The sequence below is a fragment of the Brassica napus genome, chromosome C1, assembly GCF_020379485.1.
Source record: "Brassica napus cultivar Da-Ae chromosome C1, Da-Ae, whole genome shotgun sequence".
Lineage (NCBI taxonomy): Eukaryota > Viridiplantae > Streptophyta > Magnoliopsida > Brassicales > Brassicaceae > Brassica > Brassica napus.
In genome coordinates, this window is record NC_063444.1 from 13,083,485 (window position 1) to 13,212,713 (window position 129,229).

Consider the following 129,229-nt stretch of genomic DNA (forward strand, 5'->3'; position numbering starts at 1 on the left):
CAGGACATGCTAGTTGTGTAGCCGGAACGGCTACCTTCTTCATGTTGTTGTAGTGGGTGGTATCAGACTTATCCCACTTCTTTGGCCTTTGCTTCTCCAGCTGTGACGAACCCGCTTCTTGTGTGTTTTTCTTTGCTGATGTTTTCGTGCGCTTCATTCTCTACAAAATAGAATCATTGCTCTCAACATGGTTATAATCAATTAAGAAGGCAAAGCTGAACATGAAAATGAAAAGCAAAATCGAGTTGTGATAAAAAAAAACGAAATTGAAAAAAATTCTCTATCCCTAAATCATCTCAAATCATGTTCCAAACTCGTTGATCACAGACAATTGTGTTCTATTCCATGTTTAAACATCTGTTTCATGCATATTTGATCAAGGAATCAACACGGAAATAAGAAATTCACAAAACCCAAAAATTGCTCAAGAACACGATTTCAGAATGTGGAGATTCGCGGAGTATACCTGTCTTAGGGTGAAGACGAGTGTAGGAATCAGGTAGAGCTCGAAAAATCAAGTGGAATAGAGCCCAAAATTGTTCAAATCGGATGATTATAGAGAGAGAAAGGGGGGGGCGAATTATAGGGGAAATCGGAGGGGATGAGAGTTCTAAGGTTTAGATCCAAAAAAGGTCGGGTTTTGCCTTATAATTCTGTTTTCCGAACACGCATCGATCGATGCGTTTTGTTTCTATAACGCATCGATCGATCACATTCTTACGGCCCGGGCCATCTTGGTAATCGATCGATGCGTTTTTGTTCTATAACGCATCGATCGATGCGTTTTTAAAAAAACATACAAGATTTTCCGAGGAAATTCCGAGGAACAATTCAGATTGTCGATCGATCGATGGGATACTCTCATCGATCGATCACAATCTTACGGCCCGGTCCATCCTAGTAATCGATCGATGCGTTTGTGTTCTATAACGCATCGATCGATGCATTTTTAAAAAAACATACAAGATTTTCCGACGAAATTCCGAGGAACAATTCAGATTGTCGATAGATCGATGGGTTACTCTCATCGATCGATCACAATCTTACGGCCCCGTAAATCCTAGTAATCGATCGATGCGTTTTTGTTCTATAACGCATCGATCGATGCATTTTTAAAAAAACATACAAGATTTTCCGATGAAATTCCGAGGAACAATTCAGATTGTCGATAGATCGATGGGTTAATCTCATCGATCGATCACAATCTTACGGCCCGGTCCATCCTAGTAATCGATCGATGCGTTTTTGTTCTATAACGCATCGATCGATGCATTTTTAAAAAAACATACAAGATTTTCCGAGGAAATTCCGAGGAACAATTCAGATTGTCGATAGATCGATGGGATACTCTCATCGATCGATCACAATCTTACGGCCCGGGCCATCTTAGTAATCGATCGATTTGTTTTTGTTCAAAAACGCATCGATCGATGCGTTTTTTTAAAAAAAATTACGTTTTGAAACCCCAAACACTAGTTCGTCGGAATTTCCTCGGAATATTCCGAGGAAATTTCGAGGAAGAAGAGGGTTTCGTCGGAGTTCCCTCGGAATAATCCGAGGAAATTCCGAGGAAATAGGGTTTTTAAACCGAAAACAACGTTTTGCCGTTTGAATAACACCTATATAACCCTTATTAAGTGTCTTACGTTCATTATGAAGTCAAAAATTTGTTCCTTACCGTATAATTAACACTTTTCCGATTGTATGAACGAAATCTCGCAACATAAGAGAAACACTTATACCTTTTAACGAACGGTAAAGGGAATACTTTCAATTAGTTTTGAAATTTGTTATTTCATGGTTTATGCTCATGTATACAAAGAATCCTCAATGGTATGCATTACAATTGTATAAGAAATGAAATACGGCAAAAAAAATTGATGTTTTGAAACCCCAAACACTAGTTCCTCGGTATTTCCTCGGAATATTCCGAGGAAATTCCGACGGATATTTTACTATCTGTCGGAATTTCCTCGGAATATTTTCATTTTACCGGGCAAATATTTCGCGAAAATTGAAATTAGAATTCCGACGGAATTCCGACGGATAATGTCCGTCGGACCCTAGGTTTTATAACCACGAGCCCCTTCTTCTTCCCCATTTCTCTCTTCTTCCTCTGCGCGACTCCTCTCTTTCTCTCCGGCGATTTCCCCCTGAAATCCGACGATATCTCCGGCGATCTCCCTCTTCTCTTACACAAATCATGTAAGGACCCTATCCCACTCTCTTAGGTTCTATTTGTTAGGTTTTTGTGTAGTTTTGATAGATTTTTGTTAGGGTGATTGGTTAGGATTGTGATTTGGTTGTATAATAGGTTTAGAATTGTGATTTGGTTGAATAATTTGTTTTGTTGAATTGATTTAGAATTTTTTTATAATTTTTTTATTTTTTGTATTTATAAAATCAATTTTTGTATATAAAATCGATTTTTGTATTTTACAAAACGATTTTTCTATATAAATTCGATTTTTTGGATTTTACAAAAAAAAATTTCTATATAAATTCGATTTTTTGGATTTTACAAAACATTTTAATTATTAAACAATTTTTATTTATTAAAACTATTTTTGTTTATTAGAACTATTTTTATATATTTATTAAAAAATTTAATATATATAAATCTTTTTCTGTGATTAAATTATTTGGGATTTTTTTTTAATAAAAAAAATTAATTTATATATTTCTGTATTTATTAAATATATATTTTTTAATTTACAGGTCTCATGATGATCAGACCCGGCCTCGACAGCGTCGTGGTCGTGGTGGTACGGGGAGCCAGTCTCGGGATTCCAGCCATTTTCAGGATTCCCCTTCGCCCCACAGCTCCAACCATACATCTCCCTCTGCTGCACCCGCTCATGCTCCTCTCGCTCCCGCTGCTGCATCCGCTCCTGTTCCTCCGGGTCCTCCGGGAGTGATGAGGGTTGCGGAGTTGGTTCAACAGCCCGGTCGTGACCATCTTCCGTATCTCACTCCGTATCCACATGGACGGGGTCAAACATGGTAATTAAACATTTTTTTTTCTTTAAATTTGGATTCATTATTAACCGTTTGTTCTTTTAATAAGGTTCAACCGATCCGGGAACGGGATCAGCGCATGGATCAACCGTATGATGTACTCGGCCCTCGACAGTGGACATCCGACTTTCACTCACTTCCCAACCGACAAGCAGGTTCTGTGGTTTCGTCAGTTTGCGGTAAGTATTCTAATTTTTTACTTATATTTTTAATCTTTAATATAAATTTTCTACTAATTGTGTTTTTTTTTCAGCAAGAGTTCAACTGGAATTCCGATGAGACGCTCTTTATCTATCACCACTTCGTCCATAAAGTAATGGACAACTATGGGAAGCAGATCCACGAGTGGAAGAAGAAGTGGGAAATCAATAAGGTTCGATTTAATTTATTAAACAATTTTTTAATTTATTAAACTATTTTTTAATTTATTAAACTTTTTTTTTTTTTTTAATTAAAAGGTCCCAAAGTCGATGAACGATACGGTCTGGAAGGAGTTGTGTGCGCATTGGGATAAGGAGGAGACGAAAGAAACTTCTTCCACCAACTCCACCAACCGCAGGAGCGACCGTAAAGGGAAGGGCATCTACAAGCATAACTTGGGTGCTCAATCTATTGCCACTCTCGGAGATCGCATGGTAAGTTCAACCGCTTTTTCTTCAATTATTTGAGTTTCAGAATTTAAATTTATTGTGCATTTCTTCTAATTTCTAATGTTTCTTTAATTTTATGTTTTTTTCAAGGCGGAAGAAAATGATGGCGAGCCGGTCGATGATCTCGCCCTAATGAGGAGGGCGTATACCAACAAGAAGACCGGCCAGATTGATGACGGTCTTGTGAGGGACGTGGTCGACCTGGTCCAAACTCAGGTGGTAGACGAAGTGTCTCAGCTTCAAACCGAGGATGACGCTTCGACGGCTTCGACCAACTTGTCCCGGTTTCGAATCAACGAAATCGTTGAATCCGTAAGTTCTTTTTTTTTAAAGTTCAATTCATTTATTTCTTGGTTTAAATTTCTAAATTTGGCTTTTTTCTATTCAGTCGGTTCCAAAGAAGAAGGGACGTTTGTTCGGTTTGGGTCGTCGCACCCGGTCGGTTCCTCCTTCTTCTGCACCACCGCCCTTTGTTGATCCAGAAGTACTTACGGCTCAGTTGAAGGACAAAGATGATCGAATATCTTTGTTGGAGACCCAGATGGCGGCTCAACAGGCGGGCTATGAGGCACAGAGGAGGCTGAACCAGCAAATGATGGAGATGATGCAGAGGATGTACCCGAACGAGGTGTTCCCGGACGTGCCAGACCCGTAGTTTTTTTTTCCCCAATCTCGGAATGTTTTATTTTTATTTGTGAAACTTTGAATATTAATTAGTATGATTTCAATTTTACTTTTAATTTCATATTTTCGAATTTAAATTTCAGAAATTTTATTTTTTCAAAAAAATTAATATTTTTTACATTTCGAGGAAATTAATTATATTTTTCACTACATCGATCGATGCGTTTTTGAACAAAAACGCATCGATCGATCCGTTTTTTTTAAAAAATATAGCGAGGGACATTTCCCTCGGAATTTTCCGAGGGACAACTCCCTCGGAAAATTCCGAGGAACGGATCCCTCGGAATATACCGAGGGAACAGTTCCTCGGAATAAACCGAGGAAAAAGTCCGTCGGTATACTCCTATCGATCGATGTATATATGTCCAAACACGCATCGATCGATGAACTTCCGAGGAATTATCCCGACGAAGTTCTACCTCGGTATATTCCGAGGACTTTTCCGACAAACAAGGGATCCTCGGAATTTCCTCGGAAATTTATTTCCTCGGAATTCCGTCGGAAAATTCCGAGGGATTTCAGAGGAAAAAATAAATTCCGAGGAATTATTTCCGACGACGTATTTCGTCGGAATTGCGTCGGAATAACGATATTCCGACGAAATTCCGACGATTTTTTCCCTCAGAATCCTTGATGTTTTCTTGTAGTGATTGTCCAATATGGACCACCTATTAGTGCCCAAAACTGAAATGGTCCAACTGGTCATGCCCATTTGGACCATGGACAAACCATTTGACGGTCATAACCAAAATGTTTCATTAAATAGGTAAATATACACTTATACCCGTAGGGTTAATTAATCTAAACCTTAGGGTTTAGAGTTGAGGGGTGGGAATTTGATATTGAGATTTAAATTTTATAAAATAAAAAATAAATATAAAAAATTTGAAAATAAAAATATTAAAAATAGTTTCAAAAAGTATTTTCGAATTACAAAAAAAAAAATTTGAAAAAAAATAAAAAAAAATTCGAAAGAAAAAATTTATAAAAGAAAATTTTTTTAAAAAAGTTCGAATTTAAAAACATATAATCTAAAACGATAAAAAAAATATTTTTATTTTTTATTTTTTATATATCTAGGGTATTAGGGTCATTTTACCTATTAAATGAAACATTTTTGTCATTTTTCTCCTTGCGGTTTATTTTGTGATCAAAATTTGAAAATGGTCTATTTAGGAGAATTACCCTCCTTTTTATAGTTTTAGATTATATGTTTTCAAATTCAAATTTTTTTATATATTTTTTTTTGAATTTATTTTTTTTCAAATTTTTTTTTATTTTTTTTTAAATTTTCTTTTTGTAATTCGAAAATACTTTTTGAAACTATTTTTAAAATTTTTATTTTCAAATTTTTAATATTTATTTTTTATTTTATAAAAATTTAAGCTTCAATCTCAAATCTCCACCCCTTAACTCTAAACCCAAAGGTGTGAATTAGTTAACTTATAAATGTATATTTATCTCTTTAATGAAATATTTTGATCATTTTCCTTCTTGTGGTCTATTTTTGTGACTAAAATTTTTTTAGTACTATCCTAGGGTATTTCTTTAAATATAAATATCATAAATATATCCACTTGTTGGATAGACGTGTATTCTCATATGGTGATAGAATTGTCGGCCGTAGAATCGTCTCTGTAATATTTCTCGGCGTTGTAATAACATAATTAATCAGACTTTAAAAAAAACAATATATTCACTTGAAAATCATTTAAAAAATAAAAATATTTGCGAGGAAAGGTTATATAATTCAGTGGTTCAGTCTACGGTTTAAATTTAATTTGCAATGAGCTACACCGGTTATGCAATTTGATATACATTATCCACCACTCATAGTCTTCTTCTTCTGAACATTTGTGGTTACCTTTTTGTACGTTTGAACTCTACGATTGCAATGTTCAACTTCTTTCCATCTTTTGATTTTTTTTTAATTAATCCGAAAACGGAAATTAGTTCAGATTACAAACAAATCAACCTAAGTCGGAAATTTCCTAACTAACTTCGTTTAACCCAATTCTCCGGCACGTTCCACTAGTCTAGATCCTAAATTCCCGGAATCAGTATACAGTTTTTATTAGTGTCCCACATTGCTTAACATAGTAATTCTTGGACAATATATAAGTGTATGGATAATCCACCACTCATGAGTTAGTTTTTGGGTATGAGTTATCTCCATCACTAATATGGTATCAGAGCTCAGAGTAAAGACCATCATATCATTTCTCACATAAACAGTTTCCTACCTATGTAGTATGTACAATTGGCCCATATCGATGTGGTATTTTCGAAATGTTGGGTTTGGGTTGTTTCTGTTGGACCGTTTCTCACCCGCATCTCGAAGGGGCCTATTAGTGTCATGCCTCGCTTAACATAGTAATTCTTAGGCAATATATAAATGTATAGACAATCCTCAACTCATGAGTTACGCCCATTACTAATAGTTTTCAACCGTTGACGTTGACCACAAGAAGGTGAGATTCACCTCGTTTTCTCGGTTGCCGGCGATGTAGCTTGTAACCGGTGAACTCATCAGTGCGTGTAATCGTCACCTACAATGAACTTCTTTCCATCTTGAATGGCCTACACTACATAGTCATGGTTCCTCGTGGTTATAGGAAGTATTGAACTTGATACTTGCATTAGCCTTGCATTTAGACAATTCAGTGATCGATGATCATAGTTGAACATGGGAATCGAAAGGAATTTTTAGTTAGCATCATCGAAGGATTGCAATGCCATTGATTCATATAAATATATAACTCCTGCAAAGCCAAAATATATCAAACACAAGTTGCAAACAAAGTTCAGAAGACGTGAAAATGTTTTTAACTAGTCATGTTTGTTAGGTTAGGTAACTAGTTCTCACGTTAAGCACTTATCAGATCTTCACCGAATCTTTTTTTTTTTGCTAAAGTGTAAATATCATTTCAGAAGATGAAAGTTTAGGTTTTACAAGATGTGATTAACAAAATATAAAACCTGTAGACTTGGATCCATGGCAAAAAAAGTTAAAAAACATGGAAACAAAAACAATCGATACTTTAGCTGTTCTGCTTGGGAGCGAACATGACTCGAAGTAACGATACAACCTTGAGTAGTCTGAGTGAAAGTGTTAACCGAGTTAGACAAGAAGGAGGACCCAAAGACAAGCGATTGAGGCACACAACGCTAACAAGAAGCTGTTTCATCCGGTTGCCTGAACATTTCACCATTCCTCAGAAGAGTAGATACAATCCCGCTCAAGGACTGCCCTCTAAGTCCGAGCTGGGCAGCGATCTGAACCAAATTCCAGTAAAAGACAGGACAACACTAACACATAAGCTTAATAGCGCTCGACTTGCTCAATCGCGCTCGTCCTCTAAGCCGGTTTAAAGCAAGGGGCAGCATCACCACTCAAGATCAAACTTCTCATGTCCGAAACAAGTTTAGGAAGATATAAATTAATTATCAGTCTTGGGAAAGCCTTACTGATATACATTAACTAACTGCCTCAATCAGAGTTTCCCTTTCTCCCCAGTAGCTCCATACCAATCAAAAAGCAGACATATATATATATATATATATTTTTTTTTTCTAATGCATTGCATTGCACGTGCTTAAAGCTAAAGGTTTTCATTCATTACCTTAGAAAGAAATCCTTGGGAATTCGTTGCTCGAATGTTTCAGTCTTTTCCTTCATGGTTGGTATACTTTTCTTCTTTCTTTGATTCATCTTGCTTCGTTTTGGAGGTAGCCCATGAAGGCATGAACATATCACATGTGTACTATACTTTGAATAGAAAATTTCTTTTCCACAGTACAACGTCACATTTGTTTTCTCGACATCAAACCAGTCTTCAGCTGATTCCATTTTTTCATTCAGAATTGATCAAGTCGCACTCTGAGCTCTAATAAGTATTTGCTGAGTTTTAACCAAGGTTTGGAATTAATAATCTCGCTATAATTTCTCAACTACAAAAAATATAAAAAGTAGAAGCCTCAAGTACCCTACCCTGGATGGGTAGTTAAATACCTGACAATTACAACTGAATTAACCGAGCCCAACACGTGGACCGCACAAGCTCAACCGACACACATGGCCATTAAAAGTTCCAAAAACTTCTTGCTCGATACACCACAAGAAAACACTCCGAATTCCGACGGAGCTTCCGACGGACACCAAGGTCGTCGGACATTTGCGACGGAATACTGACAAATTTCCGACCAAATCCAAAAAAATGAAGTCGTCGGAATTCTGTCGGCCATTTCCGACGGAATTCCGACGATATACGGTTCGTCGGAATTTTCCGACGACTTTTCGACGACATTCCGATAAAAAATGTAACCGTTGTAGTCGTCGGAAGTTCGTCGGTATATTCCGACGGAATTCCGACGACATTCCGATTAACAGCAAAGTCGTCGGAATTCCATCGGTATTTTCCGACGGAATTCCGACGAACCATGTGACCGTTGCCGACAAATACATATGACCGTTGTATAGCCGTTTGGGATTGGACAATTCCGACAGAATTCCGACGGACTTCTTTACATCCGTCAGAATTTCGTCGGAAAGTCGTCGGAGGTCCGTAAGCAATTTCCTATAAATACAACCCCTCCTCATTCAACTCATTCACACTTCATTCTCTCTTCATTCTCTTTAGTCATAACAATTCCGTGAAAATCATGTCTTCAGAAGTTTATTATCGTTCGTGGATGGATAAACCTCATTTGGATCCGAACACCAATTTGCTTACGGAAGAATACGTTCAAGGGATTGGAGAATTCATGAGGCTTGTTCAACAGCAACCGGATGCAAAAAGTGGTATGTTAAGATGTCCCTGCTCTTCTTGCAATAATAATAAGGTTATAAAAGAATTTGATGTTTGGACTCATTTGTATATGAAAGGGTTTTCACGTAATTATAAAGTTTGGTACCTTCATGGGGAAACTGGTTATGAATATGGTAGTACTAGCGAACCTCAGCCTGTTAGTGAACCTCAGCCTGATATTAGGTTAGAAGAATCTAGAACGGATATAGATTATGGTGTAGGTACTGAGCAGATGGTACATGATCATTATAGAGGGGAAGAACCAAACCCCGAGTCTAGGAGATTTTTTGACATGTTGGATGCAGGAAAACAACCTTTGTATCAAAATTGTAGAGATGGTCATTCAGTCTTATCATCTGCAACTAGATTAATGGGTATTAAGACAGACTATAATTTGGCTGAAGAATGTATGGATGCGATTACTGATTTTGTCAAAGGTATTCTACCTGAGGATAACCTTGCACCGGGTTCATACTACGAGGTTCAGAAACTTGTTGCAGGTCTTCAACTACCGTATGAAGTGATAGATGTATGTATTGACAACTGCATGATCTACTGGAGAGCGGATGAGACACGGAATGTATGCAAATTTTGTGGGAAACCTCGTTATCAGGAGACGAGGGGAAGAGTTTCGATCCCATTCAAAAGAATGTGGTATTTGCCTTTGACGGAAAGATTGAAGAGGTTGTATCAGTGTGAGCGCACAGCAAAAGCAATGAGATGGCATGCAGAGCATTCCACAAATGGTGAGATTAGACATCCTTCAGATGCAAAGGCTTGGAAACATTTCCAGTCAACATATCCAGAATTTGCGGAAGAGAGAAGAAATGTTTATCTTGGATTATCTACTGATGGTTTCAGCCCATTTGGAAAGCATGGAAGGCAGTATTCTCTATGGCCAGTTATTGTGACACCGTACAACTTACGGCCGAGCTTGTGCATGCGACGAGAGTTTTTGTTTCTCTCAATTCTAGTCCCCGGGCCAGATCATCCTAAAAGATCACTAGATGTGTTTCTTCAACCACTAATATATGAGTTGCAACAACTATGGGCGCATGGTTTTGAGACATACGATGTTTCGCGCAAAGAAAACTTTCAGATGCGGGCAGTACTTATGTGGACAATAAGTGACTTTCCAGCATATGGTATGTTATCTGGATGGACAACACATGGGAAGCTATCATGTCCATATTGTCAAGATGACACAGATGCTTTCCAACTAAAGAACGGAAGGAAAACGTGTTGGTTTGACTGTCACAGACGATTTCTACCACCTGATCATCCATACCGCAGGAGTAAGACTTCGTTTACGAAGAACAAGCAGGTGTTTGATGGTCCACCTGAGGAAGTTAGTGGGAAAGATTTGTTGAAGCAGTTTAGGTATTTTGATGCAGAAAGGACGCCAGATGTAGGTGGACATGAAAACATTCGAGTCAATGCGGTTGGAGAGCTACATAACTGGCACAAAAAGAGTATTTTCTGGGATCTACCATATTGGGAGAGTCATCTATTGCGGCATAATTTAGATGTCATGCATATTGAGAAGAACTTCTTCGATAATCTGATGAACACAGTCCTTAACATCCAAGGTAAAACGAAGGATAATTTGAAGTCAAGGTTGGATTTAGTCGATATTTGTGATCGTTCTGAACTTCACGTTGATGAGAACGGTACGGCCCCTTTTCCCATTTATCGGCTAGATGGTGCTAGAAAAGAAGAGTTCTTTGATTGGATTACAGAGAAAGTGAAATTTCCTGACGGATATGCATCAAATTTGGGGAACTGCGTTGATAGAAGCGAAGGAAAGTTTACTGGCTTGAAGAGTCATGATTGTCATGTAATTATGCAGCGCCTCCTTCCGTTTGCCTTTTCAGCATTATTGCCACGTAATGTTCATGAAGCAATTGCAGGGATTAGTGTTTTTTTCCGTGACTTATGCAGCAGAGTATTGACTGAAGAGGGTATTAATAATTTGAAGACAAACGCACCAGTCAGCATGTGCAACCTTGAGAAGATATTTCCTCCATCATTCTTTGATGTAATGGAACATCTTGCTATTCATCTCGCAAGAGAATTGGAACTTGGTGGTCCTGTGCAGTACAGATGGATGTATATTTTTGAGCGTTATATGCATCATCTGAAGAAGATGGTCAAAAATCAAAGCAGGGTGGAAGGATCTATAGTGGCACAGGTGATCAATGAAGAAACTGCAATCTTTGCTGAAAATTATTTTCCACCAGAAGTGCAAACAAAACACCGAAGACCTGCTCGGCATGATGATAGAGGGGAGAGAGCAACATATCATGTTACTGTCCCAAGCATGTTCAAGGAAATAGGACGACTTAGTGGAAAATTCACGAAGCGGAGACTTACGGACACTGAGAACGCTCATTTGCAAACATATTTGCTCACCAACTGTGAAGATGTTCTACAATATGAGAGGTAAAAATATTTATTCATTTATTGTTAGATTAATATTCAATAAATTTATTTCATATTGATAATATTTTTGTATATAGTGTATATATGGCGGAGTTGCGTATGACTCACAGGCATGCAACAGAAGATGAGCTTCGACAACTTAGAGATAACGGATTTGCTGCGTGGCTTCGTAGTTATGTGAGTCATATATCCTATTACCCTATGCAAATGATTAGTTTAAATTTAATATATATAAACTAATTAATTTTGCAATCATATATGTTTTTTTTTATAGGTGAATGATGGTTTGGCCAGAGGTCTTGTGTTCGATGATTGGATACGCGAATTTGTGCAGGGACCAAACTATGTGGTCAAATCATATCCTAAATTTTGTACGCGAGGATATGCATTCACAAGGAAAGGTCATTCTAAGACAACATATGATGCTGGTGTTTCATCTTCTTCTGGTGACGATGTCTACTACGGCAACATAAAAGAAATATTGGAAATCCAATTTCCTGGAATGGTTGGATTGCGTTGTGTAGTATTCTATTGTGATTGGTATGACACCACCCCAGATAGAGGAGTGAAGATTGATGCGTTTGGTGTTACATCAGTTCATTCGCGGCGGAAACTTCAATATTATGATCCCTTCATTCTTGGTTCGCAAGCTGATCAGGTATGTCAATATATTCATAATTTTTTACCAATATAATTAATTAATGTTATATATTGAACTAATACTTTGTATAATTGATATGTATAGGTGTGCTACATCAGTTACCCTCGGGTGACGTACAGAGACGATCCATGGGTTACTGTAACGCAAATCAACCCAAGAGGACGAGTGGATGGAACTTCTGATGATGATGAACCATTGCAACCAGAGTCTACCAGCAACGCCCAGGCAGTTGAAGATTTGGAAAATGTTCAACTCGTTGAGAATTTGACTGTGTTTGGACATGATGCTGTCGTACATTCAGAGCCGGAAGCCGAGGTTGGGGAGTTTGATGAAGATTCAGAAGATTCTGATTAGTTTTTTTTTTTTTTTTTTTTTAATGGTCCGTCGGAAATCCCTCGCAATATACCGACGACATAGCGACGACAACGGGTTTCATTGAAAATTGGAAAGGTCGTCGGTATTTCGTCGGAAAATACCGACGACATGTTTTTCTATAAAGTTTCAATCATAAAAATCTATAAATTTAGATGCCAAAACTATGAAAATAACACATAATAAGTGTTTAGTATAGTATTAGATCGCAACCGTTCAAATATAACAACTCATTAAAATATTTATGTATGCATATCATTGTTTTCATAACATCTCATCTTAACATTATGTACTTATACAATCATATTTATATAAGCTTACACTACAAAAAATATTGTTGTGTAAAATCGTGTTATAAAACATTTTTATTGTTAAATCTTTATGCAAATACTATATATATTATCAAAGGTTTGGATTTTGCATTTAGAAACTTGAAAAGAACACCCTAAACACTAAGTCGTCGGAATTCCGTCGGAATATACCGACGGAATGTGTCCGTCGGAAAATACTGACGGACACGTTCCGTCGGAATTTCAATTAGCCCGGGAGAACCAAACCGCTTGAAAATTTTCGCGAATCGGCATTTGGTATATTTTAAATATACCGACGGAATACCGACGAACCCGTGTCCGTCGGAATCCACGGAAATAAAAACCCTTCTCCTTTCTTCTTCGTTATCTCCGCGGCCTCTCTCTCTCTCAAAACTCTCCGGCGATTTCGGCGATTTCGGCGACTCTCCGGCGATTCCGGCCTCTCTTCACCGGCGAATCCTCTCCTCACCCTCCTATCTCTTCCCCAAACCCCAAATCATGTAAGAATCATCCCAAACCTTTTTTTTTCAATTGTTTAGGGTTTTGGAAGTTGATCTCGGATTTTAGGTTGTTTGATTGAACATTTTAGGATTGAATGGATAGTTTAGGATATATAAGTTAGGATTGTTGTTTTAGTTTTTTTTGGAACATTTTTTGATTTTTAAAAACGTTTTTTGATTTTTTAAAACGTTTTTTTTTATTTTTAAAAACGTTTTTTGATTTTTAAAAACGTTTTTTGATTTTTAAAAACGTTTTTTTGAAAAAAATATAAATATTTAACACCATTTTTCTTCATTTATAAATTTTAACAACATTTTTCTATATTTATAAATTTTTTATAATTTTGTATACATATATATATGTATATGTAAATCATGTATAGTAAAAATTTTAAAATTTTAAAATTTTTTATATTTTTTTTTAAGTTTCCACTAATAAATATTTAACAACATTTTTTTTTTAAAATATAAATATTTAACAACATTTTTCTTCATTTATAAATTTTTAACAACATTTTTCTATATTTATAAATTTTTTATAATTTTGTATACATATATATATATATATATATAAAAGGTTTAATAGTTTTTTTTAAAACGTTTATAAAACCTTTTGTAAATATATAAATGAAAATATGTTTGATGGGTTAATTTTTTTTTTTTAGGGCCGAGGATGAAGCCCGCCCCGCAGCCCGTCTTCGACGTAGTTCGGTGAGCGGTTCCCGTGCATCGGTATCGTCTCATGACTCGGTTCCCGCATATATTCCCGCTCCAGCTCCCTCTGCCCCTCACGCTGCTGCTCAACAGGATCCGGGGGTCATGCCGGTTCATCTATTGGTTCAACAACCAGGTCGAGAGCATCTCCCGTTTCTCCAACTCAACCCACGACGAGGCCATAGCACTTGGTTAGTATTTTTTTTTATTTGTACCGTTATATTTTTTGCTTTAATTAACTTGCTAACTTGTATTTTTTTTTAAAGGTTCACCAAGTCGAAAAATGGCATTAGCCGGAGCATCAACCAGATGATGTACTCCATGCTCCGTTTTGGATATCCAAAGTGGAGTGTGATCCCTTCCGACGAACGAGAGTTGTGGTTTCGTCAGTTTGCGGTATAGTAACCCTTCATTTTTTTAAGTTTTTACATTTTTTTACATATATTTACTTATTAAATTGTGTTTGTTTTGTAGCAAGAGTTCAACTGGCACTCCGATCTTACGGAAACAGTCCGTAAGAAATTCAACGAAAAGGCCATGGACTCTTACACAAAGCAGATAAACGCGTGGAAGACAGTTTGGCAGAAGAACAAGAAGCCACGGTTCATCAACGGGGGGGGGGGGGTGTGGGAGCAGTTGATAGCTCATTGGGAGAGGGAAGACACTGCAGAGACGTCTTCTAGGAACTCCAGGAACCGGAAGAGCGATCGTGGCGGGAAAGGTATGTATGTGCACAACCTCGGCGCTTGCTCCATGTCTACTAAGGAGGATGAACTTGTAAGTTTTTTATTATTATTTATCTTTATATTTTTTAAATAAATATTTTATATATTTTTTGGCTAATAATGGCGGTTTTTTTAGATCGAAGCAAATGACGGTAATCCCGTTGATCGTCTCCAACTCATTAAGGTGGCTCACACTAACAAGACGACGGGTCAAATTCAGGACCCCGTGATCAGAGGTGTAGTTGATTTGGTGGAAGCTGAGATAGTTTCTCAATCTCAGCCTCTCTCTGATGACGGCGACTCCACGGGAGCTTCAACCAACCTGTCTCTATTGCAAATAAATGAGATGGTTGAAAAGGTAATTTTTTTTATTAATATATTTTTTTTATAATGTCGATTACTTACTTGTCCATATTTACTTACTTTAAATATTTTTGTAGGCGGTTCCTAAAAGGAAAGGAGGCCGTTTAGTTGGGTTGGCCCGTCGTGCTTCTTCGTATCCGGCATCTTCTTCGCAAGCTCCGTATGCCGATCCCATGATTCTCGAGGAGCTACATGACAAAGATGAACGGATTGGGGCATTGGAGGAGCAGAACACCACTATCCTTTCGGAGAATGCCACTATCCGTTCGGAGAATGCCACTATCCTTGCTGAGTTGGCATCCCAGAAGAAGTTCAACACCGAGATTATGCAGAAGCTAGATCGTTTGATGTCTTCGAGTTCATCTTAGTTTATTTCGGCTTTATAAAACTTTCGGAATGTTTTTTTTTTCTATTTCGGTTTGTATGAATTTTAAACTTTATGAATGTTTTTTTCCTATTTCGGTTTTTATGAATTTAAATTTTATAATATTATTAGTTTTAAATTTCCAATTTTTTAAATTTATTAATATCAAAAAATATATAAAAATGCAAAATTAATTTGTAAAAAAAAAGGGTATATACCGACGGACAACGGTCGTCGGAATATACCGACGGACATATATCCGTCGGACTTTACCGGCAAACTCATTTCCGTCGGAATATACCGACGAACGTGGTTCGTCGGTATATTCCGACGACCGATGTCCGTCGGTAAATTCCGACGCCCAAAGTTCGTCGGAATAAACCGAGGAACCACGTTCGTCGGAATTGTAGTTTTCCGATGAACTCTGGTCTCGTGTAGCCGCATCGTAATATCGTCGGAAGTTCGTCAGAATGACGTTTCTTGGTATTCGTCAGAAAGTCGTCGGAATTTCTGACGAAATTCCGACAAATTTTTTTTTTCCGACGAAACGATACCGACGGACGGGTTCGTCGGAAATTCGTCGGAATAGACCGATTCCGACGAATTTCCGACGATTTCGGCCATCAGAATCCCCCTGTTTTCTTGTAGTGATAGCAGACCTATTTACCTAACTATATCTTTATGTGTTTGGAATCAACAAAATAAATGTTCATTTCTCCATCTGTCTAGATTTCTTCGTTTAAACATTAAAGTTACATGTCATCTGAATGGTTTATTTGGATGGTTTATTTGAATGAATTTAAAATTTTAAGTTTAATTTTGAAAATCAGCTAGGTGATTCAAATTGGACTATCTGGATGGAAATGATTATCAAAATGGTATAATGTCTATTATACCCCTATACAATTCATAAATTACAAATTTAAATCTCATATCATTTTGTCACTCACGAAAAATGACAAAACCATAAAAACGTATTTTCTCATCAAAACCACAAAACACATTTTTCTGTCACAACTACAAAACGCAGTTTTACGCCAAAACACATTTTCGTCCAAAACACATTTTCTCACCAAAACACATTTTCTCGTAAAATCCACAAAAATGTTGTTTCACATTAGAAAAAATTCTCCATCAAGACCGCCAAAAACGCACTTTTCCGCCAAAATCGCACAACACACTTTCTCGCCAAAACCGTAAAAACGGGTTTTCCTCGCCAAAACCAAAAAACGCGTTTCCCACCAAAACCACAAAACATGTTTTCTCGCCAGATTCGTAAAAATGTGTTTTCCCGCCAGATTCGTAAAAACGTGTTTTCCCGCCAAAACTGCAAAAAACATGTTTTCCCGCCAAAACGTGTTTTCTCGCCAAAACCGTAAAAACGCGTTTTCCACAAAAAAACATGTTTTCCCACCAAAACTGCAAAATACATTTTACCGCCAAACTCGTAAAAACGTGTTTCCCCGCCAAAACCGCAAAACACGTTTTCCTACCAAACCGAAAATGCAAAAATGTCAAAATGTTAATTTTAAAATTATTTCAGTATAAAAATATTTTAGTCTAAATAATAAAAATTAGTATAGTTAAAATTAATATAAAAATATGATTAAATCAAAACAAAAGTATTTTCGTAATTTATTTATTAAACTCATCTGAATGAAAATATAAATAAAGAAAAAAACATAAATTCATCCAGATGGTTCATCTAGATAGATCATTTGGATAGAGAAACAAACGGCCCTTTAAAATCTGGATAGATAATCTAGATAGATCAGCGAGATGGATCATACACATGAAACAGTTGGATAAAGATGTATAATATTTCATCAATCACTGACTTTGGCGCTTCGAACCTGCCACGGCATAATTACACCAACCACAACATAATCTTTTGCTGCGACAAGTAACCACAAAAAAAAATTATTTTCTTTTCTAAATGAACTAATGTGTTGCACATGTGACATGATGACATGGCCAAGGAAAAGGTGTATTATATTGGTCAGTTATACGGAGAAAAACAAATAGTTAGTTATTTTAGTTGTTACAAATTTCAAAATTTGAAAAATCTCCACAATCAGTGGACAGTAGTCAGCACGAATATGAGACCAGTCCATGAAAAGTAGGGCTGCTGAGACACATGACTGGTCACATGCATTATTTTTTCCTAATTTTAAGGGTAATTACCACAATCGATGATGCATCGACCAGAGTGAAATAGATCGTGGCTTTGGTCAAACATTGACAGGCTCGAACAACTTTGACCCATAAAAGTTACCTATTTTACAGAACATTCCAAGCCTCTGAATGATGAAAAACACCGCATGTGCAGTGTAAATTTGTAACTAGCAATCTCCTCCACCATGAGTACGAGAAACACCGCACATTTAATTTATATCGTTTTCATTTTGCGACGGGTCACTATAGTCAAAACAGTTATACGAGAAATAAAAGAGAAGACACAAATTATATTTATATTGATATCAAGATCAACACATCTGCTCTTGTTCCTACAGTTTTAACCTAATAAAAGATTCCTTAAAACAGAGAATCCTTACAAGGATCCTAAAAGAAGCAAGCCAGAGGTTGTATTCTCCTTAATTTTACCTCCAAAAAGAAGAAAAATCAAAAGAGAGTAAATTAAGGAGTACGGAAAGTTATAACTTAACCCCCTTAATTGGTGCTTTAATTGCCTTTACTATATAATTTTGTTTAATTGGCTAAAAGAACTTAAGTGGAAGGCCACCAAAATCAGCAACGTGAACCCTTGCGGCAATTCAGCGCACCAGAACCAACCGTCAACGGGCCAACGAGAGAAGACGGTCGAGCCCCAAGACTGGAAGCCTTGGCATAGCTAGAAGAGGAAGCACCACCAGAAGGCGTAAAAAACGCACCGTTTAGCAACAAATCACCAGATGATCTCCAGTTCCAGCTCTTCCACTCGCTTTCCGGCGCGTCCTCGTGCTTAGTCACTTCTTTGCTAAATCTGATATTCGGGGCCACAAATCTGTTCCCTTGACTATTGATAGTAGGATTAGCACTTCCACCAATCGCGTACATCTCCCAATGTGTGTAGTCATTGTTCACCACATGGAAGTACCCATGTCTACACCTATAACACATCCAACATTGGTCCTAAAAATTTAGTCACACATCTCAATCACATTTATTTATCTACCCTAGAATAATCAAATACGTTTTTTTTTACCTTGGCATTCTTTGAACAAGTCCTTCACCAAAATGGTTAAAAGCAATGGTGATTTGCATATTCTTGTCACGAGTGTAAGTATCACTATGACCAAGCAACATGACCTTATCATGATGCGTCATGTAATTGTTAGACAAAGTAATAGCCGTCGAGCCCATTATAGCATCAATAAGCCCATCGTCACAGTTAGACAACGAACAATGATCAACCCAAACATGACTCCCTCCGAAGATAGACACGCCGTCACCGTCCGATATCGTTCTCCACCCGAAATGCCGTGGGGAGCTTCGCACCATAGCGTTCCCACCTTGCTTGCAGTCGTGTAAATGAATCCCGTGGATGATAATGTTGGTCACGTACTGGATCGTGATGCAAGGCCCACCAGCGATGTGCACGGACGCGCCACGACCATCTATGGTCTTGAAAGAGTTCATGATGAGCTCTTCTTTGAGATGAATGGTCATGTCTCGCTGGAAGATGATCCATAAGGGCTCGTCTTGAATCACGGCGTGTCTTAACGTTCCGGGCTTGGGGGTCACTGGGTCGTCGTTTCCTGAGTCGGTCACCACGTAGATACGACCGTCACGGCCGCCGATGGCGTTCTTGCCGAACCCGATGGCGCAGTCGGCGAGACGTTGGCGGTTTTTCTCCCAGTTTGAGTCGCATCGCCAACAGTCGTCGATAGGGTTACCGGTGGAACATGAGAGGTAGCCTAGCTTCCTTCTTGCTGCAACCGACGCATTAATGCTCCTGCAACAGTGCACAACCAACGAGATCAGATACTATTACAAAAAAAGCAGAGTTATATTTTAGGGAATTTGCATTTTTTATGGTCCCATTTGGCAAAAGAAGTGTCTTTTATAACAGTAAGCTGAGAAGTTGGGTTTCAAGTAAAATGTGGGTTTAAGCAAAAAAAAAAAAGGGGGTAAAATGTGGGTAAGAAGAGAGAAGATTAGTACTTGTGAACTTCTTCGACGATAGCTTCTGGGTCTGGAACTGGTGAAGAGAACATCAATGGAGCATAGAGAAGGAAGGAGACTATGGAGATAAAGAGCTTATTTGTCTGCATTTTTACTATCCGTACAGAGTAACTCACTCTATCTCTCTCTTGGATCTAAGTGAGAGAAGAGGGAAAAAAGAATATGGAAGTTTTGAGTGGGAATAAGAGAGAAGCTGAAACTTTGGGGGTTTATATAAAAGATGTTGAGGACCCCCATACACTATTTGTTATTGGAATTTTCGGTTTAGGTCCCACTCTTTTATTTCTTTTTATATAATAATCCCAAATTTTAACCAATAGATTGCTTACACACGCTACAATTAAAATCTTTGATTAGCTAATTGTTGACATTAAAACAAAAGCCTATAGTCTAAATTAGGTCGAAATGTTTTACTTTTCAAATAAACTCCACTCGCTCGGTTTAGCCGAATAAAAACAGTATGAAATTGGTTAATTATAAAGATCCAAACTTATCAACCATTCTAGTTGATAACAAACAGAGACGAAAGGCTCTGTTTATAGAATGTCAAACCAACAAAAAAAAGGTATCAATTTATAGCAGTTCCACTCAAAAAGAATTTAACAAAAGTTTGAGATGTTATGTAAATCATAAGTTCATAACTTATTATAACCATGCAACAGAATATTTATTGCCTATAATATACTGAGAAGTTCTTTTTTGCATTTCATTAGACTTTACATCGTAGGTTTTAGATATACACGTCCGTAAAGAATCAGTTGCATATAGAGCAAAAACTAAAATACACCAGAAAGTGTCCATATCAGAACCGTTGATCCTGAACAAGGCTTTAATTATTCTGAGAACTAACTCTCCAACCATATACTATAGCAACATGTTAGGTAAAGATGTCAACGAAAAGCGAATACAAACCAACATAACATGTCAAGTAATCGAGTATCTGAAAACATAAATGGCAAACAGCAACAATAGCTATAGAATAAGATGTAAGAAAAAAAAAACTATAAATTTGCTAATAAAACTGTACGGACAAGCCATGCAATTAGTCGAGTGATACTGTCAAAGATACAGTTTAAGAGTTACATGATTGTTTTTATATATGGCATTTGTTTCTCTCAGATTTAGCTCATTTTCTTGAAGTTTTCTTCTTCCTATTTTACTATTGGCTTATTTTTTTTTAATCATAAAATGTAAAGGAGATTAGTTAAAGCGCTATTTTCTTCATGTTGGTGAAAATGACGTGAAAACAGTAACATTTTTTTTTCCTTCCACCACAGTGCTTTCCACTTCTTAATGCACCAATTACGGCAGCGGAATTAGATACGAATCTATGCTCTTAAAGTCCTTGGTTAATAGGCAATGGTAATGATGGGTTAATGTGAAAAACATTGGAGAAATGTAAATAAGAGAAAGTATAAGTGGGACATGTAATGCCTCGTGATTTGCAGGTTTTACGGGATTCCTTTCAATTGTTGGGTTGGTTATTTTGACAGTTTAATCAGAAAAAAACATGCTAGTCTTGGGACAACGTGATCAAACGATACGGTTGGTTAGAGAAAGAAGAGAAAATGAGTACAATAAAAAGCATAAAATAACAATAAGGTCACTTGTTTACACTAGAAAACAGTAAAATAAAATATAATAATTTTTGAAAAAATATAATAATTTTTGAAAAAATATAATAATTTTTAATAGATTAATAATATTAGACCATTATGATATTCAATTAATCAAGATATAGGTATATACTGGACCGACACTTATTAATTCCTCATACTAAAAACAGATGAAGTATTATTTCAATCAATATTAACACCCTTTTTTGCAAATTACATATTAAAGTGAGTTACGCTATCAAAAAGAACTTGATCACTAACGAAAAATTACTCTAATGGCTAAAAAAAACTCTTGAATCAGCTAGTAAAAAGCTAAAGATCATATGTTTAAGTTTCGATGAAAGAAAAATGAGAAGAACAATATTCCAAAATGTAGCTGATTTAACATGGTTTAAATTTCTGCTTAGAAAATGTACAAATTTTCAAAAACAAAAACTTGATCGCATGGTGGGAATCAATCAAGGAGAGAGGCCCGTTCACAAGTCTTCACACTCACTCAACCAACAAGAGTTGATAGGAAAGATAAAATTGACAACGACAAAGAAGATTTGAGTAATCACAGCACATGCCTCCCAATACTTATTATTATTGTTTTAAGGGCAAAGCAGACAACTCTTACATGCGACATATCCTTTTCCTTTTGTTTATTGTCCGTAAAGTTCGCCGAGAATTTGAACATAAGCATCATCTTGTTATGGCATCCACTCATAAATACAATACGTGTCGCATTCATGCTATCATCTCAAGTTTCTTTTTTCGTCACTGTGGACCTAAATTAAATGATCACTTGTGTTTAACGGAATCTTGATTGAATCCAATTCTTGGTGATGAACAACTTAGAAGGACTCCAGTGAGAAACGATGAAAGAAAGCACAATGTTTACGTCTTCTTTTCAAATGGGTTCTAAGGAAATTTGTTTTAGCATTCATTTAGCATACAACTAATGGTTAAACCTATATATGCTCAAACCTTGAAATAAATAAACAGAAAAATTAAGTCGGACAAGCACACAAAAAAAAATGTAGAACTACCTATTTGCTATCCAAAGCCTTATAGCTTCTCATATGCTAGGGAACTAGATATAGGCATCATGATAATTTTTAACATGCTTCTTCAACGTGTTGTTGTTGTTGAGTTCTGTTTGGATACGTGTCTCGCATCACACGAAAACATCTATTATATTAAAAAAGAAATCATGATATCTTTTGTGTGTGATATTTTAAAATAGACGGTCTATTAATTTTTATTAATTAAATAAATTTGTATTCTTTAAACCACATATTAATTGCATTAGAAATTTTTTTATATTCACCAAAAGAATCAAGGTCGTTACATATGCAATTAACTTTTAAAATTTAACCATTAACATAACTGATTATAAATAGATATCTATTCTTTATTTTACTAATTAAAGACTAATATTACACAAAAACAATATAAACTCATAATATGTAGCGAACATATTGATTATGCACTACAATAAGTATTTTCAAGATTATGTCTTTCACTCGTACCTACGTAACAACTAAATATAATCACTAAAATATTGATTAATATCATTCGGTTAAATACCAAAATAATTAGGTTGATGTTTTGAATATATTAGACCTATACAAACTGTGCGTTCGTGGTGAAGTAACCTTTATTTCATTACTTTGATCTGTGATGATATTAATTTGATCTATGGTGATATTACTTTGATCTAGGTTAATAACATTTCATATAGTTTCAAATCTAACAAATTTTTAAAATACTTCAGTTTCTGTTTATTTAGTTAATAATTATCTGAAACATTATAAACAATATATATATATATATATATATATATATTTTTTTTTTTTTTTGAAATATAATAACCTAGATATAAGTTAATTCATGATATTATATTATCAAACATAAAAAGTAAAAATAATACGATCTAGTTACTCTTAAAATACACCTTTTTCCAACAATCTTCTTTATCAGAATCCAAACTTAAACCAGGAACATAATCATAAGTCTCGAGAGCAAATCATTGGGAGACAATCGGTCAAGGTAATGGTCTTTCATACCCCTAAAAGAAAACGAAACAGAAAAAAAGGCAGCTGCGCAAGTAAATATATGAATGGTACTATTAATTTCAGTAGTTAAACATAAGAAGAATTAGGTTTAGCAAGTTAAGAAACGTCTTAGTGCACCATTAACGCAATTGCTTAATGGGGTGCTTAGTGTTTTTTATTTATTTAAAAAACAAAGAAAAATGAAGTAATTATAGAGAATTCGGTGCTTAATTAAGCCTTTCAAGCACCGCGTCTTACTGGACACGTGTTGTTCTCTCGACGATTCCGTGTCCTTTTCTCTCTCTCTCGATCGAGACATAAGTCTCTTCTGATTCTCTCTCGACGACTCCGCCGAACCCCATCTCTCTCGAGGAAACCGATCTCCCCTCGACGCCTCCGTGACCAATCGACGGTGATCTCTCCCCGTCTCTCTCGATTTCGTCGACGCCTCCATGTCCTTCTCTCTCTCTCTCCTGCTCTCTCTCTCTCTCTCGACACAAGTGTCTTCTGATTCTCTCTCGACGACTCCGCCGAACCCCATCTCTCTCGAGGAAACCGATCTCCTCTAGACGCCTCCGTGATCAATCGACGGTGATCTCTCCCCGTCTCTCTCGATTTCGTCGACGCCTCCGTGTCCTTCTCTCTCTCTCTCTCTCTCTCTCTCTCTCTCTCTCTCTCTCTCTCTCTCTCTCTCTCTCTCTCTCTCTCTCTCTCTCTCTCTCTCTTGAGTCACAAGTCTCTTCTGATTCTCTCTCGACGACTCCGCCGAATCCATCTCTCTCGAGGAAACCGATCTCCCCTCGACGTCTCCGTGATCAATCGACGGTGATCTCAATCGTTGATGAAAGCGGTTCGTCTCGCGGTGTCTCGCGGTGTCAATCTCCTCGAGGATGAAAAGCCTACATCTCTCTCTCTCGATGGCTCACTGCGACGAAGGTTTATGGTTGTTTCTTAGTTTATTGTGTTTGTTCCAGCCTCATGATTTGTGTCTGTCTTTGTTTCTCCAGATGGACAGAGCAAGAGACGAAGGTTCGTCAAACAAGACAACTACAATGAAGCGTTGATTCTCGTCTGCGATACAGGTAAAACTTCAACACGATTTTATCTGTCAAATGCATTGAAACTTTGATAAAAAGCTTTGGTTATATTCGTAGCTCGTTTATAATTGAGTTGAGATGATATGAAATTGAATGGAGATAGTATGAACTGAATCGAGTGTCACGAATGGTTCTTGTCTTAATTGTTTAAGAGTTCTATTATATGATTTTGGTTCTGGTCTGAATTGAATCGACTCTCCTGAATTTGTTATGTTTCTGTTTGTCATGAATGGTCCTTTGTCTGTTTTTTAAAAAGCTTTGTCTCTGTCTCCTGAATTGTTTTTTTTCTTGTGTGTTTGTATGTTGAGTTGCATGGATCAAGGTGGATAAGGAAGAATCGGCAAAGCAGAGGATTGCATTTAGTGGAGCAATATAGGTACATTTCTTTCTCATCTTTTAATCGTTCTTTGAAAGGTTTATGGTTGAGTTAGGTAGTAAATGTTTTGGTCAGTTGGCATTGATGTTGGTAATTAATATAAGTGAGGTTGAATTGAGAAAAGGATTGCGTGTGGTTGAGTTAGGTAGTTTTGAGTCTTGATTTGATTTCCATCTTTAAAACTCTGCCATTGTTTAAGAGTTCAAATTTAAAACTTTGGGTGTGAAAAATAAATGAATTGTCAATAATAAATTACTTGCTTTGTGGTTGATTATGGTTGTGAGCTGGTAATTAATAGCAGTTAGATATGGGTCAAGTCAAATTTGTTCAATGCGAGTGTTCAATGCGAGTGTGTTGTTTCTCTCTTCCCTCTTTAAAACTCTTTCTTTCTCTTCCAACTCCAACAGATTCCTATCTCTTGTTTCTTTTTTTCCATCATTGAAACGCTTCTGTTCCAACTCCTATTTCACTTATGAAATGGATTTTCATCCATTTACCGAGTCTGCAAACTTTGTTGATTTACTTAAGAGTCAACAAAGTGTTTCTTCAACACAAGTTCCCTTCTTAGCTACTGAAGGCATTGAAGATTTGCACTTTGCTGAAGCCAGTCGTAATAAAGAAAGAAGAACCTGGACGCCTACAGACGATATTGTTCTCATCAGCTCGTGGTTAAACACGAGCAAAGATGCAGTAATAGGGAATGAGCAAAGGTTGCTTGCATTCTGGACAAGAATTGCTGCGTACTACAATGCTAGTCCTAAGGTTGCTGGCTGTGAAAAGAGAGAGGCATCTCACTGCAAGAATCGTTGGCAGAAGATCAATGACATCGTTTGCAAGTTCTGCGGTGCATATGAAGCAGTTACCAGACAGAAAACGAGTGGGCAAAATGAGAATGATGTCCTCAAGCTAGCACACGAAATCTTCTTCACCAACAATAACAAAAAGTTCACTCTAGAGCATGCTTGGACAGAATTGCGTAATGACCAGAAGTGGTGCGCCTTGTCTACTGCTAAAAAAGATGGAAGCTCCAAGAAGAGGATGTGTGAGGATGATCCAGAGATGATGGAGCATTCTGTTACTGATGATGGAGGAACAAAGCGTCCTCAAGGTGTTAAGGCAACAAAGAGATGCAGCAAAGAAAGGATGTCTAAGAAGACAGTGCTTGATGGGAATGACATGTCTAATTTTCAGACAATGTGGGGCATCAAGAAGCAAGATTTAGACATGAAAGAACGGCTGTCCAAGATGAAGTTATTGGACAATCTCATTGGTAAACCCGAACCTCTTGCGGCTTATGAAGAAGGTTTAAAGAAGAAACTCATTGATGAGTTAATGTCTAATTAGTGTAAGTGGTTTCTGTTGCATAAGTAATGTAGTTTATCTTGTTGCATAAGTTTTTGTTTAATATATATGTTTCTAATGTTCTGTATCTTCTTTTTGTTGTCAGGTGAATGAATGGAGCATCCTTCTGTCACGGGTTGTATTGTGCTTGTACTCTTGTCTCTTGTTTGTATGCTATAATGTTTGTGCTTCTCACAGGTTGTAATGTCACGAGTTGTAATGTCACGGGTTGTATTGTGTTTGTACTCTTGTTTCTCTGCTATTGTACTTTTGTTATTTTCTATCACGGACCTAGAGTCTCGTTTGTATGCATGTGACTTGTATTATTATTTGGTTTCACGAGACTTGTGTCATCAAACATTATAAAGTATTCATGCTTCTGTCTTTCTTCAGTACCAATTCATTTTCTCTCCTCATAGTTTCACCGAACCAAAGATCAAAGCAAGACATTCTCAAGTTCTCTCTTTAGTCTCAAGTTCTTTCTTCTAAACCAACAATAATCTTCTCTTTTTAAACATCATGTTCTCTCTTTAAACACCCACAACCCCTCTTGATTCTAAAACCCCAAAGTTTCATTCTTTCCGCATCTTTTCTTTTCAATCACCATATATGGCTTCTTCTTCTCAAAACACTCTAGATGATGAATTTGAGGAATGTTTTGATCAAGCCTTTGAGAGATGTTTTGATCAAACCTTTGAGAAATTAACCATTAATGGTGATCAAGAAGGACGAAGGAAAAAAAGAAAAAAACGAGCTTATATAGAAAGAAATCGTGAAGCAGGCAATGTGCGTTTATGGAATGATTATTTCAGTGAGACTCTAACGTATCCTGAAAATTATTTCCGACGACGTTTTAGAATGAACAAGCCATTGTTCATGCGCATTGTTTATCGACTCTCCAACGAAGTTGATTTCTTTCGCCAAAAACCAGATGGTCTTGGCAAGCTTGGTCTCTCAGCACTCCAAAAGTGTACAGCTACCATTCGTCTCTTGGCATATGGTAATGCGGCTGATACGGTCGACGAATATCTCCGGCTCGGTGAAACTACAACTCGGTCATGTTTGGAGAATTTTGTGGAAGGAATAATTGATTTGTTCGGTGATGAATACCTAAGAAGACCAACACCAGCTGATCTTCAATGTCTACTTTATGTTGGAGAGCATCGTGGATTTCCCGGGATGCTAGGAAGCATCGATTGTATGCATTGGGAGTGGAAGAATTGTCCCACCGCTTGGAAAGGGCAATATTGTCGTGGTTCGGGTAAACCAACAATCGTTTTAGAGGCAGTTGCTTCATATGATCTCTGGATATGACATGCATTTTTTGGACCTCCAGGTACATTAAATGATATCAATGTTCTTGATCGCTCACCTGTTTTTGATGACATAATAAACGGTCAGGCTCCGCAAGTCACTTACTCCGTCAATGGAAGAAAGTATCATTTGACTTACTATCTCACCAATGGTATTTATCCGAAATGGGCAACTTTTATCCAATCTATTCCATTACCCCAAAGCCCGCAAGCAGTTTTATTTGCTCAACGTCAAGAAGCTGTCCGAAAAGATGTCGAGCGTGCTTTCGGAGTCTTGCAAGTTCGCTTTGCCATTGTTAAAAATCTGGCACTTTTTTGGGATAAAGTCAAAATTGGAAAGATTATGAGAGTATGTATCATACTCTATAATATGATAGTAGAAGACGAACGGGATGAATATACTCTACTTGATGTTTCAGAGTTCCAACAAGGAGAATACACTGGTGGTTCACATGTCGATCTCGATTTTTTTATCAAATATGCCTTCAAATATCGCCAATATGATGGATTTTCGAACAAGAATTCGTGATACACCAATGCATCATCAACTGAAAGCTGATTTGGTTGAACATATATGGAGTAAATTTGGACATGATGACGACAACAACTGAGCTCAGATGCTTCTTTCAAATTATTCTCATTTGTTTTACTAATCTTTATTTTTATGTTTTCATTTAAAATATATGTTTTAAATGTTTTCTTTTATTATGTTTTATTGAATAAAAAAATTTCATCTTTAATAAAAATAATGTTTCAAATTTTTTTAAAAAAAACCCCAAAATAAGAACCTCCGATTGGAGCACGAAAATATTCGGGGTTCTTAGCATTGCTTCTTAAATCAATTTTACAACTAAAAATAATTAAAAAAACCATAAGCACCCCTCATTTAGATCTTGGGTTAATGGTGCTCTTGCGACCCTACTGGACTGCTGGGCAAACTGATACATAGGCTCACAATCAGGTTATATCTAAAATTAAAGCCCAGTAGTTGACAAAATTGAAATGAAAATATTCATCAAAACTCGTCTTATAGCCTTATAAGCTAAATTATACATTCATAAGGTTCTTGGTTTTAGATTGTAAAATATATTCAAGATGTTCATCGGTCCCCTTTAGTAGCACGCTTCGCTCTCACCTTTAGAATTTAGTCCTATAGTAAAGACCAACCAATACATGGGACATCTTCAACATCGACTCACTTCAACCTCTCTGTTTCAAAACTAAGTGTACAAAAATGTCCGCACGCGAGAACTCAACGCTTAATATTTTCACTTGTTTTGGACGGACGTTTATCAACTGATATCATTCGTACAACAACGGGAAAAGGAAAAAAAAAGCTATACGAGTTGGCTTCGGTAAGAAAGCCAAAACGTGGAATGTGAACGCATAGGACGTTTTGTTTGATGCAATTAAAGATATTTTGTTTGAATCCATGTTGTAACCGACACAAAGATCCATGCATGCAGTGCAGTACACGCCAAAATACTTGGTTTAGCCGGAGGAAAAATATCGACATTATGCCAAGTCCAACCACACGGTAAACCAACAAAATAGTGTGTTGATTTGATGTTTCATCTCCCCAACCGAACGGTATATCAAACTGCATTTTAGTGTCATTTTCCTTTTTGCTACAGTGTCACACCATATTTGGTGCAACATTGTAGCAGACGACAAAAGTTTTTTTTTTTGATTTTTTGTTAAAACTGTTTATTTATGTATTGTTTAATTATATTTGATTTGTATGATTAGTTTACAATTAAATGAATATTTTTTAGTTATATCACCATTGTTTTGTTATATTTTAATTGTTATAAAATATTAGGGTTTATAAAACAAATATAAAATTAATTTTTAAATACATAATAAAGTTTAATTTAAACATTTGTAGTTGGAATATTATAATATTTAGATCTAGTATGTTATAATTTAACTTTTTTTGTGTGTTTAATTAATTAATATAACAGTATGTATTAATAATAATGTTATTATATAATGTAAATACATTTATATATAATTATTATTTTAGCTACAATTTTAATATTAGTTAATATATTTTAGTCATAAAACTATTAATATTTATCAAAATTATTACAAAAAAAAGAATTTGATAATAGTAAAATAATGAAGAATATTCATTTTTAGTGTAACATTTGGTGTTGTGGTTGGAGACACAAAAAAATTTAGTGTTAAAACTACACTAAAATAGTGTGATTTTGACATAAAAATGGTGTAATGGGTTGGAGATCCTTTAGTGGGCTATTACTTACCAAACACTTGATCATAAAATGCGTTTTTATGATCAAATTGAACATATAAAAGTGGGCTCTTACACAAGTTGTCAGAAAAAGAAGTAATATAGAAAGTATGTTAGCTAAGCTGAACAAACAAAAATACAAAGAGAGAAAATTTGTTTGGGTTGTTTAGTAATCTAACAGTTAGCATCTTAGAGTATGATTATTGGGGTTCTTAGAGTGAGGTTCTTATCGGAATATAAGAACCCGTCTCTTAATTTTTAACTAAAAATGTTAAGAACCGGTTCTTAGGCCAAGATTATCGGGGTCCGTTACTTGGGTCCTTATGGATTTTGGGCCGAAAAATAAATCGAAAATGGTTCCGGGATGGGTCTTAACTAAGGCCGATCTTATGTCGTCCTTCCTCGCCACCTGTCAAGTGGAGATGAAGCGGAGACGTCGGTTTCGGGGAAACCCGACTTTCGTTTCCCAAATCGAACTCACCGTCTTCCCATTCTCTCTCGACGGCGACGCATGTGGCGATTTCATCGTTCATCTCTCCCGAATCTCTCCCGGATATCTCCTCTCATCTCTCCTCTCATCTCTCCTCTCATCTCTCCCGAACCTCTCCTGAATCTCTTCCGAATCTCTCCTGAATCTCTCCCGAATCTCTCCTCTCATATCTCCTGAATCCCTCACGAATCCCGCACGAGTCAAACCCGAGTCTGTCTCCAACCTCATTCTCCACCGCTTTCAATCAAAAAGGTATGTGTTCCTCTGTCGTTGTCTATCTAGTTCCTCCGGATGTTGGGTTCGATGATTCTTTGTTGTGATGATTTGTTCGGTACATTAGATTCATTTTCTCGATGTAGTTGCTCTGAGTCGGGTTTCGTATATTCGCTTTTGTGATGATATGTTCGGTTGATTAAGTTCAGTTTCTCGATTGTTTCCTCGCATGTTAGTTTCGTGTGAATCTTTGTTGCGATGTAATGTTAGGTAGATTAAATTATGTTTCTTTATCGAATGATGATGATGATCGTTGATGGTTTCTTTGATATTGTTTCCTTGTAGTTTATATGGTTTCTGTAACTTGTTAGGAAACTTGATATGTTTAAGATTTGTATTGAAGTAGAGCTGATAGCTTTGTAGTAGTTGTTTTTGGTTTTTTTTTGAAGGAAAGTTGATAGCTTTTAAATGTGTATTGAAGTAACAAAACTTATTGGTTACTCTTCTAGCTTTTGATCACACTGTAAACGTTTTGAAAGAGACCTGAGAGCTTCTAAAAAATTAATTGAAGTTAAAATTTTTTTAATATTGATAAGGATTTGAATGTAACTGTTTTGGAACGAGATTGTCATGTTTGTATTTCGGTTTTGAAGTTAGTTTAATGAAATTGTGTTGTCTGCTTGGATTGTAGTTCCATTTGTAGCTTATAGGTTTTGTAGTTGTAGTTTATTACTAGAGGTGATAGCTTTCGTACTAAAATTTAATGATCCATTAAACTAGAGCTGATATCTTTGTAGTTGTAGTTTAGTAATAACTTCTGATTAGACATAGGTAGATAATGGTTAGTTGGTTTTGGAGTTATTACTTGTTAAATTTCTCCTATTAAATCCTCTAGAAAACACTTGTGGTTTATTATCTCCAAATCGTCTATCCCTTCTCTTTGAGAACACTAAAACGTTCCTATTCGCTATAATCTCTTCTCTTCTTCTTCCTATGGATCCAAGGAATCCATATAGCCAGAATTCTGGTTATATGGGGCTTCTTAACAACGTTCACAGTAATAATGTTCAGGAAAACTTTCCTTATGAAAGTTATCCTTCCACTGTCGACATTGGCGCCTCAGAAATCCCTCCTTTTAGTTCCCAACAGTCTGAGGCTCCATCCCAACCTCAGGACACACCTGTGGAGCGTATGGTGAGAAGGAAATGGACGCCGCGTGATGACGAGGTTGTGATTAGTGCGTGGATTAACACATCAAAGGACGCCGTTGTCGGAAATTCTATGAAGTTACAGACCTTCTGGAAACGCGTTGATGACTACTTTGCAGCAACTCTTCATGAGAAGATAGAGAATGTTCATTGTAAGCAGAGGTGGAACAAAATCAATGATCAGACGAACAAGTTCTGTGCCGCATTCGCTGCTGCAGAGAGACAAATAACCAGCGGTCAGAGTGACAATGACGTCCTAAAGCTGGCTCATGAAATCTTCTACTCTGATCAGGGTCAGAAGTTTACCCTCGAGCACGCGTGGTGTGTCCTGCGGCATGAACAAAAGTGGATAAGCCTTAACACACCTACGCCCACCGGTTCAAAGAGAAAGAGTGGGGAGGTCAGTTCCCAAACTTCAAGCGCAGCTGTGGGTGAGGTCAGTTCCGACTCTTCAATGCATCCTGAAGGTATCAAGGCTGCGAAAGCAAGCAGGAATATTAGAAAAGGAAAGGCTATTGAGGACTATATGACCATTATGGAGGGCAAGATGGAAGAACTGGCGAGGAAGGAGAAACTGTCGAAGCTGGCGATATTAGACACTCTCCTTGCTAAGAAGGATCCACTAAGTTTGAGTGAAGAAACTGTTAAGAACAAGTTGTTGGTCGATCTGTTCTAGTTTTACAAGTTCTAAGTCTCTATCTTCTGTAATATGTTTCAAAATGTTGCTTTTGTCATCGTCTAGGTTCTAGTTTTACAAGTTCTAGGTTTGTCTCCTATGTGATATGTTCTATGTTTGATATAATGATAATTTCCATTTCGTATCGTATCAGTTTCTGTCTTGTGTTCTAAGCTTGTGAAAAAGTATATTTTTGTCTTGTGTTCTAAGCTTGTGAAAAAATATATTTTTGTTTGCGTTCTAAGCTTTTTATTATTTTCAGGACATGAGATTGGATTATAGCTACACGCAGCTGTCAGATTCAGAGGATTATGGTTTAGGGAACACAGCAGTCAGTGGCCACATCTCCACATAAATGAATATACTCCTGGACCAAGCAGAGATCGAAGACACGCGGGTTCAGTACCCTCTGCAGCCGGAGGTTGAGTTCGGCTTCCCCAAGGAATGTTACTGTGGTCGCGAACCGGTTATTAGGACATCTGTCTCAAGAACTGACCCTGGGAGAAGGTTCTACACCTGTGAGAACATCGACGATGGAGACTGCCATGTATACAAGTGGTGGGATGTAGCTGCTACAGAGTAGATCAAAGCAATAGGTACACAGTATGCTCTCCTTTCTGATAAGGTGGACTATATTGCGGCTGTTAGTGACTACGAGTCAGAACTAAACCAGGTAAAAGATCTCCATCATGAGACTGAACTGAAGTTGGTTGTGCTTGAGAAGACTCTCGCTGAGTTATCAAAGAAAATTTCTCCATTTGGTAATCGGTTTGAAGTCGTACTAGGTGGTCTGGTTCTTGTAGTAATGGTAATGGTTGTGTTTGTAATGTTTAAGTATGTTTGAACTAAGAGGAGAGTGAACTAAGTAGCTTGGTGTTTTGGTAAGTGGTGTTTCGTACGACGTATAAATTGATCATGTATTTTGGATAATGTATTTGTTGCAATGAACAAGGAGACTTATAAATTGATCATGTGATGTTTTATAAGTACTATGTTTTGTTATTTCTAATTGATCATGTGATGTTTTTCAATCTTATGTCAACACATTTGTTTCGTTTTTCATCACCAACCAAACAAAGAATATCTATACTTAACAATCACACACTAAGTTTAATAACCCGTGACTCTCCATCACATGTCATTGTTTCTTTCATCACCAACTCACGGACTTGCACAACAAAATATGTATAAATATGAGCTTGCTCTTGTGATGACAAATACATAAACAATCACATCCCACTTCTCTCTTATTTCCTTACCAATTTCACAAAAACATTCTTCTCCCTTATTTCCTAAACAATCACATCCCACTTCTCGATATATTGAAAATGGCATCTTCATCCCATTATCATTACCACAGAGATGATGATGATGATGATTTTGATAACCCCATTGAAGATTTTTTAAACAACTCTGATCCTATACCAGAACCAAAAGAGCAGAAAAAGCGTATTTTTATAGAGAGAAACCGAGAAGAAGGCCACATCCAGCTTTGGAATGATTATTTTAGCGAGAATCCAACATACTCTACCAATTTTTTTCGGCGACGGTTTCGGATGAACAAAGAATTGTTCCTCCGTATTGTGCATCATCTCTCCACAGAAATACCGTATTTCCGACCATCAGAAGATGCAACCGGACGGTCAAGTCTTTCACCTCTACAAAAATGTACTGCAGCAATTCGACAATTGGCATACGGTGGTGCGGCTGATACAGTAGACGAATACATCCGTCTTGCTGAAACAACGGCTCGAAAATGTTTGCACAATTTTACCGCCGGAATAATCACCTTGTTTAGCGGTGAATACCTACGACGTCCCACACCGGAGGATCTGGAAAGACTACTACATATTGGAGAAGAACGTGGATTTCCGGGGATGATTGGAAGCATTGACTGTATGCATTGGGAGTGGAAGAATTGTCCTACCGCTTGGAAAGGAATGTATTCACGAGGTACCAGAAAACCAACTATTGTCTTGGAAGCGGTAGCTTCGTATGACCTCTGGATATGACACGCGTTTTTTGGAGGTCTAGGTACTATGAACGATCTTAATATTCTTGATCGATCACCTGTTTTTGATGACATTATTAACGGCATCGCGCCACAAGTAAACTATAATGTCAACGAAACGGAGTACCATCTGCCATATTATCTAACAGATGATATTTATCAGAAATGGGCGACTTTTATTCAATCAATCCGACTACCACAAACTGAAAAACAGTCATTGTTTGCTAAGTCCCAAGAATCAGTTCGAAAAGATGTTGAGCGTGCCTTCAGAGTCCTGCAAGCAAGATTTGCCGTTGTCAAAAATCCATCTAAGTTATGGGATAAAGAGAAAATAGGAAATATTATGAGAGCATGTATCATACTCCATAATATGATTGTCGAAGATGAACGTTCATCATTCCCTCAGTAAAACAAATTTGAGTTTCAAGAAAGAGAAGAAGTGGATACATTTTCCGTCAACATGCCTTCGAATCTCGGCAGTACAATGGATCGTCGAACGAGCCTTCGGAATAGACAAGCCCATGAACAATTAATAAATGATCTAATTGAAAATATTTGGGCTAAATTTAGACATTTTCCAAATAACATATAATTTATAAGTTTCTATGATTTGAAAAAGTTGTGTGTTTGCTTTTATTTCTAAAGTTTGTATTTCTTTTTTTTTAATGTAATGTAATAAAATGTTTGTAATTTTCTATTAAATGAATGAATTTCTTTTTCTTATTAGTTATTCAACTTAAAATGGTAATATGTTTAATCTTATATATGTTACTAGTTATTTAAAAAAAAAAATTAACCTAAGGACCAACAAAAAGTTCCACCAATAATCACCATTTTCATTAAAAGTCCTTAACAATGTCCTAATCTATAAATAACAATAAAAAACTCTAAGGACCACCAATTAAGTCCTATTGATAATCATGCTCTTAAAACTCTTATTTAAGAGCCGGTTCTTAATTTTTTTAGTTAAAAGTTAAGAGACAGTTTCTTATATTCCGCTAAAAACTCCACCCTAAGAATCCTCCGATAATCATGCTCTTACATTCCAAGACATTCTTTTATATATAAACAGGTGGTTTATACTTGGTTTACCTTTAACCGATTGATTCAAGTCTTGTGCATTGTCATAAAATAAATTGTCTTGACAAATAAATAGTAGAATAAATTATTGGATATGTTCAGTGACTGTATTATTAAGAAATGCAGGAACACGTGAGTAGAGGTTGCAAAAGAAAGAGTCAAGAAGGTGGCAGAGAAGCGGACCACACCAAGTAGAAGTGTGTTCTGTTGATTTCGCTACGCAAAGCCAAAAGAGACTTAAACTGAAACGGCCGAAACGAATCTTAAATGAAGATTAAACTCTGTTCTCTCTCTCTCTCACTCTCTCCTTTTCTCACTGGCTGGGCTCTCTGCCCCAAGTCACCACCCTTTCTCTGCAAAAACATCTGCTTCTTACCCTAACATATGTCTCCCTTCTCTCTTTCTCTCTCCACACAACGATCCATTTTCTATTATTATCACCTCTCATCCATCACACTCTTATTTACCACTCTTGCCACACACAACCATCTTCTTCTTCCTCATCTTTCAAGGGGCTTTAGGGTTTTGGATACTCCACATTGTACACCACTCCGTTCAATACTCCTTGGTATTCTCGAATCTTGACGCTCGGGGTTTCCTATTTGTCGTTTCTTTATTTGATATCAATATTAAATCGTTCCAAAAGTTTTGTTTTTATTTCTTCTTCATATATTATCTGGGACTCTGTTTTATGTGTTCTTTGAGCTCTGTGACTGTTAATATAATAATATTTGTTGCTCCAATATGTTTTCGTGTTACCACATTTGCATCGTTTAGCTTAGTTTATACTTTGACTTTTTTTTATGTCCCCTTACTAAAATGGTTGTTTGCATCTTATTTGTTAGGCAAGAGATGATGGTTGTGGAACCTTAAAGTTTGAGAAGAGTGAGCTTGAGTTTTTTTACTTTTGTTTGAAAAATGAGGGAGACTAGGAGGCATTCTGTAGATGTTCCCATCACAAGAACGCTCGTGGCTCTTAGAAGGGTTCGGTCACTTAGAGATCCTTGCACCAACTCAATGAGCAAGGTTGCTTCTTTGCTCGAAAACGTCAAATGGGAAACTGGTTCCAACAATGTGGGTCTGATTCCTTTTGAATCATACTCATTAATGGAGGAGCTACAGAATGGCTGTGACCTTCACAAGCTGAGCAAAAGGGTGATCGATACTGAAGGAGACGCTTGCTCCACAAAGTTAGCTAGCTCGCTTGGTGATTACGGTAGCCACATAGGTAGTCCAATGACCTCAACAAACCATAGTTATAACGATGAAGATGTTGATTTTGAGAATGAATGCAACCGTGGCTGCGGAATATCCTCTTGCTGGTCAAGAACACCCAAGTACAGAGGATCATCAAACCAGTACTCTGACGTAGAAGAGCATCATCATCTACTCTCTAGTAACAACGAGAGCAATGCTGTGACACCGAGGAGTCACGAAACTGTTACGTCAAGAAGTCTAACTCAGAAATTCAAACCAAAGTCTTTCGACGAGTTAATCGGACAAGAAGTCGTAGCCAAACGTCTCTTGCCCACCCTTCTGAGAGGAAGAATCACTTCTCTTTACCTGTTCCACGGTCCTCGCGGGACTGGCAAAACATCAACCTCTAAGATATTCGCTGCTGCTTTAAACTGTCTCTCACAGGCGCCACATAGTACTAGAAGACCGTGCGGCTTGTGTAGCGAATGCACTTCCTACTCGGAGATAGACTCGGTTAAACTAAACCGGCCTAGCTACCTCAGATCTCTCATCAAAACCGCGTCTCTTCCTCCCGTTTCGTCTAGATTTAAAGTTTTTATAATCGATGAGTGTCAGTTACTATGCCAAGAGACTTGGGGAACTCTCTTGAACGGTTTGGAGAATGTCTCTCAGCGTTCGGTTTTTATTCTGGTCACATCAGAGTTAGAGAAGCTGCCGCGCAACGCTCTCTCGCGGTCTCAGAAGTATCATTTCTCTAAAGTATGCGACGCGGATATTTCGAGAAAGCTGGTAAAGATTTGTGTGGAAGAAGGTATTGAGTTTGATCAGGGGGCGGTTGATTTCATCGCTTCTAGATCTGATGGTTCGCTTCGTGATGCTGAGATAATGCTTGATCAGTTGAGTTTGATTGGTAAAAGAATAACGACGTCTTTGGCCTACAAGCTTGTAAGTTAGTTAAACACATCTTTCTTCATGTTTTTTTTTTTTTAATAGGTGTGAATAAAAGTCACGTTTTGTTTTATTTTTGTAGATTGGGGTTGTTTCTGATGATGAGCTGCTTGATTTGCTTGATCTTGCATTGTCTTCTGATACTTCGAACACGGTTATAAGGGCGAGGGAGCTTATGAGGTCTAAGATAGATCCAATGCAGCTTATTTCGCAGCTAGCTAATGTCATTATGGACATTATTGCTGGAAAATGTCAAGAAAGTAGTTCAGCAACCAGACTTGGGTTTATTACAAAGCATACATGTAACTGAATGCACCCGAATGTGATTTAATTTTAATATTAGCGTTAATGAGTCTTGACCTATTGTCATATTATACAGCTGAAGAGGAAATACAGAAACTGAATAACGCGTTGAAGATACTGTCTGATGCTGAGAAACACTTGAGAGCATCTAAAAACCAGACAACCTGGCTCACTGTTGCTCTTCTTCAACTTAGCAACGCTGACTCGTCTTCTTTTGCAACTAATGAAAATGAATTGTGTTTAAAAAGGCAAAGAAACAATGGTACGTAACTGATATATAATGTTTTTTCTTCTATATTCATGTTTCCTGCTAGCTATATAACTGACCGTGGTACTATATGTAGATGTAGACCTCTCTAGCACATCATCGGATTGTCCTGGTGATGTCGTCAAATCAGAAACCGAAGAGTGTCAAGAGAAAAACGGTATAGAAACAGTTGAAACTGTGTGGAAAACAGTCATAGAGTTGTGTTGTTCAGATTCACTAAAGAGGTTTTTGTTGAAACGAGGGAGGTTAACTTCTCTTATTATTAACAAAGGTAACGTTAATTTCTTTATCAAAGAGTGCTGAAGACTCGTTCTTGATAAGTAAATCCATTTTTTGTCTTTTTCAGATTCAGGTGTGGCAATAGCTGAACTTGAGTTCTACACACCTAAACATGTAACAAGAGCCGAGAAATCATGGAAAATGATTGCAGACTCGTTCCAATCCGTGTTAGGATGCAATGTTGAGATCCGAATGAATCTTGTTATCTCTGCGTGTTCACCACCAAAGAGTGCTAAAGCAGCAGCAGCAGCTAGTCTTTTCTTTGGACTTTTCAGTTGTTCTCGTAGAATGCTACACACGTCTTATCTGACTACTACTAGAACAGACTATGATTACGCAACTAAGGAGCAAGTAGTTACAAATTCTCTGAGAAGTTGCCAGGGAAATCTCTTGAGGGCTAGAAGTGTACGTTCTTCAGCCAATGCATCGTCTAGAATGAGCAGTGCGAGTGATCAAGGCGATGCAAATTCTGCTCTAGGTGACAAAATGTAAGAAGAAGATAGACATATTTATTTCAAATGTTAACTTGTTTCGTGGGATTTGGATAGCTTACTGAAGTATGCTCTGACTTTGTGCAGATCAGAAGATGACGCTGATGTGTTGTGTTGGAGGAGGACTCCCCTAGGCAAGGTAAAACATTCTTACTTGTCCTGAGAAATGGGTATGGTTTGGTTCGGTCTGAATCAGAATCTAAATATTCAATGGTTCATCAATGTCTTGATAGGGTCAGGGAGAGACAAAGAGCAACAAGAGCTCAAGGCTAATGGGCCGTGTCCTTCCCTGCACTGAAGCTGGTTAAGTGAGCTTGATGACATTACCATTTTGTGGAATAAATTCGAGAAAATATACTTGTATTATTGAAATTAAAATATTCGGACTTTTAAACTTAATAACCCAGAAATAATTCTGGAGTAGATGTTTTCGTTAAGAGAAAAAGACAAAAATAGCACAAGTTTTTGTTTCCAAACTAGCAATCAAGGTCAAAAGTCACAAAAATAACATTTAATGTTTTTATCAAAAGTCACAAATTTAGGGTTTAGAGTTAAAGGGTGAGGTATAGAATTTAGGGTTTAGGGTTTAGAGTTTAGGGTTTAGGGTTTAGGGTTTAGGGTTTAGAGTTTAGAGTTTAGGGTTTAGTGTTTAGGGTTTAGGGATTAAGGTTTAGGGTTTAGAATTTAGGTTTTAGGGTTTAGAGTTTAGGGTTTAGGGTTTAGAGTTGAGAAATGAGGTTTTGGGGATAAGATTTCAACTTTTGAAAAATAAAAAAATTAAAATTTTCAAAAGATAAAATGCTATTTTGGTCATTTTAGTTTTTGAATGCTATTTTTGTGATATAAACTTAGAAACTTGTTATTTTTCGAGATTTGTACTTTCGTTAGTTACATCCACTAAAACTTACGCTAAAGTTTTTCATTATTAATTTATTACTTTCAGTAATAATACTTATCCATAAAAACCCTAGTCCGCTGGCTTTGGCAAGGCGACACATGCTAGGCGCAATCGCCACCGTTGAAACCGAAACACGTGGCGTGAGTCTTTTGTGATGAGACCTTTGATGAGAAACGATTAGCCGTAGCAGCAGCCTCCATTCGTAAAAAGCTTTGCCTTTTTCTCAATCCAATCTTCTTCTTCTGCACATTCATCTAAAACACAATCCACTATTTTCCGGTAAAGTTTCACCCAGCTTGAGACTCGGGTTCTCCTGTTAGATCCAAGCTCCGAACCTCCTACTTCTTGACTGTTCGCTTCGTTGGAGGTTTCTACAACTTTGAGGGTATTTGAATCTTGTTTTGGCTAAAGAGCTTTGCCTTACGACGAGGTGAGGTGATAACGCTCAAGATTTAAACATCACATTTACTCGGTACTTTTAAAGTTTCAATCTTTCCCGGCTTAGATCTCCATTTACGTCGTTGGCATTGGTTTTAGGTTTGATACAGCTCAAAGTTGTTCTCTTTGGCTGATAATACAGCTCACCGTGTTGATACTATCATGTCATATTAGTATGTCGGATTGATTTTAAACTATGTTCCAGAATCAGGGTGTTGCGAAAGATGGCGTCAAATGAAGGGTTTCTAACAGATGAGCAGAGAGAGATGATGAAAGTTGCAACCGAGAATGCAGTGAATCATTCAACCTCGCAAAAGCCTCACTCGTCTTTGCTCTCAGAGCATATGCACAAACCATCTGCTACTGCTGGTGGTGGGAAAGCTTATGGTGGCTCGAATGCTGTGAAACATAGAAGGTCTCACGCCGGCAAGTCTGTCCGTGCAAAGAAAGGTGAGTTAGTTAAGCTTGGAGCTGTTAATTGCATATATATATATATATTAGCCATTTAGTTCAATGGACTTATTGTTGTTTCAGATGGGTGTGGTGGGAAAGGAACTTGGGGGAAACTTATTGACATTGATGCAGACTATCATATCGACAGGAATGATCCAAACTATGACAGCGGAGAGGTAGTTTCTCTATGCCTCTCTTTCCTTACAAGATGAAAGTTATCATCTTTGTGTTGTGTGTGTGTCAGTAAGTTCAGTTCTGTTTATTGTTATATGTTAGGAACCGTTCGAGCTTGTTGGCGCAACTGTTTCAGACCCGTTAGATGATTACAAGAAAGCTGTGGCTTCCATCATCGAAGAATACTTCAGCACTGGCGACGTTGATGTGGCAGCAGCTGATCTCATTGAGCTTGGTTCAAGCGAATATCATCCTTACTTCATCAAGCGGCTTGTTTCTGTATCCATGGACAGGCATGACAAAGAGAAGGAAATGGCCTCAGTGTTGCTTTCCTCTTTGTATACCGATGTCATCAACCCGAACCATATAAGAGACGGCTTTGTCCTGCTGCTCGAGTCGGCTGATGACTTTGTGGTTGATATACCTGATGCTGTCAATGTTCTTGCTTTGTTCCTCGCGCGTGCTGTTGTTGATGACATACTCCCTCCAGCTTTTCTCCCTAGAGCAAGCAAGGCGCTTCCAGTATCTTCCAAAGGATATCAAGTTGTCCAAACCGCGGAGAAGAGCTATTTATCAGCTGCACACCACGCGGAGCTAGTCGAGAGAAGATGGGGTGGGATGACTCGAACCTCTGTTGAGGAAGTCAAGAAGAAGATCGCTGACATTTTGAAGGAGTACATGGAGACCGGAGACGCGTACGAGGCGTGTCGCTGCATCAGGGAGCTGGGCGTGTCTTTCTTCCATCACGAGGTTGTGAAGAGGGCTTTGATCTCCGGCATGGAGAGCGACGCAGCGGAGCCGCTTGTGTTGATTCTGCTCAAGGAAGCAGCTTCGGAGAATCTGATAAGCTCTAGTCAAATGGTGAAGGGGTTCTCCAGGTTAAGGGAAAGCCTTGATGATCTTGCTCTTGACATTCCTTCGGCTAAATCCAAATTTGATTTGATTGTGCCAAAGGCTATCTCCGGTGGTTGGCTTGATGGTTCGTTTAGTGACCCCTCTGGTGAAAGTGGACGACGGGAGATGGAGGATGAGAAACTCAAGCGGTTCAAGGAAGAGGTTGTGACCATCATCCATGAGTATTTCAACTCCGATGACATACCTGAGCTCATACGCAGTCTTGAGGACTTGGGAGCACCCGAGTACAACCCGATATTTCTAAAGAAGCTGGTGACACTTGCTCTGGACAGGAAGAATCGCGAGAAAGAGATGGCGTCTGTTCTCCTCTCATCTCTTCACATCGAGATGTTCACCACAGAAGACGTTGCAGATGGTTTCGTCATGCTCTTGGAGTCTGCGGAAGATACAGCTCTTGACATCCTGGATGCTTCCAACGAGCTTGCTCTCTTCCTAGCTAGAGCTGTGATCGATGATGTTTTAGCACCGTATAGCCTCGAGGAGATCTCTAGCAGACTAGTACCAAACTCGAGCGGGACCGAAACAGTTAAGATGGCTAGGTCACTCATCTTTGCACGCCATGCAGGAGAGAGGCTTCTACGTTGCTGGGGAGGTGGGACCGGATGGGCAGTGGAGGACGCTAAAGACAAGATCCTGAATCTTTTAGAGGAATATGAAAGCTCAGGGCTGGTGTCAGAAGCTTGCAAGTGCATCCGTGAGCTAGGCATGCCTTTCTTCAACCACGAGGTGGTGAAGAAGGCGCTGGTCATGGCCATGGAGAAGAAGAAGGACAAGATAGTGGTGGAGCTTCTCCAGGAGAGTTTCGGTGAAGGGCTGATCACCATAAACCAGATGACGAAAGGGTTCACTAGAGTCAAAGACGGGCTTGAAGATCTTGCTTTAGACATGCCAAACGCGAAGGAGAAGTTCAGTGAGTATGTGGAGCATGCGAAGAAGAATGGTTGGGTCTCGTCTTCGTTTTTAACTTCCCTTGCCGAAGATGCTAAGCTAGGCTAAAACCCAATGTACAAGTTTGTTTCTCTCTTGGGCATCATGCCTTTTGTTGTTTCTTTGCACTTTTTTTATGCTTTGAGAATTCTACGAGGGAGTTATAATCTTTTAACGGATGTTAGTTAAAACGTTTGTTTCTTCAGGGACCAGTTTCTTAAAATAAAGAACTTTGGGGCTATTTTGTTAGAAAAGCGGAAATATTGGATCTTGTTTTAAATAAATCTTTGAATTAATTGAAGTTGAAGTGAGCATCAATATATGCTTACTACTCCTAGTAGCCAAAGAAGGAAAGAAGTGTCGAGGCTAATAAATCTGAAAATGAAATTTGTAATTCCGAAACTACCCTTCGCTCTTTCTCTCTTCTTCTCACTCTCTCTCCTCCTTGTCTTCTTCTTCGCCTTCCCGTTAACTTCCCTCCGCCGTCCCGCCTCCTCCGTCGCCGTCGTCGACGAAGGGATACGGATCCGTCATGGATACAAATCCTACGAGGCTTACATCCAGCACCAGCTCAACAAAACTCAGAACCCAAAGCTACGGAAGGTGTGGACGACGCGCGACTGGGACAGGAAGGTGCGCGTGTTCTCCACCTTCTTCCAGCGCCTCAGTGACGTCGGTCTCCTCTCGAACGGATCGAAAGCGCTCTCGATCGGAGCTCGAGTAGGCCAGGAGGTTGCGGCGCTGAGGCTGATCGGAGTGGAGGACTCCATCGGGTTAGATCTGGTGCCGCGTCCGCCTCTGGTGGTGAAAGGTGACTTCCACGCCCAGCCGTTCGACGCGGAGACGTTCGATTTCGAGTTCTCTAACGTGTTCGATCACGCGCTTTACCCGGAGAAGTTCGTTGGGGAGATCGAACGGACGCTGAAGCCTGGAGGTGTTTGCGTGATACACGTGTCGCTGCATGGGAAGACGGATAAGTACTCGGCGAACGATCTGTATAGTGTGAAACCGTTGGTGAAGCTGTTTAAGAGATCGAAGGTGGTGGAGGTGAGGAAGATCGATGGGTTTGGGCTTGACACGGAGGTTGTTTTTAGAAAGAACAAAGATTAATAAAACTGTAATTTTGATTCATTTGATACCATAGATTCATTGTGAAAGCTGTTTCTTTTCCTTTTCTGGGTGTATTTTTTATTTTTATCATACATTTTTTTACCATTTACTATAACTGTAAACTTGGGTTTAGAATTAAGGTGGAGAAGGTGTGTATCAAAGGTAATAGATGCTCAACGATTTGATCAAAAGCTCAACAAAGTAACGCCTGGCTCATGCATTTTTTTGTAATTCTCAGAATTGGTATTTAGTATGCATATATACGGCCGGCTAATTTACTTGGTGCAAAAATGAAAACAAATACTCAACTAGATTCAAACAACTAGATTCAAAAGAGTCGAGCCAACTAGAGTCAAAAGAAACAAGAGAGCAGACGGGTATTGATCTCAAATATGATTCCTCACACCTTAAGATTCTACCCTTTGAGTTTCCAAGTTGTTGCAATTTTTGAAGAAAATGCGAAACAGAAACATGTGAGACATGCTCACAGATCGATGACTCGAGACAGCTTCTGGATCCGGTTAAGCAAGAAGTCCCCTTGCTTGATTGTCGCCTGGTAAAGTGCATTCTTTGCATCAGGACGGTTAGTCTCCAAAACACCTGCAACCTTGTCTATCTTGCAGTGAAGCTTCCCAGCTGCTATGAAGCGTGACAGCTCTCTGGATTTAAAAAAAAAAAAAGTAAACATGTCAAGTCAGGTTCTATCTTTGATTGATCATGAATTGTTACCGCTTCTAAAGAAAGAGCTGGGACACTATAAAGAAAGCGTTTGTTGGTCTGCTTACTGATCAATGAAATCCACCGAAACACCAAAGGCGTTTGCCATCGCGTCGACAGTAACGCTCTTGTAAGATTCCAAAAACTGAGAGTACACCACCGTTCTCACTTCCCTCATGTAGAACCGGAAATGTGGGTTCAAGTAACGATCAAACTTTATCTGCTCTGCCATTCCAGCTGTGAAAACACACCAACAATGAAGCTATCATTAACACAGAGAGTAATAAGTAAAACACATACACAAATAAGAGAGTACAGTATCTAATCAGATCACTGTATTGAACTCACCAAATGCTGAGAAAAACGCCTTGTACTGGCATTCGTACAAGGAGTTCAGGAACTCGGAAAGGAATGGTATTTTCCCAAGCACGGTTAAGATCTCAGGTGCGTCAACAACCTGTCAAATTAGTAGCACTTTAGCATTTTACTCAACAAGATTCACATCCTCGTAGAGGAACTACAACAAAAGACAGGTTCACATCACTTCAGTAATCACTCGGCAAACTAAATGTTATCCTACACACTCAAAGTAGAGTACTGAGAGATAGACAAAATACCTTTTGCTTAAGAGAAACTCTATCCAGAGTTATGATGCTCGTCAGCACGGTGTAGAAAATGAAAGTCTCGTAGGGAAAGATCTCATAAGTAGTGAAGGTTGAGATAGAATCCAGAAATAAGCTGGCAGCCTTCTTAAAGTTTCTGGTGGACATGCAGTACAAGCCTTCATAGACCTTTAGCCTGTTCTTCCTCTCCCAGTCACCACCCTCTTCAAACAACCTGGCATGGGAAAACATAAAAGTTTTAGACCAAAGATTTCAGTTGCACTATCCAGGAAAGATAGTTAATTAAAGAAAATGCAACCAAAGAGCCTAATCGACACTCACTTTTTTGCTTTGTCGATGCTTTTGGATACCAGGTCGAAATCCATGTAGAAAAAGGCGAGCTGCAATGTATAGAACACAAGGTCCATTTTTTGGCCAACAGCAACGGTTTTTCCTTCAGTGAGTTTCAGTTGCTCCAGAGCTTTCTCCTAAAATTCACAAATCAAAGATTTAGTCGCCAAGGAAGTTCTACAAATGACCAACTTTGACATGCTCACGTAACCTTATCACTAATCCTGACGAAATAAAGAGCCTTAGCAAGATGAGCTTCACGGACTTCACTTTCTCCCAAATTCTCTTCAGCGTCTGCAATCCTAAACAAAGGAGAATGAAATAAATAAGTAAGAGAACATCAGGCACTACATAGGAAGGACTTTAAACCACCATAACAAAGGCAGAGAAGGTTTCATACAAAGGTCTCAGATAGAGCACAAAATTAGATAACGGTAATCTCCAATCGAAAAACGAAGACATATCATGCTATGAATCTTAACCTCATTCCCTCAAAACCATTACATGAGCTACACAATAACATCTAATTCAAGACCTAACTCTACCCAATCTGCCTCGTTTTTCTAAAAATTGCATACTAGTAACATCCAATTCAAGACCCAATTGATCATAATGCTACAGTTCCCCTACATCAGTCTAAAACAACATACACTAATAAGAAGCGAAAACTTACTTCTCCTCGAGCTTTTTAAGCTCTTCCTCGTTGGTAGCACGCATAGAATCTAACAAGCTCTGATCCAATTCCAGCACAGAAGACGCGGTTAGGGTTTCGTACAAGGGAGCCATACCTGTAAACCCAACATCAATCCAACTTGAGATGACCGATGAAAAGATTCGAAGCTTTTTTCGATTGATATTAGAATTCATTTTCACTGATTAGGAAAAAAAAAAGGAAGCTAACTAACCATCGGATTTGATGGAATCCAAGACTTCAGACTTGAGCTGGACTTTCTCGATGTCCTGCACATCGGGATGAGTGAGTAGGAAGAGCTTGTGGGCTAGAATAAGGTGAGGCTGCTGCGATCCTTCTGCTCCACCGTCCATGGCTGCTGCGAATCAGGAAAAAAAACTCGAAACGGAGACGGATCTGAGCGAGAGAGACGAATAAATGAAAGTTGTGTGTTTCTTGGGTAAGGAGGAAGAGCGAACCCTCTTTCTCAGCCAGTGTCTTTCTTTGTTTAATCTTAATTTTCCTTTAAACTGAAAATAGTTTAAAATATATTCTTAAGCAAATGAATTTCATACTCCATTGATCTAAAGTAGACTAGTTTTATATAATTTAATTTGTGCTAAGAAACTTTGATTAAATTGTTAATGCAACCGTAAGTTACATCATTCACAGAAACACATTATTCAATTTATAGAAAAATAACACAATTATTCCGGAAGCTAAACGCATAAAATCTTTGAACACAACAAGAGATCCGTCTAGACGTGACTGATGGTGAGTAAAACAATTCTCTCTAGATGCCTTTCTCAAGCATCGCTCTAACTCTCATAGGAAGCCCATAAAGACGAATAAACCCAGCAGCATCCGCTTGGTTGTAGATCTCACTCCCTTCAAACGAAGATATGTCCTGTCTGTACAGACTGTTCGGGCTCTTACGCCCTGTTACCGACACTGACCCTTTGTACAGCTTCAGCGTAACTGATCCCGTGGTTTTCTCGGTCAACTTCTCCATGAATGCGTCCATGGACTCCTTCAGCGGATCAAACCATCTTCCCGCGTAGACCATCTCTGCGTATTTCAGAGCTAAAGAGTCTTTCACCTGAATGCTCTCTCTGTCTAGAGTGAGGGACTCTAGCTCCTGCACGGCTGCAAAGAGGATGGTGCCTCCTGGGGTTTCGTAGACACCGCGTGACTTCATCCCAACCAGACGGTTCTCCACCATGTCGATCCGGCCAATGCCGTGTTTTCCTCCTATTGTGTTTAGCTCAGAGAGAAGGGTAGCTGGCGAGAGAGGCTTCCCGTTGAGGGACACTGGAAGTCCAGATTCTATCCCGATCTCGATGTATCTGTTAAAAGTACAAACAACAGTTGCTGAGATGTTAACAAACTACATCCATTACAATGCTCTTGCACTAGACCCAAACAAAGCTACTTACTCAGGCTGATCAGGAGCATCTTCGGGATCTACACTCATCATGTACATATCTTTCTTCGGCTCGTTAGCTGGATCTTCCAATATATCACCCTTTCAAAACAAAAAGGATGTTCGGTTTCAGAGGAGAACATAGTATTAGGACATAGTATCAACAGTTGGACTACTGTTTTACCTCGTGACTAAGGTGCCAGAGGTTCCTGTCACGGCTGTAAATAGATTTCTTTGTTACGGGGACAGGAACGTTATGCTTCTTGGCATACTCAATAGCGTCTTCTCTGCCTTGGATCTCCCATTCTCTCCATGGTGCCACAACTTTAAGTTCAGGGTTTAACGAAAAGAAGGTGAGCTCAAACCGAACCTGGTCAATCAATCAGTCAAAACATAATGTAAGAATCCGATAACTGTGTCTTTTCGATGTGATACTTAAGCAATAGCAAGACAGTCCAAGTACTTGCCTGGTCATTTCCTTTGCCAGTACACCCATGCGCAACAGCATCAGCTCCAACCTCTGCTGCTACATCTACCATGGCCTGAAAATTTATAAGTTGTATAAGATAATAAGAAAATTCGAAAGATATTTAGGTTCCTTCACAACATAATCATAAAAAACCTCTTGAAAGGTTACCTTAGCAATGACAGGTCGAGCCATGGAGGTACCAAGCAAGTATTTGCGTTCGTAGATGGCACCAGCTCTTAGACAAGGGAATATGTAATCTTTCACAAACTCCTCGGTGAGATCCTTAACAACCAACTGAGAAGCACCACTAGCCTTAGCCTTTTGTTCCAAACCATCCAATTCTTTGATGCCCTTCATATCAAAGCATTTAGAGATTGAGAAGACATGGATCGAATGCTAAACAACACAAAACTTCATTTCTCAACTAAAAATAGTCAGCAGTTGCGGTTTCATGTAGTAGTGTACCTGACCAACATCCGCAGTGAAACACACAACTTCACAGCCATAGTTTTCCCTGCGAGGAACACAACAAACAGTATAATGTAAGAGTAGTGAATAGAAGAAGCGTTCATGAAAGAACAAGCTATCTAACTGATTGCTACAAAACCAAAAGATGAAGTTGTTCTTGATAGAGGTCAGAAATGAAATCGAGAGAAAAGGGGAATAACGTACTTAAGCCATGGCACGATAACGGAGGTGTCTAAGCCTCCACTGTAAGCTAGAACGACCTTTTTCAGTTTGCCACGAAGCCCGACACCCTTTGAATCAGCAGCTTGTCCATCACTGGAGAGAACAGCTCGAATAGCTGCGCAGTATTCAAGACCCCAAAGTGTTTTAGCATGCAAGATGATTCATGGGAGGAAACAAAGACTGTGACTTTAAGGAAAATGGGGGTAGATTCAGTGTAAAGATAACTTCACCTTGATTCTTGCAGGCGCGGGTTACGGGAAGATGACCAATAGCAAGAGCATTGCCAACAAGCTGGCTTCGTCTCACAGATAGCTGCATTTCAGCCAAGCAAGGTCGTGTAGGATTTTAGATAAGAGATCGGTGCATAAGAATCAATTTCAATTGCAATATATACCTCTTGAAACGAGGAAGTGGTTTTCGGACAAGCTACGTTCTGACATCTTAAGCTAGCTGCGGGAACATATTAGATATATACATCAATTACATTTCCATTATACTGTTGGGAAATAACAGAGATCAATAACTGAGAGAACCATTTTGCAATTTTGAACTAGAAGATGAGGAAAGCGGGATAAACGAAATGGAGGAGAGAGAGAGAGATAACCATTGGGTGAGCTGCAAAGCGCGAGAGCAGATGATGATGATGAAGAAGAAGGAAACGAAGTCGCCGACATTTCAGCCATGTATGGAAGATTGTTTCTCGGTTTTCTTAGCTGCCTTACTGTTTGCGTCTGGGAGAGGCTCTTGTTTTGTGAGATAAATGTCTGCGTTGTGTAAGATATGTCAACAGGGGACCATGTACTCTCTAGGGTTTTGACTCTTTTCTGCAATTTCACAACTCTTCATTTTTTTTACAATTTAATTCCCTGATCATTTGATGTTCATGTCCCCTTATGTTTTCCATTTTTCGTTTATAATATTCGAAATAGCCATAAACGAGATGATGAAAAAAAAAAAGCTCGAGGAAAATCAAACCTTTTGCTTTATTATTGAACTTTGATTAGTAGTTGTTTGCCACATTTTTTACTCATGTATACAAATTATACCCTAAATCACTAAAAAGTTAAAATAATAGTTTCAGTATAGCATTTGGTAAGTGTTTATTATATACTGAAGTTGAAAATAAGATTGAATGGCTCAAAGATGACACTTATACATGGATCAACTCTCTTCTTGTCATGGTATGCAAACAAACACTAAAAGAATAAATAACCAAAGAAACGATTTCCTATTATTAATAGATTTACGATGAAGTTGCGAGTCCTCAAACACTGACTGTGTTTTGTCTATCCGCAGGTGCAACGCATTGCCAGAGCGAACAATAAACCGGTATATCTGCCGGTTTTAACCCCAAAGCAGCGATGTTTCGGCCATACTCCTAATAAGAGAAAGATATTAACCGATGATGTTACACTTCTTCCTAAATCTACAATTTTCAGATAGCGTGAGAAATGTTACCTGAGCATCAAGGAATAACTGCATACACATCTTGTCTGTTTCAGATACATTGTCGTCAGAGGCCCCTGATGCTGCACCTGCTCTTTTCTGTGCCTTTCTACGGAATTGCTGAAGCGATGACTCTGTTCTTCTTGCCTGTTAACATATTTACTACAATCAGCATCTCTGCAGCCTGTTACTACACACAATCTACTAAACCAAAACAAACTGAAACGATATTGAAAAGATGTGTTTTTCTCCTGATTTTAATGATAAACCTGAGTCTTAGCAGCTTAGTCGCCAACTGTACTAATTAATAATCTTCATAAAGTGTTTTAAAGAAAATACTTACCAAGCTAACAACTTCATCAGCTGATTCGTAATACCGCCTTGTAATATCAGTGACAGTGTGAAGCAGTATCTCCTCCCTTGTTTCCTGCGTCAAGTAATGTGTAGCCTTATCTCCCTCCAAAAAGGTCTGTTAATAGAGAAGTTGCAATAACCAACTCTTCAGTATCCATCACAATCAAGAAACTACAAACGTTCTAAAAACCGCAACCCTAAAGCTGAATCAACAATACCTTCACATGACGCAATATTCCAACAACATATGGTGAGTGTCTAACCGGCGGTGGTTTATTAGTCATCCTATATGTTGTTGTTATTCCTCTGACCTGCCTTAAGTCCTATAAAAGAGATGAAAGCATTTACCATGTATGATACTTGGAGAATAACACTAACTTCTTCAGCTATAAATCAAATTATAATCAACACTGTTCTTGTAGGTGATCATTAAGGCCAACATACAAATCTTGAAGTGCATAAAATAGAGAATGGACCTAATGTTTCTTCAGGGCTTTACCTCGACAGATTTATCAACAATTATTTCAATAATTGTGTTGGTAAGTAAAGGTAGGACCTCCTTTAATTTATCTCCACCCTGTAACATGCTCGTCCTCACCACATCAAGAACTTCAGTGGAGCATGACGATAAATGGCGTGATATATGTCCAAGGTAATCGCCACAAACTTCAGAGACTATATCATTTACATCATGTATAACCTGCAAGGATGTGTGAAACTTTAAATACTCCAATAAAAAAATCAAGCGATCAACCATATTGTCTATATTACCAGCTTTCATGTATTTATGTGAACATCACATATTTCCAGTTCACCTATTTTCCGCAGCATTTTTTATCATTCTAGTTTTAAACATAGCTGCAGCTGATTCAATAAACACGAAACCGCAGAGATCTGAAAAGAAATGGAGCTGAGAAACAATCCAGATAAAAAGTGCCTTACATATACAAAATCTTCTGTAGTGGCTGAAACTGCCCAATCACATCCAGGACTAGGGCTAGCATTACCCCTTCTAGTATGCAGGGAAGATGACACCCAAACGCAATATCTACATGTTATTAACACATTGTCAAAATGAGAACTGAAACAAAAACTAAGCATCGATAATTTTAGAGGCTAAAATTTCCCAAACCTCGAAAGAAGCTGCAAGGTCAATCGAAGAAATTTATCAGCCGCCGAGAAAACGAGAACATCTTCTTTCCAGCATGAACGCAAGCTCTCCAAAAGAGTAGCGCTCTGTCTGAGCATTAAGTTGGGAGAACTCCGTTTATCTAAATCAGAATCCTGAATGAAGACCAGAGAAGGAGAAGTAAGAGCAGAATCCAAGGCTCCCGCAATCTCCTGAAACCTGAAATTATGCATTTTAGATTTAGAGAAGCTGAAAAAGGACTAATCTAACAGTAAGTCAACTTCCTATCTATGATGTCTCAAATACCTCAGTGAAAAGTATACTCCCACATTCCATTGCTTCATGAATTCGATATATACCGATTCCGTTCGAAACTTAGTGACAGCAGTCCTTGACGGACAATAACCTTCATAAAAAGTATAATAAGGTATGACTCGACTATAAATATCCAAATAATTTCATTTCCTGGTATAAAATTAAACTATTTGCTTATATGATACACATGAAGATTAGTTCACAATACATCTAATTAGACATGAAGTTAAGCTCAAAGAAATATAAGATCAGCTATCCTACCTTCAAGATATGCCAAGAAATCCAAGCTTGCTTTGTAATTCTTCAAGAACTCAGTAGGCCTTCCAGGAGAAAATGCTCCTGGTTTGACCTTCTGAATTGCCGAAAGAACTTCTTTCAGAATTGAATTTGCCAAGAAGTCGAAGACGTGCAAACCCGATTTGTCTGTTTTAGCAACAAGATACCAAGCAAAGAGTACAATGAGTGAAATATAAAATGACAACACTAAGAAGGAAACAATGTCCAACCGTTATTAACGAACAAGATTTTGCTAGTACAAATTAGTACATAACAATATGAAGATAATATGTCAGAAGTCTAGGTACTGTGTTAGTTGCGTAAAATTGATGTTTATGAATAAAATTCTTTACCAGAGAAAAAAACAAACTTTTAATACGACAATCAGAGGACTGAGCGAATTACCGGTTGAAGATATTTCTAGCAGCATTTTACAGTCCTTGGCAATAAAATGCTTGATCTGCTTGTAATCATTTTCAAGTTCATCTCCCGATGATCCAGCAGCATCCGTTGATGTTTCAAGTGCAACAATTTTATGTATAAATGGAGCAACAATCGTTGAGCGAAAAATTTCTTCTGCGCTCTTGGTGTTATCAATGGCAGCATATGCACGCAGGCAGTTGTAAAGAACGCTTGTGTCGCTGTTGTTTAGCCCGTCAATGAAGGAATGACCCAGGCTAGCATCTAATAACACATTAGCGCTCTGAATCCTCTTCTCCATGTTCTCAACGAAAGGCAGGTTCTGTACTGGCATAAAAGAAAAAAGTAGTGAGCATCAGCCCTAAGACTTCCTATTGCCTTCTGAAGCTAACAAGTATAATGGAGGTTTTGAGACACCAGAGAGTCCCCAATATCTATTTCTTTAAGTTTTCTTTTGTCAGCAATTTTTATCAAAGCTAATGAATTTTCCTAGCAGCCCAGCCATTTCTCAAGCCCCACACGTAATAACTAGTTTAAATTCCCAGGATACTTAAATGCAGTATACTCGAATCTATATATTCTGATGGACATTGGACAAAGAATTGTGACTTCGCAAAAGTAAAAAAAACAAAGATATTAAATGTATGATGATGAGGACCTGTGCATGAGCCATATAGAACTTGAGTCGATTCATTTCACTAGCTATTCTTTCCAGAAGCATGCTCTGGGTTTCTCTCATGGTTGTGCCATCTTGCTGCGTGGAATTTTCAACATTCACAGAGCTCCTTAGGGAAACACCACCATCCTCTTTTTGCCAATCAGAAGGCGCACTTGGTAACACTTTTATAAGCTTTTCAACCTACATTTTATCAATGAATAGACATTTATCTACGTAATCGCTAGAATATCGAACCAATGATTAAGATCGAGAGGCCAAAACCAAGTACCTTGGATACCACATGAAACGTATCGAGCAACAATTCCAGAACCTCCCTGGCCGAAGCAGCATCGGAGCGTTGCTGCAATCCACTCCTTAGCGCGAAAAGCGCGGCCTCCACGGATCCACGAAACGCAGCGATCTTCTCGCGGAGACCGAGGAGCGGGGCGCGCATGCGGACTACAGCCTCGTCGATATCGACGAGCTTAGTGCTTAAGCTCACGAAATCAGCATAGTCTCGATTGATGAGATCGACGAGCTCGCGGTTGAGGGAAGCGAGGTGTGATCGGAGCTCGGATCGGAGAGTGTCGAAGGGAACGAATGTCCGGAGCTCCGAGATGTAGGACTCGGAGTCGAAGACGGGGGAAAGGAAGAGGGAAGGCTTGAACCATAGAGGATGCGAGTCGTAAGGATCGGAGAAGAAGTCTGAGGCGGATCTCGGCGCTGATGACGGCGAAGGCAACGTCGTTACCAGATCTGACATTTTCGATTTCGCTGCTTCCTCTCTCCGGGAAGCTTGAGTGGATCCCTGAGATGGGAGGAGTTGTGAGAAATTGAGAGTTTGAAGACTGTCCGGTTCAAGGGTTGAACAGTCTTTCAACTCTACTAAACCAACTAAACCGGTTATAATACCGAATAAACTACAAAACCAAAGATCTTACGATTATAGAAGATTAATCGGAAGTGTCCAGAGAAAACACTTTGTAAATAACTATCAAGCTACATAATTAGGTTTAGTGTCTTTCTTTTTTGCATAAGAGGCTGTTATTGGTTTATGTATTTTAATGGATTTCAAAATCCAAACCAAATCATATGTTATTGGTTCTATCATTTTAAAACACATATCCAAATCTAGTGTTATTGGTTATATGATTTTAAAACTTATATTCAAATCTGTTGTTATTGGTTCTATGATTTTAAAACTGATTTTTAAAATTAAGTGTTATTTTTTTTTTTTTGATCAAACGAAATTGCATTACTAAGGCGGTTTTACACTCCAATATTGGAGTTCATTACAGACAGGGCGAGAGCTGATTTTGCCACGGTATCAGCTTCCGCATTAAAGTTGCGAGAAATGAAATCAAAGGAAATAACATCAAAGTACTTGATAAAATGATAGATATCAAACATGATACCGAACAGTTCAGGTTGTGTCTCTCCCCTTTTCAAGAGCTTGATCAGAGATAGGGAATCAGAGAGAACCGCCAGGGATCGGACGTTTGAGTAGACAGCAAGGGCAACCGCCCGATGTACAGCAATAACTTCCGCCATTAATGCTGAGGAGACATGACTGTAAGCTTCCGAAACGTTTGACAAGTTCCGATCGTTAGAGCCACAGAAGATTCCACCAATACCACATCCTCCAGAGGAAGCATCCCAGGACGCATCAACTTTACACACAAGTATCGTAGCTGGGAGTGACGGAGGTGGGACTGTCGAGTTGCAGTGAGGTCGAGCCGGCGAGGGGTTGTCTTGGGGATGAGATTTACCTCCAGGTTGTGCATCATTCCATTCCTTTGCATCTGTGATACTTTTGAGAACAATTTCCTGAGCTGAAAAGGCTCTATTCTCAAAGACCAACTTGTTCCTTGCTTTCCATAAATTCCACATCACCCATGGCCATAATGGAGCGTTTAAACCCGTCGGTGGCAGTGGGACATATTGTTTCCCCTGCTTTATGAGTTCGGGGACAGAAGATATGGAGCTTCCAGGTCCTTGTGTTATCGGAATGAGGCTCCAAACTTCCTCTGCAATAGAGCATGATAGAAAGACATGCATGTCATCCTCATATCCACCACACTTCTTGCAGTTGAATCGTGGAACACCTCTCCTCTCTAAGTTGGAACTGACCGGGATAGCTTTTTTCACAACTCGCCAGATAAAGTCCTTCAATTTGGGGCTAGTGTTGACGTTCCAGATATCCTTCAGCCAGTGGACTGGTTCATTTGCAACCAGCGTAGGTCTGTCCACCACCATTCCCAAACCGTATCCAGTTTTAGTAGAATACTCCCCTGATTTTTCCTTGAGCCAAACCATTGTATCCGGAGACTGTGTTGAGCTTGTCTTAATGCGCAGTATAAAGTCCTCATACTGAGGGATGATTCTTCTTATTTCTTCCAAGTTCCATTTGTTGGTGAGAGGACATAACATCTCCTTAACCAATAGAGATTGAGTAGCCATATGAGCCGGCCCCATCGGTCGCAGGGGGGTATCAAAGGAGAGCCATGGGTCATCCCAGATTCGAATTGATTCGCCATCACCTACAGCCCAACTCAGCCCTTTCCGCAAGATCTCTCTTCCAGCTAGGATGCTTTTCCAGCCATGGGAGGCTGTTGTCGGTATTGGACAGTCCAGGAAAGATTGGTACCGAGAATATTTTCCCATCAAAACCTGAGCTAGCAAAGACTGTGGCTCCTTGATTAATCTCCAGCCGATCTTTGCCAGTAAAGCGTCATTAAACGTTTCAATATCCCGGAAGCCGAGTCCTCCCGCGAATTTCGGTAAGGCCATTATTTCCCAAGAGACCCAGCACATCTTTTTCTTGTCCGGATTCGAGTCCCACCAGAACCGTGTGAGGAGGGACTGAATTTGTCTACACAGAGACACCGAAAATTTGAAACACGACATGGCATAGCACGGCATTGCCGCAAGGACTGACTTAAGCATCACTTGTTTTCCTGCCCCGGATAGAAACTTTGCAGTCCAGCTGTGTGCTTTTTGCCTGATCCTATCCAGTATAGAGGCAAAAATGTCTCGCTTCTTGCGTCCAAACTGCTCGGGTAAACCGAGATATTTTCCCACTCCACCTTCCACGGAAATCTCCATTGTTTCCTTTACTCTTGCACGGATTGGTGCTGGTGTTTTTGCAGAGAAAGTAATGGCCGATTTCCGAGGGTTGATCTTCTGGCCCGAGACAGCTTCGTAGGTCGACAAGATGTTCATTAAGGCAGAGACACACGATGGTTTAGATTGACAAAAGAACATGGTGTCATCGGCAAAGAGGAGGTGATTAATTGCCGGACTACCCCGAGCCACTTTCACCCCCGGTAAAGTTCCATTCGCTTGGCCTTTTGCACACAAAGCTGAGAGGACCTCGGTACACAAGATGAAGACATACGGTGATAATGGATCGCCTTGCCTGAGCCCACGCGAGGGTCGGATGGATCCCTGGGGTGTTCCATTGATCAGGAAAGAATCGGATACCGATTCTATACAGCTTATTATCCAGGAGATCCATCTTGCATCAAACCCGAGCATGCCTAGAACTTCCTTTACAAAGCTCCACTCTATTCTATCGTATGCTTTGCTCATGTCTATTTTCACAGCCATCGAGCATCGCTTTGTTGCTTCTGAAGTCCGTAGAAAGTGGAGGGTTTCATGTGTGATGAGAATGTTGTCCGCGATAGCTCTACCCGCTACAAAAGCTGATTGTGTTTTGGAGATGAGTAGAGGTAGTAGCGGCTTCAGTCTCCTGGTAAGAATCTTGGCAATAATTTTGTAATGTGTATTACATAAAGCAATTGGCCGATACTCAGCAACTGATCGAGCTCCTGTCACCTTCGGGATGAGTCTAATGTGGGTTTCGTTTTGCCGTGGGTGCAGGTGATTCGTCATGAAGAACTCCCTTACGTCCTTAATCACATCATCTCCGACTATATGCCAATAGGACTGGTAGAATGTAGCTGAGAAACCATCCGGTCCAGGGGCTTTGTTCCCGTTTATAGACTTAACTGCATCTCGGATTTCCGAATCACTCGGTATAGTTGTCAACATAGCATTCATCTCCGGGGTAACCTTCCTGGTTAATAGCCCCTGAATTTGGGAGAAAGAGTTGTTGCCGTTTGAGGTAAAGATATGAGTGAAATAATCAGAGATCACTCGAGCTATGTCTGACTCCTCATAGACCACTCCCCCTTGAGCATCTTCTATAACCGGGATCGAGTTAATGATTCTTCTGGTTCTTGTTGCAGCGTGGAAAAACCCGGTGTTCTGGTCCCCTTGCCTGAGCCACTGTATCCGACTCCGTTGATGCCAGAATTGTTCCTCTGCTAGGTAAGAACGTCGTAGTTCAGCATTTAGTCCCTCGATGATAGTGGCGTCAGGACTATCACTTGAGAGAGAAGCCTCCAGTAGCTCTTGGTTACGTTTAATGCTCAAATTGCTCTGTTCTTGTTGCTCCTTTGCCCAACGAATGATACTTCGCCTGCAGTTATTCAACTTTTCTATAACCGTATCCAAAGGAGAGGAGTTCCAAGCATCATCAACTAGCTGAGTAACCTCCTCCTGCTCCGTCAAGGCTCTGTTGAACCTGAACATGCCTCTCTTCCTGGTTCCGTCCGAGTTAAAGTATGACATTAAGGGCCGATGATCGGATCCCTCGAAACGAAGGTATCGACACCTACCCATGGGAAAGGCTTCTGCCCACGCACAGTTACCCATTGATCTATCCAGTCTGGATCTTATGAAGTGAGTATGACGGTTGCCACGCCAGGATAGTTGTTCCCCTGTCTGCTTGAGGTCCCACAGCCCGTTTTGCGCAACAAAAGTTCGAAAGGAGGTGAAGGAGCTTTCAGGGCGAGTTGGTCCTCCACACTTTTCTGCATTAGTGAGTATGTCATTGAAGTCCCCGGTGATCAGCCATGGATCATCTCTTCCGGTTCCCACTGAGCTGATTTTACTCCAAAAAGCGGCTCTGTTTTCTGCTGCCGGAGCTCCATAAATGAAGGACACAAAAGATGTTACTCCCTTATATACGACTCTGGTATCAATTAAGTTGGGAGATGATTCAAGCATTGTGATATCAGTATCATCTTTCCATAGGAGAGCTAGCCCGCCACTAAGCCCGATAGGCGGTACTGAAAAGTAATGAGAGTATTGGAGACTTTGTAGTTTCTTATATTGATAAAGTCATCATCATTCTTTGGCTCCATAAAAAACATTACATTAGGAGCCATGTTCTTATGGATCTCCTTAATTCGCCGGATTGTCTGGACACTCCCAAGTCCTTGACAATTCCAGCTCAAAATGGCTAAGGAAGAGAGTTTTGATGGGGCCGAAAATCCACCCCACCTCTAGTAATCCCCGGTAATCACCGCATTTGGTTGGCCATTCTTCTTTCGTTGCAGGCTTGCGCCTGTCTTGCTTGTTCCTGCCTTATCACAAGGGAGATTTTTATCAACTGCGAGCCGTCTTTTGGTTGAAGTGGTTGGTCGAGCCACAGTTTGCCTCTTCAAGCTGGGAACCAGGATAGGGCTTCTGACGACACGCTTTTGTATTTTAGTAACTCTCCTCTTACTTACTGCTTTGCTGAGGGAGGACAGTGGGATAGAACCTCTCTTGCTCGCAGCCTCTGAGCTATCTAGACCAAGGCGGAGAGTAGCTGGGATCCTGTCAGGAGGGGGGGACTCAACTGTATTTGCTCGCATGATGGTATAATTTTCGTCCATTCTGGTCTCGCCATGCTGCAGACGGCCTGATTCAAAACTAGGGGTCCTTCTAGTTGCTGGCTCTTTAGAGGTAGCTGGTTCTGATATGCATTCTAGTGCTGATCTACGTTCTTTTGACCCCGAATTAGCTTCAGCCTGATCTGAGGAAGGTCCTAGACGGTCTTTAAGAGATCGAGTCGGAGTGATCTCGTTGCTACGTGGGAGATCTCGTCCAATATTGTTAGGTGGAGAGGTTCTTACTGCAAGTACTCCTAATCGTCCTCCCGATACTTGATGGGGAGTAGAAGAGCCAGAGCTGAGTCTGCTCTTATCTACCACTCTGTATTGCATTGAGGGGCGCTGGTTCCTGTAGTGGGCAGCGTTTGATCTTGCCGTTCTAGAGAGAATAGAATGTTCTCGGTTGTAGCTGCCAGTTCTGTCTTTGTATCTACCGTACTCAGATATGTTACCTTCTCTTTTAGGTTGAATGTAGTTATCATCAGCTGATCTTAGTGACAAATGTGCATTCTCAGGTCTACTATAGCCTCGCCTATCATCATGGTGTTTCTTTTCAGCTTCGATCCTCTGTAGCGCAATACTCTGAGTGATGCCTAACTTTCTCTCCTTTGGTGGAGGGGCATTTAGAGGCCTGTAGGGACAGTCGATCTCCTCATGGAGCAAGGAGAAGCAGGTGAAACAATGCTTCTCAATCTTCATATATTCGAATTCCACCTCTGTGATATCATCCGTAGGGAGCTCGATCTCCATCTTCATTATCAGCGGTTGAAGACCATTCACCTCTACCCAAATCTTTGCATCCTTTTCATCTCTGAGGGAATAATTCCCAAGCTCTTTTCCAATAGTGCGAATGGTTTGTTCTGACCAGAAGTGGAGAGGAATACCATGTATCCTGACATTAAAGGAGATGTTGGATGGGAACTGGTCAGACACCGTAGGTTCCCATCGTTGTAATATCAACATCCAGCGCTTGTAATGATAAGGTCCTTTCTCTAGCACCTGGGTGAGTTCCTGTTCTGTTTCGAACTTGATCTGAAATTTATCAAGACCTAGTGTTCTTCCTACCACTCTCCCCTCAAGGTTCCAAACCTGAGCCATAAAATCTATTACCGCTCTAGGTTTTTGGACTAGGGGGTTTGTAAGTCTTCCAATGATGGTTAACCTATTAGCTTCGATCAGGTCATCATTAGTATTTGCCGGAATACGGACCGGAGGTTTCTTCGGAGGTAACTCTTGAGGAGCTTGCATTTTTCCTTTTTCAGATCTACTGAGCCGTCGCGACATCTTGTAGTTGTGAAAGAAGATCTGATGCTTTATAGCTTTTGGTCGGTGGCGGCGAGGAGTAATAACCAGATAAAGCTGATTAGGAGGTTATACCAACCAAGTCACCGGAGTTAAAGCTCACGAATATAATCAATGGTGAGGGAGTAGTTGTGATAAATGCTTTATCCTTAACTGTCCTTGAAGTAGTTGCAAGTGTGGAAAAAGCGTACAAGGTTATATCAACCCAAAGATGCTCTCTTCACCAATATTTCATCCGTACGAGCTCCCAAGTTCTGCAGAGAGAGAGCTGGACATCGGTGGAAGTGGGGAGAGGAGAGTAGAGGGCCGACGCATGGTGACCTGGCTGACCCACCGACTTAGTCGGGGGCTGAACCCGGTGAGGATTCCGTCAGAAGCGGTGGTCGGTAAGGAAAGCTATCAACGGACCGTTGGTTTCTTCTGAATACGGCAAACTTTTGAAAAGTTACTGCGATTTACAGAGGATAAAAGACTGAAAAGGGAATAAACCGTGGGGTAAAAGGGGAAACAATTGAGGGACCAGAGGTTAAAGACTTTTCTCAAACACAGTGCCTGAGAGCAAAATCGCAGGAGAGAGGAACTATGCATATAATAAACATAATTATAATTAATTAAGTGTTATTCAATACCATAGATTTATTTAAGGATTTGATTTGAAACTGAATTTGAATGGATTTATAAATGTTTTAAAGGTAAAAATACAAAGCAACAAATATTGCGTTCAACCCTGTTATTTTGATTGGATTTGTAACATTTCCTTTTCAGTTTTTACGTACATGATAAGCTTTTGTCGATATCTCATATCTTGTCTATTGGTCAATATGTCATATTTTGTTCCTCATTTATTTCTCTCTGGGTCACAAATAAATCCTCATATTTTTTTTAACTTATCAACAGCGAGTAAATTTTTTTTCAATCACAGACTTGGTATTTACCTTTCCCTCGTGAACTCGTAAGTCATTATTTAGGTCTAGTTACAAATCCATTTGATTGATTTATAACAATTCACCTATTTTGATTTTGAATTTCTTATAATTTTTCCTTAAATCCATTTGTTTGATTTAAAAATCATGGATTTATCACAGATTTATAAATCCAAAAATATTTAAAAATCCATTAAAATACAAGAACCAATAATTCCCACTACGAAAAAAATATATGAAAGACCTATGTATTTATGATTATGTATAAAAAATGTATTTTACAAGTAGAAAGAGAATATATGATCCTTTTTTTTCTTGTCCTTGGTCTTTATTTTATAATCCCTAAAGAGTCAATCGTGGTTAAGTAACTGATTTCAAAAGGATTTTAAAACAATCTCATAGACTAAAAGAATCTATAGCTAGCAGAGATGGAATCTAAACAAAGTCTATATAGGTAAACTCAGAGCAAAACGATTGCTAATCCAACAAATGCCAAAACCCCAATCCGACTAGTCAAAGAAGAAGCAGAACCATTTGCAGGAGGAACAGCTTGAGCTTCCAAAAGAGCAGGAGAGGGTGCCGGAGAAGGAGCAGATCCCCCAGTGAAGAAACCACCACGAGATGACATGGCAACAATGTGAAGCTTCTCGCCTTGGACACAGTTGCTCTTAAAGCCACTGATGAAGAAGAAAGGTCCAGATCTCTCTAGCTTCACCTTAGTGTCTCCGTTGCTGTAACTGGCTGCTGGGTTTGTGGTGTTGCAGTTAATGTACGCCTTTTTGTCAGTTGCAGAACCGAATCCTTTTCCCCATCGTACTTCCACACTGTCCACAAATTGCATATACACACAATCACAAAGAGTTTCAGAAGTCTGAAAACCAAGATTTTGCAAGAACTCACCGAAAGAGTCTCCAACATGAAACCGCAAACTCTCAGCCCATTTGCTGAGCGAGTCAGAGGGTGAAGAAGGGATTTTCCAAGCAGTGTGTTTGCCTCCGACCAGAATCTCTTTGCAACAGGAGATCAGCCAACAATAACAAGAAGAAGGATAATAGACGGGGAGTATCAACAAGAGTTATCTTAGCCATTATAGTTAAGTTGTGTATGAGACTGATGTGGTTTTATTTGGACTCTGTTGTGCATGAATGAATGATTGGGTTTGTATATATAGAAGAAGAACTAACCGTTAGAAGTAAATGTTGTTTGCTGCTACTCCCAACGGTTATTCAAAATGGTCTCTCTATTGGGACCGGAAGAAATTAAAGTCTATAGCAAAAGAGAGTATAAATTAAATGTTTTGCTAATGATTCTGATGGTTTTAGTTACACTACCATAAATCTGTAAATCAAACAGTTGGGAAAGAGGGTATTCATATTCTTGATTTTCCTTGATTTTCCTCTTATTTTACTCACTAATTTGACTAGTTAACTCTAAATACAAAATTACTTTGATGAACTAATCTTTATGTGAGACGTTAGCAAACCAAAACATATTTCAGTTTTGGAATTAATTAAAGTAAAGATCGAATATATCATATGTAGTCTAGCAGATCACACGATATCAACTCTATTTTTTAAAGAAAAAAATCGTCAAAATAGCCTAGTCACTAATTCTATGTGTCGCACTATAATTTATATCTGGCTTTAGCTTATATATATATAACCAAAAAACCTATGCCAGCTCATCCATAAAAAAAAACTATAACATTTAAAAATAGCTTAGTCACTAATCATACGTGTCGTACTATTACTTATATCTGATTTTAGTCTATATATATAACCAAAAAACCTATGTCAGTTCATCAGAAAAAGAAAAAACTATACTATTTGAAAACGTTATATAATAACAAGTCGATCACTAAATCTTTGATGCCAATCTCAAACAGATAATAATGGTGACGAACAGCTCTCTACGTGTAACAAGAACCTTCTGCTGCGTGTAACACAAGTACACAACCTCCGTACATATATATGTTGCCACCACCTGATGCATGTAACACAATCATCCCACAACAAAGTAAAATAAATACTCTCTATCTCTGCTCTCCTCTAAAATCTTCAGCATAAAGTATAAGACTTTAAGGCAATCTTATCGAACTCAGTCTCTCTATCTATATATTGTCTCAATACTGTAGAAGAAACGCTCAGTTTCTCGAGTATTTTAAGCATATATATATATGTGTCCTTCCCCTGTCTGAGTGTTATAATAAAATTCAGAATCATCTGATGTTGACGCACGGCTAGATGTTGAGTTATTTCTAGATGGAGTAAATTCATTGGGTTTGGTTGGTGATAACCAAACTTGGAAGTTGGACCATTAGTATTAGTTCATGAGATTAGTATTGGACCTTGGAGGTTCTTAGGGTTAGTGAGACACATATATATATATATATAGTCTCTTGACCTAATTTTTATGGAGAGACTTACAAGAATAAAAAAAAAAAGACAAAAAAGAGAAAAGAGAGAAGGAAACCGAATTTCGTCTGGGTTTGTCAAGGCAGATTTGGAGGGTCACACGGATCCCGACCGGGCTGATATTTTGTGGGAAGCTTCTTCAGTCAGTGGGTTAAAGGTTCACCGAAGGGATTTGGATTACAACGGTTGGATCTTCTGTTGTATGGGTTTTAGTGAAGCTGGTCGTCACAGTTCTTCAGCAGTGCTGTCTTGAGTGTTTGGTAAATCCGACGGTGAGATCGTCTCTTATTGAGCTGAAATTTGGCAGAGGTATTTTTGACTGGTTTATCTTGGATTTGTACGGTGGGATTAGTCTCTGGTTGCCGGAATCCTTGTGAGCTGAGGTCGTTTGGTTGCTGCTGGTTTTGAAGCTTTGTGTTGCTCTTTTCTTGTTGTTGTTCTTGTGTTGGAGGTAGCTCTTTGCAGCTTGAGTCTCTGTTCTGTTAAGGTTGTTGAACAGGGAGGACGTGGTTGTACTCACATACATTTATATAGTGGATTGTTGAGTGGACTACGGTCCCGTGGTTTTTCCTTCTCACATCGAGGAGGTTTTCCACGTAAAAAGTGCTTGTCTCATTTAGTTATTGCTTATACTATATCCTGCTATCGTCGAAGTATTTTCCTCACAAGTTCACACAAGGTCAGGGGAACACGACCGTTACATTCCGCTGCGCCTCGTACCCGCTTTCCCCAACTGAGTGGTATCAGAGCTACTGGTTTTAGAGCTTTGGGTTTGATAACTTCGGGTTATTGTTGCTTGTGAGAATGATGGAAAATACGAGCACGATGATAAGCTTGAATGGTGTTAATTATCATCTATGGAAGGGCAAGATGGAGGATCTGCTCCTTGTTAAAGAATTCCATGTTCCAGTCTTCGAGGAGAAGAAACCTGAGAAGAAGACTGATGAAGAGTGGAAGCTGCTGCATCGTAAAGTGTGTGGGTTGATAAGGCAGTGGGTAGATGATAATGTGTTGCATCATATTGAGACTGAGACGGATGCTCGCTCTTTGTGGAAGAAGCTGGAGCAGTTGTATGCAAGGAAGACCGGAAACAACAAGATGTACATGATCAAGAAGTTGATTGAGCTGAGGTATCAGGAGGGAACTCCGATGACAGATCACTTGAATGCGTTTCAGGGATTGCTTAACAAGCTGTATGATATGGGCATCAAGTTTGATGATGAGATTCACGGTCTGTGGCTTCTCGGTACTTTACCAGATTCATGGGAGGTTTTCAGGATGTTTCTTTGTAACTCCGCGTCGGAAGGTGTCATTTTGATGGATTCAGTGAAGAAAAGTGTTCTTAATGAGGAAGTAAGAAGATAGTCGAATGCTAGCAGTTCGCGTTCAGATGTCTTTGTTATTGAGTCTAGTGGGAGGAGTTCGAGTAGAGATTCCAAGAGAGACAAGAACAGGAGCAGGAGCAAATCTAATAAATTTGCTAACATGGGGTGCTATTTCTGTCACAAGAAAGGGCACATGAAGAAGGATTGCTGGAAGTTGAAAAACAAGCAGCAAGGAAATCAAGAAGAGAAGGTGGATCGGGTGACTGTCACCGAAGATCAGTTTCTCATTCTTCTTGAGGGTGATGCCATTAATGTCGCATGCCAAGACACCAGTTGGGTGATTTATAGTGGAGCTACTACTCATGCAACATCACAGCGGAATTTGTTTTCTACCTATACTACGGGTAATTATGGTTCCGTGAAGATGGGAAATGATGCGATGGCTCAGGTTGCTGGCATTGGCGATATATGCTTGGAGACTAGTCTTGGGACTAGGTTGGTGCTTAAGGATGTTAAGCATGTCCCTGATATTAGGATGAATCTGATATCAACGGGAAGACTTGATGATGAGGGTTATTTCAGTTTGCACGGTGGTGGTAAATGGAAGCTCTCTCACGGTTCTTTGATTGTGGCTCGAGGTGAGAAGTCTTCATCTTTCTATTGGATGCAGGCTAAGGTCTCTCAAGACGCTGTTAATGCGATGGAGAATGATGGTGCCATGGAGTTATGGCATAAGAGACTCGGTCACATGAGTGAGAACGGAATGTATGTGTTGTCTAAGAATGAGGTGATTCTAGGAATCTCTGGTTTGCACCTGCAGAAGTGTTCGCATTGCTTTGCGGGAAAACAACACAGGGTGTCTTTCAAGTCCTCTGCGCCTTCTAGGAAACCCGAGGTACTGGATTTGGTACATTCAGATGTGTGTGGTCCAATGAGGACAAGATCTCTTGGCGGCGCATCATATTTTGTGACTTTCATTGATGATCATTCAAGGAAGTTGTGGGTATTTCCTATGAGGACGAAGGATCAGGTGCTGGGATATTTCAAGCATTTTGTGGCGTTGGTTGAGAGACAAACGGGGAAGAAGCTGAAGTGTATCCGCAATGATAATGGTGGAGAGTATTCTGGATCATTTGATGCTTATTGCAAAGAGCATGGAATAAGGCATCAGTTCACGCCACCTAAGACTCCACAGTTGAATGGGTTGGCTGAAAGGATGAACATGACGATTGTCGAGAGGATGAGAAGTTTGATCTCACAGTCAGGCTTATCGATGACTTTCTGGGGAGAAGCTTTGAACACAGTGGTTCATGTGCTGAATTTATCACTGAGTGCTCCATTGGATGGTGATATTCCAGTGAGGGTTTGGACTGGTAAGGATGTCTCTTACAGTCACTTGAGGGTCTTTGGGTGTAAGGCATTTGTTCATATTCCCTAGGATGAGAGATCGAAGCTTGAGATGAAGTCACAGCAGTGTGTGTTCATCGGTTATGGTCAGGATGAGTTCGGATACAGATTTTATGATCCCGTTGAAAGGAAGCTCGTAAGGAGCAGAGATGTTGTGTTCATGGAAGATCAAACGATTAAAGACATTGACAAGTCCAAAATTCCAGCTCAGGTTTATGAGATTTTGATTGATTTAGAGACTACTCCTTCTACATCGGTCCACAGTGAGGTTGAGGTTCATGATAATACACTCAGTGCAGATGCTCCCGCACATGAAGATGGTAGTGGTGATCATGGTGAGACACCAGCTGCTGAGAACCAACCTATTGTTGTAAGAAGATCCGAGAGAGGTCTTAAACCGTCGACAATGTATGATCCTAGTGAGTATGTATTACTTACTGATGGGGGAGAGCCTGAAAGCTATGATGAAGCTTTGGAGGATGAACACAAGGATATGTGGTTTGGAGCCATGGATGAGGAGATGGATTCTTTTGAGGAGAACCATACTTTTGAGTTGGTGGAATTTCCTAAGCGAAAGAAGACTCTGCTTAATAAGTGGGTGTACAGAATTAAGCATGAGGACGACAATTTGCCACCTCGACACAAGGCTAGATTGGTTGTGAAAGGCAACCTGTTTCCAGCGAGATTGCTTCAGCATTTCGCTTAGAGAGCTTCAGTTTCTGATGGCGAGACCAAGGCAACCTGTTTCCAGCGAATTTGGTCCGAGGAAGATGAGATTGCTTTGTTACAAGGGATCATGGACTACAAAGAGACTAGTGGGTTAGACCCTTCTAATGGTGAGAGGAAGGCTTTGTATGATCTCCTGAAGCCTCATATCAGTGCCAGTGTCACATCAGTTCAGTTCTTTCAGAAGAAAAGGGCGCTGAAAAAGAAGTTTAAGAAAGATAAGAATAAAGGCTCCAAGCCTAACAATCACAAGTTGTTTCATCTGTCGAAGTTGATTTGGGTAGTTGAAGAGATCAGCTATGCCGAGAAAGATGAGTTGAAGACTGGTGAGGGGAAGGAAGAGGAGTGTGTTTCAGTTGTGGAGGCACTAACTCGGCTTGGTATGGATGGTCTTGCACCAAAAATTACTTCGTCACGAGACAGTAGCGTACATTCGAAATTCATCTCGACAACTTGTCCGTTATGCAGCACAGATCCATTGTTTCCTCTGACCACTAGAACAGCTACACCACTGTACTTTGTGATCTTGCACAGCATTTCACTTGCCGTCGTATCTCTTAGTATGAAGTCGCAGGTTCCTATAGAATTTGAGGTACATCTTAGCCTTGCACATGAGGAATTACTAGTTAATCCTCGTTTAGTGAGTCTGGACCATGATCATAGTTTTCAGCTCTTTCTTAACCATGTTTTCGTTTCTGGGTTATGGTTTAACTTGGTGATTTTTGTTGAGGATTGCTCCTATATTTATCACTGATTCTTCTAAATTATTAGGTTGGTACTCCCTTTCTTTGCATAATGCTTTCTGGAAGGACATGCATGTTTCTATACATGACCAGACATTCTCCCCTCAAAGTTGAAGATCACGCATCAATGATTTCACATGAGAACCAACAAGACAAGTCCCCTCGGGTAGAGATGTGCAACTGAAGAGAAAGAACACGGTTTGGACTCTGTGTTCTCTGTGTTGTGTTTGTGCAAACATAGAGAAGCAATAAAAACTGGAACTGTAGCCACCTTTTGGCTTCTCACACGTAATGCTTATGAATAGAAATAGTGTGGTGTTACATGAAAATGTGATGAAATCTAATACTTTATATTGCCTTTGTTTAAAAAACAAATCTCTGCAATTTAAGAAATAAAAAGTCCTTGTGTAAAACCTGTCTAGAAAAATAAAATGAAAACCAGAAAGATCCTATGCATGCTAAGTAAAAAAGAAAAATCACGAAGCTGATGTGGTGGGCTCGCAGCTATCGTGAGTACAAGCCAAAACATCTTTGTAATCTCTAGAGATCTTGAATGAGTCATGCACTTGGCCGTTGCTGCTCTTCTTGTACTCAAAGAGAAGGTTTGAGTGATCTGAAGCAGTCAACTTCACAAACCCATAGTCATAGTCTTGAACCAAAGACCATTTAGGAGTCAGCGAGCTAAACGGAGACAAGTGACTTCCTGCACCACCAACAACAACGTGAATGGTTCCTTGGAAGGTCCCTGAGTAGTGATCCTTCTTACCGTTGTTCACACATTGACTCTGCAATAGAAAACAACTCAGAGACAAAGGTACATTGATAATAAGAGTATTAAATAATGATGGTGATCAAACCTGGTAAATGGGACATGTTCGTTCATAGTTGTGCACATGTCCGTAGAAAGCGATGTCTACTTTGTACTTCTGCCACAGTTTCTGAAGGCTTTCTCTCCCCATAGGCTCTTCAAAGGTTCCTTCTTTGCCGTACCAATCATTGGAGGAGTAACCGAGGACGCGATGAGCGATAAAGATGAGCCAAGGCTGTGTCTTTCTGTCAACAGTTGCAAGGCAATGCTCTATGAATTTGTATTGCTCCGTGCCTTCTCTCCAGTCGTGTTCACTGTCCGCTACACAGAACCGGAACATTCCATAGTCTGCAGCGTACCAGAACTTAGCTCGGTTCTCAGCAGGAAAGTAGAACATGGTCTCTGCGGGAACACCACACTCTCCTCCAGAGTCTAGACCGGCGTAGAATGATCCTGTGTCTGGCCAATCACGCTCGTGGTTGCCACTGCAAGTGAAACATAAAGTAACTTTTAACCCACTGTAAGAAGCACAATGAAGCTGTTCTTATTGACTAACCTTGCAATCATGTATGGAACCTTAGAGGCCACAGGCTCAACTTGAGCTGTGAACTGATCCCACTGGGAGAGATACCCGTTTGAGTAAGTGATGTCTCCAATATGGAAAACAATGTCAATGTTCTTCAAGTCCTTGATGAGCTGGTCAGTTGTGTTGAGGGAACCAGGCTGGTAATCATTATATTCGTTCGAGCCATCTCGCTCTCCCTGAAAACATATCTCAATGTAAGTAAGTGACCATTTGAGATAATGATAGTCCTTTAGTACAAGATAGTTACCTTCCCCATGTCACCAAATATTATGACCCGTTGTAACGAGTCTTGTCCAGGAAAAGGAGAGGAAACAAAAGTGTAGTTCTTGCTCCAAATTGTCGAACCGTTGAACAAGTCATGGCCTAGCCTGTATGTGTATCTGAAAACCAAAGGGTTGCAAGTTACAAAACTATCTTAGTACTCTTGGTTTATATGAAAGGCAGATAACAGATGACGTACTCGCGGTTGGGCCAAAGTTCTTTCAAGAAAGAGGTATGGAAGAAACCAGGATCACGCCAACCAACACCACGAGCAGGTTCACCTATGTAAATATCACATGTACGCAAAAAAATCAAATCTCTAGAATATATCCAGATGAAGAAACCAAACCAAAGACATACCACACATGCTGTTTCTGTTGAAGGTAATGGTTCCAGCAGGTGATCTTCTAGCTGGGAGTCCCTTAGAACTCCATTCAATGAACGGAACAGCCTCATTTATGTTGTACCCACTCGTCCATGTTACAGTCATCTATCAAAAGATTAAGAGATACCAAATAAAGCTGCTAACCATTTCAAAGTGTGAATCTTTATGAAGTGAAACTAAAAGCTTACCTCGTCCCAACTCTTGCCTAAAGCAAGACGTGGGTAGACAGGTGCTTTAGGATTAACAAAAGCTACAGGATTCGAAACCCCGAGAAGTACTGGCTGTAGCCATTCAAAAAAGATCAATAAGTCCACTTGATATTGCATATAAAATATAATACTAAGCAGAGGAAACTACATCAGTCAACTTACCTGGTCAAGACTCCCAGAAAACAGTGCAAATGAGACATCAGCTCTCTGGTTTATTATCTGCAACTTCACAATCGCGTTCCCAGACTTTGTATACTCCGGATAATTCCTCATATACGTGTACTGATAAATAGAAAAAACGAATGTTAATCCTGAGATCAAATATAGAAACCACAGGGTCAATAGATAATTAGAAAAAAAAAACAAACCTTGATAGGAGATGAGCAAAGGTAAGGAGACTTCTCCTTAGTTTGTGGTTGCCAAGGCCAACAGGTAGATGAGCTAGCATCAAAGACTAGTTAAATAACAATCCCTTAATAACAACAATCAAAATAAAAACACTGGATAAAAGATAAAATTTACTCGAATTTTGCTGGAGAGAAAACTGCGATCCAATCGTTTGAAGAGTGCTTGGGGTTGGAGATTGCAACGTCCACCCATTCAGTATCTTCACCCTGTATATCAAAACAAGATTTGTCATCAAAACCAAATCAATTAGAAAGTTTGGTTCTTGACACACTTGGGTGAGATCAAGAACACAATATTATTTCGTTTAAAACGGCTAATCTCTGATTATCATACAGAAATCTAGCATTAACAATCGTATCTTTTTCTATACTATTATATATACAAATGAATACTAGAATCAGACAAGATCGAGAAAAATTGGATATAAAACAGAACCTTTAAACCAAGAACTTGAGGAGAAGCATGAATATGGACAGAAGTGTCCAAAGCGAGGCTTGCTTTATAGATATTAATCTGAGCTAAAGGCTGATCTCCTCGTCCATTGCTGGCGTCACCCGAACATCTCGAACTCAGAAGTCCGACCAAACAGAGAAGCACAAATAAAACCTTAGGCATCGTTGATTTGTTGTGAATCGAAGTGAAACTATGCGAGATATTTATAACAGTAAGGGTTTAGGAATCTTTTCAGAATTTTTCATATCTAACTGTCAATACTGTTGAGATTTTGTTTTTCAACTTATTATATTTTGTAATTATTGTGTAGTTATCTAAATCTAAATAGTATATAATAAGAATTTGTGTTAAATTTTATTTTTAAATAAAGTCAACTATATATTATTATCACACTAAATTTTATTTTTAAACTGAAATCGTTGAAAAATAAGTTAGTACTACATGTATAGTTTTAACTTTTGTGCTTTGTTTTTATTTAACATTTAAATTTTAATTTAAAAATAGCTATTATAATATATTTACTTAATGATTATTTATATCTATGCATGAGAGCACAGAAAAATCACCTAATTTAATTTAAAAAGTAAGTTAAATGTCTAAAAAGATTAAGTAACTAAACATATTTACTAACTCATATCATTCATATCTAATATTACATGAATCCAACCCACTAACCTGATTCTTGACCCAATTTATAACTTAAATTTAGATTTTGAATCCTCCATTTTTATCAACATTTCTCCATCTCTAATCCAAATTGAAATTAAAAAAGTTCTTCAAACTTTTTGTTTTTTTTTTTAAAATGTATCACAAATTGATTAACACATTATCACTCAATTTATTTTATCTTATCTAAAATCAAATTTTGTCTTTAATATACAAGATTCGCAACAATAAAAAACACAAAGTATTACTATTACAACTCGATACAGTATAATTAGTATAACTCAAAAGCATATAACTAATATAATTGGTACAACTAAAATACATATAATTAATTTAACTGATACAGTTAAAATATGTAATTAATACTAGTTGATACAATTAGAACATGTATAACTAATACAACTTTGCAATTCTGTAATGTTTGTTCCTATAATTGATAAGAAATATTTGGTTATCAATAGAGAAAACCGTGAGGAGATATTTATAATAAAAAACATTTGTTGACACTTATAAGAAATATTCATAGCTAACACTATCAACAATGTCTAGCAATATTCCTGGTAAAAATCAACAACCGACTTGGCTTAATCAACAACCGACTTGGCTTGAGGATCAAATCATATATTCTGGTTGAATTATATTCAAAATTCACATTAAGATTTAGATTTTAGCAAAAGGGAAAAACAATGTTGACTTATTTTATTTTGTCAACCAATGTGGAGCTATCTAAATATATTTTCTACTGAAAGATCTTAGAAGAAACATAAGATATGTGAGTATTGATCGCAAAACTAAATAACATATATATATATATTTGTTAATTTCTTAAAAATAAAATCAACTATATATTAAATTTTATCATAAAAATTTGTTAAAAGAATTTAAAATTTGTTTTTTTTGTGACCAAGAAACACACAAGAAGAAAAATAACGTTTCATTTACTTTATTAAAAAGTAAACGACAATCATACTATTATTCTATAGATATGACTAAATAATTGAATAAAACAAATATTTCCGAGAAAAACTTTATTTAGTATTCAAAAATTTTCGATCTTTTTTCAATTTGTTTTTGAAAGAATTAATTTTTCTGAATCTAAAAATTATTATTTTTTAAATTATTCTTATAAACTCTAAATCTAGATTAATTAAATCTATGTGCATAAATGTATTTACTTCTATAGTAAATCTATTTTGATCATTTTGATTATTGTAAGCTATTTTTATGATAAAATAACTGTTTAGTGTTATACTAAGATATTTAAAAATTACTACAATCTATAATTTATCTATAAGCCATTGTAAAGATCGTGTATATATTCTCATCTAAATTTGAATCATTATCTACATGAATAATATAATTTGAATCATTATCATCGTTTATATGTGAATAGGAATATTAACCAGAATAATATTATTTCATCCTCTAGGACCTCTACACAAGTCGTTGATTTTACCAGGGATATTGCTTGAGTTTTTTTTCTAACCGTGGAATTTTACGCGGGTGAATGAAAATCCGGTTTGATTATAACTGAACCGAACAGTTTTGATTCAAACCGTTGCCTAAGAGTCCCAAAATAATAATTTTCTTTTTCTGTGTTAAAATAAGAACTCGATGGAAGAGAAGAAGACGAAGGCGAAGAAGAAACCCTCAAAGAAGAGCGAATTCGAGCTCTGCAAGGTGTGCCGATTCCATCACGACCAAGGCCCGCGCCACAAGTACTTCCCTCGCCACAAAGAGCTCCTCTCAGCTTTCCTCAATCGATTCCGATCCAAAATAGCCGACGTCAGATTCTTCCTCAAAAACCCTAGCTTTCTAAGGCCACAAGAGGAGTCTCAAAACCGTGTTTGGTGCGTCTTCTGCGATGAGGACATCGTCGAGCTCGGCAGCTCCTTTGCATGGTATGACACTCCCTTGATTTGAGTCTGGTTTCGTTCGATTTGTAGTGAGGGAGAGAATAGTTGTTGTTGATAGAGTTAACTGTGCTATAAAACTTTGATTGTATCTTATAGAAGGAGACTAACAAAAGCTTCATCCTTTTTCTGCACATATATAATGTTTTGTTTGTATCAGTTCAAAGGCAATCAATCACTTTGCGAGCTCCGAACATCACAAGAATGTCAAGCAGTTTCTCTGGAAACATGGCCCATCGATGGATTGCGCTGACGATTTCAAAATCTCAGATGCTGATGTAGCTAAGGTAAGTCCTTGAAGACTATACCTTTATGTGTAACCTTGAAGATTATATTTTGTTGAGTTATGTGGTGAAACTCTGTTTATGGGGGATGCAGTGGGTGAGAAAATGCACGGCATTGGGAAACAAAGATGCATCTTCTTGCAGAGGACAGCTTTCTAGTGATATCCACAATAATAAACTTGAGTTTGAAAGAACTGAAAAAGTTCAAACGCACTATATTAATCCAAATGATTTAAATGATGTTAAGCCTTTACTGTATAATACGAATGAGTATCAGATATCACATTCAGGAGTTACACATTATGGTTCACATCTGAACGTGGATGCTTCCCATCTCCCTCCAGGTAGGTGTCTGCTTGATTTTCATGATGACTGCTTCATCTTCTAGGTCTCATCAATGTAGCAGATATGATATGCACTAGTTACTCTTCTTTTGTTTGTCTCCTTGTCAGGTGTGATTGGAATGACTAGCAATTCTTCTTCACTTTACGGGGACTCTACCGGGAACGTTCACACTGGAGCTCCCCCTCCGTGGCTTAATCCAAATGGTGGGAATATCTACAACCAATCAGACATTACCAAAGTTCAGGAAAAGCTTCCTGCAAAGACTACTAGTAAGCTGAACCCTCATAGGGTTGGCGCTGCATGGGCTGAAAGGAGAAAGATTGAGATGGAGATGGAGAAGAGAGGACTAGCAGTGAATATCAACACTGATGCAGACTGGCTTCCTAACTTTGGTCGAGTTTGGCAATCAGGCACTCGTAAAGATTCTAGAAAAGAATTTGAGAAGGAAAAACGGAAGTTAGTTGTCACAGCTGAAAGCATCTCTATGGAATCAGAAGAACGGAAGTTAGTCAAAACTGAAAGCATCTCAGTGGAATCAGAAGAACCAGTCCAGATACAACCATACGTTAGCAAACGAGCGGTATGTTTTACATTTATAATACTAAACTGCAGATGCCTTATTTGTTCTGATTGATATCTCTTTAAGTCATAGTTGTGCCGTCTTCCTTTTAAAATCCTCATTTACTCACAAGTAGATAGATAAGTATTGCTTTGTTAGTTACTGTTATTGACGTCTACTTGGAGAAGTACATCTCAGTGACCTTACTTCCGTATATTTATTGCCATTGCAGCGAGCAATGAAGAGTGGTGAGTGATGGTTGTGGCTGACATTCAAAATGGAAACAAGTACGGATCATTCATGTTGAAAATTTATAACCCTCTTTTCTTGTCGAGCTCTGAAAGAATTTTAGAGGCATGTGATCATGGATACTCCTTTGAAGTAGTGTAAGAAAATGGATACATTTTTTTCTTTTGTACTGGAATCTTATGCAGTAATAATAATATTATCATAGAGAAACGCCTTTCTTCTACTATCTATAATCTTCATTTGGGTTTTTCATGTAAGTAAAAAAATGTATCTTCCCATGTTGTGATTCTACTTGGACACATACTGTAGTTGGAATGACATTTGTCCAGAAAAACTCTGATTGCTACTCAACATTGAAATGCTTATTTGAAAAGATGATTTTCAACACTGTACTGAGATAAAGACGCAGTAGTGTGTTTAACTGAGGGAGCAACAAGCTTGCTCTTAAACTAGATGTAAAATTCTTTTGCTAATATCTGACCAGGGATGTTTCTGGTGAGCAAAACCTAGATGTATTTGATTGACCATTTATCCGAAACTTCCACAAGTTTCCTTTAGCTGAAACCTGATTCTCTTGGCACAAGAACTCCCAGGAGAACCACTTCTCAGCAGTCCTTTGCACATCATGCACTAAAACATCTGTTGTTGAGTTACTGCTTCCTCTTCTTGCTAACACAGCTGCGGTGTATATACTCCCCATCCTACCTGGCGCCTCTAAGTCATCCCCACGTGGCCCATCGACGACGATCACATCCCATTTGGTGTTGTGTACTTCCTGTGGCAAATCCTTCAGTTTCAACTTGCAGTCTGATGAGTCTTGATGGAGATGATTCATATTTGGTGCGCATGCGGGGTTAGACCGGGCATGTCGAAGCAGCTTGTAAGTGTTCTTGACTTCCATCTGATCATATTTCAAGCTATAGACTCTTGTGTTGTTTGGTGTCGTTATCTTTGAAGGTTCATCGTCTATAATAACGGTGATGCCTCTTGTGTTTAATGAAGATAGCATGAGGTATTGATGTGCAAACCCGAAAACTAGAACGTTGCAAAGGGATCTAAGAGCAATGGTGTCTGATAAGAGCTTGAGTTCCTTTTCCGTGAGAGCGCTCTGGCTCGCGTTAGCCTTGATCTGCTGACTGGACTCAGAGGGACTCAACCGAAATGTGGTTGAAGAGAAGGGTCGAGACGCAGGGGATGAAGACTTTAATGAGATACGGAGGAGTCGAAGAACAGAGAAGCTTGTAAGGATGAAGATAAGAAGAGGTATGAGTTTACGAACAGTGAGCTTTGGCATTGTGAACTTTGATTCTTTCTGATGTTTGGGATTATCAGGGGAGGAAGGAGGTGAGAATCTGAGTAGAGGGTTGAGAATGTGAAGTGAAGATTGATGAAGTTGTGGAGGCATTATCACCTTGTACTCAATATCATGAGTTTTCAAAAAAGTTTTGCTTAATGGTGTTTCAATCTTTGTGGTTTTATATGATTAAGAGTTACGTGTCAACTTCGAGTGAATAACAAGGAAAGGTCGCCTTGCTTATATTCCAAGATTCTCTCTTCTTTTTCTTTTTTTTTTCTTTGTTGTCATGTCATTTGCTATGTTAGTTCGGGTTTACCTAATATCAAATCATTATCTTATGATTGTTTATTTGTCATATCATGGGAGTGGCAAAGATTTTGGTCAAAAGTTGAGTGACAGCGTGGACGTTGATGATTCAAACATAGAGCCCGTGTTTGACGCCCTCGCTCATAAAAGTTGTGGAGGCAACAATCAATCATCTTACGATGTGTTTGTCATTGTCGAGTGAATAAGCATGCATCTGGAACATATTTGGTGAATTGGTTGTTGGTTGTTTATGTGAAATTCTTGGAGTTGAGTTATGGGTTGAATCGGAGGCAAAAGTGTTACAGAATACGCCGTTGGAGATTTTATTCGTCACCATAAGTAAGAGTTAGCCTTGCCTCTCCCACATTCACAAATACCATGCAATTTCCAACACCCAAGTAAAAATAAAAACAGTGACATATATTAAACAGAATTCTGCAATTTGTAACAAAAGTTTTACTCTTTCTTTCGAGCATCTGAACCCAAAAAAAAAAAAGAAGAAGTGAATGTCTTCTTGAAACAACAAAAGCTTTTAACTACTACCCTTCTCCATCCTCTCCCTGGATCTGCAAACACACCACACCAAACAATATTAAGAGTAAACCCCAAAAATGATACAAGCACAATAATGCAAAATCTAATCCACTTCTAATTTGGTAATTCCCAATTTTTATCTAAACAACAGTTAGATATCATTCAAATATCTTCTTCGGTTACTCATATTCCCTTGACATGCTAAATACAATGGTCATGATCGAATCACAGAGTGTTCTATCAGTATTTTAGATTACTTGACTGGACGATGAAATGACAACCAAATTTAGAAGACTATATATATCATCAATACTTGAACCAAACCAGCAGTTGCATAAACGCTTAAGTCAATGTCATATACATCTTAGTTTATATACTTTTAAATTGAAGCATGTGTCCATTTGAAGCAAAAGAAAGAAGAAAGGGGGTGAAGAGGATTCACCTTAAGTAGCACCGACGATGATGTTGTTGATAGGAATAAAGATGAGCTTCACAAAGAATCCCACGAATCCCATCACTACAAACCCAATAGCTGTACGGACCGCCACTTTCGTGAATTCTTACAACCAAAAAGAAACACAAATAATCAGACAAATCTTCCTCATAATGGACAACAACAACAGCAACAAGGATCTCTCTCTCTCTCTCTCTCTCTCTCTCCATTAAACATACAGATCTTCCAATCCGCAATTTAAAAAAACGATAGATCAGATGATTAAAAGACACAGAGATCGCTCATGCATAACTATCTAAAAGACACGGAAAGACCGAGCTCGTTCAATTACCTTTGCGATCTGGTTTGTGGCAACGCTTAACGAGGCGAATGCTGTCCTTGGCAAAGTCTCTTAGAGGATCTACGACTGAATCGATGGCATCCATGGCGATTTCTTTGACTTTTTCTTTTTTTTTTTATTTAATTTGTGTTTTTCTTTTCTTATTTTCTGGATTGGTACGAAGAGAAACAAGTTTGATATATGAAGGCTGAAGTCAGGAGAGAGAAATAACGTCACATTGATATTGAATAGCCAATCACAGGCCGAGACGACGATGAATGTCAGCCATGTCATCAAAGCATTGTTAAAACTGTACAGAGCCTGGGCCCAAGCCCACGTAAACAATCTTTATGGGCTTGTCAAAGAGGAGAGGGAAAAGAAGTTTGACTTTGTGATGCATCTATCAATTCTGATAATAAGAAAAACAACATAAGTCTCTAAATGTTTTCACATGAGAGCAAAGACGAAGGTTTTAGTCTCATTCATTTTGTATCCACCAACAATACTAGAGAAATTATATTATTCTCCAAAATAGTTTATTTTCAGTTTGCCATTAGAAGTGATAGGCATTTTGATATGTTCCTTCGAGTCAGCTTGATAAGTCAAGAGATAATTAAATACAGTATACAGAGGCATAGAGGCAGTTGCTTCCTGACCGAAGACAATGTGGCGAGGAAGGCAAAGGCTCTCACGTTCGTAGAGGCTTTGTCGTGAGTTATCTTAATTGCTTGTACGTTGACTCTTCATGCAGATGTTGTAAAACACCATGAGTCTACTTTTGACATGAGATCGTGATTGAATATTCAATTATTCATGTTGAGGTCACCATGAGATCAGAGTTGAGAACTGCACCACATTCTTTTTCAATGCTAAAAATAACAGTTAGAACTTAGAAGTCGTGTAACAAACATCATCCAGCTCATCAATTGTATAGGGTCATTCAAAGCTTTTTTATTTAATTCTCAAAAGAAACTCATACCGTCTCTCAGTATCGACTTGTAAAGTGATGAACTTAAAAAGTAAAGCATCTAATTGTTATAAGGGAAGGCATTAAGAGTAGATTCCTCCATGTCAAAGGTTGGAGCATACCAACCGAGCTCATCGACGAGCTTCTTCATCCTCTCCTCTTGCCCCTTTGAGTCTCCAAAAGCAGTTGTGAAAGGATACACAAACGTGACTTTAGTAGCCATACACCTGTAAGCAACCACATCTCCCTTCACCAAAAACTCCATCACATCTCTGCTTTGGTTAAATCCTCCTCCTTCTACCTCCGCCTCCAAATATCTCCCTGCATTTTTTTGTATCCATTATTTTAAAGTTATCATCTTTTACTCAAAACCAAACATTTATACAGATGCTTTGCTTTACCTTCTGGTTTATCTTCAATAACCACAAACTTGGGGTTCTTCTGGGTTTTGGCTATTGCTTCCTTCAGTTTCTGTGTAAACAAGAATCAGAAACAGCCAATTCAGAAGACCTGAATTGTTAAAAAAAAAAAAGGACCTGGATTGGATCCTGTGTATCAGTTTCTGGGATCGTCAATGGAAATGTAAAGGAAGAAGAGGTTGGGTTCGTGGATACACATCCTGGGTTTGAGGAAGGACAAGGTCTGATTTTGCTGTACAAATGAGAGAAACAACATAGAATCAATCAGGAGATAACACAACGAATGAAAGATGAGGGGGAACAAACCCGTTGAGAAGACCTGTCTGGACGAACTTGGATTGGGTGAAAGGAGTAGTGAGAGGCTGAGAAGAGGAGAGAGAAGGAATGGCTAAGGCAGGGGCAGATGAGGAGTTTAGAGATAGGGCAAGAGCGAAAGATATTAGCTTTGGTAATAGAGAGATTGTAGTAGAGGAGGAGAGTTGTTGTGCTGTTGGGTCTTTCAGTGAACAGACGAGCTTGGTGGTGCTGGTGCTGCTGCTGCTTCTCGGCCGTTGCGGAAGGAGGATCTTGAGTTGCAAATTGGCGACCAGAGTCATGTTTGTATGGTCGTTGTTACTCTCTGCTCCTCCAAATATTTATTATATTCCACTTTGCAGATTTTAATTTATTGTTATTTTCTTTCTGTATCCTCATCATCCGGTGCTCTTCAACTTTCTAATAATTTTGGGATGTTATCTTAATTAGAGTTTCACACATTTTTTATTTTCGTCATCCATTTCCGGAATTTGATGAAACTACAAGTTCAGTGTAACTAACCATGTATTATTTTGACAAAATCATTCAATGTTTCACTAAAATCTGAAGTGACTTCAATAACCTATTGACTCGTCACTAATGCCACTAGATAGACTAGCGATGAATCAAAATGCGAGAGAGATGAAAAGACGTTCAAATGTCTCGACTCTTGAATTTTTTTTTTGTGTGTGTCTCACCATATTTAAGTAAGAGTTCTTTGATACATCATGCTGTTTTCCATACGCATTTGAACATTTACAGAGAATGATAAAGAACTCACTGGACAAGGAAGTTCTACTTTCACGATTTAGCAGGTATTATTGTTTCGTTGCCACTATCTTTACATACTTTTAAATATCACGTTTTTTTTTATAACAGATGAAAATGAAAACAAAAGAGATAAAACATTTGTAAATTCTTAGTTAAGTTTATAGTATTAGATATTTATTCAGTAGATTTATTATATGTCTACAATGTAAAAAGAACTATAAACTCTACTAGGATAAACTACATATACATATTGTGTAGGTGTATTTTTAAGTATGACTACATATACATATTGTGTAGGTGTATTTTTAATTATGGCCTGTAGGATTATGAGAAAGATTGATCTGTTTAAAACCGGATTAAGGACTTACTAACACAAAGGTACAGGTTACAAATGACAATCCCACATTCTTTGGTGCCATAAGAAACGCCCAGACAACGGGGTTTGTGACTCACACTAATCTCATTACTAGTTCATAATAGAGTGTGTCAAATCTTAGATTATTCATTTTTTTCATCAGATTAATTCATTAGTAGTTAGACCATAGTATATTTTTTAACACTAGAATAAAGTCATAAACCAGAAGAAGAGTAATCTTAGAAAATTAAATAATTGAAATTGTTTTCATTTAAAAAAAAAAAACCTTGTTGACTTAAATGGCTGGCACGCTCGGAGAACTTGGACCCAGTTTAAGACCTTTGGAAGACTAGGGTTTGCGCAAGCTCCATTCTTTTTAAAGATTATTCAGTTATTACATTAAGCAAATCTCAATTTTCTGAAACCAAACTTTTGTTTGGATTGATAGATTGAATTTGAGAATGGACGGAGAAGAGCTCACCGAGCAGGAGACTGCCTTGTACGACCGTCAGATTAGGGTTTGGGGCGCTAATGCTCAGCGAAGGTTACTTGTCTCTCCTCAGATTACTTTTACTCTCAACGCTGAATCTAGCTTTTCTATCCTCAAAGTTTGTTCCTTTCACCCTGTATGATCCCAGTTTCGCTTTGGTTCGAGTACTAAACTCCTAAAGTTGTTATCTTTTTTTCTTGCAATTTGCCTTCTGAGTTTCATCTAGGTTGTTCTGAGTTTACTTCAAAGTTTGTTCTTTTCAGCCTGTATGATTGTAAAGTTGATTTCTTTTTCTTGCAACTCGTCTTCTGAGTTAGTAAAGAGTTCGGATTAAGCTTCTAAACTACAGTGAGAACTGGTATCTTCTGAGTTTCGTTTAGGTTGTTCTGAGATGAGACAGTAACATAGTATTTACCTTCAAAGTTTGTTCCTTTCAGCTTGTATGATTGTAAAGTTGGTTTCTTTTTCTTGCAATTCATCTTCTGAGTTAGTAAAGATTTCGGATTACGCTTCTAAACTATAGTGAGAACTGGTATATGTTGTTCTGAGATGAGACAGTAACATAGTATCTACCTTCAAGTTCTAGTAGAGTATTTGGTTTTGGATCTGCTGAAGCTTTCTTCGTTGAAAGAGCACACTATCATGTAGTTACTATGTAAGCTTGACACCATTTGATATACTGTGGGGTTTATCTTTTGTTTGCAGATTGACCAAATCTCATATCTTGGTCTCTGGAATCAAGGGGACTGTTGCCGAGGTAGCTTTGTAGCTCTAAATCTGTTACTGAGATGTCATGCTTTTCTATTAGTTAGTTGAATGGTTTCTTACTACATTACTTGGCTTTGGTTTTGGTTTTGGTTTTGGTTTTGGTTTTGGTGGGTAGTTTTGCAAGAACATTGTGCTGGCAGGAGTGGGTAGTGTGACTTTAATGGATGATAGTTTAGTGAACGAGGAGGCTTTGAACGCAAACTTCTTGATTCCACCTGATGAAAATGCTTACAGAGGCAAAACTGTGGCTGAGATCTGTTGTGATTCACTCAAGGACTTTAACCCTATGGTCCTTGTTTCAGTCGAGAAAGGTTTCTCTCTGATAACACCCTCTCCTTAATATTGTTTTAATAACACACACCACACTATTGTCTGATCAATCATTTTTCTCAAAATCTTTCAGGTGATTTGTCGGCACGCAGCACTGAGTTTTTCGAGAAGTTTGATGTAGTGGTTATAGGCTACGGTTCTCTTGCTACCAAAGTAATCTTCAACAACTTTTTATACAACGTGCCCCCCTGCTTGCATTTATCACTTCAATAACGTTGTTGTTTCTATTTTTGTTGCAGAAAGCTGTTAATGAAAAATGTAGGAAGCTATCGAAACGAGTGGCGTTCTATACCGTCGATTGTAGAGACTCATGTGGTGAAATCTTTGTCGACCTTCAGGATTACAAATACACAAAGGTACCCTGCATGATGTTGCAATTTTGTATGTCTATTCTGACTTCTCTCTTGTGGAACTTCCAACAGAAAAAGCTTGAAGAGAAGGTGGAATGTGAATTAAACTTTCCAAGTTTCCAGGTACCATTCTATTCACCAACTTTCTCTGGTTTTTGAATAGTCCTTACGCATCTGTATAAGAGGTAATGTCGTTTTTTTTGGTTTATTGCCATAGGAAGCGGTATCAGTACCTTGGAAACCGATTCCTAGGAGAACAGCAAAGCTTTACTTTGCCATGAGAGGTGTTTACTAGTTACTACACTTACAAATGCTTTCTCGAAAGACTTCACTGAATCTTTTGGTGTCTCTCATGTAAAATGTACAGTAATAGAAGTGTTTGAGGAGAATGAAGGGCGTAAACATGGACAATGCTCACTGCTTGATCTTCCCACAGTCTTGGAAATCAAAAAGAAACTCTGTGAGGCTAACGTGAGTGTTCCTTTTGTTCTTTCTGTTCTTTATAAAACGTCAATTGAAGATCACTGAAAAAAATATGAATATTGGGACAGACTGTGAGCGAGAGCCATGTACCAGATAGTCTCTTGGAGAGACTTATCACCGGTACTATCGAGTTCCCACCAGCTTGTGCCATCGTAGGAGGAATACTAGCACAGGTTCTCTTCTCTCTCTTTCCATAATGGAATCTTCTGACTATAGACTTGTAATTCTGACAAAAGAGAGGGGTTTGATTGATGGGTTGCAGGAAGTGATAAAAGCTGTATCAGGCAAAGGAGAGCCATTAAATAACTTCTTCTACTATGATGCTCAGGATGGCAAAGGTGTGATGGAAAACATCTCCAACTCTTTTACCTCTTAACCAGCTAGCTAGCAAGCTGTCCTACGTTTTTATCTAAAGACTGAATGTTTCTTTTGAATTCTTCTAATGTTCGGTTACGAATATGATACTCCTTGCTTGTAGAATAATTTGTTCAGCAACGGATACTTTGAATTTTCAGTGGTCAAGTTTCGAAATTTTTATAATTCAATTAAGAGAGAGAATTCAAAAAGTAGATAGTAATTAGCGAGATCTCATCGCTAGATTTTCGCCCTATTTAAAACCAAAGTTCTCTTTCCATTCTACTCTCTAGTTCTTAGTCAAGTAAGATTTTCTCAAGGGAAAGAAAAATGGAAGAAAGACATGAGCGACTGAATCAACAGTTCACTGAGCTTGAAAAGGAATGGGCGGCCATGAAAACAAGCAAAGGCTCATCTGCAGTTTCGCGTATCACTACTGAAGAAGCTCTGGAGTTTGTGGAATACTCTCCAAGAGAGCTGATGCTCTCTCTCCAACACGACCAGGCTTGTCCAGAGGCAGAGATGAGATCACCATGTAGGAGAAAACTCTTTCACGACTCTGATGATGATAGTGATAATGAGGCCAAGATGAAACCGTTGTCTCATTCCACTTGTTGGTCTTCGAATGTGATGAGAGTGGGAGATACTAATAACAAGAAGGAGATGAAGAAGAAGAATAAAAGAGGAATGATTGTGTGTGTTGTTAGTATGGTTGTTATTTTGTTAATGTCCATGTTTTTGGCTGTTTTGATGGATGGTTTTGAGTTTGACCATAGGCAGATTAATACTTTGGTTCCTACTTGATTTTTTGTTTTGTTTTGTTTGAGATGCTCATCAAACTCAATAAAGTAAAAGGTTTTTCAGTCTCTCGATATTACCTACCAATTGGATGAAAGATGCAAGTAGAAAAAAACTACACTAGTAAAAAAAGTTTATTTTTTTTGGGGTGGCGGGGGACGTGGTAAAGAAAAAAATAAGTGGGTTCATTTAAAAGCCCATTATATGGCCCAAGGCCCATATACACAAGTAAACGAGAAACCCTAAATGCTCGATTATCATCTCTTTCGTCAGCCTCCTGCCAGAACAGCTGCTGCGAAAAAAAAAAGTGAAAATGGTACAACTTCTGGTCCGAATTCGATCCGTTGTTCTTAAAATTGTTCATTCCTAACTCCATTATCAATTCCCTCTACTTGTTTCGTCTTAGATTGTCTATTGCATTATATGTTTCACCAATCCCAAAAAAGTGTTTTTTTAATCTCCATATTTGTAGTGAATTAACTGCGTTTATGGATTCTTTGAGCTTCTGTTTCTTATTATTTAAGATTCAAACTGTAGTAATAAATAGTATAAGCAGGGTTCGTAAGTACGGATGTGCTGGCATTTGCTTTGTATAAGATGGAATTGATTGGTGCTTCGTTAGTTTGTTAGCGTAGACATGGTTATGTAGTTTATAATTTATGCTTGGTAGAGAATATTCTAACTTATCAATCAATAGCTACTTGTTGTCACTAGTTTACTTCCTATCCTTATAAGTGTCTCGTTCGACTTGTTATGCTAAACGCTACGATTCTTCAATTGGTTTTTAGGCACCAAAGAAAGGAGTTAAAGCGGTTACCAAGAAGAAGTCGGTATGTGATTTTGTTTTGCTCTCCCTCTCTTTCTCTATGTAGAAAGTGTTTGCTTTTCTCGGTTGTTAATCATTGTTCTTGGTTTCAGGAGAAAGTGACAAACCCTCTCTTTGAGAGGCGTCCCAAGCAGTTTGGGATCGGAGGAGCATTGCCACCCAAAAAGGATCTCACCAGATACATCAAATGGCCAAAGTCTATCCGCCTCCAGAGGCAGAAGCGTATTCTTAAGCAGAGGTTGAAGGTTCCACCCGCTCTGAACCAGTTCACTAAGACCCTTGACAAGAACTTAGGTCCTTCCATCTCTTTCCCTTTTTGTTTCTACATAATACACTACTATGGATGTTGTCTGTTTAGTTCTACTCTCTAACCACATGTCTCTGTATAAACTGCAGCGACTTCTCTGTTCAAGATGATGCTCAAGTACCGGCCTGAGGACAAGGCAGCCAAGAAGGAGCGTCTTCTCAAGAAGGCTCAGGCTGAGGCTGAAGGAAAGACTGCTGAATCGAAGAAGCCAATCGTTGTGAAGTATGGTCTAAACCATGTTACATACCTCATTGAGCAGGTCCCTTTCTTTTTTCGGAACTAATTCAATTGGTTTCCCTCTAGGAAGTGATAAGCTCTATCCAGGAATCTATCTTGTCTGTAACCTGTCTGCTTTGTGTGATTGCAGAGCAAGGCGCAACTGGTGGTGATTGCTCATGATGTGGACCCGATTGAGTTGGTCGTATGGTTGCCTGCGTTGTGTAGGAAAATGGAAGTTCCTTACTGCATTGTCAAGGGGAAATCACGATTGGGAGCGGTAATGATAATTGATTATATGCTCATCTTCTCCTTACAAGCCACATGTAATCTAATCTGTTATCTCATTCCTTTGTTGATGCAGATTGTCCACCAGAAAACAGCAGCTTGCTTGTGTTTGACCACAGTGAAGAACGAGGACAAGATGGAGTTCAGCAAAATCCTCGAGGCCATTAAGGTGAGATCCTTGTTCATTTTCAATTGCTGCGCGTGTGTTTAGTTTCTTTATAATGAATACTTTAACGTTACCATCGTTGGATATAGGCAAACTTCAACGACAAGTATGAAGAGTACAGGAAGAAGTGGGGAGGTGGAATTATGGGATCTAAATCTCAGGCCAAGACCAAGGCTAAGGAGAGAGTTCTAGCCAAGGAAGCTGCTCAGAGGATGAATTAGACTTGCCTTAATTTTACTTCTTTTTGGTGGAATCTTGTTTTTAAAACTTAAAATGAAAGTGTTTTGTTTAGGCTCCTGGGATCTCTCTAGATATAGCATTTCATGCTTGTTTACCTTAAGATTTCAACTTGATGTTTGCAGAGTTACTTTTTGATAAGAATAAAAATTGCGTATTTGATGATAAGTAACAAGAAAAAGGAAAAAGCATCTCTCTGTGAAGCTTAATCCTTGGGGGAAGAATCTCATCCTGCGTATAACACGAGTTTTCATAATGACTAAAACAACAATAAGCATCTATGAATTTTTTTAAAAAACGGTAAAGCGATGACGAATGCACTCACCGACCGACCTTCTGTTCCTTTTGAGGTCGGTGCCATGTGGATGCGGTCAAGTTAGAATACTATTTTCCACTGTTCTCTCACCACGTGTCACCAATCCTGTGAATGTGCTGAACCAATTCGAACCAGAGGTAAAAGGGAACTCAAAATCTAAACCGGAGTAGTTGATAAACCGACCGACATGAGCAGAAGAGCCAATGAAAAGAGTGTGGAGCAACTGTAGGGCAAACCCGTACAATTTCTCAGAAGATATTTTTCTATAAATTTAGGCTCTTCCTTATCTCTTGTCGTCTTCTTGCCGAGAAAAAAAAAAATTAAAAGAGCCTCGAAAAATTCACAGACTTGTCTCCCCTCTCCCTCTCTTTCTCACTCTTCAGTAGCTTCTGAAAATTTCACAGCCCTAAACAAACAAAAATGAGCAAGTTCTGGACTTTCCTCACCGCTCTTCACTCAGGCGCTGGGTATTTAGTTTATTCATCATCATCTTAACATTTTCTTTTATATAATTATTTTGAATTTTACATTTATTTCGATCTCTAATATTGTTTGGTATGTATATGCAGTCCTCTGGTGATGTTGGTGTATCCATTGTAAGCTCTCACTATTTCGATCTATGTTCTTTTTTTAAAAAAAAATCATGAATTTTGAATTGAAAAATTTAATGATTTAATTGAAGGTACGCATCGGTGGTGGCAATGGAGAGCACAACCAAAGTAGACGATGAGCAGTGGCTTGCCTACTGGATCATTTACTCCTTCCTCACCCTCACTGAGCTGATTCTGCAGTCGCTTCTTGAGTGGATCCCGATCTGGTACTCGGTGAAACTGGTGTTTGTAGCTTGGTTGGTTCTGCCTCAGTTCCATGGTGCAGCTTTCATCTACAACCGTGTGGTGAGAGAACAGTTCAAGAAACACGGCTTCTTCGGCTCCTCCTTTCACACCAAACACTCCAAACCCAACATCATCCACTCCATTTTCCACCGGGTAATGATAATACTCTCTCTCTCTCTCTCTCTCTCTCTCTCTCTCTCTCTTTTCTTGAAATAACCAAAACAAACGTCAAAAAGTGAATTAATTGGGTCAAAGGAAAGAATAAACTTTTTTTTCTAGATTATGCATTTAGTTATTTGTTAATTAATCCTAGGAAACGTAACAAGAACTCTAACGTAACGAGTTTTTAATAATTTCACTGATTTATATCCTTTCGGTTAATTTGAATTTAAAACATATGTATTAGGAGGGACACGAGGCTCACTCTCACTGACGCCAAAGCAGAGGAGAAGCACGAATAGCATTGTAGTGGAGTTGGTGGTGGCCCCCGTCTTGTCTTATGTCTAATCTTTACTTTTGTTTTAGTTTTATTTAATAATTTGAGAAATGTGATGGATGATGACTAATGAGGTGTGTGATCGTTTAAAAGTAGAAATGGCTTCTTGTTGTTTTTGTTGTTGTTTGCTTTAGCTTCCACGCGTATCTTCCATTTGGGAACACAAGTGTTAACGCTATTGTTTCAATCGCTTTCTAATGCTATATGACATGACTGAATAATTAGTCCTTGTGTTTTGAAAAATTAAAACATGTTTGATGTACTGGGGTACTTTTGTTTTCATAATCATAATTCATAAAAAAAAGTCTTAGTCACCAAAAGCAATGTCAAAAAAATTGTTAGGCTATTGTTAGGCGTTTTTACAAGATCGATTTATGAACGTGTAGACGCTTTGTCGGACTCCTAGGCGCCTAGACCATTTTATAACACTGGCCAAAAGTCATAAACATGTTTATTTTGTATCAACCTATTTGACGAAATAAAAGAAGCCTATTGCGCAAACTCGTAATCAATAGAATTGGGTATGTCATTGTTACATAATAACTTCATGGTGTCCCACTTGTTTTCTCTATTCTTTATTGGCATGATGATATGATTCTTTGGATCTTTCGTTAGCATGTGATTCAATGGCACGCATTAGTTAGATTACCTCTCTCAGTACCTTGGCTTGTATATGAACGTGTAAATGTTTCACCATTGCTGGTTCATCATTGGGACTTAGCTTTGTTTATTAACTATCCACACATATCTGCTGCTGTAGAATATGTTTCATGTCCACAAGACCTATTTTAAGATTTAGATGAAGAGTGTATCCACTTTTTCTTTATATTCTCTTGTGATTTGATTTAAATGACCAGCTTGACTACAAAAGAAGAGACACTGACTGGAGTGAAGTAGTTCAACAATGGTCGCCATTCTCTAGTGAAGATCTTCTTCGTCAGGTGAATAATTTGCCTTTGTTCCATACGACTGATATTTTCCATGGAGAGGCAAAACGAAGAGTAAATTGTAATGATTGTTCTAGTACATTTATCCTCTATCATTAAACCTCCTGTTTGTAAATTATATTTTTTTCATGTGATTTCAAAAGCTGATACACGATGCTTCGTATGAAGTAAACCTTTTAGATTCCTCTTTGTAGATGCTTTGTTTTTGTTTATCCTAAGATATCATTCTAACAAAAGTATCAACCAACTACGGACCTTTAGTCATTCACCATATATATGTTTGGAAAAGTACGTGTACTCCATCACACATACTTATCTCTTAGATTTGATTCATAAAATTATGTTTTAGTGAGTTAATAAAAAACAGTAATCAACATAAATTGACAAGACACTATATGGTAGGTAAGTAGCCTAGGAGGTATATCTTCTAATACTAAAAAGAAAATATCATCGAGCTTCTCCAAAAAACACTATAACTTCGAATATGAAATTTTTTTGCTCTAAAAAAAGAACTTCAAAATTTTGAATGTGTACTCTAAGGTGTTCTCTTAAAATACTCTCTATTTTAAAATTTCCAAAATTGGTGTTTCCAAAAGCAAAATTTCAAACTTAACTTTAAAAATTATTTGTATTTAACACTATACTCCTTATATTTTTCATAATTAATGTAAATCCTTAAAACTTTTATAAATAACTAGCATATATATAAATATTACAAAATATTCATTATTAAAATCTTACACTAAAATATAACTTTATAAATAGAAATACATAATAAAATATTAAGCTACAAGAAAATAGCACATTATTCCATAAAATAATTTATGTAATGCTCCATGCATCTTCGGTTACACAAAATTTATTTGGATAATATTTTGGAGATTTTGGAGGTTCTGGAGAAAAATTACCAAACTATTTGTTTTGTTGTAATATTTAATTTTGTGTAATAATTATGTATTCATGTGCTTTTAAATTTTTTTTTTATTAAATTTCTTTTGTAGTATTTTTATTGTCTAATTCTAGTTATTATAAATATTATTTTAATTTTTTTTATTTAAATTTATATGAAAAACTTAAATTTATAAAAACAAATTTGAAATATTTATGAGATATAAAAAAATTTAAAGATTAAAATGATAAACAAAAAATATTTAAGAATCACAAATATTATGTGTAATTAATTGTAAAGACCAAAATGCAAATAAAATGATGAAATTTAAAATTTGAAGTTTTGAGATTAATAAGTTTAATTTTTTGAAACTCTGAATTTGGAGTTTTGAAGTTATTTTTAGGAGAACAAATAAACTTTATATTTGAAATTTTTTTTTGGAGATGCTGTGACTTAGCTATTCATGAGGTTGATCAAATGGAAGATTTTTGTATTAATCCTCTACAAAATTTGTATGAGTACGTATTTGTGTTTGTCAACTCCCACTCTCAAAACCCTTTTCTCTCTCTTCGCTAGGGGACTCTCGAAACTTGTCAATGAGGTTTTCAAGCTTCAAAATTTCGACCGGTCTTAGCAAAAATCGAAGGCTTTGAACATGCAAACAAATGTTTCGAATCCTGATCCTAATCAGCAGTATGATTTCACCAAGGAGATATGGAAGGCGCTCCAAGATCTGAAGCAGCTAGGAGCGAAAAAATCGAGGTGGTGTGTTCATGAGGATGCTCAAAAAGAGTTTGAAAGAGATCACCGAGTCTGTCTCTGGTTGCGGAAGGGCTAAAACCCTGTTCACAAAAATCCTGCGGGAATCAAAGTAGCCTTGTGGGCCACGTAGATGAAGTCTCCATTATTGAGCCGAGGAAGCTGAAGTCTGGGTGAAGATTGAGTTTGACATCAATGATGTCATTACTCTTACCCGAGATGTGGAGATAATAATAAAGAACAAACCATCAGTGGAGTTAGACTTCCGTTACAGAGGGTCTGCAAAAGTTTTACATCACTTGTGGTTAGGGATGTTAATATGGGCTCAACGGAATAGGGTTAGCCCTAACCCTGCAAACCCATTTGTAACCCTAACCCTCATTTTTTAAACAGGGTTTAAATAGGGTTGGCCCTAATAGGACCAGGGTTTAAATTCTAACCCTTTTATTTTGATTCACACAACTATTATACAATATTTAATAATGTTTTTCATCAAAAAAAACTTAAAGTAGAGTTTTCTCGCCAAAAACTGAACAACGAAATTTTCCGTCGAAACCGCAAAATCGAGTTTTCAACTAAAACAACAAAATCGAGTTTTCCTTCCAAAAACGCAAAATCGAGTTTTTCGTCAAAACTTCGAAATCGAGTTTTCCCGCCAAAAAATCAAAATCGAGTTTTTCGCCAAAACCTCAAAATCGAATTTTCCCGTGAAAACGTAAAATTAAATTAAGTTTTTTTGGAAAACCCGTAAAACTCAATTTCACGGTTTTGGCGGGAAAACTCGATTTGCCGGTTTTGTAGGGAAAACTCGATATTGCGGTTTTAGTTTTGGCGGAAAAACTCGATTTTGCGGTTTCAGCGGAAAAACTCGATTTTGCAGTTTTGGCGGGAAAACCTGATTTGTCGGTTTCGGCGGAAAACTCGTTTTTGCTGTTTCGGCGGGAAAACACGATTTTGTAGTTTTCGGCGGGAAAACTCGATTTGCCGGTTTCGGCGGAAAAACTCGATTTGCCGGTTTCGGCGGAAAAACTCATTTTTGTGGTTTTGGCGGGAAAACTCGATTTTGCGGTTTTGGCGGGAAAACTCGATTTTGCGGTTTTGGCGGAAAAACTAGATTTTACGGTTTCTGCGGGAAAACCCGATTTGCCGGTTTCGGCGGAAAACTTGATTTTGCTGTTTTGGCGGGAAAACGCGATTTTACAGTTTTGGCGGGAAAACTTGATTTGCCGGTTTTGACAGGAAAACTCGATTTTGCGGTTTTTGCGGTTTTTGCGGGAAAACTCGATTTTGCGGTTTTGGCGGGAAAACTTGATTTTGTGGTTTTGGTGGAAAAACTCAAATTAGGTTTTGGCGGAAAAAAACACAATTTTTTTTTTGACGGAAAAATTTTATTCTCAGTTGTGGAACAAAAACTCGATTTTGCGATTTTGGGAGGAAAACTTTTGATTTTGATGCTCAACAAATTGGAGGAAAGAATCATATGATATCTTAATTTTTCTAGTTTTATCTTTAAAATTTAAGAACAAAAATAAATGAAATATTTTTTTCAATTAAATGAGTTAACCCTGGTATCAGCCCTAACCCTTGATTATAATAGGGTCAAAATAGGGTTGGGTTAAAATAGGGCTGGGCTTATAATAAATAAAAGAGGGCTCAGCCCTAACCCTGTAGTTAACATCCCTACTTGTGGTCGTGGAAGTCTACAACACGAATATGAAGTTTGTAACGAGTCAGCCAATCTTTTCCAACAGAAGCTGGACCTTATGGATACATGAACAAATCCATATGCGACTAGTGTGATTATCCTCTAATACAGCTGGATTGGCGCCCCTACAGAGGAGGAATCATAGATGATGAGTTACTGAAGATGCAGAAGAATCCTTTTTGAAGACTCTGAAAACGAGGGATGGCTAATATAATAATCAAGTATTTAAAACTTTTTGTTTTATTTGTCAACTTCTCTGATATGTTGTTTTTGGCTTACGATCACTTTGAAATCAGACATGTTGAAAGTAATTTCAGAACTAGAGAAAACTAACCATAAGGAAAATAATTAACGATATGGTTGGGAGACTTCAACGACATCAATGAAAACAAAGAGAAGGAGGGAGGCGTGAGACTTCTTTTTCTCTGTTTAGATCAATGATCTCAGTGAACGGATTGCATGATTTAAAATCCATAGGGAGACTCTACACACGGAATGTAAATAGATCTAAATACAACATTAGGTCGAAAATAGATAGAGCTATGGCAAACATGTGATTGGCTAGACCGTTACCCCTCAGCTCATGTTAGATTACTCCCTTTGATTGGCTCTGATCATAGACCTCTATTAGTGAGCACTGATCATATAAAATACAATAAAAGAAGTCTCTTTAGATATGATAACAGATGAGGTTAAACGAATCATCCAAGAAGTTTGGGTTAGTAAGTGCATAAATATTCCAGAAAATTTCTATAAGTCGATAGAAAACTGTAGAAGAGCTTTGTCTAGACGGAGAAGTCAAATCCCAAAAACACTCAGAAAATAATTTGTCAACTTAAGGACAAAATTCAGCAAGCTCATCAGTCATTAAATATAAATTGTTCTCATATCAATATTCTAAAGACTGAACTAAGTTTGCAGTACCCATTAGACGAAGAGTATTGGAGAACCAAGAGTAGAGGTGCAGTGATTACGGCGTTGCCAAAAACACTCAGAACCAAGCTTATCAGTCATTAAATATAGATTATTCTCATATCCTGCTTAAAGCAGTGATTACGGCGTTGCCAACATAGGCAATGACTTGTTTTCTGCTTCCAAAAAGGCTTATTGAAGGAGATTACATCTGCTATGAGAAGATTCTGGTGGTCTTCCCACAAGGACAAGTACAAATACAAAATACTTCATGTTGTATGTTGATGCTTCATGGAAGAATAAAAAAGAACTTGCAGGTGTTGGATGGTCCTTGCATTGCAGAGAAGGCACTCAACACATACAAGGTTCTTCATCAATCCAAGCAACAAACTCTTCCCTAGAAGCTGAAGCACAAGCACTATCTATGGCTGTCGAGGAGACTGGCGTATCAGAACATTGTCTTCATGACCGACAGCAGGTTGCTAGTTGATGAGTTGAACCAGTTCAACACTGGATCAAACATCTGCGACACGGACAACGCTTCTGTGGTACATGACATTATCCAAATGTCAAAATTAAATGGCTACAAATTCCGTCATGTACCTCGTTCTATTGTAAGTAGGGTTGATGAACTTGCAAAGTTTTTCTTTTTGTAAAATAAAATAATTATGGATTCTTCAATGAGCTTGCAAAGTTAGCTAGAATAAACAAGTAAATTTATGTAATATATTGGTTTTATTAATGAAAAACCGTATTTGTGTTTGTCATTGTACTGTTTTTTTTTTTTTTTTGTCACTGTGTCAGTGTAGTGTAGTGTTAAAAACCGAGAAAAGAAGAAACCAAAAGTAAAAGAAAGAGACACGTGGAAGTTTTTTTTTTTTTTTTTTTTGATCAACAGACACGTGGAAGTTAAAAACCTTTTTCTTAGAGTTAGATATGTCCGCCGCCGTTTCCTCATAAACTCCACTCTCCGCTTGCCGCGCTCGCTCTTGCCCGTCCGGCGACACGCAAAACGAGGAGCACAAACTCTCCTGATTCGTCTTCGTCTTCGTCTTCGTTTCTTCTTCTACCTCCTCTTACCTCTCTCTTTAAACTCCTTTTTCATCATCTTCGTGTTCAATTCCTATTAATGGATAACGATGCAAAGCAAGAGTATCTACAAACTTCCACTCCTCCTCATCCAGTAGAAGAAACTGTAACTCTAATCGATCTATGCAGCGGCGGCGACGACTCCGGCTTGGTGGAGCAAGATGTACAACGAAGGTATAATTCTGGAGGAGCCAAGAGGCCACGCGGTTCATCTGCACTGGACATGAACAATGCGAAGAAGAAGCCAACGGCTGATGAGCTAAAGTTCGTGCTTCCGGAAGGATTCGGCCCATCAATCACGACGGAGGCGCCGTCCGGCAGAGTCGGCAGTTGTAAGCAGTTTTGGAAAGCTGGAGACTATGAAGGAGCGCCTGGTGGTAATTGGGATCTTTCTTCAGGTAAAACAAAGTTTTCTTACTCAAACTCAACTGTTTTTGACAATGGATCGATTGATACCTCTGTTTGCACTGTATGTTTGTTGTCTCAAGGTGGCTTTGATCATGTAAGAGTCCATCCCAAGTTCTTACATTCTAATGCTACCAGTCACAAATGGGCTCTTGGAGGTACTCTTTCTTTCTTTTAATCATTAATCAACCGTGATTCATTCGAGCTACATTGTTTACAACAAGCTTGCCTCTACTTTTTAATAAGTGAATCTGTTTTTATTGTGCAGCATTTGCAGAGCTTTTGGACAATGCTTTGGATGAGGTGTGTGTAGTTTCTAACTTGTTATAATATTATATTGTTAGCTAAGCTTCTGCTTTGTAGTAATGGTTACTCATTGATATCAGGTTGCTAGTGGAGCTACTTATGTTAACGTAGACATGCTCGAAAACAAGAAAGAAGGAAACAGGATGTTATTAATTGAAGGTATACATTTTGACTTAGCATATCTCAGTCAGGGAATCTCTTCTTTTGCCACTTTTATCCGTTTCTAATATACATGCGTCCATATGGTTGAAAATGCAGATAATGGAGGTGGGATGAATCCTGAGAAAATGAGACAGTGCATGTCTCTAGGATACTCTGCCAAAAGCAAACTTGCAAACACCATTGGGCAATGTAAACTCTTCTTTTGTCAACCCACCCCAGTGATAGTTATCATTATGTTTTGGAGGAAGACACTTAAATTTTCATTTTACTGCCTGTAGATGGAAATGGTTTTAAGACTAGTACAATGAGACTTGGAGCTGATGTCATTGTGTTCTCCCGCTCCCCTGGAAAAGATGGAAAGAGGTTAGTTTTTTGTTACCAATTTTTACTACTGAAGATTATGTATGACTTAATTAGTTTTATTTTTACTTGATGTTGGTTTTAGCTCTACGCAGAGCATCGGGCTCCTATCATATACGTTTCTTAGGAGCACAGGAAAGGAGGACATTGTTGTACCCATGGTAACCTCTCTTTCTTTGATTGTGTATGGCATTATTACAGAATAACTCCCACTTGTGTTCCTCTTTTCTGAATGGTATGCTGATAATGATTCTTCTGATCTTTCGTTAGCATGTGATTCAGTGGCACGCATTAGTTAGGTTCCCTTTCACAGTAACCTTAAGTTGTATATGAATGTGTAAATGTTTCACCTTCGCTGGTTCATCATTGGGACTTAGTTTTTTTTATTAACTGTCCACGCAGTAGACATATATGTTGCCGTAGAGATGGTTAATGTGTACAAGACCTATTTTTAGATTTAGATAAATATTTTATCCACTTTATCTTTATATTTTCTTGTGATGTGATTTAAAACGACCAGCTTGACTACGAAAGAAGAGACACTGAATGGAGTAAAATAGCGCGGTCTTCCCTTAGTGATTGGGATAAGAATGTGAAAACAATCATTCAATGGTCGCCATTCTCTAGTGAAGAAGATCTTCTTCGTCAGGTGAATATTATTTTATAGGGATTTTGTCTGTTACTACCCCCGTTATTGTCTCTGAGCACTAATGTGCTGCTTAACTTGTTGTAGTTTGCTCTAATGAACGATCATGGCACACGTATAATCATATATAACCTGTGGGAAGATGACCAAGGGATGTTAGAGCTTGATTTTGATGCCGATCCACATGTATGTGTTTTTTATTGCTCTCAGTGTATGTGGACTATTGTTTGAGATTATTTGAGACCTTCTTTTTATGCGTAACATATTTTGTTTTATCTGCAGGATATCCAACTTAGAGGTGTCAATCGGGATGAGAAAAACATCAAAATGGCTGCTCAGTTTCCTAATTCTAGGCACTTCCTAACCTACAAACACTCACTAAGGGTATTACACATTCTCTTTCTCACTATAAATGTTTTTTTTAGTGTTGATGTGATGTTGTGGGGAAATTAAAAGTCTGATTAAAAATATGAATGAGACTCTTGTTCAAATTGACTGCATGTACTTATAATATTCTACAAATCATTTCTCAAATTTTTTTCTGACGTGGTCCCAGAGTTATGCATCAATCCTCTACCTAAGAATTCCACCTAGTTTTCGTATCATACTACGAGGAAGTGATGTTGAGCACCACAACGTAGTGAACGATATGATGCAGACTGAGCAGATCACTTATCGACCTCAGTATGGTGCCGATTCATATGTTAAGGATTCAAACGTACGCTTTAGTGACAACTTAACTATATACCAGACTTCCTATAATTCTATTTTTTTTCTAGTTATAATTTTAAAGCTGGTTACTTATTTGATCAGATGTCTGCCGTTGTCATTCTCGGATTCGTAAAGGACGCAAAGCATCATGTTGATGTTCAAGGCTTTAATGTCTACCACAAAAATCGACTCATCAAGGTTTCCTTCTACTTAAGTGGACTTCCTATTCGCATGTTATTGCTTTCTAACTTGTTTTTTTATCAGCCATTTTGGAGGATATGGAATGCAACAGGCAGTGATGGTCGTGGCGTCATAGGTATGTATCAGTATTTATCTGGAAGTAAATATTAATGTTATTGGGTTACTATACGTGAAGATAATAATAATGTTAGTTTCTTCTGCTAATAGGTGTGCTTGAAGCTAATTTTGTTGAGCCTGCTCATGATAAGCAAGGGTTTGAGCGTACAACAGTTCTCTCTAGGCTCGAAACACGGCTAATTCAAATGCAGAAAATTTATTGGTCTGCTCCTCTCCTCTTAAGCTTGACTTGGATGTTGCAGGGCTTATATTTGTGTACATTAATTTTTTGAACAGGAGCACCAACTGTCACAAAATTGGCTATGCTCCCAGGCGACACCCAAAGGCTGGAAACGATTATGGTCACACAAGTACAGTGTCTTTTTCTATTAGTTTTAAACGTTTATGTCAATCTTCAGTGAGATGAAACAATCAATTGAAAATGTTTTTTTTTTGTTGTGGGAATGTAGACACATCACCAGAAAATGATCATGAGGAATACAGTCCATCAGGCTTTAAAACTCGAGCTTCTGACAAGTTCTACTCAAGTTCATATCCGAATCATAGAGGGGACAATGGTGTGTCAGGGAATGATAGTTCACTGGTAAATACTCCCTAACCAAAAAAAAGAGAGAGCTTTGCCTCTGTTTCAAATCTCTCATTTTTTTCATTCGTCCTCTCAGTATTTGCAAGAGGAGCTGCGCCGTGAGAGAGAGCGCAGCAAGGCTCTTGAAGCTGAGGTATTACGGTTACTATTCTCTAACATTTTTCAAACTCCTTGGACAGTCTGATTCCAATAATGTGGTTTGTTTACAGGTTGAATTAGCAAGGCAAAAAATAGAAGAAATGAGCAAAGAGCAAGAGAATCTAATCGCAATATTCACAGAGGAAAGAGACAGACGTGATGTAGAGGAAGAAAGTCTGAGAAATAAGCTAGAGGTTCCCTTCCTCCTCATTCACTAACCAATACCTTAAACTCGTTTGATTTTATCATATTTGTATGCTCACATTTAAATAAAATTTGCAGGAGGCGTCAAACACTATCGAAGAGTTGTTGAATAAGATTAAAATGCTGGAGGGATCTAAAGGCCCGAGCTGGAGACGTTAGACATTGAACTTGCATATATAATTGGAAGTTCAAATTATCCAAAAAGGTATCTCTGTTTGATTTATGGCTCGACCTGCATGGGGGTTAAATGAAATGTTGTAGATTAGTGTAAGTCTTTGGCCTTTGATTGTTTTTTTCTCATTTTTTTTTAATTTACAAACTGGCTAATCTCTTAGCTGTAGCAGAAGCCAGTTGTCATGTTTGTACCATTAGTGATTTCCATGTAAAAAACAACCACAATAAGTAAGAATTTGTGCTGACTTGGTAGGAGATCTATAATGAAATTTAATTTCTCATACCATTACTATATAAGAATTTATGTTTGTTTGATTTGATGCCAGGATGTTTCAAAGCTACAGTCATTCATTCATTCATTCATTCATTCTTTCGTTTTTATTGAAAAGAGAGAAACGTGTGTGATTTAATAAGGTCAACTAAACAAAATAAAAATAGAAAATGAAGAAGAGATGGGCATGGGAAGGTTATGTGTTATGAAGCAGACCAAAGCTCTGCAAAATTCTGTTGTATCAATGACACACCTTGTGTTGTCAGTCAAAGCAAAAAAATTGCCTTATTTGTACTGTATTTATTGTTCATTCGCAGACAAAATATACTGTCTTACTGGATTCAATATTTTCATTTTTTTTTAAAGTTCACATTCGTTTTGAACTTTTCGAACTAGTTCAAAAGAATATGCAAAAAAACTCATTCATATTTTATTAGAAAACTCGTTCATACTGAGAGCAAATGTTGAAACAAAAGAGTTAACTTGTCATATTGCAACCTTCTCTGCCAGTCAAATAAAAGTAAAACTCTCTTTGTTTACGTTTTTATCAGCTTACTTCTGTCTGTTGGTTTGGCTTTTGTTTGGCCTTACTCTCGTATACGGAATCAAATTTCATTTTCTTCTTTTTTTCCCGTCTCGAAGATTAAAGTTAATTTGGTCAATCTCTTTTCAAAAAGTTTGCAATTTTCTTTTCCAAAACTTCGATTATTTACTGAACAAATCCATTTCCCAGGTAGTAAATAAATGTAACCATTTAAATCTATGTTATGAATATTCCATCGCATGTTCACGATAGTTCATTAGAAAAGACATTCACAGTTTCAAACGTGACTTTCAAAAGCAAATAAGAACAAAGGATATAGAGGAGAAGATAAACTTTAACCCTATTGCTCTGCAGACGTACGCCGTTTACTGTAAAATGTGTACAAAAAAACATATCATCATCGCCATCATAAATGCCATTAAAGGCGCGTGTAAAAGAGACTCGTGTGCTTCTGAGACTCCCCACGTGAGAATGTGACAATTAAATATTCACACAAATACTGTAATAATAATTACCCAATCAATCTTCTTAAATCCGATAAATAATTCAAGAAGACAATCATTATTCCCTTCACACCCGCACTCGGGGTCGATCCAAAGTTTATATCTGTTCAATGACGTTTTCACCCTTATAATGTTTTGGCCTATATTGAGATTTTGTTTGGCATTTTTCGACCCAACTGCTTTCAATAAAACGTACCAGTCCATTTTTGGTTTGGACAGAGTGGTATCACATAATAACCATTCCTATAGTTGATAACGGTTTTTTTTCATTTATGGGTTTCAATCAATTAATTGTTCAAGGATTGTTACCACTCTATGCGGTGGTCCATTTATTTTTCCATGAAACAACAACAGACCAATTAAATTTAAATAAAACACATAATTTCCCAACCAAAAAAAAACTCCATATAAAAAAAAGCAATTTCTTGTTTTTTTTTTAACATATGGAAAGTAGATGAATATCATGTATTCCTTTTGCATTTACATACTAGACCATATAAATTGAAGTATCAAAATTAGTAGATGAATACAAGAGTTAACGTGTGGTTAATTTATTAGTGCAAAAGAAGATATTGATATACTTTAGTTCATTACTCGAATACAATAAGAAAATATCGATACGGCAATATATTAACCAAAATTAGTTAAAGCAAGTTTAGATATTATAAAAAATAAAGTAACAGTCCAAAAAAAGTTGGACTATAAATACGTCAGTGGTGGTGTGTAATGTTAAACACAGACGAGATCCTCTCACATTCTCTTTTCTTCTCGCATACACACACTTTCTCTCTCTCTATACCCATTCTTCGTCTTCTACCTCGGCGACACCACTAGTAGTCACTCGCAGAGAGAAGTCGTCGAAAGGAGAACGTCAAAAAAGGTCAGTACCTTTCTGTAAATCTGAAACAGATTCTCTCATAAATTCAAATCAGATTATACAAAAGCGAGTGATATTCGGAGCCGCGTGAACATCGATTTTCATCTAGCAAACCGTTCATCGACATGATTGATAGCGAATACAAGTCGCGTCGTGTGATTCGATACCCTAAAAAGTTCTTCCTCTGATTTTTACTTTTACAGATTTTCGGTGAGAAGGATCGAGTGAGAGATTCTTCATCGGCTTTAGTTGTCTACACGTCTGTGCTCATGAGCCGACGGCGACTACTGTTATCGGCGACGATACTCTCGTATTTGCTCCACGGAATGGCTCTCGTCTCCGTCGTAGCCTCCGGTAAAACGAAAAACCCTAAAACCAAATGTCGATTGATTCGTTTTCTATTTTATCACTTTTTCTTATTCGCTGAGTATATTAACGGTTGAATGTATCAGGCGTGGAGGAGGTTAGAGATAACGTGGATTTGACCAAAACGACGACGTTAGCTACAACCTCTACGCATCGGAAGATGCTACGTCTCTCTCATGGTAAGTGGTAAATCACAAAAAAAAAAAAACTCATACCAAATCGGTGATTATTTTTAGTCCTATGCGTTGATTTTTCTCCATTTACTGTGTTTGTGATAAGTCTCTGTGAAAACACACTCACACACACCTTCCTGATGCGCTCATCGTCGTCCTTTCTGTTTTGTTAATATTCACAGTGTCGTCTGTGTTTTTGCACGTCTGTGTTTTCTTGCTCCCTTTTTGTTTCTTTGTTCGTTATGCGTGGGCCCATTTTTATTAGCCTCGTGACTCGTCTATAAACTAAAAACATATAAACATTATCTTAATAGATTTTTTTTTCAAAGTGTCGGACATTTTTATGCTTACTGGATGATAACAAAAATAAACATAAAATTGTCATTTGAATTTTTTTTTCAATTTGAATTAGTTTAAAATATTTCTTTTGGGAATTGGTTCTTCTAGCTGATTCTACGTTCTTGTTTGACTGATGAGACCGTAGACGGCGTACAACTGTAGAACCCAGCTGTCTATTGATTTACCTTCTTTTACTTTAGCATTTCCAAAATTTGAAAAATATTCAAACTTTGTGAAATATTAGCTTAAATTCATCTGTGTTTTTTCTTAACAAAGCAGAGACGAGAGTAGAGCCGGATAGGATCGGAGAGAAGTGCAAGAAGTCAGACATTGTGGTGAACCAGGCAGCGACCGAACCTATGCCCAACGGAATACCCGGTTACACCGTGGAGATCACGAACCAGTGCATGTCTGGATGCAACATCTCGAGGATCCACGTCAGCTGCGGTTGGTTCAGCTCCGTTAAGTTGGTTAACCCGAGGGTTTTCAAGCGTATTCACTATGATGACTGTCTCGTCAACAACGGGAAGCCTTTGCCTTATGGCTCTACGCTCTCTTTCCACTACGCCAACACTTTCCCTTACCGTCTCGCTGTCGCATTCGTTACCTGCTCTTGAGATCGGATCTTTTTCTTTCTTATATAGGATAAGATGATAGTAGAAACATGGCGGGAGGAAAATTAAGATACAGGAAGTATGATTGATATTAATCATATTCATACCACACTCATCCTCTTTTGGGTTATTTTCTTCTCTTTAGGATGTTAAATGTTTTTGAGCAACAGTGATATATATATAAAAGAATCTATCAACCTCCCCCCACCCTCCCCTCTATAAGCTATGCTCAATAACTATGGTTGATATTATTAGCTGGAAAGTATAAAAAGTCATCAACACCCTAGAACAAGCCCCTTAGACGAGATAAAGAACCTATGAGTCGAAGCAAGCTCAAGTTTTAACTTGGTTCGGGTTTTATATGCCAATCCTTTCCCTTTTGACATATATGAATCATATATGTAAAGAAGATTCAGACGCAACAATAGTAATAGGGATGCTAAGAATATCACGGACAAGCAAAGCTAAGTCACCAAATCTGTGTTGCTTATCTTTCCAGTAGTCTAACACCTCCATATCTAAGAAAGCCGAAATATCAACTTTAGTATCAACCAAATACATGTTCAGATTTATCCTTTCGTTGTTTGAACCAAACTGGATACACCTTTCAAGCTCAAGCAGATCCTATATTCAAACAAAATCAGAGATAAAAAATTAATTAGCGAATTATCAAGATGTCAAAATAAACAAGAACTTTATGTCAGATACTTACATCATCAATATCATCTTCAAGAGGAGATTCTGTAAGGAGCTCATGTGGAGTTTTTCTTGGAAATATGGAAGAACTTTCTGGTGACTTTGAACTATACTCTTTATAAAGCAACTCCAAGCTCTTCCTTACGACTTCAACCTTCTTCTCAGAAGTTTTAGGATCCAGCTTATGATAAGCTTCCTTAAGCATCTGCAGCTTAATCCTTGGGTCTAGTACTGCTGCCATAGCTAAAATAAGACTGTACTCGTCCCAGTATTTAGCAAACTTACTTTGCATATCCACAACCATTAATCTTATCTCATTATCCTTACACCTTGCATACCTCCTCAACAACAACTCGATCTTCCATACTAGCATGAAATAAACACTGGCTGTGGGGTAGTTAACTCCAGAGAAGTATGTTGTGATTGTACTAAATGGCTTGAAGAAGTCTCGAATCTTCTCACCGCGATCTCACTCTTCTTTAGAAGGCAAACATTTGTAGTTTCTATCATACAAATGCAGATTATCAAAGGCTTTACGAAACTTGAGAGCTCTCACCAACATCTCGTAAGTGGAGTTCCACCGTGTGTCCACATCCAAAGACAAACCAGCACTGCTCTCAATACCAGCCCTCTCAACACACGTAGCAAAAGAATCCTTCCTTGAATCAGAAGCTTTCACATACTTAACGCTGTCCCTAATGTTCACCAAAAGACTAGAACCGAACTCTGACCCTTTCTTGACAATCAGATTCAAAATGTGGGCGCAACACCTTATATGGAGGAACTTTCCATCGCACAACAAGCCATTCCCACTCTGCAGACGATGAGTAAGGATCTTTTGCATGTTGTCACTAGCAGAGGCGTTATCTAAGGTGAGGGAAAACACTCTTCTCTCTAACCCCCACTCCTTTAGGATATCAAAAATCTTCTTGGCTATTGCTTCACCGGTATGTGGAGGTTTGACATCACAAAATGCAAGGATGTGACTATGTAGCTTCCACTTCTCGTCAATATAATGAGCAGTCAGACATATGTAACCCCTAACTTGGCTACGACTCGTCCATAGATCAGAAGTGAAACTCATTCTACCCTGGTAACTTGCAAACATTTCTTTCAGCTTAAGCTTCTCTATTTCATATCTCTTGTACACCTCCCTACTTGCGGTTTGTCTACACATATGCTCACACTCTGGATTAAGATACTTATCTCTCTCTCTAACCTTTTCATACTCCACATAACGAAAAGGAAGATCATGATAAATAATAATCTCAGACACCATTTCCTTATCAACTTTGGGATCATATTCAACAACTTCGGTTTCTGGTTTTTCTGGACAAGAGCGTGAATGGCGGTTCATTGTTGAAGTTCCATGATTCCTATCTATGACTAACTTAATACCACAGTAGTGACACTTAGCCCTTTCTTTACCATCAGACTCTACGCCTACCGATGTAAAGTGTAGCCAACACTTAGAAGTTTTTTTACGTACTTGTGTAGGCCGTTTAGCTCTTGGAGCTCATGGAGCTAGTGAAGATCGTGAAGCTCGTGAAGCTTGTGGAGCTCATGGAGATCGTGAAGCTTGTGGAGCTCGTGCGGATCGTGGAGTTCGTGTGTATCTCTTTGGACGTTGAGTATGTGTTGACTGAGCAGGTTCATTGACACTAAGATCATGTTCCTCTTCTTGGGAGTCTTCATCTTCATTATACTCCAAGTCCATCAATTCGTTTTCTGCCTCAAGAACTGCCATTCTTTGTATTGTTTGTGAGACCATGCTGCAGCCTGCAACAAAAGATAAACAAACAGTCAATCAGGGAAGTTCAAACAAAGCTACAGACTGTTTCAAACAAGTGCTTAGTTGACTAACAGCAAGTTCACAAAATACAATCTCAATTCTACAAACCCACCCTAGAGATCGATTTCAGCAAACCCACAAAAAAGCTAAGCCATTAAGCTTTAAAAAGCCATTAAACAAGTGACAAAGTGTTGACAAACAGCAAGTTCACACACGCAAACATTCAAATGGGTTCTTTGAAGCAAAAACTAAGAGAACACGCTAGTCACACGCAAACTGAGAGAACACAAGCAAGATCTCCAGTTCTTTAACTTACACGTATGATCCAAAGCAAGAAAGGGACTAAACACAATCATTACATGGCTAATAAGAACAAACCCACAAATCTCAATTCTACAACAATCCATCAGTTCAAAAAGCTTTATTTCGACAAACCCACAAACTCTAGAGATCGAAAGATGTGATGACTTACTAATATTGAAAATGTTCGAGCTTCCCAATAGCTTTTCTAAAACGGATTGATCCTCCTAAGCACCCTGCAATAAACGGAAAGGTCACACGATTTATATATTATGATGACTCTAGAGATCGATTTCAACAAACCCAGAACAAAACTAGAAGAACATACCCGACGAAGCTCTTCGAAATCGATCTCTAGGGTTTGTTGAAATCGATCCAGGACCAGGAGCAGCAGAGCTTGATGAGGACGTACGAGATCACGATCAAGAGCTCGAATCGGAATCCGCAGAGAAGCAGTCGAGCATCAATTCGTTGACTGGTTTCTCTTTCTCGTTTCTGAGATGGTGAGAAGAAAAATGGAAACGACGATGTTTCTCTGTTTGCTGCAAAAAAAATTAACCCTAATAAAACCCAAGTACCAAAGATAAGCGGTCCTATTTTGGCCCGGATAGTAAAGTGCGGGTTTAGGACTAATATTTTTAATGCGGGCTGGGCTAACCCTTGCCCATTTTAACATCCCTGTATATGATTCTCATTTCTCACATTCTGTGACTTGCTACAAGTTTCTCCCTCCTTACCCTGGAAGCACCTAATTGTATAACACCTAATGAAAATATCAAAAATATTGCCTCGTTAATTTTGCAAAACACCTAACGAACTTCAAAATTGTACAAACACATGAAATTCAAAATGTTTTTTTTTTCATCGCCTGGTTTGAACTTTATTTTCCCCTTGAAGACCAAAATTCAATTCTATTTCATTTTTGCATTTTTGTCCACGATTGTACTCAAATGGAATCTGTCTTGTATATAGGGGTGTGGAAGGAATAAAGGCACAACATATTTTTTCTTTCATAGATACATAATTAGTTATCTTCATCACAATTCACACGGTAATCATTCAGAGCTAGTGGCCTATACAAATTCCGTTTATTACAGTACAGCTTGGACGCGAATGAAGTATACCAGATTGTATGAACAAAAACAGCTAAGAGATGATGGGTATTTGAAAAGAATCTCATTTTCTACACATTCAAAGCTTGCATTTCCAGGTTACGATAGATACTCCACAGCTTAGAGGGAAGCTTTACTTTTACTTTTTTTCTTTCTTTCTTTTGTTGTTGTTTTCTTCTGTACCTGAAGAGTTGAGGATGGTGTGTATGATACATGTCTTGCTCCCTTCACAAAATGGTGCATGTGCATATAACCGCCTTGGGTGCTTTATCGACCTTCTTCTCTGTTCAGTCAAAACAGTTGTTTAACTGTTAGTTAGAATTCCTCAACATTGTCTTAGAAATCACAGCCTTAGTTTCAATCACATGATCAAAGTTTGTGTAGGTACTATGGTTGAAAAACATTTTTGAGCCATTCTCTAGAGGTTTGAATAAACAAACTAAACACACGATATATTTACTATTTAAACTAATCCTAGTCACAAAACAAACAATGCATTTACTATCTATACTGACCCTAGTCACTGATGTACACTTCTTATCAGTCTTAATGTATGAGGCATATGAGACAGAAAACGAATATAAAAATCAATAAAAGTGACAAAATAAATAACACAAGAAGTCTGACATAATATGCTGGAAGCTCTGAGCAAACAAAGATCTCAATGAAGAAAACAAAAGAGAGAACAGTTTGACCTGATTTAGTTTTTGCTGGAGAAGGCTGTACAACAACATGCATCACAGTGACTCCACCTGCAGTCTCTCCAAATGGTGTCTTACACTGGGCAACAGTCTTGTTGTTCTCCAAGATCTTACCCGAACCAATCAGCTTTACTTCGTTTATCCCCTTTGGAACAACTGTTTTGCCTACACACAAAAAAAGGAGCATTTAAACGAAATTGATCACCACACCATAATTCATATAAAGACTTCGTCTTTTTTATTCTTAATCATCAGTTGGTGTTTGTAACTTCATTCAAGTGAACTAATATAACCATTCTACAGCTCTAAATCTCACACCTTTATACCGACAAATAACAAAATTCAGGGAGAGTCCACACGAATTTCGAATTTTTTTTTGTAAGAAAGATGGAAACTATAACAAACCTTTGGGCCAATCAGAGACGACCCTTTGCTTCAAAAAATCAACAGTAGACGCGGCTGAATAGCGAAAGGGTCCGATGTCGGAGCCATCGTAGAGCCTGAATTTGATATCTATCGACTCCTCCTCCGGCATCTCCGTTGACTTCTCGAAGACCTCCAAAAACCCAACTCCCGATTCTCAGAAAAACCAGACTTCAACACAACTCTCTTCAGATCTGAAACAGTTCCAATCAAAAAGTAGAATCAGAGCTTGCTTCGACAAGGATAGAAACATAAAAGTAAAAGAGAATCAGGGGAAATCGGAATACAGAACAGTAGCTCTCTCTCTCTCTCTCTCTCTCTATCGATTTCGCGTTGGGATCGTTGAAAAAGCGGAAGAAGGAAGGAGAAAAGAAAAGCTGCTCAAGAGTCGGAGTCCACCGAATCTCAAGCCCCCAACGGTTTTTCACTTTTCTTCTTTTTCTCTTTTCGTCTAATTCTCCATCAAACCGACATCGTTTTGTTCTCTCTTTTTAATTAATCGTGGTGAAAACGGTCATCGAGTGTTCCCACCTTCTTGACGGTTAAACTTAAAATGTTCCCACCGTATTTTCTTGTAGAACATTAGCCCCATTAAGTCATTAACTAACATTTAAAGTGTTCCCACCTTTTTTTTTCTTATAGAGAAAATGATTGACAAATGGGTTTTATTTGACATGAAATTCACATTTTACCTATTTATATGTTTATGCTTTGTACTCATATAAGTTTCTTATCTTTGTCAAGTGAGATAATAAGAGGAAAATTGCAATTAAGAAGGTTCATATTTTAGAGTTTCATTTTTTTTAACGGCTTTTATATTTTTTTTTTAAACATACAATGCAAGAAAACTAAAAAAAAGGAATAAACCAGAAGAAGTGATCAGCCGTCGCCAAATGTAATCCGTCGAAACCTTCCTACGAAAAGATGGCACGTCGACGGTGGTTTATCGCACGAACTGAGATACCGAAGAAAGATACTTCGGACGATGGATATACTTCCATCTGGAAGGAGAACAAAAATGCAAAGGAGCGCCGAAGTACCGGACATGACAACAAAGCACCACTGAAAAGAGGAAACCTGGAAAAATTAAGAAGACCACTAGATCTAGACGGTATCCTAGTTCAGAACATAAGCTTGTATTGACCAAAATCGCACTCCACGATCCACTCGCTTTCACGAAGCAGACATGGAAGCCAATAGATGAAAACCACCAGAGTTCAATATCTAAGGCAAACGACCCCTTCACGTAAAGACCCCACTCCAACGATACTCGAACCACCTCGCCGTTTCTCCATAAAACACTTCAACACCGTGGACCTAGAGGGGAAGAACCGAAGAGAGATTGGGGTCCACTCGCCAGATCCGAACTTCTCATATCTGAACTTGAAGCTATAGCTTCCGGCCATTCCTCCAAATTACCACGTCAGAAACCATCGCCGCCGCGAGAATTTTCACCCTACAAACCACTGCTTAAAGCTTTAGGGCCTCAACATGAGGCAAGGCATAAAGCGGAGGAGAAGAGACGCATAAAGAGTGCCTTCTCACGGCAGAGACGGTTGAGACCGGCCGCCGAAAAGACAAATCAAATTTCGCCGGAAATTGCTTAGAGAGAGAAGTGCAGAAAGGAGAGAAGAAAGAGTTCCAGCATCTTTCGACCTTCACATAAATGTTTAGACTAATTTGAAGTGTAACTAAAGAAATTATAAAATTCTTATTACTTTGTTAACTTATTTATATGGATTATAAAAACATATATAAAATGAGCTGGAAATACTCTAAAATACAAACTGATCAGTTTAAAAAAAATGATTAGAGTGGTCATTTAATTTCGTGATATTACTATCACCATGATTACGAATATATACTTTTTAATTGAAAGAAATATATACTTTCGATTACTAAAAGACTCTCAGGGAAAGCCGCCTGAGAGAGTGATGAAGAAGTTATGGTTTGTTGGAGAGAATGATTGGTGTTTGAGATTTTGGTGAAGGTGAACGTTAAGAAATGGGATGTACCTTCAGGAGCAGCGGACTGAGATGAAGGAGGAAGCCAAACATGAGTGATTCCAGAGTTGCTAAGGTCTTCGATTGAGTTGAGTAAAGAATTGTAGAACCCTCCTTCTTGCATCCATGATTCCCATTTGAAACTCTTGTCACAAAAACCATATTTAAATCATCAAACACAAAAAACTGTATAAAAGAGTGTATACTACTTTTAGTATATGTATATATACTTATCTGAAACAACACTGTGGAAACCGTGAAGGTTGGGAAGAAGATGAAGAGAAAAGAGAGAAGAGAAGACAAGAGTAACGTTGCGCTTAGATTTCGACTTATAGAAGAAGCTGAAATCTACGTCCTCAGTTGTTACCTCTAATTGATGATTATTGTATTTAAATCTAGTGTTCTTGAAACACTATTTGTTTGATGTAATCCAAAATACAAGGAAATCACCTTTTTTTTTGTTCACTACAAGGAAATCACTAGTTATTCAAAATCGTTATACTTTTTCAGTTTTTTTTGTATGATCGATTAAACCACTACTAAACCAAATCAGAGGCAGTGGTATTATCAGATTAAGTAATTTCAGAAAATGTAACAAGGAAATAGAAGTAAAATCCACGTACACTATAACATGTACATTGTAATGAGTTCTTCAAAATCTGCTAAAACTTTCCAAATTTATATGCATTGAAAAAAGTTGAGAAAACACAACCTTTTTTGGTCCAATCTGGTCTCCTTTCCGCAAGGTCGTTGTCACGTTTGAGACGTGGAGATTTTACATACGGCATAAATATATGATTTGGGCTATTAAAAGTGCTTGAGCCGTAACGATACCCTTTTCTTAGCAAAATATATAGCTCAAAGGCTAAAGTAGTTAATCATTTTTTTTTTGTTTTTTTGAAAATTATGCGTGAAGTATTCGCAAAAACAAATTTGATTTGATTCTTTTGGTTTGGAGTTACTCACTTCTGATCAAGTTACTTCATTCATAAACTTGTTTTTGTTATTGGCTAATAAAATCTATGTGCATAAAGTTAATGGTAGTTTACATGTTGAGGTTAATGCATTATGTATTAATGAACACAATAAGGATTTTGACTGAATAATATCTTCGTTAACCATTCATGAACAATACAAAGGAGATTAAATAGGCTCGAGAGAACAATCTCGAATCCTTTGAATACAATAGCTGTAAAGGTAAAGTAACGTTGACGGCCAGCTCATGACCAAAGTAACAGAGCGAAACGGTTCTGGATAAGCTCCAGCTGAGCTCCCGTACTCGCCTCTGTTCCACAAGACGACAAACTCTGTTTTGCTGAAGACCGTTGGAAAAGAGAGACGTTTGGCTTGTCTTGGGCCTTCTCATTTGTGTCTTGTTGGGCCTTGGATGCTATCACACTTACATCCCCCCTCAAACTTGGAGTGGGATTAACTTCCACACCAAGTTTGCTTCTAAGCATTTCAAACGGCCTTCGCGGGAGCGACTTGGTGAAGATGTCCGCTTTCTGTAGCTCCGCTGGAATGTGTCTAGTCTTGATTAACCCCAACGCAACTTGTTCACGTATGTAGTGATAGTCTGTGTCGAAGTGTTTCGACCGTTTGTGGAGAGCCGGATTAGTACTTAGATAGACAGCTGGGAGATTGTCACACAGGAGCAACGTAGCATGCGGCTGTGGAACTTTCAAATCCCTGAGAAGTTGAGACATCCACGTTATCTCTTGAGCCGTTTCGCAGAGAGCTCTATATTCAGCCTCCGTTGATGATCTTGAGACTGTTTCTTGTCTTTTAGCTGACCATGAAACCAGATTGGATCCAAGAAACGTACAGAAACCGGTTGTGGATCTTCTGGTTTGCTGACAGCCAGCCCAGTCACTGTCATAATAAGCAAGCAGCGACATACATTTGTCTTTGCGAATGTGTAGACCGAGCGTTGTTGTCCCCTTGAGATATCTGAGTATGCGCTTGAGGAGACCAAAGTCTGAGACCGTTGGAGAGTGCATACGCTGACAAACAAAGTTTACTGCAAATTGAATGTCAGGTCTGGTGATGGTTAGGTATTGAAGCTTCCCGGCTAGACATCTGAAGTAAGTAGGTTCAGAGAAAACAGGTGAGTCTGCTTCTTCAATTCGCTATGGCAACGGAGTAGGCATCGGATTACAGTCTGTCATAGCAGCTTGATGCAGGATATCGTCAATGTATGCTTGCTGGTGAAGGAATACTCCAGATGATAGCATTTCCATTTCAATACCCAAGAAATACTTGGGGACTCCCATGTCCTTCATAGAGAAGCGCTGAGATAAGGTGTTCACCAGAAGTTGTATGCATTCATCATTGCAGCCCGTGAGTAGTATATCATCAACATATAGGAGCAACACCATACTGACATTGTTGAAATCATATGTGAAGAGAGACGGATCAGATTTGCTGCACACAAAACCATAGTCTATCAGGAAGTTGCTGAATGTATCAAACCAAGCTCTCAGTGCGTGCTTGAGTCCGTATAGAGCTTTGGTGAGCTTGCAGACATAATGAGGTCTGTTAGGATCCACAAAGCCCTCAGGTTGATGCATAAACACCGGTTCTTGGAGATCTCCATGAAGAAAGGCACTAGAGACATCAAGTTGTCTTATGGGCCAGTCTTTGGCAGTAACAATCGTAAGCGTCAGACGAATTGTTGATGTTCTCACTACAGGACTGAAGGTCTCTAGATAGTCCACCCCTTCTTCTTGTTGAAATCCTTTTGCCACCAGTCTGACTCTTCTTTTCCTCACAGTACCATCTGGATTTAGTTTTTCTGTGTAGATCCAACGACTTGTGACCACATTCATGTCTTCTGTTTGCGGAACCAGAGACCAAGTGTCTAGAAGATGGATGTTTCCCATTTCAGTCATCACTGCATTGTTCCACTCTGGATGTTTCATGGCTTCTGTGATGTTTTTCGGTAAGGAGCCAGAGGATTTAGGTGCCAGTAAAGCATACCTAGTGTTCGGCTTGTGGACTCCAGCTTTGGCTCTAGTCTGCATAGGGTGAGAGTTAGGCACTACAACAGGTGGAGCGGGAGGAAGAACTGCATCTAGATCACCAGCTTCACTATGATCAGATTGATTCCCCTGATCATCATTGTGTACTTCCTGTTGAACAATATCAGGAGCTTCTTGAGTCTGATGTGGAGTACTGAGAAAGCGTGTGATCTGTTCTTCTTGTACATGAACCGGAGGAGATGTAGCAGCTTGCCAAGCTTTCAGAAGCGGTGTCTCATACAAGGGAACGAGATGTTTGTATTGATCTTTAAATGGAAATCATTCTTCATCAAATATGGTGTGTCTGGAGATATATACTTTTCCAATAGGAGGATACAAACATTTGTAGCCTTTGTACTGATCACTGTAACCCAAGAAAACACATTGTAGTGATTTGGGTTCCAGTTTGTGTGTTTGAACTGCTCTCAGACAAGGATAGCAAGCCGATCCAAATACTCTGAGACTGGTGTAATCAGGCTTGGTGTTGTAGAGAAGTTCAAAGGGACTTTTGTTGTGAAGAACCGCCGAAGGGAGAAGGTTGATGACATGATTAGCAGTTGCAAAGGCTTCTACCCAAAACTGTAGAGGTAGATGACACTGAAACATCATAGATAGACCCAGCTCGACATGATGTTTATGTTTGCGTTCTGCGAGTCCATTCTGTTCTGGCGTATATGGGCAGGAGATTCTGTGATGAATGCCATTGTCACACAAATACTTCTTCAGTTGATGATTCACAAATTCACCTCCACCATCTGACTGAAACTCTTTTATCTTGGCATTGAACTGTTTTTCAACGAGATTCTTGAACGCAATAAACACTTGATAGAATTCAGCTTTATTATGAAGTGGATAAAGCCACGAGAATCGAGTACAATCATCCACAAACACAACATAAAACCGAAAATCTTGATTAGATACAATGGGAGAGGGACCCCAGAGATCACAATGTATCCTCTCCAAAGCTTTAGACACATGAGATTTAGACTGACTAAACTGCAACCGACTACTCTTCCCCATCTGGCAAGGCTCACAAATGAGGTTGGTTCTGCTCTTATTGACTACAATTTCCTTGCATAACTTGAGTTGTTGAAGAACACTTGAGTTGGCATGTCCAAGTCTGAGGTGCCAAACATCTTCAGACGCTGCTGTCTGACGGTTAGAGAAGTAGACTGCTTCCTCTTTATTCTTCAACGTATAGAGACCAATTACTGCGAGGCCCCTTTGACACCACTTTCTCCTTTAGTAGATCAATTACATACACGTGAGTGGCATCAAAAAATACTCCATAATTGTAGTCATCACACAGCTTAGATACAGACATGAGTGATTTTTGTATTTCAGGACAAACGAGGACATCATGAAGTGTCATTGTACCTGATTTGGAGGCAATGGTGGTAGAGCCAACGTGAGTGATAGGAAGGTAAGCGCCATCCCCAATCATGATTGCGTCATTACCCATGTAGGGATGAGCTTGCTGTAAGTGTGATGCAGACGCTGTGACATGAGCCGTGGCTCCAGAGTCTGGTATCCACTCCCTTCCATCAGTTACTTGCATAATGGAGAAGGCTTCATGAGCTTGGTAGTTGTTGTCAAATCTGTTGTAGCACTTGAGAGCAGTGTGTCCAAGTCTACCTCAGATTTGACAAGTAGGACGTCCGCCTTGGTTGCTGACGTTGGACTGATGCTGAGGGAAGCCACGACCTCTGCTTGAGTAGCCTCCTTTACCATGATAACCACCACGACCTCTGCCTCGAAAGTTTTGATTGTATTGAGGAGCCTGTGGTTTGTATTCCACTTGTTGATCAGCTCTCTCCGTTGAAAATGCAACATGGGGATTTGGAGAAGGAATCTCTTCATACGACTTAAGCTTGACATCAAAGCCTTGAACTTCTGACACGACATCAGTGAAGGATGGCGCCGGGAACTTGCTTAGCGAGCTCTGAATAACAGTTGTTATCGGATCATATTCTCTTCCAAGCCCATTGAGAAACCCGAAGATCTTCATGGACTCATCTATTGGTTTCCCAATCGCACTCAGAGCATCGCAGATGGACTTAAAGTCCCGACTGTAAGCGGACAAGGTCTTGTCTTTCTTGGTCAGAAGTTGAAGACTTATTCTGAGAGAAAACTCTCTAGCTAAGGAGCTCTTGTTGAAGTTGTCGGCTAGAGAGACCCAGACTTCCCGAGACGTAGTGAGCGAGTGGACCGAACCCAAGACTTCTTCTGAGAGAGTACCAAATATCCATGACCGAACAAGTTGATCTGAACAGAACCAAGTCTCAAAGAGAGGGTTTGCTTCCTCCACTTCAACATCATTCCTGGTGACACGGTGCGTTGCTGGTGGCGTGGTGACCGCGCCGTTGACAAATCCCAGCAATCTTTGACTGGACAGGAGCGATTCGAACTGCGTTTTCCACAGAAGATAGTTGCTGTCGTTGAGCTTGAGTGTGACGGAGCTCAAGACATGAACTTTACTCGGAAACGGATACGTAGTAACTGGATCTGCCATACCTGTTAAGGTTTAGATGGCTCTGATACCATGTGAATATGAGAAACACAATAAGGATTTTGACTGAATAATATCTTCGTTAACCATTCATGAACAATACAAAGGAGATTAAATAGGCTCGAGAGAACAATCTCGAATCCTTTGAATACAATAGCTGTAAAGGTAAAGTAACGTTGACGGCCAGCTCATGACCAAAGTAACGGAGCAAAACGGTTCTGGATAAGCTCCAGCTGAGCTCCCGTACTCGCCTCTGTTCGATAAGACGACAAACTTTGTTTTGCTGAAAACCGTTGGAGAAGAGAGACGTTTGGCTTGTCTTGGGCCTTCTCATTTGTGTCTTGTTGGACCTTGGATGCTATCAAACTTACATTAATGGTGGTCTTCACTTGTGAATGATCAAGAACTTAAATTATTTAATTGAAACTTCCTATTTTCATTAGCCAAACTAGGAGAGGATTCAAGTATTTATGAGTAGAGAAAATCAAAACTATTTTACAAAAGGTAAAACATGCGTACATATTTTTTGAAGGATAATACAACTTCGAAATATTCGAAATAATATGATGGGAGAAAAGACAAGGCAAAGCGAGAAAGTACAATCTAGTGAAACATGACTCAACAGTACAACATTGATAAAATCACTAATATAAAAACTACTTAGGTTTGGAATTGGTTTGCCACTTTCTTTTCCATCTGACCCTCCAAATCACCACCACCATGAGTTTGAGGATGAACCGTCAACTCACCGGGAACTGGAGTTGATGCAAGCTTGACCATATCGATTGAATGATCCGGCACCGTTTTGGGTTTCTCCGTGTCATCAGTTTTTGGAGCTTTGTAGTACTTGTATATGACGTAGAGAATCATTTGAACTGCTCCGAGAAACGCACCCATAATGTTTGGAAGCTATAATCAAAAGAGTAATATCACATCAGTAATTCCATTAATCATTTGTTGAGAACAGTACTAAGTCCATTAACTTCCGACATTTAAAAGAAAAAAAACAATGTAATTGTCTCGGTTTCTCTGGCGCAATCATATAATATATGATTGTAAGCATAAAGCAAAAGTAGTGTACGGTTCAAATCATATATCCTCCTTCTTTATATAGAATGAATTAGGGGAAAAGAGACTAATTAGAATTGAAGGTGGTGGAAACTCTTTTCCCTTAAACATGAACAAACCATAATAATATAGTATACAATGTTGCGTTGTCCATTATTATATGCTTATAAAAGATTTAATATCATAAGAAAAAAGACTCACTGCAACGTAGAAGTCTTTGATAGCAAGACCGTAGAAGAGCCACGTAATGGCGCTGAGTGTAAGAAACAATGATAGAGAAAAGGGCATAAACTCCACACTTCTTGTTCGTATCACCACTCTCTGCAATAGTTTTTTACTTTTCACATGTTAAACTATATAATATGCGTAAACATAAAGAGATGCTAATACCATAAGAAGAAAGACAAGCCCTTTCAGCATATACGTGTACGTAGTAACACATACCATGATGCTCAAAGGAGCTGCGAAGACACAAACGGAAAATCCGACGCAAATCCCTCCAAGGACCTTCTCACGGTTAGATGCTTTGGTCAAGAGCTCACAGACAAGGATAATAGCGGCAAAACCCAAGAAGTTCAAGAGCCCAAGAACCTTCAAAGTTGATATCTACATGGTTGTGTATATCATCAGCTAACCCATTTTATATAAGTGCATTTTCTAATATACGTCAAAAGAAAATGATATCGTATACACGGGCGTACTCTAGCTTTCTTGTTAGCATAGGTAATGAAGAGGACGATGTAAATGGTTTCGATGAAGCATCCCACGGCGTTTATGGTTATCAGAAGTAAGCCTGATCCATCTTTCTGCATAGCGTAATATATCCATAGCGTCGCGCTAAAGAGCGCTGACACATAGGGAAGTGACTGAAAACCTTCTATCGATTTTTTCTTGCAGATCCTAACGAAAGTTGGACTTCGCGTACATGCAAAACAATATCAAAAGTTTTTTTAATTATACAATAAAGAGAAAATGAAAAAGGAAGTGAATGTTTGAGATGGATGATGCTTACACTGGTGCCAAGAAAACGATGAACGATATGATGTTGCCTACAGAAAATACATAGCAAAGATAACATGAGTAAAAAAATACATTGAGTGAAAATAGATATTTACGTAAAGTGTCTATATAGGGAATATATATGTTTCGTATTGGTTTGATGCTGTTGATGAAAGCTTAGATAATTACCCATAATTCCAAATGTAAACGCCAATACGTTTAGAGCCATTTTGATTGGTTTGTAAATGAACTCTTGAGTATCTTTCTACTTTTGGATGTGATTATCGAAGAAGGAAACAAGAGAAGATGTTCAACTCTTGTTAGCTCTAACTGAGTTTTCTTCGATATGAATTTAACTACGAGGCCAATGGTACTATATATAGAGGGTTACATGTGTAAGGTGCAATGGTTATATGTTGAGGACGTCGTCGTTTTCATGGTATAAGAGAGAGAGAGAGAGAGAAGAACATTGCATATTGATGGTCTCAGATATTTCTAAAGTTTTTTAAAAATGGAAATCATTCCATAATTTTATGTGGTATGCACTGTTGGCGTGTATTATATTTGTGTCAAACTTTTATGCCAAACCTTGGTTTTATATTATTATCGTAGTTATTTATGTGAGCTTTCTTTTTCCCTTTAAACCAAATAAGATATAAATAATTGTGCTTAACTTATTGGTGATTTGTCCTTCTGGCATGACCAATAAAATACACCATCGATCGGCTGTTAGCTTTCTAGCCAACAATTCAATTAAATATCGATTAAAGATATTTATACAATCATCTAATTTTCCAGTATTCTACCTAGACTTAAACTAGCTAACTAGTTTGGATCTTTGTTTTACGTACACATAGCTATAACGTATATGCCTTATGATTTGTGAATTACCATTCCAAAGTCATGGTAAAACTACTAAAATTTATAAACAGAATTTTAGCCTTACCGAATCCAAGATTGAGCACAAGCGCACAGCGATACATTTAGAGAAGAATATATCTTTTAGTGGATCCTCTTAATATATTAATTAGTATTTTGCTTGCGAATTTTAAAATTTCAGAATTTCCAAACTGATTAATAGAATATTTTAGATTTCCATATTCCACCAATATATGTTTGCGTTGTTGTGTATACCATAAAACTGCACAAGCTCGTGATAAAAATGATAACAATTATCAGTTACAAAAAAAAATGATAACAATTATAATCCTCATCACATAATGTTACAAACTTACAATGGTTCTAACTATTTTGAATAGGTGGATCTGCCATCAACTAACTTCTAACGACATGACATTCAACTATCTACGGTATATGTTTGCATGGACCATTATTATTATTTGTTCAATTAAACATAGGAGAGATTAATTCACACCAGGGCAACAATAAATGATTGCAAGTTATTACTATTGACGTTCAACTGAGTAAATCAATCATACAACCCATGTTTTCTCCTTTTGTTCCTCGTACCAGTAAAAATGAACGTTTAGGTGTATGCCACGTGTGGCATATTTTATGTTGTCTTTAAGCACTCTTGAACTTCATGATTTGGCCGCCAAAATTAGGTCCGTAACTAATTTTATTTAATTAGCTTTCATAACAACAAATGATAATATTATGTGTTCCCTGTGATAATGTATAGAAACAACTCGAGAAGGAAAGCAAACACCTTATTGAATTGGTGATTTGGTAGGATTTTGTTTTTTGTCCAAATCTCACCTTATTGGATCTAGTATTTACAAAAGTTATCTTAAATCCTTGCTTATTGGATCTATCATTTATACAAACTCTATCAAATCTACCCTTATTGGAAAAGAAGGATTTCATTTATAAAACAAAGAATAGTGCGTTTCATCTTTTACTAGACGCGACTGTCCCGTGTGTAAACCGTATAGGTAATATTCACCATCATGCTTTTTGATGTTCCACTTGGCTACTTTTCGTGCTAATCTAATTATCTACACAATATTATTATTGTATCCATAACAATCTTCAATTGATTGTGAGATAATCTAAGTTTTTCTATCCTAAAACATTATCAAATCAGTAACATTCAATTAGTAAAATTGAGCTAAAATCACGATTTTACTTCGTCGTCCTTTGCCATTCAAAGAAAGAATCGAGGTAAATGCAAATTTGAATATCATTGGCATGGTATAGTCAGGGTATAGTATGCCACATGTACTGATCGAGGCCACATGGACCATGTCACCATTGCTAAATATGCTGAAAATTAACATGTTTCTTGTGAAAGTTCTTATTTTTAACAATTGCTATACTTTATCATTTAACACCAATATTTCAATTAATATTTCCAGCTAATTAGTGGAATAAACCAGTGGAGTAAATCATCTTCATTTTGTGGTAAAGCAGAGTGTTCAGTTTACAGATTACAAGCTTATATGTTTCTTAGTACAAGCTTATATGTTGTATCAATTCATTACTTGCTGTATTTATTAACTTTGAGAAAAGTAAAATATAACAAATAACCTATCAAAAGAGAAACAGAAAACGTATGGTTGAAACAAAAAGCGTATGAAAAGGATTGACTATCAAAACCCAATTTGCATCTTGATGATTATTCCCACCTTTCGTTTTTGGTCTCACTCACTTAATCAAAGACTAATTGACTGATTAAATAAACAATTTTACATTTAAAATAAGTAAACAAACCTTTTACTTTATGGAGTCTCTGTGGTTCTTCTACGGTCAAAGGCAGTAGTTCCATCCAACCATGCAGATTCCTTATTAGATGGTTAACATTCGTTCCCAACCATTCCTCCTCGTCCTCACTTTCTTCACTCTCTTTTTCTTCATACATTCGAATTTAAATATATTTAAGTGAGAGTCTAAAAGATGTCAGCTAAATAGAGAGTATTGTAGGAGAAGAGCATCTGCTTCAATGTTCCATACATAAGCAGTACATCAGAATCAGAATCAACATATCAGATTAAAATAAGGTATTTACAGAATATTATACAAATCTTAAGAATGTTATTGCAATATGTAAATGATCAAATCAGGGACATATACAAAATTATTAGGGATACTACTACTAGAGTATGCTTTACTGCTAAAAAGAGCTTTATTTCGTTGTCCTATGAATTACCACCAATAATATATATATAGCTCGACGAATAGAGCTTTAGTGAGTGAAATACTTTGGTAAATACTGAACAAAGCTATAGAATCTGTTGTGATTATTTTACTTAAAATCAATTGAAACCAAAATTAAATCACTAAAAGAAAACCTAAACCCTGTATTTTTGTCATTTGATTGTATATATCGGGTTACAAGGTTCAGTTTCAAATTTACAAGCCTAACAAACAAGGGGCAATGGATGCACTAATAGGAGAACACATATACAAAGACAAAAACCCTTTAATCAAAAAATGGTTAAGAAGACACAAAAGGAGAACAAATGCCCTTACATTGATTAACCCTGCTTCTCAAAGAGACAAAAAATGGCGACCGGCGATTAGTTCGTTTTTAATATTTTTTTAATAAAAAATTAAAAATAAGAATCCTTTAGCGTTAATCATGCTCTAAGCCCCCACGTAAACATTGATAAAAGGGGGAAAATAACTTCAAGACTTATTGCTGATAACAAAATACAAACTCTTTGGAATGGGACTTTTTGTGTATGAGATATGTTACCCCTAATTTCCTTGTCCACTTAAAGTGCGTTACCCTTTAGTAGATAGTCATTCCACCTTAGGTTTTTCGTCATGTCTGGACCTTTGAAATCAAGTATCTCTTTGTGAAGGTGGAGCTTATTAGTCTGACTGATTACATTTCTCTTCAACTCACTACACTTCACACGTTCATATCAGTGATATTCCAGGAGGAAGGAGCATTATTTTTGTTTATATTATGACATTGCTTAATACAATTTATTTAAATCTTTATTGTCTGACAGAGAGCTTCCCCAATTACTCTTACACTTAGTGGGTGAACAAACTTGTGTGTGTTCTTACCATCTCAACAAGTGGCACATCAGAACAAGTGTTAGGAGACTACTCCATCTAGTATGTATCGAAGAAGATGAAATTCTCAGAATAAATTATGATGAATCTAATAACACAAACAAACAAAATTCTAAATAACTGACAATGAACTTATTGATACTATATGAAAGAATGTGAGGATAAAAAGATGCAGATGAAGAACATTGAAGAACAGAGAGAGAAAGTAGATCTGGGAGAAACTATATTCCCTTAAAATTCAAATTGTGGATCTGATACAAGTCCGATACAAGTTTTTAAAGGCAAGTTGCCTCAGTACACAATACAATAAAATATTTATTGTTTAAAATATTCAACGGTCTCTTTCTCTTTTCTTCTTCTTCTTTGCTTCTCAAGTCTGGTCTTCTGCTTCTAAACTCAAGTCTGGTGCTTCTTATAAAGCCTTATAAAACCTTTATAAAACCTTATAAAACCTTTATAAGACCTTATAAAATCTTATAAGTATTTTTAAGTATGACAGCTTAATTCTCAAGTATAGCTGCTTAATTCTGCTTCATGGCAACACTCCCCCTCAAGCTTGACCATGTGGAACAAATCAAGCTTAGAAGCCATGAAGTATTCCCTCATTAAAACCTCAACTAGGTAAAACCCTTTGGGAGAAAACCCAAGTCAAGGAAAAAGAGTATAACACTTCATGAAGGAGAGATCATTGACATGATAGGTCTATGAGTCCCAATTTTGGATGAATGAACTCACATACCTTAGTGCTTGCTGCCTTGGTGAAGATATCAGCTAACTGATCTTCACTCCTTGTGTAGCACGACAATATGATCTTCTGCTCCACGGCTTGTCTCACTTTGTGGCAATCTACCTCTATATGTTTGGTCCTTTCATGGAAGACTGAGTTGCTAGCAATGTGTATAGCAGCCTGGTTATCACAATGCATCGTGATTGGCGTTGTAACTTCAATTCCCAAGTCCTTAAGAAGTCCCTTGATCCAAATCAACTCGCTTGTGAGCTTCCTCATAGCTCTATATTCTGTCTCAGCACTTGAACAAGACACCACTTTTTGCTTCTTGCTCTTCCATGTTACCAAATTGCCTCCAATGAAGGTATAATATCCAGTAGTTGATCTCCTATCAACTCGATCTCCTGCCCAATCCGCATCACAGTACCCAACAATCTCAGTGCTTCTATTGCATCCCATCCATACTCCTTGGCCTGGTGCCTCTCTTAAGTACCTGAGAATCCTCTCAACCATGTTCCAGTGGTGTACCTTGGGAGCTTGCATGTGTTGGCTTACTTGGTTTACTGCAAAGCATACATCTGGTCGGGTAATGGTAAGATAAATGAGTTTTCCCACCATTCTCCTATAGTGCTTTACATCTTCATATGACTTGTCTTCAATCTCTCCCTCACGCATCACTTTGTATCCTTCCTCTAGAGGTGTTTTGGCAGCTCTTCCACCAAGATCTCCAGCCTCATTTAGTAAGTCAAGGGTGTATTTCCTTTGAGATAGAAACAACCCTTCCTTACACATCTCGATCCCTAGGAAGTATTTGAGCTCTCCCAAGTCCTTGATATCAAATGCAGCCTTAAGGAACGCTTTGGTCGAGATGATCCCTTCTTTGTCACTGCCTGTGATGATAATGTCATCAACATAGATGAGAATGACAATGATTCCTTGCTGGCTAGTGAGGGTGAATAGGGTATGATCAGCTTCAGACTTGACAAAACTTCTTCCATTGAGTGTGGTGCTTAGTTTGTGGTACCACGCTCTTGGTGATTGTTTCAAATCATATATGGCTTTCTTCAGCCTCAATACATTTCCTGGTTTGGTAAGGTGTTCCATACCAGGTGGTGGTCTCATGTAGACCTCATCTTCTAACTCTCCTTGTAGAAAAGCATTCTTGACATCCATTTGCCACAGATCCCATTCTAAGTTCACAGCCAATGAGAGTACAATCCGTATCGTGTGAAGCTTAGCTACTGGTGCAAAGGTGTCAAGGTAATCTTCACCATAGACTTAAGTGTAGCCTCTTGCAACAAGTCTGGTTTTTTTTCTTTCTGGTTGCCCATTAGCTAAGTACTTGATAGTGAATAGTAACATGCTTGTGACAGCCTTCTTGCCTTTGGGGAGCTCACTCTCAAACCAAGTTCCATTTCGGATCATGGCACTGACCTCATCATCTACTGAGTCTCTCCATTCCTTTATCTCCATTGCCTCCTCATAGGTCCTCGGAATATACTCTTGATCTATATTGGTGATGAAGGCTTGATGATCTCTTGGATAGTAAGCAAGGGAGCAAGTTGCTTGAGTGGGATGGGCTACTACTTGACTGTTGAAATACTTCCAATTTGATGGACGCTTTCTCACCCTTGTGCTTCTCCTAAGCGGCTGGACCTCTCCAACAATCTCAGCTTCAACTTCATTTTGTTGATCTGATTCCTCTTGTTGTTGGCTTTCATCCTGATCATGAACCTCTTGCTCTTGATCAGTAGTCTGCGGATCCTCTTGACCCATGTGTGGTTCCTCTTGACCAGTAGACGAATCCTCTTGATTCCCCTCTTCAGGATTAGGATGAGAAGCCTCTTCAGCCGCATCCATACCATTGGCTTGATCTAAACTATTTGCTGAACCAGTAGTTCTTTCATTTGGTGTCATGATGATACCTAGGCTCTCCATGATAATCCGTAGGTTGTTTGCCCTATTTGAGGCCCCTTGAGAAAGATCCTTGAGATTGTCCCAACTCTTCTCCTCATAATAGCCTCTAGATTCCAAAAACTTGACCTCTCTGGATACTAAGACTCTTCTTGTCTCTGGAGAGTAGCATTTGTAACCTTTTTGAGTGGTAGAATACCCAATGAACACTGCCTTTGTGCTTCTGGCCTCAAGTTTGTTCCTATGATCACCTGTTTGCAATACATAGCACAAGCACCCAAATACCCGTAAATGGTCAATAGATGGTTTTCTTTTGTTCAATACCTCATAAGGTGTGGCATCATCAAGGACTCTTGTTGGAGTTCGGTTGATGAGATAGCATGCTGTCATGACTGCATCACTCCAGAACCTCTTAGGCATGTTGGTGTTGAACATCATGGACCTGGCCACTTCCATCAGATGTCGGTTTTTCCTCTCAGCTACACCATTTTGTTGTGGAGTGTAAGGGCAGCTGGTTTGATGGCTTATTCCATGCTTGGCCAAGTGGGATTTGAAAGCTGTGCTTGTATATTCCCCTCCATTATCTGACCTGAATACTTTGATCTTAACATTGAACTGATTAGTTATGTAGCTCTGGAAGTTTATAAATGCATCTAGTACTCTATCTTTAGATGGTATCATAGTCAGCCATGTATATTTAGATTTCTGGTCTATGAAGGTGACAAAATATCTATGATTTTCCCTAGAAGTGCATGGTGCAGTCCAAACATCAGAGTGTATAAGATCAAAGCATTTCTCATAGATAGTAGATAGACTTGGGAAACACAGTCTTGCAATGTTTGCAAAGAATACATGCTTCACATACATCATTTTTGAAATAAACATTAGGCAATAACAGGTTCAGTGCTCTAGAATGGGGATGACCTAACCTAGCATGCCACAGTACATCATTTTCTAAGACATGGATTGAACTAAAAGCATAAAGTAAACATCATCTAGTCGTGGTGTCTTCAAGCAGGTACAAGTCCCCTTTAGTAACACCCTTTCCGATCATCTTAAGAGTCTCAATATCCTGAAATACGACATCATTAGGACTAAAAATAACCTTGCAGTTAAGATCAGTGGCAACCTTCTTGACAGATAATAGATTAGATGCAAAAGATGACATATAAAATGCTTTAGTATCTTTCTCAAATAGTTTCAAGTTTCCTACACCTTTTATTGGTATACTGTCGCCATTTGCAATCATAACATTGCATAAGGCAGGCTTAACATTACTGATTAACCTAGCATCACTAATCATGTGGTGAGAAGCTCCAGAATCTATAACTACTGGCTTAAAGCTATCAGATGCATTCAAGGTTGTAACAAGAGCATTGGACAGTTTATAAGAGGCATTCAAAGATAAACCAAGTGTGTTACCAGAGTTCTCCTTGAGGGCTTTGATGAGAGCATCAAGGTCAGACCTCTTGATTGTTTCATCTTGGGTAGTCCTCATGATAGAACAGCCACTGAATCCCAAGGTCTTCCCTTCTCCAGCCGCAACCGAGTTCATGGGACGAGGAGTAGATGGCTCGCCCATTTCACCAGAGAAGTTCCCCCTTGCATCAGAGTAAGGTGTCCTAAACTTCTGAGGCTTGAGGTGTGGGTGAAAGATCCAGCATTTGTCTTTGCCGTGACCTTTTTTCTTGCAATGGTCACACACCCACACTTTCTTGTCTTCTGGCTTGTAATACCCCTTGTTAGCTATGCCCACATGTTTGTGCTCATTTCCTTCAGCCTTGTTAGCTATGATAAGGTCTCCTTTGCCACCAAAGAGTCCCACTGAGCCTTGCTCCTTTTGAATCTGAGCACAAAGCTCCTCAAGTGATGGAAGCTTCTCACTTCTTAGAATGTGTTTGATTAGATCACTATAACCCGGGTTGAGAGTGAACAACAAAGCAAAGACCTTGTCTTGCTCCTTTCTCTCATTAAGTACATCCGGATCAAGACTGGCCGGTCTTAGCATCTCTAACTCGGCCCACAACGATCTGAACTTCCCAAAATGCTTGGAAAATTCAGCGTCCTCTTGACTGAGAGTGTTGATAGCCCTCTTGACTTCAAACACCCTACTGGTGTTAGATATATTTTCATATACCTTCTGGAGAGTATCCCACAGCTCATTGGAAGTTTCACAGTAGGAGTAAGCTTCCAAGATAGAGGTTTCAAGACTATTCTGAATGATGGAAAGGACCATGAGATCCTTCTGACTTCTCTTTCCACCTCCTTCAGCCGCAGCAACAACTTCTTTACCATCCTCTCCTAGGATGGTCTTCTTGGTGTCTTTGCCGTCAACAACATACTCCCAAAGACCTCTGCCTCCAAGAGCGGTTTTGACAAGTCTAGACCACAGTAAGTAGTTGGTTCCCTTGAGGGTAACCGGAATAGACACTGATTTAAAGACATCAGTGTATGAGTTTTCCATTTTTTTTTCTGGGAATGAAGAACAACTCAAGAACAAGATGAACTTTACCAAAAATAGAAAGAGAAAATCAGTAGAGAAGAATGAATCTCAGGAGCTTACTTGCTCTGATACCATGAAAAAATGTGAGGATAAAGAGATGTAGATGAAGAACATTGAAGAACAGAGAGAGAGAGAGAGAGAGAGAGAGAGAGAGAGAGAGAGAAAGTAGATCTGGGAGAAACTCTATTCCCTTAAAATTCAAATTGTGGATCTAGATACAAGTCTTTTAAAGGCAAGTTGCCTCAGTACACAATACAATAAAATATTTATTGTTTAAAATATTCAACGGTCTTCTTCTCTCTTCTTCTTTGCTTCTCAAGTCTGGTCTTCTGCTTATAAACTCAATTCTGGTGCTTCTTATAAAGCCTTATAAAACCTTTATAAAACCTTATAAAACCTTATAAAACCTTTATAAGACCTTATAAAATATTATAAGTATTTTCAAGTCTGGCAGCTTAATTCTCAAGTCTAGCTGCTTAATTCTGCTTCATGTCAACACTATAAAATTGAGAGAAGCTTTAGGAAGGATCACTATGCTATATATGCTTTAAGAATAGAAGAATGAAATCGAAGCTCGAAACTAAAACGTGCTTGAAGAATCAAGTTTAGTTATTATCTCTAAAGTGTACCATGTTCCCGCTATAACAATTTCTTCAAACTGTATCAGTTATGTGCCCGATTCTCCTCGGTGATGGATTATGAGGACTCCAAGAACATAAACCAACATAAGTAGAAATAGATGACCGATGAACTTCATAACACTATAACATATAAAGACACTTTAGTAAGGATCCCTATGCAATATGCTGATAAAGCAGAATATGAGAATGAAATCAAAGCTGCAATCATTATAACTGAAGTTAATATCTCTAACGATTCCTCTGTTCATAACAAAAAGTATCCTCTAATGACAAAGTTTCTACAAACCTCAGTAATGTTTTCAAAACCAATATAAATAGTTATCTAATTTTAAAAGTTTCTACAAACCTCACCTGTGATTTCAACAGGATCTATCCTTCTCGTATTACACGATCATATTTATCCTTTGGGAAAATGTTACCGGTGGGTTCACGGGGATTGGTTATCCTTCGTTCCTCCTCCTCGGTTTCGTTGTCGTTGCCGAGTGTTTGCTTCAGTTCCCTCATCGGTTTGTCATCTTACGTAGCGATTTCCACGGGATCTGAAGATGCAACCGAGACTACTTCGGTAGTTCTCGTAGATGAGGTCTGGACCTCAACGTCACATTATGTGACTATTTTCCAGCTGTCCGACTTTGTCGTGAAGGCTCACTCGATGCATTCAAGCTTTATCTCGAATTCGCTGTCATCTTCGGTTGAAGACTTATCTTTCTTAGACTATTTATGTGTTGTATGTTATGTTTATGACCAAAAAGGATGTATAATTCCCTTTTGTTATTGTAGTGAAAAAGTTTGATTATGAACGAAAGTAAGTATGTGTTCAATAAAAAAATCTAATTCTTGGAGTAGTTGAAAAAAAAACTATTCTTCCATATGAAACATCACAAGTTTGAGCTGCAACAAGTTAGAGGCAAAGGAGGTTAAGGGAGTAAGTCACTTCTTGGACTGAGTGCTTCTGATGATGAGCATACTCATGTCAGCGTAACGCTTAGCACAGTGTGTGAGACATGAATACTCACTCGGGCTGAACTTGCTACCCGGTGCGCTTGTCACGCATTTGTCCCAACACACGCTCGTCAGCTTCGCCACCGCCTCGTTCATCATCACCCTTTGCTGTTCTTCCTGCTCATATGTTCCAAAACCATCCGTTAATTTCGATAAACACATGTGATTCAACCAAGAGTTTATAGCTTGTGCATTGGTTATCTCATCAAACAGAAAATCTGAAAATTACATTAAGGAAGCGAAGCAATTCAGGATTGTTGGCGGCGGAGGGATCCATAGAGCGTCTCTGGTTGAATCTAATTTTACTTCGGCCGGCGACTGAAAACCCCTAATTTTGTCAACTAACCCCCCCCCCCCCCCCCCCCCGACACACAGAGGTCGTCTATACGGAAATAAATATAGAAAGGCCCATTGGGCTTTAAGGTCCAATTGATAGCGTGTTTATGATTTATTTAGTATTAATTAACTTTAGTCAACCAAAGTGTTTCCGTAATTTCCTATCAACTGATTAAGTGGTCTATCTGCTATTCCATTATCCATTTAATATCCCCCTCATCACAGTTATCATTCCGTAAATGAATCCATCAATTAAATAATTATGTCAAACATTCTGTAGATGTTAAACAAAAAGAGTTGGATAAACTTGTGTCCCCATCCCCTCAACACAAATTAAAACTTAAATCATACACCAAATCTTATTGAGTCCTAACTATATTGTTTTCCTAGATGAAAACGGAATCTTTGGAGGTCAAAGGAGGAAAACACGATGGAACAAGACAGAGGGAGTCGCTGGCACGTAGCTTGTGTAGAAGAAGAAAAAAACAAAGAAAATAAGAAAAATGTGGCAAAGAAGACTTTTTTTGACAAAATAGTAGAAGTTGGTTAAGAGACTTATCATTATTAAATTCATATTCAAAGAAAGGCATGCAAATTGCATTATTGTGAATGAGAATTTGTCAAAGGAGAAGGGCAGCGCGTGGTCAGCACGAAGAAGGGAGGTAGAGAGAAAGTTCCACCAGCTTTGTTTGCCCTCTTGTTACAAAATCAACCAAACTCATCTTCTCCACCAGCACCAGCACCACCACCTAACAACCTCTCAATCTCATATACATTTTACGCTTTCCTCTCTTTCCATTTCAAGAGGAAAACTATATCGTTCCTCACACACGCCTCTCTCTCTAATCAGTGGTCGTCTTCCTTTTCTTATCCGTAAGTTTTGTGATTCCACATTGATTATATATAGATCTAATTTAGGCTTAGTCGTTTGTAGATTCACTGTGCGTTAAGATAATTTCACGATCTAGTGCTCTTAGATTCATTCATACCTTTGCTGGTTTTGATTTTTGCTAAGCTTTCTGTGTGGTTTCTCGAATAAATGTGATTCTTCTTCAATTTAACGACTCTATAATCTGGAAATAAAGTTTTGGTATGGTGGTTATGTGTATCAAAGGCATGTAACCATCTGATCTAACTAACTATTCTCCATCATCGAATATAATAGCTTTGGTATGGTGGTGTGTATCAAAGGCATGGACGCATATCTTATGCTTCCTTTGTTTTGTGTGTGCTTGTTTTCAGACTCTTCTCAGGGGCAATAAGAATGGCTAATTGTCCTGGAGAGTCGACCCAAACTCACTTAGACATTCTCCGTTGCCCATTCTTGAGGAACATCAATGAGCCCACTAACCTCTCCTTCTCTTCTTCATCCTTGCCTTTTCCCATCCCTGTAAGCAACC

At 38.4% G+C, this 129,229-nt stretch overlaps 25 protein-coding genes across 35 annotated transcripts in view; 13 read left to right on the forward strand and 12 right to left on the reverse strand.

Annotated features, from left to right (window-relative positions):
* Positions 1–18,062: 18,062 nt before the first annotated feature.
* LOC106375788 (probable pectate lyase 18) lies at positions 18,063–20,016 on the reverse strand. The gene is made up of 3 exons (XM_013815780.3): positions 19,777–20,016; positions 18,818–19,567; positions 18,063–18,721 (listed from the first exon to the last, which is right to left on the reverse strand). Exons 1-3 carry the CDS (start codon positions 19,884–19,886, stop codon positions 18,361–18,363), a joined length of 1,221 nt encoding a protein of 406 aa, XP_013671234.1. The 5' UTR covers positions 19,887–20,016; the 3' UTR covers positions 18,063–18,360.
* Positions 20,017–25,402: 5,386 nt separating this feature from the next.
* LOC125579817 (glutathione S-transferase T3-like) lies at positions 25,403–26,269 on the forward strand. The gene has a single exon (XM_048743676.1). It carries the CDS (start codon positions 25,403–25,405, stop codon positions 26,267–26,269), a length of 867 nt encoding a protein of 288 aa, XP_048599633.1.
* A 5,299-nt stretch (positions 26,270–31,568) lies between these two features.
* LOC106403474 (glutathione S-transferase T3-like) lies at positions 31,569–32,420 on the forward strand. The gene has a single exon (XM_013844299.2). It carries the CDS (start codon positions 31,569–31,571, stop codon positions 32,418–32,420), a length of 852 nt encoding a protein of 283 aa, XP_013699753.2.
* Positions 32,421–35,615: 3,195 nt separating this feature from the next.
* Positions 35,616–39,507, forward strand: LOC106375789 (protein STICHEL-like 2). Of its 2 annotated transcripts, none has more exons than XM_048744165.1 (8): positions 35,616–36,079; positions 36,357–37,653; positions 37,739–37,958; positions 38,036–38,221; positions 38,310–38,498; positions 38,574–38,994; positions 39,085–39,136; positions 39,231–39,507. In XM_048744165.1, exons 2-8 carry the CDS (start codon positions 36,430–36,432, stop codon positions 39,303–39,305), a joined length of 2,367 nt encoding a protein of 788 aa, XP_048600122.1. In that variant the 5' UTR covers positions 35,616–36,079; positions 36,357–36,429; the 3' UTR covers positions 39,306–39,507. The 2 variants fall into 2 exon arrangements, with proteins under 2 accessions (XP_048600122.1, XP_013671235.2); XM_013815781.3 differs by having other exon boundaries at positions 35,619–36,079; positions 38,304–38,498.
* Positions 39,508–39,918: 411 nt separating this feature from the next.
* Positions 39,919–43,043, forward strand: LOC106375791 (MA3 DOMAIN-CONTAINING TRANSLATION REGULATORY FACTOR 3). 4 transcript variants are annotated; one of them, XM_013815788.3, is made up of 4 exons: positions 39,919–40,325; positions 40,539–40,783; positions 40,868–40,962; positions 41,063–43,043. In XM_013815788.3, the coding sequence occupies exons 2-4, from the start codon at positions 40,558–40,560 to the stop codon at positions 42,869–42,871; spliced, it is 2,130 nt and encodes a 709-aa protein (XP_013671242.2). In that variant the 5' UTR covers positions 39,919–40,325; positions 40,539–40,557; the 3' UTR covers positions 42,872–43,043. The 4 variants fall into 4 exon arrangements, with proteins under 4 accessions (XP_013671242.2, XP_013671245.2, XP_013671244.2 ...); XM_013815791.3 differs by having other exon boundaries at positions 40,021–40,367; XM_013815790.3 differs by having other exon boundaries at positions 40,021–40,367; positions 40,545–40,783.
* Positions 43,044–43,123: 80 nt separating this feature from the next.
* Positions 43,124–44,103, forward strand: LOC106375792. Its single transcript, XM_013815792.3, has one exon. The coding sequence runs from the start codon at positions 43,124–43,126 to the stop codon at positions 43,910–43,912; it is 789 nt and encodes a 262-aa protein (XP_013671246.2). The 3' UTR covers positions 43,913–44,103.
* Positions 44,104–44,203: 100 nt separating this feature from the next.
* Positions 44,204–46,752, reverse strand: LOC106375794 (26S proteasome non-ATPase regulatory subunit 6 homolog). Its single transcript, XM_013815793.2, has 8 exons — positions 46,488–46,752; positions 46,256–46,370; positions 45,794–45,884; positions 45,574–45,719; positions 45,247–45,466; positions 44,978–45,086; positions 44,698–44,866; positions 44,204–44,571 (listed from the first exon to the last, which is right to left on the reverse strand). The coding sequence occupies exons 1-8, from the start codon at positions 46,624–46,626 to the stop codon at positions 44,397–44,399; spliced, it is 1,164 nt and encodes a 387-aa protein (XP_013671247.2). The 5' UTR covers positions 46,627–46,752; the 3' UTR covers positions 44,204–44,396.
* A 165-nt stretch (positions 46,753–46,917) lies between these two features.
* Positions 46,918–49,684, reverse strand: LOC106375795 (argininosuccinate synthase, chloroplastic). Its single transcript, XM_013815794.3, has 10 exons — positions 49,439–49,684; positions 49,229–49,284; positions 49,065–49,146; positions 48,817–48,949; positions 48,610–48,658; positions 48,313–48,495; positions 48,143–48,217; positions 47,860–48,045; positions 47,689–47,777; positions 46,918–47,598 (listed from the first exon to the last, which is right to left on the reverse strand). Exons 1-10 carry the CDS (start codon positions 49,515–49,517, stop codon positions 47,046–47,048), a joined length of 1,485 nt encoding a protein of 494 aa, XP_013671248.2. The 5' UTR covers positions 49,518–49,684; the 3' UTR covers positions 46,918–47,045.
* A 238-nt stretch (positions 49,685–49,922) lies between these two features.
* LOC106375796 (conserved oligomeric Golgi complex subunit 2) lies at positions 49,923–54,275 on the reverse strand. Its single transcript, XM_048744166.1, has 12 exons — positions 53,722–54,275; positions 53,433–53,633; positions 52,760–53,096; positions 52,340–52,501; positions 52,070–52,169; positions 51,767–51,982; positions 51,577–51,682; positions 51,134–51,334; positions 50,853–50,957; positions 50,624–50,749; positions 50,293–50,427; positions 49,923–50,212 (listed from the first exon to the last, which is right to left on the reverse strand). The coding sequence occupies exons 1-12, from the start codon at positions 54,193–54,195 to the stop codon at positions 50,099–50,101; spliced, it is 2,277 nt and encodes a 758-aa protein (XP_048600123.1). The 5' UTR covers positions 54,196–54,275; the 3' UTR covers positions 49,923–50,098.
* A 7,384-nt stretch (positions 54,276–61,659) lies between these two features.
* Positions 61,660–63,444, reverse strand: LOC106374380 (early nodulin-like protein 3). Its single transcript, XM_013814426.3, is given in 4 exon segments — positions 61,660–62,157; positions 62,160–62,204; positions 62,281–62,398; positions 62,400–63,444. Coding segments are annotated over 4 exon segments (549 nt in total). The 5' UTR covers positions 62,469–63,444; the 3' UTR covers positions 61,660–61,840.
* Positions 63,445–68,244: 4,800 nt separating this feature from the next.
* LOC106375797 (probable inactive purple acid phosphatase 24) lies at positions 68,245–71,330 on the reverse strand. The gene is made up of 11 exons (XM_013815796.3): positions 71,088–71,330; positions 70,767–70,858; positions 70,613–70,685; positions 70,407–70,526; positions 70,224–70,316; positions 70,011–70,140; positions 69,850–69,931; positions 69,637–69,769; positions 69,360–69,565; positions 68,853–69,288; positions 68,245–68,780 (listed from the first exon to the last, which is right to left on the reverse strand). The coding sequence occupies exons 1-11, from the start codon at positions 71,265–71,267 to the stop codon at positions 68,472–68,474; spliced, it is 1,854 nt and encodes a 617-aa protein (XP_013671250.2). The 5' UTR covers positions 71,268–71,330; the 3' UTR covers positions 68,245–68,471.
* A 2,003-nt stretch (positions 71,331–73,333) lies between these two features.
* LOC106375798 (TITAN-like protein) lies at positions 73,334–75,331 on the forward strand. The gene is made up of 5 exons (XM_013815797.3): positions 73,334–73,672; positions 73,845–73,971; positions 74,063–74,312; positions 74,421–74,893; positions 75,105–75,331. Exons 1-5 carry the CDS (start codon positions 73,386–73,388, stop codon positions 75,126–75,128), a joined length of 1,161 nt encoding a protein of 386 aa, XP_013671251.2. The 5' UTR covers positions 73,334–73,385; the 3' UTR covers positions 75,129–75,331.
* A 130-nt stretch (positions 75,332–75,461) lies between these two features.
* On the reverse strand, positions 75,462–76,839 carry LOC106375799 (probable methyltransferase At1g27930). Its single transcript, XM_013815798.3, has one exon. The coding sequence runs from the start codon at positions 76,524–76,526 to the stop codon at positions 75,591–75,593; it is 936 nt and encodes a 311-aa protein (XP_013671252.2). The 5' UTR covers positions 76,527–76,839; the 3' UTR covers positions 75,462–75,590.
* A 284-nt stretch (positions 76,840–77,123) lies between these two features.
* Positions 77,124–78,253, reverse strand: LOC106375802 (protein transport protein Sec61 subunit gamma-1). The gene is made up of 3 exons (XM_013815799.3): positions 78,044–78,253; positions 77,701–77,817; positions 77,124–77,290 (listed from the first exon to the last, which is right to left on the reverse strand). Exons 1-2 carry the CDS (start codon positions 78,135–78,137, stop codon positions 77,702–77,704), a joined length of 210 nt encoding a protein of 69 aa, XP_013671253.1. The 5' UTR covers positions 78,138–78,253; the 3' UTR covers positions 77,124–77,290; position 77,701.
* Positions 78,254–78,962: 709 nt separating this feature from the next.
* On the reverse strand, positions 78,963–80,115 carry LOC106374384 (thylakoid lumenal 17.9 kDa protein, chloroplastic). Its single transcript, XM_013814427.3, has 4 exons — positions 79,724–80,115; positions 79,535–79,649; positions 79,400–79,469; positions 78,963–79,319 (listed from the first exon to the last, which is right to left on the reverse strand). The coding sequence occupies exons 1-4, from the start codon at positions 80,011–80,013 to the stop codon at positions 79,060–79,062; spliced, it is 735 nt and encodes a 244-aa protein (XP_013669881.2). The 5' UTR covers positions 80,014–80,115; the 3' UTR covers positions 78,963–79,059.
* Positions 80,116–81,086: 971 nt separating this feature from the next.
* LOC106375803 (SUMO-activating enzyme subunit 1A) lies at positions 81,087–83,772 on the forward strand. Of its 2 annotated transcripts, XM_013815800.3 has the most exons (11): positions 81,088–81,191; positions 81,286–81,381; positions 82,033–82,084; positions 82,211–82,406; positions 82,499–82,578; positions 82,665–82,781; positions 82,848–82,898; positions 82,993–83,059; positions 83,143–83,246; positions 83,327–83,431; positions 83,521–83,772. In XM_013815800.3, exons 2-11 carry the CDS (start codon positions 81,299–81,301, stop codon positions 83,632–83,634), a joined length of 969 nt encoding a protein of 322 aa, XP_013671254.2. In that variant the 5' UTR covers positions 81,088–81,191; positions 81,286–81,298; the 3' UTR covers positions 83,635–83,772. The 2 variants fall into 2 exon arrangements, with proteins under 2 accessions (XP_048600125.1, XP_013671254.2); XM_048744168.1 differs by having other exon boundaries at positions 81,087–81,191; positions 82,665–82,898.
* A 168-nt stretch (positions 83,773–83,940) lies between these two features.
* Positions 83,941–84,549, forward strand: LOC106375804 (protein SINE4). The gene has a single exon (XM_013815801.3). It carries the CDS (start codon positions 83,943–83,945, stop codon positions 84,414–84,416), a length of 474 nt encoding a protein of 157 aa, XP_013671255.2. The 5' UTR covers positions 83,941–83,942; the 3' UTR covers positions 84,417–84,549.
* Positions 84,550–84,638: 89 nt separating this feature from the next.
* Positions 84,639–86,618, forward strand: LOC106375805 (60S ribosomal protein L7a-2-like). The gene is made up of 7 exons (XM_013815802.3): positions 84,639–84,726; positions 85,199–85,240; positions 85,329–85,530; positions 85,633–85,802; positions 85,911–86,039; positions 86,124–86,216; positions 86,303–86,618. Exons 1-7 carry the CDS (start codon positions 84,724–84,726, stop codon positions 86,432–86,434), a joined length of 771 nt encoding a protein of 256 aa, XP_013671256.2. The 5' UTR covers positions 84,639–84,723; the 3' UTR covers positions 86,435–86,618.
* Positions 86,619–86,978: 360 nt separating this feature from the next.
* Positions 86,979–88,301, forward strand: LOC106375806 (HVA22-like protein d). Of its 2 annotated transcripts, none has more exons than XM_048744169.1 (4): positions 86,979–87,233; positions 87,336–87,362; positions 87,449–87,755; positions 88,012–88,301. In XM_048744169.1, the coding sequence occupies exons 1-4, from the start codon at positions 87,187–87,189 to the stop codon at positions 88,033–88,035; spliced, it is 405 nt and encodes a 134-aa protein (XP_048600126.1). In that variant the 5' UTR covers positions 86,979–87,186; the 3' UTR covers positions 88,036–88,301. The 2 variants fall into 2 exon arrangements, with proteins under 2 accessions (XP_048600126.1, XP_013671257.2); XM_013815803.3 differs by having other exon boundaries at positions 86,982–87,233; positions 88,009–88,301.
* A 5,952-nt stretch (positions 88,302–94,253) lies between these two features.
* LOC106375807 (protein MICRORCHIDIA 7-like) lies at positions 94,254–98,690 on the forward strand. 2 transcript variants are annotated; one of them, XM_013815804.3, is made up of 19 exons: positions 94,255–94,797; positions 94,888–94,962; positions 95,073–95,107; positions 95,191–95,269; positions 95,369–95,461; positions 95,551–95,635; positions 95,718–95,793; positions 96,153–96,281; positions 96,366–96,464; positions 96,561–96,662; positions 96,835–96,996; positions 97,092–97,187; positions 97,254–97,305; positions 97,398–97,509; positions 97,584–97,657; positions 97,757–97,890; positions 97,970–98,026; positions 98,103–98,225; positions 98,314–98,690. In XM_013815804.3, the coding sequence occupies exons 1-19, from the start codon at positions 94,440–94,442 to the stop codon at positions 98,392–98,394; spliced, it is 2,022 nt and encodes a 673-aa protein (XP_013671258.2). In that variant the 5' UTR covers positions 94,255–94,439; the 3' UTR covers positions 98,395–98,690. The 2 variants fall into 2 exon arrangements, with proteins under 2 accessions (XP_048600127.1, XP_013671258.2); XM_048744170.1 differs by having other exon boundaries at positions 94,254–94,797; positions 97,092–97,305.
* Positions 98,691–100,408: 1,718 nt separating this feature from the next.
* Positions 100,409–102,303, forward strand: LOC106375808 (protein TAPETUM DETERMINANT 1). Of its 2 annotated transcripts, none has more exons than XM_013815805.3 (4): positions 100,409–100,607; positions 100,808–100,958; positions 101,057–101,149; positions 101,759–102,303. In XM_013815805.3, the coding sequence occupies exons 2-4, from the start codon at positions 100,874–100,876 to the stop codon at positions 102,097–102,099; spliced, it is 519 nt and encodes a 172-aa protein (XP_013671259.1). In that variant the 5' UTR covers positions 100,409–100,607; positions 100,808–100,873; the 3' UTR covers positions 102,100–102,303. The 2 variants fall into 2 exon arrangements, with proteins under 2 accessions (XP_013671259.1, XP_013671260.1); XM_013815806.3 differs by having other exon boundaries at positions 100,410–100,607; positions 101,762–102,303.
* A 3,567-nt stretch (positions 102,304–105,870) lies between these two features.
* On the reverse strand, positions 105,871–107,586 carry LOC106375812 (membrane-anchored ubiquitin-fold protein 3-like). 2 transcript variants are annotated; one of them, XM_013815810.3, is made up of 4 exons: positions 107,408–107,586; positions 107,103–107,314; positions 106,692–106,862; positions 105,871–106,279 (listed from the first exon to the last, which is right to left on the reverse strand). In XM_013815810.3, exons 2-4 carry the CDS (start codon positions 107,230–107,232, stop codon positions 106,224–106,226), a joined length of 357 nt encoding a protein of 118 aa, XP_013671264.1. In that variant the 5' UTR covers positions 107,233–107,314; positions 107,408–107,586; the 3' UTR covers positions 105,871–106,223. The 2 variants fall into 2 exon arrangements, with proteins under 2 accessions (XP_013671264.1, XP_013671266.1); XM_013815812.3 differs by having other exon boundaries at positions 107,413–107,579.
* Positions 107,587–115,129: 7,543 nt separating this feature from the next.
* On the reverse strand, positions 115,130–117,075 carry LOC106374386 (bidirectional sugar transporter SWEET14-like). The gene is made up of 6 exons (XM_013814428.3): positions 116,909–117,075; positions 116,733–116,769; positions 116,422–116,635; positions 116,165–116,326; positions 115,922–116,041; positions 115,130–115,561 (listed from the first exon to the last, which is right to left on the reverse strand). Exons 1-6 carry the CDS (start codon positions 116,946–116,948, stop codon positions 115,313–115,315), a joined length of 822 nt encoding a protein of 273 aa, XP_013669882.1. The 5' UTR covers positions 116,949–117,075; the 3' UTR covers positions 115,130–115,312.
* Positions 117,076–127,305: 10,230 nt separating this feature from the next.
* Positions 127,306–127,867, reverse strand: LOC106374387 (mitochondrial import inner membrane translocase subunit TIM8). The gene is made up of 2 exons (XM_013814430.3): positions 127,723–127,867; positions 127,306–127,610 (listed from the first exon to the last, which is right to left on the reverse strand). Exons 1-2 carry the CDS (start codon positions 127,768–127,770, stop codon positions 127,422–127,424), a joined length of 237 nt encoding a protein of 78 aa, XP_013669884.1. The 5' UTR covers positions 127,771–127,867; the 3' UTR covers positions 127,306–127,421.
* Positions 127,868–128,413: 546 nt separating this feature from the next.
* LOC106375814 overlaps positions 128,414–129,229 on the forward strand; it is a 2,030-nt gene continuing 1,214 nt past the window's right edge. Inside the window, exons 1-2 of one of the 2 annotated variants that reach the window (XM_013815814.3) lie at positions 128,414–128,702; positions 129,072–129,219. In XM_013815814.3, coding sequence (XP_013671268.1) covers positions 129,094–129,219 — 126 coding nt within the window. In that variant the 5' untranslated portion in view covers positions 128,414–128,702; positions 129,072–129,093. The remainder of the gene's footprint in view (positions 128,703–129,071; positions 129,220–129,229) is intronic. The other variant, XM_022694734.2, reaches the window with a different exon arrangement.

Excerpts from the sequence above, each read along its gene's own strand:
- LOC106375796 (XM_048744166.1), bottom strand. The coding sequence starts at position 54,195 with ATGTCAGATCTGGTAACGACGTTGCCTTCGCCGTCATCAGCGCCGAGA. Across the intron at positions 52,502-52,759 it reads GCTAGAAATATCTTCAACCG|ACAAATCGGGTTTGCACGTC; the intron begins GTAATTCGCTCA and ends TTGCTAAAACAG. Across the intron at positions 50,428-50,623 it reads CTGATGAAGTTGTTAGCTTG|GCAAGAAGAACAGAGTCATC; the intron begins GTAAGTATTTTC and ends ATATGTTAACAG.
- LOC106375803 (XM_048744168.1), top strand. The coding sequence starts at position 81,299 with ATGGACGGAGAAGAGCTCACCGAGCAGGAGACTGCCTTGTACGACCGT. Across the intron at positions 82,899-82,992 it reads TAAACTTTCCAAGTTTCCAG|GAAGCGGTATCAGTACCTTG; the intron begins GTACCATTCTAT and ends TTATTGCCATAG. Across the intron at positions 83,432-83,520 it reads TAGGAGGAATACTAGCACAG|GAAGTGATAAAAGCTGTATC; the intron begins GTTCTCTTCTCT and ends GATGGGTTGCAG.
- LOC106374386 (XM_013814428.3), bottom strand. The coding sequence starts at position 116,948 with ATGGCTCTAAACGTATTGGCGTTTACATTTGGAATTATGG. Across the intron at positions 116,770-116,908 it reads GTTTACATTTGGAATTATGG|GCAACATCATATCGTTCATC; the intron begins GTAATTATCTAA and ends TATTTTCTGTAG. Across the intron at positions 116,042-116,164 it reads CAGCTCCTTTGAGCATCATG|AGAGTGGTGATACGAACAAG; the intron begins GTATGTGTTACT and ends AAACTATTGCAG.
- LOC106375788 (XM_013815780.3), bottom strand. The coding sequence starts at position 19,886 with ATGCAGACAAATAAGCTCTTTATCTCCATAGTCTCCTTCCTTCTCTAT. Across the intron at positions 19,568-19,776 it reads ATCGTCGAAGAAGTTCACAA|GAGCATTAATGCGTCGGTTG; the intron begins GTACTAATCTTC and ends GCACTGTTGCAG. Across the intron at positions 18,722-18,817 it reads CTTGTTCAAAGAATGCCAAG|GTGTAGACATGGGTACTTCC; the intron begins GTAAAAAAAAAC and ends GATGTGTTATAG.
- LOC106375805 (XM_013815802.3), top strand. Across the intron at positions 85,531-85,632 it reads GACCCTTGACAAGAACTTAG|CGACTTCTCTGTTCAAGATG; the intron begins GTCCTTCCATCT and ends TATAAACTGCAG. Across the intron at positions 85,803-85,910 it reads TTACATACCTCATTGAGCAG|AGCAAGGCGCAACTGGTGGT; the intron begins GTCCCTTTCTTT and ends GTGTGATTGCAG.
- LOC106375799 (XM_013815798.3), bottom strand. The coding sequence starts at position 76,526 with ATGCCTCCACAACTTCATCAATCTTCACTTCACATTCTCAACCCTCTA.
- LOC106375798 (XM_013815797.3), top strand. The coding sequence starts at position 73,386 with ATGGAAGAGAAGAAGACGAAGGCGAAGAAGAAACCCTCAAAGAAGAGC. Across the intron at positions 73,972-74,062 it reads CAGATGCTGATGTAGCTAAG|TGGGTGAGAAAATGCACGGC; the intron begins GTAAGTCCTTGA and ends TGGGGGATGCAG. Across the intron at positions 74,894-75,104 it reads CATACGTTAGCAAACGAGCG|CGAGCAATGAAGAGTGGTGA; the intron begins GTATGTTTTACA and ends TTGCCATTGCAG.
- LOC106375812 (XM_013815810.3), bottom strand. The coding sequence starts at position 107,232 with ATGCCGGAGGAGGAGTCGATAGATATCAAATTCAGGCTCTACGATGGC. Across the intron at positions 106,863-107,102 it reads CGTCTCTGATTGGCCCAAAG|GCAAAACAGTTGTTCCAAAG; the intron begins GTTTGTTATAGT and ends TTTTGTGTGTAG. Across the intron at positions 106,280-106,691 it reads TCCAGCAAAAACTAAATCAG|AGAAGAAGGTCGATAAAGCA; the intron begins GTCAAACTGTTC and ends TTGACTGAACAG.
- LOC106375802 (XM_013815799.3), bottom strand. The coding sequence starts at position 78,137 with ATGGATGCCATCGATTCAGTCGTAGATCCTCTAAGAGACTTTGCCAAG. Across the intron at positions 77,818-78,043 it reads CCACAAACCAGATCGCAAAG|AATTCACGAAAGTGGCGGTC; the intron begins GTAATTGAACGA and ends TTTGGTTGTAAG.
- LOC106375792 (XM_013815792.3), top strand. The coding sequence starts at position 43,124 with ATGCTTACTACTCCTAGTAGCCAAAGAAGGAAAGAAGTGTCGAGGCTA.
- LOC106375804 (XM_013815801.3), top strand. The coding sequence starts at position 83,943 with ATGGAAGAAAGACATGAGCGACTGAATCAACAGTTCACTGAGCTTGAA.
- LOC106403474 (XM_013844299.2), top strand. The coding sequence starts at position 31,569 with ATGGGGCTTCTTAACAACGTTCACAGTAATAATGTTCAGGAAAACTTT.
- LOC106375791 (XM_013815788.3), top strand. The coding sequence starts at position 40,558 with ATGGCGTCAAATGAAGGGTTTCTAACAGATGAGCAGAGAGAGATGATG. Across the intron at positions 40,784-40,867 it reads GTCTGTCCGTGCAAAGAAAG|ATGGGTGTGGTGGGAAAGGA; the intron begins GTGAGTTAGTTA and ends TTGTTGTTTCAG. Across the intron at positions 40,963-41,062 it reads CAAACTATGACAGCGGAGAG|GAACCGTTCGAGCTTGTTGG; the intron begins GTAGTTTCTCTA and ends GTTATATGTTAG.
- LOC106375789 (XM_013815781.3), top strand. The coding sequence starts at position 36,430 with ATGAGGGAGACTAGGAGGCATTCTGTAGATGTTCCCATCACAAGAACG. Across the intron at positions 37,654-37,738 it reads CGTCTTTGGCCTACAAGCTT|ATTGGGGTTGTTTCTGATGA; the intron begins GTAAGTTAGTTA and ends TTATTTTTGTAG. Across the intron at positions 39,137-39,230 it reads GGAGGACTCCCCTAGGCAAG|GGTCAGGGAGAGACAAAGAG; the intron begins GTAAAACATTCT and ends ATGTCTTGATAG.
- LOC106375806 (XM_013815803.3), top strand. The coding sequence starts at position 87,187 with ATGAGCAAGTTCTGGACTTTCCTCACCGCTCTTCACTCAGGCGCTGG. Across the intron at positions 87,363-87,448 it reads GTGATGTTGGTGTATCCATT|GTACGCATCGGTGGTGGCAA; the intron begins GTAAGCTCTCAC and ends ATTTAATTGAAG. Across the intron at positions 87,756-88,008 it reads TCCACTCCATTTTCCACCGG|GAGGGACACGAGGCTCACTC; the intron begins GTAATGATAATA and ends CATATGTATTAG.
- LOC106375807 (XM_048744170.1), top strand. The coding sequence starts at position 94,440 with ATGGATAACGATGCAAAGCAAGAGTATCTACAAACTTCCACTCCTCCT. Across the intron at positions 94,798-94,887 it reads TAATTGGGATCTTTCTTCAG|GTGGCTTTGATCATGTAAGA; the intron begins GTAAAACAAAGT and ends TGTTGTCTCAAG. Across the intron at positions 96,465-96,560 it reads ATTTTGATGCCGATCCACAT|GATATCCAACTTAGAGGTGT; the intron begins GTATGTGTTTTT and ends TTTTATCTGCAG.
- LOC106374387 (XM_013814430.3), bottom strand. The coding sequence starts at position 127,770 with ATGGATCCCTCCGCCGCCAACAATCCTGAATTGCTTCGCTTCCTTAAT. Across the intron at positions 127,611-127,722 it reads AATTGCTTCGCTTCCTTAAT|GAAGAACAGCAAAGGGTGAT; the intron begins GTAATTTTCAGA and ends ACATATGAGCAG.
- LOC106375808 (XM_013815805.3), top strand. The coding sequence starts at position 100,874 with ATGAGCCGACGGCGACTACTGTTATCGGCGACGATACTCTCGTATTTG. Across the intron at positions 100,959-101,056 it reads CGTCTCCGTCGTAGCCTCCG|GCGTGGAGGAGGTTAGAGAT; the intron begins GTAAAACGAAAA and ends TGAATGTATCAG. Across the intron at positions 101,150-101,758 it reads GATGCTACGTCTCTCTCATG|CAGAGACGAGAGTAGAGCCG; the intron begins GTAAGTGGTAAA and ends TTCTTAACAAAG.
- LOC106375795 (XM_013815794.3), bottom strand. The coding sequence starts at position 49,517 with ATGGCTGAAATGTCGGCGACTTCGTTTCCTTCTTCTTCATCATCATCA. Across the intron at positions 49,147-49,228 it reads CCACTTCCTCGTTTCAAGAG|CTATCTGTGAGACGAAGCCA; the intron begins GTATATATTGCA and ends GCTGAAATGCAG. Across the intron at positions 47,778-47,859 it reads TCTGGCACCTTAGTCACGAG|GGTGATATATTGGAAGATCC; the intron begins GTAAAACAGTAG and ends TTGTTTTGAAAG.
- LOC125579817 (XM_048743676.1), top strand. The coding sequence starts at position 25,403 with ATGGATTTTCATCCATTTACCGAGTCTGCAAACTTTGTTGATTTACTT.
- LOC106375797 (XM_013815796.3), bottom strand. The coding sequence starts at position 71,267 with ATGCCTAAGGTTTTATTTGTGCTTCTCTGTTTGGTCGGACTTCTGAGT. Across the intron at positions 70,686-70,766 it reads TTCTCTCCAGCAAAATTCGA|CTCATCTACCTGTTGGCCTT; the intron begins GTAAATTTTATC and ends CTTTGATGCTAG. Across the intron at positions 69,289-69,359 it reads GTTCCATACATGATTGCAAG|TGGCAACCACGAGCGTGATT; the intron begins GTTAGTCAATAA and ends TTTCACTTGCAG.
- LOC106375794 (XM_013815793.2), bottom strand. The coding sequence starts at position 46,626 with ATGGACGGTGGAGCAGAAGGATCGCAGCAGCCTCACCTTATTCTAGCC. Across the intron at positions 46,371-46,487 it reads GGATTCCATCAAATCCGATG|GTATGGCTCCCTTGTACGAA; the intron begins GTTAGTTAGCTT and ends TTGGGTTTACAG. Across the intron at positions 45,087-45,246 it reads GAGTTTCTCTTAAGCAAAAG|GTTGTTGACGCACCTGAGAT; the intron begins GTATTTTGTCTA and ends CTAATTTGACAG.
- LOC106374384 (XM_013814427.3), bottom strand. The coding sequence starts at position 80,013 with ATGACTCTGGTCGCCAATTTGCAACTCAAGATCCTCCTTCCGCAACGG. Across the intron at positions 79,470-79,534 it reads ATACACAGGATCCAATCCAG|AAACTGAAGGAAGCAATAGC; the intron begins GTCCTTTTTTTT and ends TTGTTTACACAG. Across the intron at positions 79,320-79,399 it reads TATTGAAGATAAACCAGAAG|GGAGATATTTGGAGGCGGAG; the intron begins GTAAAGCAAAGC and ends AAAAAAATGCAG.